Here is a 144,179-nt window from a genome sequence, read left to right on the forward strand (position 1 = left end):
GATGAGATGGCTGGATGGCATCACTGACTAAATGGACGTGAGTCTCAGTGAACTCTGAGAGTTGGTAATGGACAGGGAGGCCTGGCGTGCTGCAATTCATGGGGTCACAAAGAGTCGGACATGGCTGAGAGACTGAACTGAACTGAACTGAAAGGAAAGAGGGAGGAACGAGACATACCAGATGTTCCTAATAGGTGAAGCGGATTATGGTTGAGAATTAGTCACTGGATTTGGTAGTTTTGATTTCTAAAGACCTTGATAAGAGTAGTAGCTATGAAATGTGTGCATGCTTAGTTGTTCAGTCGTGTTCCATTCTTTGCAGCACTTTGGACTGTAGCCCACCAGAATCCTCTGTCCATGGGAGTTTTCAGGCAAGAATATTGGAATGGGTTGCAAGATCCTTCTCCAGGGGATCTTCCCAACCAGGGATATCACTATAGGAGATGATGTCAAGGAACACAGAAGCCAGTACCTGGGGAAGAACACTTATGAGATTATTGAAATTATGTCTCAGTGAAATTGTGTGTGTGTTAGTCACTTAGTAGTGTCTAATTCTGTCTCCTGCATTACAGGCAGATTCTTTATCATCTGAGCTATAGGGAAGTCCAAAAATTACACGTATGCCTGCTAAGTCACTTTAGTCACATCCAACTCTTTGTGACCCCATGGACTGCAGACTGTCAGGCTCCTCTGTCCATGGAGTTCTCCAGGTGAGAATACTGAAGAGGGTTGCCATTTCCTTCTCCAGGGGATCTTCCCATCCCAGGGATCAAACCCAGGTCTCTTACATTGGCAGGTGGGTTCTTTACCACTAGCACCACCTGGAAAGCTCTAGTGGTAGATTATTGGGAAGATTATTGATATTATGTCTCAGTGAAATTACTGAATTATAACTGAGTAAAAATGAGATACAATCTCCACCAAGAAATGAAAGAGAATGATTTGAATGTCAGTAGATGACATCTACAATGACAGAGTAGTGGGTAGTATTGTCTGGCAACATTATTAAAGCTGGGAGTTTTAGGAGGAAGGGATAAGAGTGGTCAAGACATACTAGGAAGGGAGAGGAAAACATTTACTTCACCTGGATCTGTAGTACAAGACATTTGAAGATCAAACAGCAAGAACTTGACAGGGTTACTGGGTAACCAGTGTCCTCCCAAGAGGGTCAGAATTCTGTTAGAACAAGAAGGCAAAGAGAAAGTACAAGATTAAGGGCATATGGGGCTTGCTGATGACTGCTCTGACTTGGATTTGGTAGTGTTGATTTCTAAAGACCTTGATAAGAGTAGTAGCTATGAAATGTGTGCATGTTTAGTTGTTCAGTCGTGTTCCATTCTTTGCGACCCTTTGGACTGTAGCCCACCAGAATCCTCTGTCCATGGGAGTTTTCAGGCAAGAATGTTGGAGTGGGTTGCCATTTCCTTCTCCAGGGGATCATCCCTGGAAATACAGGGGGATACAGTGGAAGGGTTTCCTCAGCTATTTCCTGAAGTCATCAGAAAAATGGATATAGAGAGCCACATGGGGGTTGAGAGCCCAGAGATGGGGATGTCCTGACCAAAAGGTGTCTGACTTAAACAGGTGTAAAGTTCTTACAAGATTAAGCCTGAAGGTCTCAAGGCAGATAGTGGTGTGAGGCTGTGAGTGTTGGGCAGGGGGAGGTGGGAGAGGTCAGGGGCCCATCAGAAGCATGGAATTCTGAGAGACGTGACCTAGTTTTGTTCAACCCAGACTCCAGAACAAGATCACGTCTCTCAGAATTCCATGCTTCTTCTCGTTGATAAAGCACAAGGTGCTCCGAGGCTTTCTTCTGATTCTGTTGGTGGATTTTTCTGGTGAAACTGGGCTGCCATCAAATTTTAAAACCATCTGTGTTGACATTATATATTCCAGACCTGCTTTAGCTCTCCTTATAAATTAGGGCTTTGGGAAGTTCTCTGGTCAGCCTGTCCCTGAATATGACTCTGCTGCTGCACTGCTAAGTCGCTTCAGTCGTGTCTGACTCTGTGCGACCCCATAGACGGCAGCCCACCAGGCTCCCCCATCCCTGGGATTCTCCAGGCAAGAATACTGGAGTGGGTTGCCATTTCCTTCTCCAGGAATATGACTCTAGGAATAATGAATAACTCTAACTGGCTGAAGAGAATCACAGGATTAAAATAGATCATTTGTGATAGGATATAATTGAGTCAGAATATCTTTAATTATGAGATGTTTGGCAAAACACTAAGGAATCACTTAGTGGATTTCTTGGGCAAGATCTATCTGCTAGTGGTGTGCACACTTTTCTAAAAGTATACTTTGGGGACTTTTATGAAGATGAATTTGAATATAAATATTTTTGCCTCGTATCTCCTTGCTCAGTGATTCAATGACTCTTTCATGGGGGAGGGCAGGGAAGCAAGATGGCAGAGTATAAGGACCTTGAGCTCACCTACTCTCATGAGCACACCAAAACACAGCTAACTGATGAAGAGTCACCAATAAGAAAGACTGGAACGTACAAAAAAAGATATTCTACATCCAAAGACATATAGAGGAAACCACACCAAGACGGCAGGAGGGGGCAGTCTCATGATATAGTGTTAGTCACTCAGTTGTGTCCAACTCTTTGCCACCCACATGAACTGTAGCCCGCCAGGCTCCTGTGTCTGTGGAATTTTCCAAGCAAGAATACTGGAGTGGTAGCCATTCCCTTCTCCAGGGGAACTTCTCGCCCCAGGGATTGAACCTGGGTCTCCTGCATTGCAGGTGGATTCTTTATACCATCTGAGCCACCAGGGAAGCCCCTTGTGATATAATAAAATCTCATACCACCCAGATGGGCAACCCACAAACTGGAGATTTATTATATTGCTGAAGTTCTCCTACAGGAGTGAGAGCTCCAAGCCTCATGTCAGTCTCCCCAGCCTGGAGGTCTGGCATTGGGAGGAGGAGCCCTTAGAGCATTTGGTTTTGAAGGCCAGCAGGGCTTGACTGCAGGAGCCCCACAGGACTGGGGAAAACAGAGACTCCATTCGGGGAGTGCACACAAGGTCTCGTACACACCAGAACCCAGGGCAAAAGTATGAGGAGGGCAGGCATCACCTAGAGCAAATTGTCCATTATGCAGCTTTCTGTTTCAAGCCTGAATTCTTTGATGAATCCTTAGGAGACATTTGTTTTGAGAATCAGTCATTTTTCAAAACCTTTTTATTTTATACTGGAGTATAACCAACTAAGAGTGCTGTGATAGTTTCAGGTGAACAGCGAGGGAACTCACATATACACGTGTCCATTCTCCCCCAAACCCCCTGCCCATCCAGGCTGCCACATAACATTCAGCACAGAAGAATCAGATATTTTTGAAAGACAGGATTCATTTTCAAAGGTCATTAAGTTACCTTTATATATCAAAAGCAAAGCTTAGATTTTTCTAACATTTAATTTTAGCCAGTGGTTTTCAGACTTTTTGACCACAAACCGTGGTAAGAAATACATATTGTAAATCATCACCCAACACACACATGTGCCTATATTCATGTAAAATTGAAACAAAAATTTCAGGAAATAGAAACAAAGAGTTCAACGGAAGATCTGAATAGTCATTTTCCCAAAGAAGACATACAGATGTCCAATAGGCACATGAAAAGATGCTCCACATCGTTAATCATTAGGAAAGTGCAAATCAAAACCACAATGAGATATTATCTCATACCGGTCAGAACGGCTATTATCAGCAAGAAATAGCAAGTATTAGCAAGGGTGTGGAGGAAGGGGCACCCTTGTGCATTGTTGGTGGGAACGTGAATTGGTACAAATCAGACAGGAAGGTGATACACAAGAAACTTCCTGAAGAGATACGGGGGCCCTCTTCCCCACGTGCTCCAGACCTGTGTAAACCCCAACTCACAGTCCAAATGCCCTTCCTGGATCAGAAAAAGGAGGAAAGTCAAAAGCCTGAGCATTTATTCCAAAGACATCAAGATACATGAAAGAGATTGGTTCTATAGTTGCCTTTTTGTGTCTGGCTTTGCCAATCAGGACTAATGGTGGCAGAATTTTGACAGGTGATAAATGGCAACTATTTCTTTCCCTTTCTGCAGTCTGAGGGGAGGCAACCACTGCAGCTGGGAAGCAGCTGCCCAGAGCTGGGGTGTGGTGGGAGGGGGGCCCTCTGAAAATGGTTGGCCACAGGCAGATGCAGTTACACAGGGTTCCGCTTCCCAGGCCTTTGCAGGAAGCTCCTGCCTGTGCACAGACCTTTCTGACCAGCTGGTTGGCGCCTTTTCCTCTCTGGTGTCGAAGAGTCAGAGAGGATGAGGAATAAGGGAAAATGCTTTCTTGCTGACTAGAGACCTAGCTTGGAAGTCTGAATAAATTTGCTTCCACATTAAAAAAAAAAAAAGATAAAGCTCTAAATGAATTGTGAACAGAAGAACTGATGTGTCTCTTATCGGTCTGCTGCCTGTTGACTTTGGCTGGGAGATAATCACCATGGTTAACAAGGCTCCTGGCAGCCAGTTATTATTCATTCTGGCCATTCTCATTCACCATTGTTTTGGCATATAAAACCCTGAAAGAAGATGAAATCCCCAGTGCTCTGCAGCATGAATTTCTCTTTAGGAACCAGAGCCTCCTCATCCTTTCCCCAGCTCTCTCTCCGTTCCTGCTTCCTTTCCCCACCCCTACCAAGTGCATGGGACCAGGAGGGGGCTGAGCAGGTGGCTTTCCAGACCTCATGTCCTCCCTCGACCCATAGGACCTCTGCTACCATCTGCTTTATGATTGACCTCCTGGGCACCATTTACTCGGAAGGGTTCCCCTGTGAAACCGTTGAAAACCACATACTCTCAGATCTTCACTCTCTGTCTCCAGCTATGAGCCCTGACAGAGGTGAGGTAGGCTTCCTGTCCTCCACCCCTTGCATTCAGTGCAAATCATTGTCAGTCCTTGTTATTTGTCCTCTCCCATCTGTGACACCAGAAAGAAGGTAACGGAGCCCTGGCTCTTCCTGTTTGTACAGGTGTCTGGCAGCTGATTGAATTCATTTTAAAAATTGAACCCCAAGTATCTGAAGGTAGAGTGTATTTTCCTGTCAGGAAAAGGGTGGTCACTCTTAAGGTTTCTCAGTCTTTGATCCCAATTTTGTTTGGTTGGTGGGGTAGGTTTGAGGTGCCCCAGGTTAACAGTGGCCATGTACTTCTATTTCTTTAACCTGGGCCGTTTACTCAATTGTGTGCTAGGAGAAGCAGCATGATTGGCTTCTGTCTCCAGCAGTAATTTGGGCCTCGTCATGAACTTTCTTCACCCAGGTCCTTGCTCCCTGGTGCTCAGTGGGTCTCTCAGCGATCCCTTGGCTCTCTTTAGCTGACATACTATCTTGGACTAATTTTTCATCACAGTATCATCATTTTTTAATATATATAAATATACAAATGGCTCAGATGGTAAAGAATCTGCCTGCAATGTGGGAGACCTGGGTTCAATCCCTGAGTCAGGAAGACCCTCTGGAGAAGGGAATGGTCCCCCCACTCCAGTATTGTTGCCTGAAGAATCCCATGGACAGAGGAGCTACAGTCCAAGGGGTCATAAGAGTCGGACATGACTGAGTGACTAACATTTCATTAAAAATTTTTTATAATATATATATTATATATACATATATATAATTTAACTTTACTTTTTGAACCTATACATTGCAACTGGACATAAAAGTGTTTTCTTACCAGACTCTTCAACTCCCACCATATCTTGAGGGATACATTCTAGGGTAGCCTCCTGTCTGAATTTTTGCCAGGGAAGAGAAACATGAATGTGCACAATGAGGGCAAGGCCAGAGAAGACAGAAAAATCTCCATCAGGATTGGGAAATAGGGCTAGCAAAGGTTAGTAGGGCCTTAGAACCCAGGTAAAGTGGGCTGGATTCAGGAAACTAAAGTGCAAACCAGGGAACCATTTGCTACCTTGCAATGACGGTTGCTTTTCAGGATATACTTCTCATTTCCTCTTTCTGTCAATGTCTTAACAACACAGCTTCACCGTGGTACAGTAATGAGGATCTTAGACTTGGGACTCCTTCTTTGTATCTGCTAGCTCTGAACATTTTGTCAAGTGGCCTCATCTCTTTGGATTTCACTTTCCTCATTTCAAACGTGGGGATTTTTAACATTGGCTTCACTTTGTGATTAATACGATGATACGAGAACTAGTTTGTGAAGCATCACACTGTTGGATGCTGGGGCTCTGTATCCACTGAAGTCTTCTTCTAATGTGTTACATTTTCTATAAAACCAGGACTTGAAACTGTGTGTGTGGATAATAGGCCCGGAAAGCAGAAGTTGGTGGAATGGTGCATGTCAATGATTGTAAGGCAATGGGGCATCAATTAAAAAATGGACTGCAACCTTCTTTGGGGGAGGCTGTGGGACTTAATGCAAAGTAACAAGAAATGCTCATAAAACAGCTCTTTATGCAGAGAGGAGCTGGGTTTTGCCTTGTTGCTAAGGTCCTGATTGTTTCCTGGCTATGTTTTGTGCGTCTGTGTCAGGCCTTTCTGTGCGTTCCTTTCAGAAACTTGATGATATTGGCCTGCAGCTAATTAGATCAGTGTCATCACTTTCACCGTCCCCTTTTTTATTCTGCTGGGACAATTTCCATCAAAATAGAAGTGGGTGATAGTCCTTTCCCATTAACAAGGCTTAATTTCTTATTAGGACACAACTTGGAGTGACCACACATAGGGGCTTTGGAAAAAAGTCTCAAGCCAATGCACAAGTGAGCTTGCTTTATTTATTTTATTTTTTGGACTGTGCTATATATATCCTGTGGGATCTTAGTTCCCCAACCAGGGATCAAACCTGCACCTCCTGCATTGGAAGTGCAGAGTCTTATCCACCGGATTGCCAGGGAAGTCCCTGAGTGAGTTTTGAAGAGGTTTACAAGACCCAAATGTTCAGATAAGTTATCCACTTACCAAAATGACCCTTCAAATCTTCCCCTCATTCTATAGAAGAGCTTCACCTGTGGTAGTCAGGATGTAGTTTATTCAAGAGAAACTTTTAGGAGGCCTACATTCAGTAGTGAAATTGTTTTGGATATTCATAAGCACAGATATATGTGATTTTGTAGTTTTTTCCTCAGCTTAAAAAAAGTGAAAGCGTTAGTAGCTCAGTCATATCTGACTCTTTGCAACCTGTGGACTGTAGCCTGCCAGGCTCCTCTGTCCAGGAGAGTTCCTCAGGGCATATAGAAGAAATGGACATAATAACCACCTCAGTTTGCCACAATGACATTTGAGAGAAAGACTCATGTAGTTGTCATTAATTTGCAATAAAGCAATGGAGATATAGTGGAAAGAGGATAGATTAAGGTGTCAATCAGAATCAAGGTGTCAGTTAGAATCAGATTTAAATATTAGCTCCACTGTGTACTAGTGGTATGATCTCAACGACCCATACCCATGGCTTCATGGGGAATTCTCTGTTATGATTTGACAAAGAAAATTCTAGCCTGGTATACATATCGTTTCACATGTATTATTAGCTCCTGCCAGAAATGTACTTTAGGAACACAAGAGTCAGTTTTGTGGAAGTCTGTCTGTCTTTTTTCCCCAGCCACTCTGATGCTTGCTCAAAGTTGAACACAGGTTTAACAACATGGGCTTCCCCCTTTCCAAGGCTGACCTGCCCTATCGCTACAGCTGAAAGCCCAATTTGCCAACAGCAAAGATGAATGCTGAGCCCCTGACCTCACACTATACCCCGGGGGAGGGGCACCAACCAGCCTCCTAGTAGCAGGTTGATTAAACTGTCCCTTCCATCACTGAGGGAATACCTTTTCTTTTCTTTTTAAACAAATTTTTTCTCACTAGGACAGTCATTCTGGGCCAGCTCCATTGTCTGAGGATTTATAGAATGCCTTATTCACCATAACAGCATCTCACATTTCATTATTTTGCCCAAGGAAATTATTATTTACACACAGGAGTGAGGTTAAAGCTTCTAATTCATGGGATTCATTGTTTCTATTTTGCAACCACCTATCTCAGTTATCCAGAGGAAGCTGGTTTTATAGGGCAGTAGAATGTCAGCTGGGAAAGAACACTTTTGGAGGTTGGATTGAAAGATAGAAGTGAGATATTGAAAGTCGCTCTGTCATGTCCAGCTCTTTGTGACCCCATGAACTATACAGTCCATGCAATTCTCCAGGCCAGAATATGAAGTGGGTAGTCTTTCCCTTCTCCAGGGGATCTTCCTAACCCGGGGATCGAACCCCGGTTTCCTGCATTGCAGGTGGATTCTTTACCAGCTGAGCCAGAGATTGGATGCTATCCTACAATTTGCAGTATGTGCTAATCTAGTGGCCAATAGATGATGCCGTTCATCTCATAGTCAGAATACACGGGGCTGGAGAATACAAGGGGTTAAAGTGGGAGTTTGCTCATTTCCCTACCCCCCAAAATTTGCAGAATTCCCCCCCCCCATATTTATGTATTTGATCTCTGCTGATTTTAAAGGATTTAATTGTCAAAGAAAGAATGCTTTTGTCAGGGAAACATGCAATGGTTCCATTGAATTGGAAGTTGACACTGTCACTGGGCTATTCTGGGCTGCTAATGTCATTGATCTAACATAGAAAGAAAGAAGTAACTGCAGGGGCTAAGGTGATTGATTCTAATATCCAAGGGAAAATTGGGCTGTGGCTACACAGTGGGAAAAAGAGAACATGTCTGGAAACTAGGGGATAAAGGTGGGACTGCTAAAACTTCAGACCCTTTGAGAATAAAGATTTGGGCCATTCTGCACATTATGAACCTTGATCAACTGAAGTAACAGCTGAAGAAAAGAGGAATATGGAAAGTTAGTGGGATAAAGAAAATATGAAAATCGACTATAGCATTGTTATCATTTATAGAAATGAGAACTATAACAGATATTATTTTATTCTTTGCATTTATGTGTATCTTGCTGTGCCATGCTGTGCCAAGTCACTTCAATTGTGTCTGACTCTTTGTGATGCCAGGGGCTGTAGCTCGCCAGGCTCCTCCTTCCGTGGAATTCTCCAGATGAGAATACTGGAGCCATTTCCTTCTCCAGGGGATCTTCCAGACCCAGGGATAGAACCTGAGTCTCCTGCAGGCAGATTCTTTACCATCTGAGCCACCAGGGAAGCTCCATGTGTGTTTTAGCATATATTAACTATTTTACCTCACTCCTTTTCTCTTATTTTTTTTTAATGGATTGTTTGTTGGGATTAACTTTCAGTTCAGTTCAGTTGCTCAATCGTGTCTGACTCTGCTACCCCATGGACTGCAGCACGTCAGACCTCTTTGTCCATCGCCAACCCCCAGAGTTCACTCAAACTCATGTCCATTGAGTCAGTGATGCCATTCAACCATCTCATCCTCTGTCATCTCCTTCTCCTCCTGCCTTCAATCTTTCCCAGCATCAGAGTCTTTTCCAATGAGTTAGTTCTTCACATCCGGTGGCTGAAATATTGGAGTTTCAGCTTCAGCATCAGTCCTTTCAATGAATATTCAGGACTGATTTACTTTAGGATGGATTAACTTTACAATTTAATATTTAGGTTAAAAATACCCAGATACAATGTTTAAAATTTTATTTTTGTTTGTTTATTGGGTGTGTTAGGTCTTCGTTGCTGTGCGTGGCTTTCTCTAGTTGTAACGACCAGGGGCTGTTTTTCCTTGCGGTACATGGGCTTCTCACTGCGGTGACTCGTCTTGCGGAGCACAGGCTTTAAGCACAGAGGTTTCATAGTTGTGGTGCATGGGCTTCGTTGCTCTGCTGCGTGTGGGATCTTCCCAGACTAGGGATCGAGCCCTCCTCCCCTGCATTGGCAGGCATATTCTTAACCACTGGGCCACCTGGGAGTCCTCAGTGCAATTTTGACTGAACTAAAGCAGAAGTTAACTTCATTCAGAGATGGATATGGTGGCTGTTTATACCGCGTCTCCCCTTTTTGAGTGAGAATATCATCCTTTGTATAAATGTTAGTTGCATCTTGTTAGAAGGCAGCATGAAGTAGTTACTGTTGTATGAAAATTTAAATATGGGTAGAAAGCTTTGATTGGATACTGAATAAAGGGGTCTATTGTGCATTCTTTTGACTTATCTGTTGTCTCCTAGATCTAAGCCCACTATTCTATGTTCTGTATTGTGATGCTGGGGTTGGGATTTGACAAATGATTTCTCCTAGATTTCCTTGCTAGGTGGTTTCCTTTAGTTAGGTTATGCCACTGGGAGGCACTGGTGGGAAATTGGAAAGAGAGAAGAAATGAGAAGGGACTGCTTCCCTGTGTTCAGCTCCCTTTAGTGTCAGCTGAAATTTTGATAATGATGGTGTGGCATCTATAGAATAATTTGGTTGGTATTTCTGTCTTAATAATATTAAGTCTTCTGATCTATGAACGTAGAATATTTTCCATTTATTTAGACCTTCTTAATTTTCTTTCAACAAGGTTTTGTAGTTTTCAGAGAATAGATTTTGCTCTTTTGTTGAATTTATTACTAGCATTCTATTCTATCACAAAGCATTCTATTCTTTGTGATGCTATCATGAATGAAATTGTTCTTTTAATTTTACTTTTTGAATTGTTCATTTCTCATGTGTAGATATACAACTGATATTTTATGCTGATTTTCTATCATGTAATCTTGCTGAACAAGTTTATTAGTTCCAATAGTTTTTATGTGGATTCCTTATGATTTTCTATATATATAGGATCACATTGTTAACAAATAGATATATTTCTGGCTTTCCAGCACAAATTCTTTTTTATCTTGTTTTCTTGCCTAATTACTCTAGCTGGACTCTCTAGTACAATATTGAATAGAGGAGGTGAAAATGGATATTGTTCCCTTTTCCTGATCTTACAAGGAAAACACTCAGTCCTTTACTGCTAAGTATGATGTTAGCTGTAACTTTTTGCAGTTATAGATATTATTTTTGAGCTTCATATATAATTTTTAGTGAAATTAATTTTCAGTCTTTTTTATCATTATGAAAATATCATTCATAGACTGACCCATGGAGTAGGTAGCAAAAGATCTATGGAGACTTGTTTCTGTATATGGTATCTCACACACTGGAAATTCCCAGAAATAACTTTAAGAAAAGCCAGTTTTCTCAAATTAGACCAATAGGACTCTTGAAGTAAATTGTTTTTTTTTTTTTTCTAGAAATTCATAGGGCTCTACCTCCATTTCTCTCTCAAATTATGGCTAATTAGTAAGTTCAAACCTCCATTTAAATATTATCTTACTCAGCTTACTTGTTCAGCCAGTACATTTAAGCAAATAAATTCATTTTTTTCAATGGACAAATAGCAGTGTAACAAAGTGTAACAGAAATTGAGAGTTTTGACAAAACAGTAGCTGAGAGAATCAATCCATGGAGTTTAGATGGAGCTGAGGTTGGTAGCCTGGGATAGCATGGAAGAATCGAAGGACAGAGATCTCTATTAGGTGATAGGGGGAGCTTATATCAAAAAAGAGACACAGAGTATACAATTTGGGAAAATTGGAAGTTGTCATCAAAAAGTGAGATATTAGGGTGTAATTTTTCAGAACTGAAAAATTTTCACATTTGGATCAAGCCCAGGGTCTGACAAGGGCAGTGGATAGTTGAAATTAAGTGATTTTCTGTATTTTTCCTGTTCCCTGGAACAAGGTGACCTTTCCCTTTGCCATTCTTACTGACCAACTTCTGCTCGGTCTTCATGTATCAGGTACAAAATTATCTCACAGATGCCTTTGTTGAGAAAAAGCATCTAAAACATGGACATAAGGCAAAAAGATAATTCCATGTCTTTTCATTGTCATACTAAAAAATATCTGATAAATTTGTTGAAGGATCATCTGACTTAGGGAGATAAAATTTGTTATGATTTTATTGCCCTGTAGAACATCAACTTAGCAGTCTTATTTTAGGATTCCATTTTTTTCCCCACGGATTTTGAACTGATTTTGTTAAGCTACTCTTTCCCTTTGTTGTTCAGTCACTAAGCCATGTCTGACTCTGTGACCCCATGGACTGCAGCATGCCAGGTTCCTCTGTCCTCCACTGTCTCCTGGAGTTGCTCAAATCCATGTCCACCGAGTCAGTGATGCTGTCTACCCATCTGATCTTCTGCAGCACCCTTCTTTTGCCTTTAATCTTTCTCAGCATCAGGATCTTTTCCAATGAGTTGCCTCTTTGCATCAGGTGGCCAAAGCATTTTTTCCAGTGATTTTGAACTGGGTTTGTTAACCTACTCTTTCCCGTACTTGTGAGTTAATTAAAATTATGGCACCCAATTTCTAGGTATTTTTTATGAGAATTATATTTTTAGCATTTTGAGAATTATACTTTGAGTCTTTCTCCCCCTTCTTTTATTATCTATCTCTCCTTTCTGTTCTCATAGCATCCTATGCTTACTCCATACATTTTTATCTGTCAGTTTCATTCATTTGAAGAATATGTATTAGATTCCTCTTAGGAGAAGTGCAGTGATGTGGTGAATAGGCAGATGTGGTCTAGCTCTCATGGACTTTTTCTATTGCACAACCTTCTCCACCTATCAGAGTGAAAGTACCCTAAATGTAAAGACTATAACTCAGCCCATTATGGCATTCTCAGTGTTTAGCATTGTGCTGGCCTGCGAATGTTGCCCAATAAATATTTGTTGGGTAAGTGCATAGATAAATGTTTAACAGTGGAAACGTAGCATTCATATGCTATTAGATGTCTCCTTGAACATTAAACTAAGGCAACGGCAGGTATTAGAGCAGAGAAGCAGAGTACAACTCAGTCTTCAATAAGTGGAGAGAACAGACTGACTTGTGACAATAACCTTAAAATACAGGAGTTATTTACATGATTGGAAGAGGAGAAAGGGCTGAAACAGGCCCTGGGAACTGAATGCAATGTAAGGCAAAGTAGGATCCTTGGGGTAAACTTAGGCTTTAATTAACGCAAGATGGTAGATGGAATTTGAAAGGAGAGTTAAAAGATGTCACGGGAGTTATTTTCAATGAAATAGATTTCTAGAGGGCTCTGAGGAAAAGTTTGGGTTAGTGGAACTGGGAACAGTGAGAGGTTGATTCAAATCAGAGGATGAATAGATATTACTTACATTTTGATCACAACTTAAAATTGACCCTATCAAAACTCTCTCTTTCGAGTTCTGTTTTATGGTACTTTATCTCCTGCTACCTGGCCTTGTGGTCATTCTCCCCATTGATTGATGGTGCCAGACCCTAGCTTCCATGCCACTCTCCAGGCCAGGGTCTATCAATATTCTTAGTGACTTTTACATCTACATGGACAAGCCAGCCAAACCTTTGTCTTTCTCTTTATTGAGCTCTTTATCACAAATGTTTATTGAATGTTTTATTTCATTTACTATAATACATGGTATGTTGAGAATGATTTTAAAAAAATGCCTCCCATTATCAAGAAACTTTATACTGCATGCACTGACAATCAATATAAATACACAAGAAAATATATAATTGCATTATTTTGGTGCAAATGTTACGAAAGCAACAAGGTACTCTGATAGAGAATAATGCTGGAATCACACTTAGCTGGAGGGCCAGTAAAAGAAAGTCTCTCTAAGGAAGTAATATTTCAACTCAGCATAGAAGAACAAGCAAAAGCTATCCAGAAAAAGAATGGAGAACATATATATTGTGGTTAAAATAGCTCTGGCCTAAGAGACAGAGAACTTGAGTTTGGTGAGAGTTTGATGTTCAGTTACAGCTGGCTTGGATTGAGAAATTGTTTTGAGATTGAGAAATTGTCTAAGACAAGTTTTATTCCCCTTTTACATTGTTTCTCTGACTTTCTTTTTGGAATGTCTGAGGATATTCTAATGGCAGATACACATTATTTTCACACTACTTTTATTTTCACCTCCTTGTAAGCAGTATGGTTGCTGGTTGGAAGGCCTTTAGTTCAGCCAAGGCCTTGACGGATTTAGATAGGCAAATCTGGAGTTAGAGGTTAGAGAAAACTGAACTATCTTTTATAATAGAAGGAAAAGAATTCAGTGTTGGCTGGGGGTGGGGGGCACACAGTTCAGGAAGGAAAGGATGAAGCAGTGATGAGGGAGTACGGGAGGAGAAGAGGGAGACTGGAGGCAGGGGCGTAGCAGGATTTGAGTGTGATCTGTCCATATCACCCTCTCAGATTGTAACAAATGCTACGAAGAAGAAAGCCAGAATAGAGTGGCCAGAGGAGGCAGTAAGTGCAAAGGCCTGATTAAGGGAAAGGTTGGTGTATCTGAGGAACTGGTCAAAGCCAGTTGGATCTTTCTCTGCAAAGAGAGCCATCTCACTGCTTCTACTTTATTCCAGTTCATTTTCTTCTCTCTCACATAGTTCTGAGCACACTGGCTTTGACCAGTGGTGAAAGTGGACACCCTTGTCTTGTTCCTCGTCTTAGGGGGAATGCTTTCAGTTTTTCACTATTGAGAATAATGTTTGCTGTAGGCTTATCATATACGGCCTTTACTATGTTGAGGTAGGTTCCTTCTATGCCCATTTTTTGAAGGGTTTTAATCATAAATGCGGAGAAGGCAATGGCACCCCACTCCAGTACTCTTGCCTGGAAAATCCCATGGACAGAGGAGCCTGGTGGGCTGCAGTCCATGGGGTCACTAGGAGTCGGACATGACTGAGCGACTTCACTTTCACTTTTCGCTTTCATGCATTGGAGAAGGAAATGGCAACCCACTCCAGTGTTCTTGCCTGCAGAGTCCCGGGGACGGCGGAGCCGGGTGGGCTGCTGAATTTTGTCAAAGGCTTTTTTGGCAACTATTGAGATGATCATATTGTTTTTATATTTTAATTTGTTCATATGGTGTATACATTGATTGACTTGTGTATATTGAAGACTCCTTGCATTCCTGGAATAAACCCAACTTGATCATGGTGTATGAGTTTTTTGATGTGTTGTTGAATTCTGTTTGCTGAGGATTTTTGCATCTATGTTCATCAGTGATATTGCCCTGTAGTTTTCTTTTTTTGTGTTGTCTTTGTCTGGTTTTAATATCAGGGTGACGGTGGCTTTGTAGAATGAGTTTGGAAGTGTTTCTTCCTCTTCAATTTTTTGAAAGAGTTTTAGAAGGAGAGGCATTACCTCTTCTCTAAATGTTTGATAGAATTCTCCTGTGAGGCCATCTGGTCCTGGACTTCTGTTTTTGGGAGATTTTTGATCACAGCTTCAATTTCAGTGCTTGTAATTGGGTTGTTCATAATTTCTATTTCTTCCTGTTCAGTCTTGGAAGACTGAACTTTTCTAAGAATCTTTCCATTTCTTCCAGGTTATCCATTTTATTGCCATATAGTTGTTCATAATAGTCTCTTATAATCCTTTGTATTTCTGCATTGTCTATTGTAACCTCTCCTTTTTCATTTCTAATTTTGTTGATTTGATTCTTCTCTGTTTCTTGATGAGTCTGGCTAAAGGTTTATCAATTTTGTTTATTTTCTCAAAGAACCAGCTTTTAGTTTTATTAATCTTTACTATTGTTTCTTTCATTTCTTTTTCATTTATTTCTGTTTGGATCTTTATGATTTCTTTCCTTCTACTAATTTTGGGATTTTTTTTGTACTTCTTTTCCAGTTGTTTTAGGTGTAAATTTAGGTTGTCTATTCGATGTTTTTCTTGTTTTTTTGAGGTAAGATCGTATTACTATAAACTTCTCTCTTAGGACTGCTTTTGCTGCATCCCATAGGTTTTGAGTTGTCATGTTTTCATTGTCATTTGTTTCTAGAAATTTTTAAATTTCCCTTTTGATTTCCCCAGTAACCTGTTGGTTATTTAGAAATGTGTTGTTAAATCTCCATGTATTTGTGTTTCTTACAGTTTTTTCCTGTAATTGATGTCTAGTCTCATAGTGCTGTGGCTGCAGAAGATGATTGATATGATTTCAATTTTCTTAAATTTACTGAGATTTGATTTGTTACCCACACACCCTGGAGAATGTTCCATGTGCACTTGAGAAGAAGGTATATTCTTCTCCATTTGGATGGAATGTCCTTAAGATATCAATGAGATCTATCTCATCTAATGCATCATTTAAGACTTGTGTTTCCTTATAAATTTTCTGTTTTGATGATCTGTCCATTGGTGTGAGTCGGGTGTGAAAGTCTCCTACTATTATTGTGTTACTGTCAATTTCTCCTTTTATGTCTGTTAGTGTTTGTCTTATGTATTGAGGTGCTCCTATGTTGGGTGCATAGATATTTGCAACTGTTATGTCTTCCTCCTGGATTGAACCCTGATCATTATGTTGTGTCCTTCCTTATCTCTTGTAATCTTCTTTATTGTAAGGTCTATTTTGTCTGATATGAGGATTGCTACTCCAGCTTTCTTTTGCTTCCCATTTGCATGGAATGTATTTTTCCATCCTCTCACTTCCAGTTTATATGTGTCTTGAGGTCTAAAGTGGGTTTCTTGTAGAAAGCATGTATGTTGGTCTTGTTTTTGTATCCATTCAGCCAGTCTGTGTCTTTTGGTTGTAGCATTTAACCCATTTACATTTAAAGTAATTATTGATATATATGTTCCTATTGCCATTTTCTTAATTGTTTGGGGTTGCTTTTGTAGGTCTTTTTTCTTCTCTTGTATTTCTTGACTATATAAGTCCCTTTAACATTTATTATAAACCTGGTTTGGTGGTACTGAATTCTCTTAACTTTTGCTTGTCTAAAAAGCTTTTGATTTCTCCATCAATTTTGAATGAGATCCTTGCCAGGTACAGTAATCTTGGTTGTAGATTTTCTCCTTTCAGTACTTTAAATATATCCTGCCATTCCCTTCTGGCCTGTGGAGTTTCTGCTGAGACATCAGCTGTTAAGTGCACAGGGTTTCCCTTGTATTTTACTTGTTGCTTCTCACTTACTGCTTTTAAAATTCTTTCTTTGTGTTTAGTCTTCGTTAGTTTTAGTATGTTTCTTGGCATGTTTCTCCTTGGGTTTATCCTGCATGGGACTGTTTGTCCCATGGGACCTTTTGGACTTGATTGACTGTTTCCTTTTCCATGTTGGGGAAAGTTTTCAACTATAATCTCCTCAAAAATTTTCTCATACCCTTTCTTTTTCTATTCTTCTTCTGGGACCCCTATAATTTGAATGTTGGTACATTTGATATTGTCCCAGAGGTCTTCGAAACTATCCCCAGTTCTTTTCATTCTTTTTACTTTATTCTGGTCTTCAGAATTTATTTCCACCATTTTATCTTCCAGCACACTGATTCGTTCTTCTGTTTCAGATATTCTGCTATTGATTCCTTCTAGAATATTTTTAATTTGAGTAATTATGTTGTTTGTCTCTGCATATTTATTTTTAATTCTTCTAGGTCTTTGCTAATTGATTCTTGCATTTTCTCCATTTTGCTTTCAAGGTTTTTGATCGTCTTTGCTATTATTATTCTGAATTCTTTTTCAGGTAGTTTGCCTATTTCCTTTTCATGTATTTGGACTTCTGTGTTTCTAGTATGTTCCTTCATTTGTGTAGTATTTCTCTGCCTTTTCATTATAATTTTTTTTAACTTATTGTGTCTGGGGTCTCCTTTTCCCAGGGCTCAAGGTTAAATTTTTTTTCCTTTTGGTTTTTTCCCTCTAAGGCTGTTCCAGTGGTTTGTGTAAGCTTCTTATAAGGTGAGATTTATATCTGCTGGATCATTGAAAAAGCAAGAGAGTTCCAGAAAAACATCTATTTCTGCTTTATTGACTATGCCAAAGCCTTTGACTGTGTGGATCACAATAAACTGTGGAAAATTCTGAAAGAGATGGGAATACCAGACCACCTGATCTGCCTCTTGAGAAATCTGTATTCAGGTCAGGAAGCAACAGTTAGAACTGGACATGGAACGACAGACTGGTTCCAAATAGGAAAAGGAGTACGTCAAGGCTGTATATTGTCACCCTGCCTATTTAACTTATATGCAGAGTACATCATGAGAAACGCTGGGCTGGAAGAAGCACAAGCTGGAATCAAGATTTCCGGGAGAAATATCAATAACCTCAGATATGCAGATGACACCACCCTTATGGCAGAAAGTGAAGAGGAAATAAAAAGCCTCTTGATAAGGGTGAAAGAGGAGAGTGAAAAAGTTGGCTTAAAGCTCAACATTGAGAAAATGAAGATTATGGCATCCGGTCCCACCACTTCATGGGAAATAGATGGAGAAACAGTGGAAACAGTGTCAGACTTTATTTTTCTGGGCTCCAAAATCACTGCAGATGGTGACTGCAGCCATGAAATTAAAAGACGCTTACTCCTTGGAAGGAAAGTTATGACCAACCTAGATAGCATATTGAAAAGCAGAGACATTACTTTGCCAACAAAGGTCCATCTAGTCAAGGCTATGGTTTTTCCAGTGGTCATGTATGGATGTGAGAGTTGGACTGTGAAGAAGGCTGAGCGCCGAAGAATTGATGCTTTTGAACTGTGGTGTTGGAGAAGACTCTTGAGAGTCCCTTGGACTGCAAGGAGGTCCAACCAGTCCATTCTGAAGGAGATCAACCCTGGGATTTCTTTGGAGGGAATGGTACTGAAGCTGAAACTCCAGTACTTTGGCCACCTCATGCAAAGAGTTGACTCATTGGAAAAGACTCTGATGCTGGGAGGGATTGGGGGCAGGAGGAGAAGGGGATGACAGAGGATGAGATGGCTGGATGGCATCACCGACTCGCTGGACATGAGTTTGAGTGAACTCTGGGAGTTGGTGATGGACAGGGAGGCCTGGCATGCTGTGATTCATTGGATCGCAAAGAGTTGGACACGACTGAGCAACTGAACTGAACTGAACTGAACTTTGTTTGTCTGGACAAGGCTGAGTGAGGTGGTAATCCTGTCGGCTGATGATTGGGTTTGTATTTTTGTTTTGCTTGTTGTTTAGATGAGGTTTCCTGCACAGGGTGCTATTGGTGGTTGGGTGATGCCAGGTCTTGTATTACAGTGGTTTCATTTGTGTGATTTCTTACTATGATACCCCTAGGGTCCGTTCCCTGGTAGTCTAGAGTCTTGCAGTCAGTGCTCTTGCTCCAAAGACTCAGGCTTGATCTTGAGTTTTGCGTGGGTCTATATATTCTTTTCTGCTGGTCAGTACTCCTGTCAGCTCTTAGCTGGTTTTCTGCATGCACACACCTGTGTCTGAAGGTGTATTCCTGATGTATCCGTGGAGAGAGATATATTCCATGTCCTCCTACTCCTCTGCCATCTTGTTCCTCTAGCACTCTGTTCTTTTTTTTTTTTTACAGTATCTACAGTTTATTTATTTCTTTTTTTAAATTTTATTTTATTTTTAAACTGTACATAATTGTATTAGTTTTGCCAAATATCAAAATGAATCCGCCACAGGTATACATGTGTTCTCCATCCTGAACCCTCCTCCCTCCTCCCTCCCCATACCATCCCTCTGGGTCGTCCCAGTGCACTAGCCCCAAGCATCCAGTATCGTGCATCGAACCTGGACTGGCATCTCGTTTCATACATGATATTTTACATGTTTCGATGCCATTCTCCCAAATCTTCCCATCCTCTCCCTCTCCCACAGAGTCCATAAGACTGTTCTATACATCACTGTCTCTTTTGCTGTCTCGTACACAGGGTTATTGTTACCATCTTTCTAAATTCCATATATATGCGTTAGTATACTGTATTGGTGTTTTTCCTTCTGGCTTACTTCACTCTGTATAATAGGCTCCAGTTTCATCCACCTCATTAGGACTGATTCAAATGTATTCTCTTTAATGGCTGAGTAATACTCCATTGTGTATATGTACCACTGCTTTCTTATCCATTCATCTGCTGATGGACATCTAGGTTGCTTCCATGTCCTGGCTATTATAAACAGTGCTGCGATGAACATTGGGGTACACGTGTCTCTTTCCCTACTGGTTTCTTCAGTAGCACTCTGTTCTTAAATGACACATTTATTCATACATGTGTGATTTTCAGCCAGCTGTCTATTATATCTTTCTGGCACCTTTTGCCATGCTGAAGTTTATTTAAATCTTTGTATGGGCTGGCTTACTCTCTTCATGTCTTGCTGGGCTCCATGTTATTCTCTGTAAAGCCTTCATCTTTTCTGTCTTTGCCTCTAACATATTATTTCATAATTAGAGCTGCTAAATACAGTTGTCTCATATTTCTTTGTAGGGTCTAGGTATGCTTTCTTTCTTTTTTTCTGAGAGTGGACAATTGATTGTTAAAACATTTCCCCAGTGATGAAAAACTAATCTTATTATATGTTGTTGTTTAGTCACTAAATAGTGGCCAACTCTTTGCAACCCTATGGACTGTAGCAGCCAGGCTCCTCTGTCCATGGGATTCTCCAGGCAAGAATTCTGGGGTGAGCTGCCATTTATTTCTCCACATTTACTTTTAATCTACATGTGTTTTATATTTCAAGAGGGCTTTTTTTTTGTGGGCTGCATGTAATTTGGTCTTGTTTCTTCAGTTCAGTTCAGTCGCTCAGTCGTGTCTGAGTCTTTGTGACCCCATGAATTGCAGCACGCCAGGCCTCCCTGTCCATCACCAACTCCCAGAGTTCCCCCAGACTCACGTCCATCAAGTCAGTGATGCCATCCAGCCATCTCATCCTCTGTCGTCCCCTTCTCCTCCTGCCCCCAATCCCTCCCAGCATCAGAGTCTTTGCCAATGAGTCAACTCTTCTCATGAGATGGCCAAAGTACTGGAGTTTCAGCTTTAGCATCATTCCTTCCAAAGAAATCCCAGGGCTGATCTCCTTCAGAATGGACTGGTTGGATCTCCTTGCAGTCCAAGGGACTCTCAAGAGTCTTCTCCAACACCACAGTTCAAAAGCATCAATTCTTTCGCGCTCAACTTTCTTCACAGTCCAACTCTCACATCCATACATGACCACTGGAAAAACCATAGCCTTGACTAGACGGACCTTTGTTGGGAAATTAATGTCTCTGCTTTTGAATATGCTATCCAGGTTGGTCATAACTTTCCTTCCTTTAAGTTGATGCATTTAGACCATTAATGTTCAAAGTAGTTATTGATATAGTTGGATTAATATCTATTATATTTAGCACTATGTATTATTTGTTGCCCTTGGTCTCGGGTCTTTTTTTTTTTTTTTTGGTTGTTATTGTTGTCTTCCACTGTTTTCTGCCTTTTGTTTTTTTAACTGAGCATTTTGTATGATTCCACTTTCTCTCCTTTCTTAGCACAGCAGCAGTTATACATTTTTTTCCTTTTTTAGTGCTTTCCCTAGAATTTGCAATACACATTAACAACTAATCCAAGTCTACCTTCAAATAACACTGTATGCTTCATGGGTAGTGCAAGTGCCTCAAAATGACAAAATAATTCTAATCCCTCCTATCTCGTGTGTCACTGCTGTCATTCATTCCACTTACACATAAACCTACACAAGGATATTGATAAATACATATTATGTATGTGTACATAAGTATCTATAATCAAATACATTATTACTGTTATTATTTTGAACAAACTTATCTGTAAAATCAATTAAGGATAAGAAAAATAAGGACTTCCCTGGTGGGTCAGTTGTAAAGAATCTGCCTGCCAATGCAGGAGACACGGGTTTGATCCCTGATCCAGGAAGATCCCATGTGCTGTGGAGCAACTGAGTCTGTGTGCCACAACTATTGCACCTGTGTTCCAGAGCCCAGGAACAGCACCTACTGAATTCCGTGTACCACAGCTACTGAAGCCCATGTGCGCTAGAGCCCACGCTCTGTAACAAGAGAAGCCGCCACGATGAGAAGCCTGTGCACCGCAACTAGAGAGCAGCCCCCATTCACTGCAACTAAAGTAAGTTCATGCAGCGATGAGGACCCAGCACAGCAGAAAAAAAAAAAAATAGAAAATTTATTTCAGCTTCACTATTCCTTCTTCAACAGTCTTTCTTTATTTTTGTAGATCTGAGTTTCTGGCTTAAATTATTTTCTTTCTCTCTAAGTAGTTTCTTTTAACCTTTCCTTTAAGGCAGGTGTATTAGTAACAAATTCTTTCAATGCTTGTTTGTATGAGGGTGTATTCATTTCTCCTGCACTTCTGGAGGATAATTTTATGGGGCACAGAATTTTAGGCTGACATTTTTTTCCTCTCAACACTTTAAGTATTTCCTTTTACTCTCTACTTGCTTGCATGGTTTCTAAGGAAAAGTTGGGTGTACTTTTTATCTTTGTTTCTCTATAGTTGTATTTTCTCTCTGGCAACTTTGAGGATTTTTTTGTCTTTGATTTTTGTAGTTTGAAAATTATATCACTAAGTGTAGCCTTTTTGTTTGTTTCTGGTTTTCTTTTTCTTTTTCTATCCTGTCTGGTGTCCTTTGATCTTTCTGAATCTATGATTTGGTGAAATCTATGATTTCTCCCAAACATTAATTTGGGAGAAATTCTCAGACATCATTGTTTTAAATATTTCTTCTGTTCTTTTCTTTCTTCTCCTTCTGGAATTTCCATTACCCATACCATTTGTAATTGTTCTACAGTTTTTGGGTATTCTGTTCTGTGTTTTCCTCAAGTCTTTTTCCTTTGTTTCTTAGTTTGGGTTGTTTCTGCTGAAATATTCTCAAGCTTATAAATTCTTTCTTGGCCATGTCCAGTCTACTGATAAGCCCATCAAAGGCATTCCTCATTTCTGTTACTGTGTTTTGGATCTCTTGCCTTTCTTTTTGTTTTTTCCTTAGAGATCCCATCCCTCAACTTATATTATCCATCTGTTCTTGAATGCTGTCAACTTTATCTATTAGATAGATAAATGTTTTAAATTCCTTGCCTGGTAACTCCAGTATCCCTGCCATATATGAGTCTGGTTCTGAGGCTTGCTTTATCTCTTAAGACTGTGTGTTTTTTTTTTTTTTTTTTTTTGCCATTAAATATGCCTCATAATTTTTCTTGAATAAAGTTCCAGGTAAAAGGAATTGCTGTAAATAGCACTATAGTAATGTAGTGAGGGGTAGGGGAGAGGAAGCATTATGTACCTATGATTTGGAATCATTCTTTTAGTGAGCCTATGCCTCTGGAGTGTAAACTTCACAAGTTTATCTCAGGTTTTTTTTTCCCCCTCCTCTAAGTGAAACAGGATGGCTAGAGTAGGCTGGAACTGGGTATTTTCCTTTCTCCAAGTAGGTTAAGCTCTGGTTAAATAGTTTCTTTTGAGGACTGACTTTGTTTAGAACTAGGAGCGGTGGCTGCACGGGTGCAGGAGGACCAAGAGGAGCTACTCCATGTTCAAGGTCAGGAGGGGCGACCTCGTCCAAGGTAAGGAGCAGTGGCTGCACTTTGCTGGATCAGCCGTGAAGAGATACCCCACGTCCAAGGTAAGAGAAACCCAAGTAAGATGGTAGGTGTTGCGAGAGGGCATCAGAGGGCAGACACACTGAAGCCATAATCACAGAAAGCTAGCCAATCTGATCACACAGACCACAGCCTTGTCTAACTCAATGAAACTAAGCCATGCCGTGTGGGGTCACCCAAGACGGGTGGGTCATGGTGGAGAGGTCTGACAGAATGTGGTCCACTGGAGAAGGGAATGGCAAACCACTTCAGTATTCTTGTCTTGAGAACCCCATGAACAGTATGAAAAGGCAAAATGATAGGATACTGAAAGAGGAACTCCCCAGGTCGGTAAGTGCTCAATATGCTACAGGAGATCAGTGGAGACATAACTCCAGAAAGAATGAAGGGATGGAGCCAAAGCAAAAACAATACCCACTTGTGGATGTGACTGGTGATAGAAGCAAGGTCCAATGCTGTAAAGAGCAATATTGCATAGGAACCTGGAATGTTAGGTCCACAAATCAAGGCAAATTGGAAGTGGTCAAACAGGAGATGGCAAGAGTGAACGTCGACATTCCAGGAATCAGCAAACTGAAATGGACTGGAATGGGTGAATTTAACTCAGATGACCATTATATCGCTACTGTGGGCAGGAATCCCTTAGAAGAAATGGCGTAGCCATCATGGTCAACAAAAGAGTCTGAAATGCAGTACTTAGATGCAATCTCAAAAATGACAGAATGATCTCTGTTCGTTTTCAAGGCAAACCATTCAATATCGCAGTGATCCAAGCCTATGTCCCAACCAGTAACACTGAAAAAGCTGAATTTGAACGATTCTATGAAGACCTACAAGACCTTTCAGAACTAACACCCAAAAAAGAAGTCCTTTTCATTATAGGGGACTGGAATGCAAAAGCAGGAAGTCAAGAAACACCTGGAGTAACAGGCAAATTTGGCCTTGGAGTACAGAATGAAGCAGGGCAAAGGCTAATAGAGTTTTGCCAAGAGAACACACTGGTCATAACAAACACCCTCTTCCAACAACACAAGTGAAGACTCTACACATGGACATTACCAGATTGTCAACACTGAAATCAGATTGATTATATTCTTTGCAGCCAAAGATGGAGAAGCTCTATACAGTCAGCAAAAACAAGACCAGGAGCTGACTATGGCTCAGACCATGAACTCCTTATTGCCAAATTCAGACTTAAATTGAAGAAAGTAGGGAAAACCACTAGACCATTCAGGTATGACCTAAATCAAATCCCTTATGATTATACAGTGGAAGTGGGAAATAGGTATAAGGGACTAGATCTGATAGACAGAGTGCCTGATGAACTATGGAATGAGGTTTGTGACATTGTACAGGAGACAGGGATCAAGACCATCCCCATGGAAAAGAAATGCAAAAAAGCAAAATGGCTGTCTGAGGAGGCCTTACAAATAGCTGTGAAAAGAAGAGAAGCAAAAATCAAAGGAGAAAAAGAAAGATTATCCCATTTGAATGCAGAGTTCCAAAGAATAGTAAGGAGAGATAAGAAAGCCTTCCTCAGTGATCAATGCAAAGAAATACAGGGAAACAATAGAATGGGAAAGATTAGAGATCTCTTCAAGAAAATTAGAGATACCAAGGGAACATTTCATGCAAAGATGGGCTCGATAAAGGACAGAAATGGTATGGACCTAACAGAAGCAGAAGATATTAAGAAGAGGTGGCAAGAATACACAGAAGAACTGTACAAAAAAGATCTTCATGACCCAGATAATCACAATGGCGTGATCACTGACCTAGAGCCAGACATCCTGGAATGTGAAGTCAAGTGGGCCTTAGAAAGCATCACTACGAGCAAAGCTAGTGGAGGTGATGGAATTCCAGTTGAGCTATTTCAAATCCTGAAAGATGATGCTGTGAAAGTGCTGCTCTCAATATGCCAGCAAATTTGGAGAACTCAGCAGTGGCCACAGGACTGGAAAAGGTCAGTTTTCATTCCAATCCCAAAGAAAGGCAATGCCAAAGAATGCTCAAACTACCTCACAATTGCACTCATCTCACACGCTAGTAAAGTAATGCTCAAAATTCTCCAAGCCAGGCTTCAGCAATACATGAACTATGAACTTCCAGATGGTCAAGCTGGTTTTAGAAAAGGCAGAGGAACCAGACATTAAATTGCCAACATCTGCTGGATCATCGAAAAAGCAAGAGAGTTCCAGAAAAACATCTATTTCTGCTTTATTGACTATGCCAAAGCCTTTGACTGTGTGGATCACAATCAACTGCGGAAAATTCTGAAAGAGATGGGCATACCAGACCACCTGACCTGCCTCTTGAGAAACCTGTATGCAGGTCAGGAAGCAACAGTTAGAACTGGACATGGAACGACAGACTGGTTCCAAATAGGAAAAGGAGTATGTCAAGGCTGTATATTGTCACCCTGCTTATTTAACTTCTATGCAGAGTACATCATGAGAAACGCTGGGCTGGAGGAAGCACAGGCTGGAATCAAGATTGTCGGGAGAAATATCAATAACCTCAGATATGCAGATGACACCACCCTTATGGCAGAAAGTGAAGAGGAACTCAAAAACCTCCTGGTGAACATGAAAGAGGAGAGTGAAAAAGTTGGCTTAAAGCTTAACATTCAGAAAACTAAGATCATGGCATCTGGTCCCATCACTTCTTGGCAAATAGATGGGGGAAACAGTGGAAACAGTGTCAGACTTTATTTTTGGGGGCTCCAAAATCACTGCAGATGCTGATTGCAAGCATGAAATTAAAGGATGCTTACTCCTTGGAAAGAAAGTTGTGACCAACCTAGATAGCATATTCAAAAGCAGAGACATTAATTTGCCAACAAAGGTCTGTCTAGTCAAGGCTATGGTTTTTCCTGTGGTCATGTATGGATGTGAGAGTTGGACTGTGAAAAAGGCTGAGCGCCGAAGAATTGATGCTTTTGAACTGTGGTGTTGGAGAAGACTCATGAGAATCCCTTGGACTACAAGGAGATCCAACCAGTTCATCCTAAAGGAGATCAGTCCTGGGAGTTCATTGGAAGGACCGATGTTGAGGCTGAAACTCCAATACTTTGGCCACCTCATGCAAAGAGTTGACTCATTGGAAAAGACCCTGATGCTAGGAGGGATTGGGGGCAGGAAGAGAAGGGGACAACAGAGGATGAGATGGCTAGATGGTATCATCGACTCAATGAACATGAGTTTGGATGAACTCCGGGAGTTGGTAATGGACAGGGAGGCCTGGTGTGCTGGGATTCATGGAGTCGCAAAGAGTCAGACATGACTGAGCGACTGAACTGAACTGAGCATATTTCAAGGTGGTTCCTTTTCCTTTACCCCTCCTGGAAGCATAAGAGAATTTTTCTCCAATATTCATTGTGAGAATGGGTAGAACTTCAGGAAGTAAAACTTACAAAATTGTAGGGATTCCATAATAACAGTGGCCCCTTGAGCTTTTAGCTCTCAAACTTTTGCACACTGAGCCGCCAGCACTCATTCCCATAGATGTTTCTGTTCTAGTAACTTGTGATTCCTTGTATTCACCTGTCTGTTTCTCTAATCTCAGAAGGATGGTGTTTTGTCCTGTGCCCTCATTTCTCTTATGGATCTAGAGTTATTAGTTTTTTCTTTTTTTTTTCCCCCAGCTTATTCCTTGCTTGCATGAGGTAGCAACGTCTAAGCTCCTTACATCCAGGGACCAGACATCTTTTAGATTTTTAATCATAGCTCCTAATTAAATTATTTGGTTTCTAAAAGAATAAATTTTAATCTCTTTTCTAAGTGATATACTTTCAATATGTGAAGAAAGCTATTATGTCATTTCTAAGTTTCCCTGAGCTAACATTTTCCTTTCATTGTCTCACAGCCCCTTTTTTTCTCTTTCCTTTTCTTTCTTCTCATTTTTTTTAACTCCCTTGTCAAATATTTCTTAAACCTCTACCTGTTATACTTTCCATGAAGCACCAAGGATATCCTTTGTACTTTTCTCAGAAAGATCACACACTGATAGGAAAAAAGGCACATAAAATTTTATTTCTTAAAATAAATAGAAGAATTCAATGATATTATGAATACTATTGAAGCATACTTTCTCCTGTGCTTTGGTTTTGATCAGCATCACCTTCCTGGTCATATTCCTTTAGATAAATTTTAACATACTAACATTCTCCCTTACCTCTCGGTCTGGCTGTGGTCAGATCCAGAAAATTCTCTTATCTCTCATCGTTAAGGCTAAATGTCTTCTCAGTGGGTTGAAGATTATTTATGTTAGATAAGTCATGACCAGAAAAGTACATTTGAATGGCTCATGCCATGTATAAAAGCTACTACTGCTACTGCTAAGTCGCTTCAGTCGTGTCCGACTCTGTGCGACCCCAGAGATGGCAGCCCACCAGGCTCCCCCGTCCCTGGGATTCTCCAGGCAAGAACACTGGAGTGGGGTGCCATTTCCTTCTCCAAATGTGTAAAAGCTAGACCAGTCTAATATGTATTTTCTAATAAATATTTACTGTACTGCTAAATGTCAAAATGTAGTCAGGCTCACACAGGATGGCATAGCTGTTTTGAACTCTGGCAATCTTTGATGGAAGGGGAATGAAACTTTGTTTGCTCTGATGCAGGTGTAGACCCTAGTAACCATCAGGGCTCACACTGAGCAAAGTCCCCCAGAAGTTGTCACAGGCAGCAGTATTTTATGAACCCAGAATTTCATGGTGTAGAGAGCCCATGATTTACATTGGTCAACCGTGACTCATTGGTGGTAGATGGAAGAAGAATAAAACAATACTGCTTAGTGGGTCACCATAGTTACTATTAAAAAATGAACACATTTAGAGATTATTTTTTCAACTTCAGGATACTTTCAAGGTGGCTTTGAATTGCTTGATGAAGAATCCTAAAAAAATTAAATTGATGGCTTAGAATTCAAAATGAAAAATAAAAGAAAGAGAGCATAAAACTTCTTAGAAAGGAAGTTTTGCCTTTTCTACACAGATTTGCAACTGAAAATCTGTGTTTGGATTCCAGTGACCCTGAACAATGAGGGTAGAAGTAGGCCTTTATTTATTTCACATTGCCTTTCAGATTTCTCTTTAAATTCCCTGTGATGAGTGACTTTTGTCATTTCTGATGGTAAAATGATGCTTAAAGATGAAAACCAGGCCTTGACTTAGAAAGCCTGTGACGTACCCAGGAGCCGATTCGGTACAAAGATTTGAAAACACGAAGGACTGGGGAGCTTGTAAAGAAGAATTCCCAGCTCATGGGAGCTTAGCAGAAAAAAGCAAGACCACCATATGGTTATGCTGAAGCACAGTGGCTTTTACTTCTTGCACGTGAGAGTTACTGGAAACCATAACATTCCAGCATATATTAGTAGAAGTTCAATCTCACCATGCTAAGAAGTGATGTAACTCAGAGGTTGAAGAGGAAGTTCTTTGCGCCTTTACGCATACTGCTGACAATCTCAAATCTAAGAGGGAGCTTGCTGAGTTAGAGTGCACAGTACTCAAATGAGATATAACTCTGAGCTGTAGTGTGAGGATAAACAACTAGATCTCCTGCTGGAGAGATTCCTTATTCCCAAAAGAGAACAGAAAAACTTAAAAGAATGGCTCTTGGTCCTTCAAATGTCCCAAGAATGAAAGGGAAATCCTGGTCTTAAATAAAATAACTTTAAAAATGAAAAAAAAAAAAAATCATGTCTTGTGGCACATTGCAGAGTCCCTTCATATTTCCTTCGCCAGATTAGATCAATCCTTTGTCTCCTCTGAGAGCCCAAGACTCACTTTGGGGTGATGCTAGTGAATATAAAGCATGGCTATCTTAAGCCCATGTTCTCCACTTTTATGTCTCATTGCCTGTCACAAGGACGCTTCCTGGACATTTTACACTTTTTTAAAAACTTCAATTCAATAAAAATGAAGATTTTCCTTTTAGGTCACCATTTCTTCTGGCAGACTGAGTCTAAAGTGCACTTTATTTCCCTTTAATTTAACAGCTCCAGCAGCTTTTCCAGTTAAATCGACTGTTCATTATTGAGCCCCATTTATGAAGGGGCTGTGCAGTGCAGTTTAATGAATCCTTGGCACAAAGCTCCCTTTCAGAACTGGGAAAGAATAGGGGCTGTTCAGACCCTGTAGGGCTGTATGTCAAAGCCAGCCCATAATGCCTGTCAGCCAAGGGCAGAAATTCCCACTGATATAAGAATGTGCAAGAAATCAACTTTCACCACCGACGAGCAGATTAAGACACGATCAGGAAATGAGACTGTAGGTTGAGAACAGTGACACCTGTTTGAACAGAGCATTTTCCCATCCCTTGATCACTGTGTGGCTGCGGTGGGGGCTGGTAGAAGCAGCAGCACAGCCAAGTCCTCATAGCTTTCCAGGGTCTCCTGAGAGAGGAAGGAAAGACCAGAAGACCATGGGGGTGGGGCCACCTTTGCTAGGTCCTGCGCTAAGTGCATCCATGCTCTGTTTCTACTTTAATCATCATAACAAGCCTATGAGGGTTATTTGCATGTGACAGGGGAGGAAACTGAGACTTACATGATTTCATTTCTGGCTCAAGGTTACGCTGTTAAGGGGTCATGAAATGGCCACGATGGGGTAGACCCTAGGCCTGTCTGGCTCCCAGGTGTTTGTCTCCCAGGGCTCTGAAGTGAAGTTTATCAATATATTTGGTCCCTTGGAAATAGCTAATCTCTAGCCATTGCTGCTGCTCTTGCTGCTAAGTCGCTTCAGTCGTGTCTGACTCTGTGTAACCCCATAGATGGCAGCCCACCAGGCTCCTCTGTCCCTGGGATTCTCCAGGCAAGAATACTGGAGTGGGTTGCCATTTCCTTCTCCAATGCATGCATGCATGCTAAATCACTTCAGTCATGTCTGACACTGTGCGACCCTATGGACAGCAGCCCACCAGGCTCCTCTGTCCATAGGATTCTCTAGGCAAGAATACTGGAGTGAGTTGCCATTTCCTTCTCCCTCTAGCCACTAGGATACTTAAAATTTTAAAAACTGCATGGGGGTATATATTGAGTACCTCCTATGTAGTGGACATATCTGACATACACTGGGGATTCGGGTACATGAGACACATCATGAAGGTATGAGTAGGATAGTTACAGGCATGTTTTTAATGCTAGATAGGCCTGAGTTTGAATCCCAGCTCTGACCATATATTGTGTTGGCCAAAAAGTTTGTTTGGTTTTTTCCCCCCATAACATCTTACAGAGAATCCTGAATGAACTTTCTGGCCAACCCAATAACTTTCACAACTTTCAGACCTTGGAAAACCCTGGGGAAGTCATTAAGTCTTGGCTGTGCTGCTCTTTTCCCAACTTCCCACCCCAGTCACACAGTGATCAAGAGACGATGGGTCTGGACACTCTGGTATTGCTGCCTGCTCTCTGAAGGGTAACATGGACCAGGGATTTCTGCAGAAAGGAGGCCTCAGTGATGTGTGTTACATTAACATCATATGAGTCCTGCGTTCTCAAGATGGGTACGTGGATTGGTTTGTGTCCAATATCATGGCTCAGATCAAGCCGCTAAAGTATAATTTTTAAAAAGGTAAAATCACTACATATATAGAATGAACCACAGGTAAGAAATTCTAGTTAACTCATGAATTAGTGAGGGAACCGTTAAGATGTTATGATGGTTCAAAGAACATTAAGAATGTCAGGTATATATTATATAATGTTAAGGTAAATTTATTGGGTTACATAAAAAAACTGGATTGTAAATCTTTGTGGTTATCTGTTCCATGGACAGAAATTATTTGTGTATCTATGAGACAAAACCCTATCAGGTAATAAGCAATGTCACTAAATCAGAGACCTTCAATCAATAGCACATTGTGGGAGAAATTAGATTCATATCTCTAGATAATCTCTGGGCGGTCTTTGTTCCTGCATAACACTGAAAGAATGTGGGACCTACCTTTCTGCCTTATTTCTAAGTTTCAGACAAATTTTCTGAAAAGCCCTGTATTTTATAGACAAGTAAATTTGGACTCACCTATGGGAAGTCCATAGGAAGAATTTGCCTGCATCCCCTATGGGAAGAATTTGCCTGCAATTCAGGAGACTTGGGTTTGATTTCTGGTTCAGGAATCTCCTCTGGAGAAGAGAATGGCAACTCACTCCAGTATTCTTGCCTGGGAAATCCCATGGACAGGAGGAGCCTGGCAGGCTACAGTCCATGGGATCACAAAAGAGTTGAACACGACTTAGTGACTAAACAAGAGCAAGAGAAAGGAAATTATTTGCTCACATGATAGTGCGTCCGTGGCAAAGTCAGAACTAAAACCCTGGTCTCCTATCTTCCTAACAGTGTTTGCTTCATTTTACTGCTGTGGAACCACACAGCAACCTGCTTTCTCCACTAGAGACTAGAGACAGGGGAGAACTTGCACTCATCTGATTGCAAAAGATGAAGGGGCATTGTGTTTTCTGGGACAGTTTTTAAATTAAGATCCGTTAGATGTGAGAACAAGAAATATATGCTAATTGACATATGTTACTGAGGTAAATATTAGGAAGTTAACCTTGAGTTTACTTCTTACTAATGGCACAGAGGCAGCTTGGTTCCTTGGATAGGGATCCCTGCAAACAGATCCTGAAGTGGAGAATTGGGGGTGGAAGGCTGATTGAGGAGAACTCCTGGGAGATAATATGTGTAGAAATGTGAAGAGTCAAGATTGAGCCAGAGGAGAAGCCATCGCTCTCAGCTGATCTAACAAAAAGCTCTGGAGCTGGGATGGCCTTCCAGACTTGACTCAGATTGCAGCAAGGCAGATTCTGGCTTTTGTATCCTTCCGTCAAGCAGCCCTTGGTCTCCAGTGCAGTTGAGAGAGGACATGACCTTGGGCAAGGCAGTGACCTTCAGCTGTGGGCAGTGCTTGGTGAGGGGTCCATCTGTCAGCCATCAGGAGACAGATTCAGCAGCTGAGGGATGGGTTCATCAGTCCCCGGAGGAGAACTAGGCAGAGCACTGTAGTATCCACTGTGTCAGTCTTCTGCTACAAGATTAACTGCAATAAAGAAATTTCAATTCAGGGGTCAACAGTGACAGATTAGCAATGCCAGAAGCACTTGTTCAGAAGGGTTCTAGGCTCTCCTGGGCTCAGTGAAAGTGTGAGGATTGGTTAGTGATGTCTGTAGGACAGTGGGGGTGTGATGCTATGTTTCTGTTTGGATTTAATGGTGGTGTAGGGCGACCACAACACACAGTGTGCTGGGACCATCCTGGTTTATGCTTGCAGGGTAATTTTTTTTTTTTTTTTTCTGGCCACCCCAATGCAGCTTGTGGGATCTTAGTTACCCGACCAGGGATCAAACCCAGGCCCCACAGCAGTGAAAGCACTGAATCTTACCAACCACTAGACTGCCAGGGAATTCCTATTCCAGGGTAATTATTAATAAATGTTACTTTCTCAAAAACACCCTCTTTTGCAAGATTGATTTTGTGGGTTATCATAAGAAAGAGATTCTTCTCAATCTTGCTTTTCTTGCCCCTCTCTTCTGCAAAGTATTGCTTTCTCTCTGGACTCTATTTGGGACAAATAGCCTTATATCTTCAGTGCACTGAGGGTTTCAAATAAGATTGGCAGAAAGAGTGTTCTTTAGCAACTTCTGTTTCTAGCTTAGCAACACAAATCTCTCTTGAAGCATAGGTGCAAACATCCCTGGAAACCTTCCTAGAATTGGGCAAGGAGGAGGTGGAGATGTGAGACAGAAATTATTCTGACAAAGTTAAAGCAGAATTTTGTAGATATAGCCACTGTCGGGCCTAGCTGAAGGCACATTGACCTTATGTTTAAAATCAGGAGATTTTAAGTCTGGAGAAGAATGTAGAAATCATCTCTCTGTTTTAAAGAAGGGCCACAAGCAAAGGCTACACTCCAGGTACTTGTAGAGCAAAGGTCAGGACCCCAGTTCCTTACGCCTCCCAAGCTAGTACGCCTCCCACTGGACCAAGTTCTATTCTCCAAGGAGAAAATAGCAGGGTCTGTGGCAGTCACAACAACGTGGAGGCGGCAAGTCGGCCTTGGATAAAAGAGAAAGACTGCTCTCAGACCTGAGGTGGCTTGGCAGAGGGGTGGACGAGAAAATTGCTCTATGCAAGAGCATAGGCATTATTTTTTCCTGTGTAAACAGAGCATGACATCATGTTGGGGGCCAGAGTTTTCTCTGGTGCCAGGAAAGTGACAAATGCTAAAAACTGCTACCAGGAGCAAGGCAGTGTGCCACACGCTGTGGAACACAAAGATAAGTAAGCTCCTCTGCTCAGAAATTTCCAACGGTTCTCTGCATTTTCCTGAGATCACCTCTCAGCTCCTTTATCGTCGCTTTTGAGGCACCTTTTCCAATTTCATCTCCCTCTACTCCCTACCTCACACCCCACATTTCAGCCACATAGTGCTGTTTAAATTACCCTGACGCTACCCTGAGGTTTTATACCTCCATGTCCTGGCTCATGAAGACTTCTCCGTAGGATGCCTTACCTCTTTTTGAAAAAAATCTGTCAAAATTCTCCTTAAACTTTAAGGTCCAACTCATCTTCTCTATGAAGCCTTCTCCAAACTCGTCATATACGAAATCATCCCTCCAGTGATGCTCTGCTCGGGCCTCTATTCAAATACTGTCCCCAGGACAGGAGCATGACTGTGCCCAGAATACTGTGCCCTAGATACAGCAAGTGCTCCCCACATGTCTGCCTATTGAATAAATAAATGACATGACCTTCAGACTCAAATAGATCCTTGGGGGAATTCCCTGGTGGTCCACTGGCTAAAACTCTGAGCTCCCAATACACGGGGCTTGAGTTTGATCCTTGGTCAGGGAACTAGATCCCACATGTTCGCATGCCATAACTAAAGATTCTGCATGTCGCAACTCGGCGCAGGCAAATAAATAAATATTAAAAACAAAAAACTAAGAGATTCTTGGGAATATATCTGTCTTCTTGGGACCAGGACTTCAGTGTGTATCCCTGGTGTTTAGGATGGTGCCTGGCACAGAGTAGACCCCGTAGACCCCACTAGATATTTATCAGCGACAGAGACAGAAAGTACACAAATAGCTGCTACAGGCAGGCTGAGTTTGGGGATAGGAAATTTAGATTTGCAGCTAAATATTGTCAGCACCAGCTGTTAGACCTTTGGCAACCTGCCTAAGTTCTGTGAGTTTAGGTGTCTTCAGTGAAAAGGGGATATTAACTACCTGAAAGTGTTACCATGAGGATTAAACGAATAATATGTGAAGGTGCCTAGAACTGCTTCCAGTGTAGTGGGAGCTCAATAAATGCTTGTTGAGAGGATGGACCGATGAGTACAGATGTGCCACAGAAGAGATAAAGTAACAGGGAAGTACTGGGGAGGGAGCTATGACATCCTCGAGTCGGTAACAGACACCTGGGAGGGCTTTTTGAGAGAGGTTGACATGGATAGAGGAGCGGACAGAGGAGCCTGGCAGGCTACAGTCCGTGGGGTCACAGAGTCAGACACGGCTTAGCGACTAAACAACAACGAAAATCACTGAATGTAGATTTTGAAAGCAAACTAGCATCTTCAGAAAGTGCAGTGGAGTTCGTGATACCCTAGCTCTACCTAATAGAAATCTATTCAGATTGATTTTCTGCTGCCCTAAGTGCTATGGCCAACAAAAGTCACTTTAATAGCAATGACAGACAGAGCAAGTACAAAATAGCAAAACTTTAGCCCTAGGCAGGGCAGTCTAAATTTAGATTCTCTTTCCATGAAAGTGATATTGACGGGTTGGGGGAGGGGGATTCAAAGAGAAGTGTGGTGTCCTAAGACTCCAAAGCTCCCCCGTAACTCATTTCCTCCTCGATGCAGTCAGGAAGTGCTTTCCGGAAAGAACAGGCAGGTTTAATGCAATTATGCGGTGTTGGCCCTCCCCAGCGCGGCCATGTGCTCGGCAACTCCAGCTGGCCTCACACAAGAGAAAGCAAACTTCAGCTGCCCCCGGGGCCATTGTTTTAGCATTGCGCTGAGAAGTGTTCCAGCGGCTGATCGGAGCTGCTTAAGCTGTCTAATTGAATGAATTCAACCTCATATAATAGGATCTAGGTCTTTAAGCATTTCTGTCTGGCACACCGGATATTGCACAGGGGGCTGCTCAAGTTACCCGGCTTCGCTGAGGCCCTAGTCTCCCTGGTGTCCGCACTTGTCACATTTTGGTGTAAACCTCCCTGGACGCAGCGGCGCAGCCTTCTGCTGTGTTCTGATAGAATTGCTCTGTATTGATTCAACTGAAGTCCACTGTCTCCAAGAGGAGTAAGATAATCAGGTATTTGTAGGGAATCTGAACAAAAGCAGATTCCACATGGAGGGCCTGGTATAATTTTCCTCATTTCCAGGGAAAGGAAAGGGCACAGTTGCTCTTTGGAAATCAAGCCCTCCAGTTCTCTCCTGGACTCCTCTGTGTGGACCAGCGGCAGACCGGCCACGTGACTGAGCAGACCCTGAATGAACTGTAATGAAAGAGGAGGCAGGCTCATCTTCAGCCTTGCTCTCTGCTGATCTATCCTTATTACTCACACCTGAGTGAGATTTCTTTTTGTTTTTTTTACGTATATTTTACAAACACAGACATGACAGATCTTAAGTGTACAGTTCCATGAGTTTTGACAAACACGCACATCCATGCAAACCACACCTCAATGAAGAGATATGTTTCCTTCACCACAGAAAGAGCCCTTGTGCTTCCCTGCAGGCAGCCCTTTCCCCACAGGCAACCACTGTTCCGATTTCCAGCACCATAGTTTCCCTGTTCTAGAACTGCATATAAATGGAATCATACTGTATGCACTCTTTTATCGCTGGCTTATTGGACCCAGTAATAATGTTTTTGAGATTCATCCATCTTGTACTGCTTTGTGCTCAGTTGCTCAGTCATGTCTGACTCTTTGTGACTCCATGGACTGTAGCCATGGGATTCCTCCCTGTCCATGGGATTTTCCAGACTGGAGTAGGTTGCCACTTCCTCCTCCAGGGGATATTCCTGACCCAGGGATCCAACCTGTGACTCTTGCATCTTCTGCGTTGGCAGGCAGATTCTTCACAACTATTGCCACCTGGGTATTCTTTTATCTATTTTATTGCATCAGTACTTCATAATTTTTAAATTAAAAATTTTATTTATTCATAGAAGCACTATTTACAATAGCCAAGACATGGAAACAACCTAAATGGACAGATGAATGGATAAAGAATATACAATGAAATATTACTCAGTCATTAAAAGGAGAGAAATAATACCATTTACAGCAACATGAATGGACCTAGAGACTGTCATACAAAGTGAGGTAAGTCAGACAGAGGAAGACTAATGTCATATGATATCACTTATATGTGGAATATTAAAAAAATGATATGAAATGTAAAAAAATGAAATGAACTTATTTACAAAACAGTAATAGACTCAGACTTACAAAATAAACTTATGGTTACCAAAGGAGATGGCAGTGTGTGGGGGGAGATAAATTAGGAGTTTGGGATGAACAGATATACACTGCTATATGTAAAATAGGCAAACAACAAAGATGTACTGTACAGCACAGGAAACTATTACTCAGTAGCTTATAAAAGCCTATAATGGAAAAGAATCTGAAAAAGAATATATGTGTATAACTGAATCACTTTGCTGTACATTTGAAACTAATACAACATTGTAAATTAACCATACTTCAGTAGAACAATAAACAAGACAGTTAAAAATTTTTATTCATTTTATTATAGTTACTATACAATATTATATAACTTACAGTTATTATATAACTTAGTGATCCCCAATTTTTAAAGGTTATATTCCATTTATTATTATTATAAAATATTGGTTATATTCCCTATATTGTGAAATATATATATTTTTTATTACTAAATAGTATTCCATTGCGTATATATATATACATATATATATTCCATATGTAATAGACAACTGTCCCTATATATAATTAGAATATATACACTATATATAAATAAATATATATAAAATATATATACTATGCTAGATATGTATAAAATACTTTCTTTTAAATAAAGAACTGACCATTCTGATGCATAGAGTCCTCCATCCATCCCCCCCAGCTTATAGAATGATGCCCAGACTTTTGGGATGGCGTTCAGGTCTCTGTCCTCTGACCTCAGCCTCATGTCCTGCTGCTCCCACCCATGCAAACCATATTCTGTGTACACATTTCACTGTTGTGCTAATACATTCTGTCTCCTACCTCTGTGTATTCTGACCTGGCTGTGTCCTCACCTGAAGTGTTCTTTGCTCCCTTTCACCTATGGCAGTTTCCATCCCAGACCTCAAGCCTGTGTGAAGCCCCCCTCACCTCCTAGCCAGTTATTCCTCTGACCTCTGCGTGACCGTGACCCCTTATACATCCCACAATTACAGACCGGACGTTGGGGTCCTTGAGAGTGGGACAGTGCACAATTTTCTTCACAGTCCTGGGGCACAACAGTGCTGTGCTCTGTGAAGAGAGGATTTGGGAATAGCGAATGGATACTTTCATTGTCTGGATAAGGAATCGGATTGTTCAGCATAAAGCAGGACAACCTGAACAGCCTGTGTGAGGCAGGGTCTCTTCACAGTCTATGAAACTGGCTGGAAAAGCAGGCAATGAAGGTGAACCACCTCACTGCCAACTCCATCACTTCAGAGAGCTAGTGCCCATCTCTTGATCGCCTTGTGGGCTCCTTCTCAAACTGTTGACATTGGAGAACTTCTCAATAGGAACTCAGCACACAGGCATGTCACTACTTTTTTGTGTTTGAGATATAATTCATATGCAATAAAAATTCACTCTTTTCAAATATTTATTAATGTATGTATTTATTTGGCTATGTTGGGTCTTAGTTGTGGCACACGAGATCACTGTTGCATCTTGCAGGATCTTTCGTTGTGGTGCATGGACTCTCTAGAAGTGGTGCTTGGGCTCCAGAGTGCATGGGCTCAGTAGCTGCAGCATATGAGCATGTGGGATCGTAGTTCCCTGACCAGGGACCAAACCCATGTCCCCACCATTGTAAGGCAGATTCTTAACCACTGAACCACCAGGGAAGTTCCAAAGTTCACCCTTTTAAAATGTGCAGATCAGTGATTTTCAGTATATCACACAACTATCACCACTATCTAATTCCAGAGCATTTTTTTATCACCTTAAAAAGAAACCTCACCCCCACTAATACAGATCACCAATTTTAGGCAAATGAAATTTAAATGTCGAAAAATTAATTGTGGATTATAACAAGAGAATACAGTTTTTAAAAAGTAATAAAAATGCTTCATATCAGTCAGAGGAATGAAATCATATGCAGTTTTTAGCAAGATGACTATCCAGATCAGTAACATATTGCTTCAACTTCTACTCCTAGGCAATTTTTCTTATTCTTTATTTATAGTAAGTTAGAAGTTTTTACTCCTGTTGCCAAAACTTGGCCTCTGTTTACTGGTGCTGAATAGAAACGCAGAGACAGAGTTTTGGATGAAGTAGAAACGGGAAGCTTTTATTGCTTTGCCAGGCAAAAGGGGGCACAGAGGACTAATGCCCTTCAAGACTGTGTGACCCACCCTGAAGGGGGTAGTGAGGAGTCTCCTAGTGATCAAGGAGCAGCTCGTGGACATTCTTCTGACTGGTTGGTGGTGAGATAAGTGACAGTCAGCATCATCAACCTTCTGGTTCCAACCAGCCTGGGGCCTACATGCTTGTGGGCAGCGTCAGTTAACTTCTTCCAGCTGGTGGGGGTGTTTGTATGTACAAAACATCTCAAAGGATATAACTCAGAATATTACCTACAGTCTTTCAGTTCAGTTCAGTCACTCAGTCGTGTCTGACTCTTTGCGACCCCATGAATCGCAGCACGCCAGGCCTCCCTGTCCATCACCAAGTCCCGGAGTTCACTCAGACTCACGTCCATCGAGTCAGTGATGCCATCCAGCCATCTCATCCTCTGTCGTTCCCTTCTCCTCCTGCCCCCAATCCCTCCCAGCATCAGAGTCTTTTCCAATGAGTCAACTCTTCGCATGAGGTGCCCAAAGTACTAGAGTTTCAGCTTTAGGGAAGAACTAAAGGTCTTTGACATTGTTTAATGGCTAAAATATTATTTTATCTTGCCCGACTGTTTTCCTTTCTTCCTGCATTTTCTTGCTTCTCTGATTAAATTTATTCTTTGACTAAAATTTTTCTACAGACAAAAGGCAGGAGGAAGATAAGGGTGGGAGTATATTTTGGGAAGGCCTCAGAGGGTCCAGCCTGGTTACAACTCCCAGTTGTAGGTTGTTGGGAATGACAGGAAATGTTTGGTGGTTTTCTTAGGCAATTCTGGATATTTGGATCAAATGAGGCATCTTGTCCTTTTTATAACCAAAGCCACCCCCTGCCCCCTTTTTCTTCTAGCAGAGCACTGATCTGTTTAGGTGTTGAGCAAAGAGCCCTCCATCTCAGTAAATGTAGATGTCTATGTGATCTAGGGGTGAGTTATGATTGTCCTAAAGAAATTATTGTAATATCTTTCCCTGTGGTTACTGAGTCATATAAGGGTAAGCATGTAATCTAGTTTTGGGTAATGAGATGTTTTTCTGGAGAGGGAAACTCGTTATTCAGTCACTCAGTCATGTCCGACTCTCTGCGACCCCATAGACTGCAGCTTCCCTGTACGAGGCTTCCCTGTTCTTTACTATCTCCTTGAGTTTGCTCAAATTCATGTCCATTGAGTCAATGATCCCATCCAACCACCTTATCCTCTGTCATCCCCTTCTCTTACTCTCAATCTTACCAGCGTCAGGATCTTTTCCAATGAATCGGCTCTTCACATCAGGTGGCCAAAGTATTGGATCTTCAGCTTCGGCATCAGTCCTTCCAATGAATATTCAATTCATTAGGAATCCTAATTCCTTTAGGATTGACTGGTTTGATCTCCTTGCAGTCAAAGGGACTTGCAAGAGTCTTCTCCAGCACCACAATTCGAAAGCATCAGTTCTTCGGTGCTCAGCTTTCTTTATGGTCCAACTCTCACATCCCTACATGACTACTGGAAAAACCATAGCTTTGACTAGACAGACCATTCTTTCTGTATAAAATCATAAAGCTCCTGAGGAAAAGCCCCATTTTCTTTTTGAAATAGAGGTTTGATGTCTGGAAGTGGATAAGTCATCTTACAACTATGAGGTACCCACTTAAGAATGAAAACTAACACACTAAGGAAGATGGAACAGGAAAAAAAAGAGTTTGGGCTCATGATGGTAGCAGTGTGCAGCTGTACCAGTGCCAGGATTTGCTCACATTAAGATCTCTTTCTTTATCTATCTAGTTTTCTATGACCGCCAGTCCACCTATGTGTGAGTGTATGCATGCATGCCCACTCAAGTCATGTAGACCCCATAGACTGTAGCCTGCTAGGCTCCTCTGTCCGTGGGATTTTCCAGGCAAGAAGACTGAAGTAGGTTGCCATTTCCTTCTTCAAGGGAGCCTCTGGACCAAGGGATCGAACCTTGTCTCTTGCATCTCCCGCACTGGCAGGCGGGTTTGTTTGTTTGTTTGTTTTCAATCAGCTGAGCTACCAAGTCCCAGTCCAACTATAAAGACCAAGAAATTATAAAGATATTTCTAATACAACATCCCATGAGATGTTACTTTTTAAAAGCATACTATGCTTGAATATTTTAATTTGAGAGATAGGGATGAATGGATTTCTAATTACAGTTTTGGCTGCATGTGGATCTAGAAAGTACTTTTTTTATGCTCCATTGCAATATGTTGATATAGTTTTGAAATACTTCTTAATAATGTGCCTTTAACTACTTTCTTGGATAAGTGAAGAAAACCATCACCTAAAAAGAAAAGAAAATCAGTTTTTAGGTAATCAAGTTGCTTTCTCCACTGTTTTCTTCCTAAAAATCCTATTACCTTATACTCAGCATAAAGCAGTCAATATTTCAGCTCTAACGTGATTAGTCCTGTCTATTCGGGGTACTGAATATGTTGCTAAGATAAGGTACTTGAGAAATACTCTTGATGTTGCTACAAATACCCTTATTAGTATTATAGTATTTCTGCTTGGAATAGAGTAATTGTGGAAAAACTCCTATAGAATGACTTTTTAAATTGAAAATTTTAACTTCTTAATTAAATACGTGCATGGTTTAGAAAGAAACGTATTAGAATTTTCTTCCCTATTATCCCTATTTCTGACTTGAAACGTTTTTAAAATTATTTTTTCTTTCTACTTTTGCCCACATGCTTCAAAATAAACTCATGGAGCAGGCATGGAGGTGAACTGCTGAGATCCCTCTTCAAAAAGGATTCATTGCCTAGCTGCTGTGAGTACAGTTGACTGGTCAGCCTTTAGGTGTTAACTTGCTCAGGCTTCCCGCTCTTCTAATCTGAGGTCCCATTCTTCTAGAGGTGACTGCGTCCAATGGCTGGGCAAAGGGGTAATGCAGAGGCCTAGCCACTTCTGCCTGGTGCATTATTCCTTTACTGAGTCATCTTTGCTCCAGAGGTCCCCTCCGGGCTTGCAGAGCCCGGGTCCATGGAACTGTCTGAGGTCCCCCCTGCTGGATTTGGCTTTCTCTTTCCTTTCCTTTCACAGATCTTAGATTGGTGCTGTAGTCCCTAGGCTTTCTTTGTCCAATTCCACTTTCTCTCCCCTTTACCTTTTATAAGTGTTACCCCTTAAAAAACTGCTTGCACTGAAAACTCTATTACTTATAGAACACTTAAACCTTTTCCACCTGTGGGTATGCCACCTCTCTCCTTTCCTAGTCCTCTCAGTGTAGTTATAATACAGTTTGGTTAAATTATTATTTAATGGTTATTCTGTCATTACATAAATATTGTTCACAGTTCCTCTACATTTTATTAAAATTTCTTGTACAGCTTTTTGCCTTGCCTGGAGCTAATAATTGCCTTATTTTGAGGGAGTGCTTAGTTTTCTATATATATTTCATTTTATTCTTCCCTAAACACACTAACAGAAGTAGAACACCTTCTTAAAGAATTTAGAATGCTTTTGATTGCAAAATAGCACCATATCCAACGAAAAGTAGCCTAAACAAAATAGGGTTATTATCTTACTCTTGAAGAAGTCCGGAGCTAGGGAGTTCTGGGGTTAGTTAACTCAGTGACATTATAATGTCATTGAGGATTCAAGTGCTTTTCATGTTTCAGCTCTGCCAGCCTCAGCATGTCGATTTTTTGTTTTTTAGGTTTGAGTCCTCATGGTTTTAAGATGGCTGCTGCTTCTCCAAGTATCATATATATATCAAAGGCAGGAAGGGGAGCATTTCTCTCTCTTTCCCTTTTCTCCGTTTATCTCTTTTTAAAATATATAAGGGAGGGGAGACTTGCCTAAAATCCAAGAGTAGATTGCTCTTAATGCCTCATTGGCTGAGACTGGCTCTCATGCTCCTGCTGTGGTTAAATGGGAATGTCACTCTCTGTGATTTTCAGCTTCTTCAGGGGGAAATGCACTGTGTCAGGTAAGAATAAGGGTAGGATACTCAAAGCAGCAAGAGTATCTGCCATCCCCTATCATCACTGTCAAGTACATAAGAAAATTGATCACTCTCACTTATTTTTCTTGGCAACATCCCCTCTTTCTCCGGGAATTTTCCGTTTTCCTGTTCTAGTTTAGACTGATCATCACTACTCAGCCTGCTATATGGCTGTGGCGATTCTTCTCTCTGCCACTGTCCAGGGAATTCTCTTTGACTCTACCCATAATGGATCGCTTGTTTTTTGTATACTATTTTCTTCTATGTTTTTCATGAAGCACATTACTCAGTGGTTCCTTGAGAAAAGGAAATTTCATAAGATATTATATATACGAAAATGTTATGCTGTCCTTATGTTTGAGGAATCGTTGAGCTTGGTATAGACTTCTAAGCAGGAAATCATTCCCTCTCAGATTTTTAAGGGTATCACTCCAAGTTTTTCAAGCTCCAGTGTTGTTAATGAGAGGTCTGATGTTATTTTGATTTTATTTTTTGTACATAATGTTTATCTCTCCTGTGAGATCTTTTTTCTTTGATATTCTGAAACTTGATAATAATGTACTTTGTTATGGGTCTTTAAGTTTACTAGGCCTCTAGTGGATTCTTTTATTAATCTGGGAGTACATATCATTCAGTCCTATAACATTTCCTTGTTTTATTTCTTTAATAGTATTTTCTCCTTCATTTTATCCCAAACCCCTATAGTCTTAATGTTGAACATTTCTTTCACTTTTTGTTCATCTCAGGAAATTTTCTTAACTTTACCTTCCAATCTCTCTACTGATTTTAAAGAATATATTATCATAGAGTTCTAAGAGAACTTTCTTACTTTTGATTTACTCCCTTCCTTGATTTGTAGCATCTAATTTTTGTTTCATGGTTGAGATATTTTTTATTTCTTTAATCTTTAACCTTATTTTATCTCTTTGAAACATAATTTATATGAAAGTTTTCTTTTGTTCTTTGCATTATTCATTTCCTCTGGGATTCTCTCCTCCTAATATATTTCTTTTTTTGGTCTCTGTTATCTGTGTTGGAGACATTGCCAAAGTGTTTGATGAACATTGGATGACAATTTATATTTAAGAGTGGATAGCGGAAAAGCTTATTGGAAACCCACCCAGTCCTTTCTCTTGTGCTATTAACCCTTCAGAGAAGACTATTCCAATTGGGGAGTATGTGACTTTCTGCAAATATTCTAGAAACTGACTGAAAAAATGAGGTTGAGGGTCATTGCTCTTTATTCATAAGGTAAAATCTCATTTAATCCCTTTGTTTTTAGTAGTGTGTCATTGCTCACTCTACATTGTATCAACACATAGAATCCCCTACACTAGAACCATTGAGGTTCAATTCCATAGGAAAGAAAAATCTTGTTTTTCAGTTGGGTGACAGTATGGGGTTGGGGAGGGGATCTTGAAATCTAATTGCTTCCTTTTAAAAAAGTTTAAATTGAAGGTTTTTTTTACAAATTTTTTTTTTTTTACAATTGGAGTATTGTATTTTACAATTGTTTTTTACAATTGGAGTATGTTTTTTTACAATTGGAGTATTGATTTACAATGTTCTGTTAATTTCTGCTGTATAGCAAAGTCAGTTATATATATATATATACATACAAATCTACTCTTCTTTATATTCTTTTCCCATATATGTCATTATAGAGTATTGAGTAGAGTTCCCAGTGCTGCATACTAGGTTATTATTAGTTATCTACTTTCTGTGTAGTAGTGTATATATGTCAATGCTGATCTTCCAATTTACCCCATCCCTCCCTTTTTCTCCCTCAGTAACTGTAAGTTTATTTTCTACATCTGTGACTCAATTTCTGCTTTGTGAATAGGTTCACTTGTACCGTTTTTAAAGATTCCACATATAAGCATTGTCATATGGCATTTGTCTTTCTCCTGTCTGATTTACCTTTAATTGCTTCTTATATAGACTTTTAACCAATTCTCCTATTTTTCCTTTTCCTCACTTCTACTTTCTCAAGTACTGAGGCTTTCCTGGGTTCTGTGCCTCAAATCAGCTAGTTTCCAAATTCCTTCTTCCTTTTTTTTTTGCAGTTCTTATACAAATTATTATGCTTACATATGTGTTTATGCCAGCATGTATATTTTATATTTTAATTTGTCTTATTTATCATATGTATTTATAATGTTTTAAATATTTTTCTCACTAATTTAGTACTATAAAAACTGCTTTGAAGCCATTGATATGCTTTCATATATTTAAGATATAGATATAATATGTAACATTGAAGAAAATGAAAATGTAACCAACAAAAACTAAGATGTGAAAATTACATAAACGAGGTGGAAACTGCATCTATTAACTGATCACGTAATTTAGCTGAAACAAATACATGTAGTCTTTGAAACACGTGTAACCATTAGGATGTGGTTATAAAGAAAAAGCTAATTTCTATGATAGCCATAACTTTTCATTTAAAATTTATGAAACATATGTACACAAAATTGTGTCAGCTCTTTTTCTTTTGAAAACACCAAGCCATCTGGGGATCAGCTGAGTGATCACTGGTGAAAAATAGGGAGTAGAGGACACAGTTTAGAAAACATTGACTTAGTGGTTATCCAGAGTAAGGAGAATCCAGTGTTACTGTTGTTTAAAAAAAACAAATTAAAATTTATTTATTTGCTTTTATTTTTGGTGACGCTGGGTCTTTGGTGCCTCATGGGCTTTCTCCAGTTGTGGTGAGCAGGAGCTACTCTTTGCTGTGGTGCACGGGCTTCTCACTGTCTGGAGCACAGGCTCTGGGCTTGCAGGCTTCGGGGGTTGAGGCACGTGGGCTCAGTAGCTGTGCCACGCAGGCTTAGTTGCTCTGTGGCATGTAGAATCTTCCTGAACCAGGGATCAAACCCACGTCCCCTGCATTGGCAGGCAGATTCTTATCCACTGGACCACCAAGGAAGTCCCATATAGTGTGTGTGTGTTTTTTTTTTTTTTTTTAATGCATGTCCTGCTTGCTGCCCTGCTTTAGCAATATTCTGGAAAGCCCATAGCAGTTTTTTAAAAATTGGACAAATAACTATTGGTAGTATTCTCTCTGGTTAGCAAAGTCCTTTCACATCCATTATCTCAGTTGAAGTGTGCAGTGCAAGGATTACCTTGCTCAAGAGAGATTTTCAAGGTGTTCAGTTGGAATGAAGACTTTCTGTTCAGTTGCTTTGGATAGATGTACTGGAGTTTGGTGCTATCCTTCTGTAGTGAGGGCTGTTATTTTAAAAACAGCTCATTAAACTTTTGCATAACAAACCATCCCCAAACTTATTGGCCTAAAATCAAAATGCATGATTTTACATGACTGTATTGGTTAGCAATCTGAGTGGTTGTCTTGCAGGGCTTTCCTGGAATCTCTCATGTGGCTTTAGTTATATGATGGTTTGACTGGGTTTGGAGGGTGCAAAAAGGTCTCACTGGCATGTCTGGCACTGGTGCTGGCTCTCACCTGGGGAAACTTGTTTCTCCTGGGATTGTTCATAGCCTGGGGTCTTAGTTTTGCAACGGTGTGGAAGTGGAAACTGCTATGCCTCTTACACTGCAAGGCTGCAAAGGTTTGCAATTTGTGCACTGTCTTCCGCACAGATTCAAAGGTGTGGAGAAACAGACCAGCTCATAATGGAAGAGGGGTAATGTCATACAGCAAAGGAGCTTGGACCCAGGGATCAGTGATTCCTTTAGGGCTGTTATCACAAAGACCAGACACAGCTGTGTGTATGAAGATTGTTCATTCTATTTTACATTTTCCTCTTCATCAGGACCCTTGAGAAAAATACTTGGCTGGCTCTAGTACTAAGGATCCTTCTGTTAGGTTGGCCAAAAAGGCTCAGGTTTGTTCTGGTTTTTCCATACCATCTTACAGAAAAACCTGAATGAACTTTCGGCTAACCCAGTATTTATCCTAAGCAATTGGTTTCCTTCTATATTTTGGGTATTGTTAACTATGGTAACTGACTAGATTTCACTTTTCTCATTGATTCTTAGGAAGACTAGAGCCAAGTTTGTGATGATTTCACAAGGATATAACATTTGTTTGCAAGGTTTAATGTCATTCTGGGTCCCACTTAATACTTTACATTTTTATTTCTTCACGAAACCCTCCTACCTTTTTCTTTTTTAAAATAAGTCTTTTATTTGATAATAGTTTTAGATTCACAGAAAAAATGCAAAAATAGCATAGAAAAGTTTCTGTATGTTCTATATCCTGTTTCCTTACCTATTGTTAGCATCTTACGTTACTAGGGCACATTTTCTGCAACTTATGAACCAAGTTCATGTGGTTAATCAAGTTAATGATGTGGATATATCATTATTAGCCACAGTCTATAGTTTAGATATCCTTAGTTTACCTAATATCTTTTTGTCTGCTTTGGGATCCCATCTAGGAGACTGCATTACAGTTCTGTCTTAGGGTCTTCTGTGACAGTTTCACAGACTTCCCTTGTTTTTGGTGTCCTTGGCAGTGTGGAGGGGTACTGGTCAAGTATTTTGTAGAATTCCCCTCAGTTGAGATTTTCTGATTTGCTTTTCTCATGATTAAATGGCAGCAACAGCTTTTTGGGTAAACCACAGAAGTAAAGTGCCATTCTCATCACATCCTATCAAGGGTATATACTAACAATATGACATTATTGTTAACTTTGATCACCTGGCTAAAGTGCTGTTTGCCAGGTTTCTTTACTCTGAAACCATTCTTTCCCCCTTTTTTTCCATGCTGCTTTCTTTGGAAGAAGGTAGCTACGATAATGGAGAAGGCAATGGCACCCCACTCCAGTACTCTTGCCTGGAAAATCCCATGGATGGAGGAGCCTGGTAGGCTGCAGTCCACCGGTCGCTAAGAGTTAGACATGATTGAGCGACTTCACTTTCACTTTTCACTTTCATGCATTGGAGAAGGAAATGGCAACCCACTCCAGTGTTCTTACCTGGAGAATCCCAGGGACGGGGGAGCCTGGTGGGCTGCCGTCTATGGGATCGTACAGAGTCGGACATGACTGAAGTGACTTAGCAGCAGCTGCAGCAGCAGCAGCAGCAGCAGCAGCAGCAGCAGCTACGATAAAGTCACACTTGAAGCATGAGAAGTTATACTGTGCCTCCTTGAGAGCAGAGTATTTATATAAATATTTGGAACTCTTCTTCATGGGAGATTTATCTATTATTCTCCACTTATTTATTTATTCAATCATTCACATTAGTATGGACTAATGAATATTTATTTTATCCTTTGGCTTGTAATCCAATATTACATAATTTATCTTGTTGCTTAAATTGTTCCAGCTTTGGTTATTGGGAGCTCTTTTAGTTGGCTCCTGTGTCTCTTTTAACAGGTTTTGAGCACTTCTTTACTTTCTGGTACTATAAAAGTTCCAGGGTCATCTTGTATATTCTCTACCTTCAGTCCTAAAATTAGCCATTTCTCAAAGAGTTCTGGTTCCTTTTATTGGGGAATGGTATTAGGAACCAAAATTTGGGCACTGATTTCCAGTTTAAGTTGTGTTATTTCATTGCATTTTATATAACCTCATAATTGGTCTAAATTTCTTTCTGAAATGAAGTAGAATAGAATCATAATTAATTCTATAAACAAAATGGATTTAAACACTAGATCCAAACCTTGAATCTAGGCCTTTTCTCTCCAGGTCTTATTTTCCTTTGGCATAAACCTAGCCCAACAATATCTCAAGAGATATGAAAAGAAAGAGGCACACTACAGAGTTCATATCGTCTCTTGGCTTGGCATTTAGTATCTTGATAATCCCAGCCCCTTTAGTGTTTTCTCCTACTATTTTCCTATGCATGTCCAGGAATATAGAAATACTCATGACTCATTGAAAATACCATCCGCATTCAGTTGAAGAATTAATATTTTAACTAAATATATAATGTATATAAATAAATAATACATTAATACATTCTCTTTGTAAAAATGAAAAGATCCTAGCTAAGGAAAACATTAGAACTATTTCTGTGCAGTCTGTATCAAGTGTCTGTCTTTACATACTTTGGGAAATTCTGCTCTTTCCACTGTATTCAAATGTCACACAATTGATGTGTCCTTCCCAATTTCCTTTATCCTAGTGGATTTCTCTATTGAACCCTCAGTGTTTTGCTTGCACTTTATTTTATATGGTTTTGTTATCTGTTGAATATGTGTCTGCATTGTCTATCAAGTCATGGATTCTTTGAAGGTAGGACTTTGATTTATGAATCTTTATATTCCTCCAAATTCGTAACGCTTTCTAACACATAGTCTGAGTTCAGTAAATGTTAAATAAATGAAAAAAGGGATGAAATGTAAATTAGTATATGCCTTGTTTTTATAACCATACCAATATTATGAAAGGAGCACCAGACCAGTAGTTGGGAGACCTTGGTTTTACATTGGAGCTATTTGTTGCAGTACAATTTATAATATAAAAGGTCTAGAAAAACCCAGGTGAGTTAATCATAACAGAACTGATTTAATAAATGATGGTAGAGCCACCCAGTGGAATACTACACAACTATAAAAACTGAAGGGAGATGCATTATTTTTAAGTAAAAAAAAAGGAAGAGGAAAATGTATAATAAATATATTAACTAACAAGAATAAGCCTGAACTCAAACAAATCAAAACAACAACAATTACCTATAGGAAGAGGGGAGGAAATAGGGTGGAGGGTCCACAATAGAAGCTGGCTCTCTTTGAACATATCTTGTGGTATAGTTTTGACTTTGAAACCATCTAAATTTTTAAAAAAACTATAAAGCAAAATAAAGATTTATAAAGGAATTTTATATAAAGAAAAGTAAACCTAAATAAATAAACAAACCTAACCTAATTCAATTATGTAGTGAATTGATGGCATAACCACACAGAGAGGATTTTAAAAAGTGAATCTGAAACATAGTAATTGGACTGTTTATCACTAGTGGGATATGTTTTGAGGACAAAATAATGGAAAAAAAGGAAAAATGTGTAGTGATCATTAGTAAGAATATTGGCATTGTTATTCTGAAACATACACATTGTAGCATATATTTTATAGTATGTGTATGTGTGTGTGTGTGAGCACATAGCATAAAAAAGAATATGAATCTGACCAAGCCCCTACATCTACTTCTCATTTTCAGGAAATATAGGGGCCAGAGAAACATTAAATAATGCCAAGGAGATGGCTGCAACCAACCAAATCCAGAATGTGGGAGAAGATGACAAGGTAATGACCAGCTTCTTCAATAAACCATTTGATGAGAAAAGAAAAAGGGAGGGTGATGTAGATGAAAAGAGATTTAAGACACAAACCGAACAAATTCTTTGATGTTTCTTCCATTGAGCGCTAGATTCTAATTTCCCTCCTCGGGAACAGGCCTTAGTGATATGTTTGACCAATAGAATGTGGTGAAAATGATGCTCTGGGAATTCTGGAGCCAGGTCACAGAATGCCCGACAGATGCCTCTTGCAACACTGTCTCTGGGATTCCCAGGCTTCCATGTAAGGAGTCTGAGTACTGTTACACTAACAGACTGCGTGCATAGGCACAGGCGCAGTCATGTCCTCCAGTGACGCCACCTTGGATCATCCAGGCCAGCCACGGTCAACGTCAGCTGGGCTGGAAGGATGGAGGAAAGGGTGAGAAAGAGAACAAGAGATACATTTTGGGGAGTGCATAATTTGTAAAGTAACATTATTCCGTGATGAAACTGATCCTTTATAAATTGCATGGTGAAACTGAGGAATTGATTTGTTTTATCTGATTTTTCAAAAATAGTGAGTGACAAGCAATTGGCATGGGAAGAGAAAAAGAGAGAGAAAAAGATGCATAATTATTTCTCCCTTTATGAATGTACATTCCTGACATCTCTGAGCACTAAGATTGTCCTGCAGGGAATATGATTAAAGTTACAAAGAGGAAAACAAAATAAGTAAGTCAGCTTTTGATCCTGCTGCTATATTTACTCACAAGAAAGGAGGCAGCTCTCAGGTGGGCCTTTGTCTCAGTAATGTCCTGAAATCCAAGTGTAAAAGAACAATATGAAATCTCAATTCTCCCAAACGGTTTGGGGCGAGTTCAGCCCTTGAGTCCCTGGGGGGCTTGGTTCCCAAGGAGACTAATCCCACTCGCTCAGCATTAGGTATCAGTGGGGCAAAAGAGCTCAGTTTGGAGCTCTGCAGAGAGGCCCTCATGCAGGCTGGAGCCAGGTCCCTCCGCCCCAGAGGAAGTGGAATGGATTGATGTCAAACCAGTCAAGTGAGCTTGCTCACTCAGGGTGTAGGAGGAGGGGCTGATGGGCTGGCAGGCGCAGGCCACCGACTTTGCTGAAACTCCTTCCATCTGGAATAGAGCTCTTCCGCAAAGGAAATGAAGAAAACATCTGAGACCACAAGGTGGGGTCCACATGAGCAATTTAGCTGCACTTTGGAAGCTCTGAGGATTTATTTGGTCTCAGATATTTCAAGTTATTTCAAGCAGAAGTTGTTCATTGTTGTCTTTTTATTTATAGTTTTCCATAAACACCAATGCTTTTGTATGACCATCCCTCTGCCTGGCTATTCCAGAGATGTCACTAAACAAGCAAACAGCTTGGTGTACTCAAATGTATCATTCAAGTCTTATTGTACCTGTTTATGCAGGCTTCCTCCTCTGGGCAACCTGAAGGTCTTTTATCTCGTCAACTATTGTACCTTTAATTTACTTCTATTGAGAAGTATCACATTATATTACAATGGCTTGTTTGCATGTCTGTCTTTCCACCAGAAAGGGTAGGAATCATGGCTTCTTGTCTCTGTATCCACAGTACTAGCACAGTGCTGAGCATATTGTTGGTGTCATTATCTTTTGGTTGAATGAATAAGTGATTGAATGGATAAGTGATTGAATGGATATTTTATACGTAAGGATCAATGTTGTGAATTAGGCTGTGGAACTTCTAAGCTATGAGTATCTTATATTTGTATATAGAACTTTATGGTTGATAAAGAACTTCCATTTCCATTATCTCACTGATTTTCACAATAGTCTTATTAATCTTTTTATTTATTTATTGTTTTCTTTGCTGTGCAAAAGCTTGTACGTTTAATTAGGTCCCATTTGTTTATTTTTGTTTTTATTGTCATTAGTCTACGAGGTGGGTCAAAGAGGATCTTGCTGTGATTTACCTCAAAGAGAGTACTGATTATGTTTTCCTCTAAGATCTTTATAGTTTCTGGCCTTACATTTAAGCCTTTAATCCATTTGAGTTTATTTTTGTGTATGGTGTTAGGAAGTGTCCTAGTTTCAATCTTTCACATGCAGTTGTCCAGTTTTCCCAGCACCACTTATTGAAAAGACTGTCTTTTCTCCATTGTATAGTCTTACCTCCTTTGCCCACAATAGCTTTATTAAATTTACATAATTATTCCCATTTTATAGAGGGGAATATTGAGGTATAGGGTTTTAAGTAAATTTTTATAGCCAGATGGATAATGAAAAGGTATACTGGGCCCAGTCTCAATCTCTGGTTCTAATTTCAGCACTCTCTCTATTACAGTTTCTACGTTTCTATAACCTGAAAGTATAACTGCTTTCTTGCATTGGAAAATAGTCACTCACTTTGTTGGGGGAAAGAACAAATGATGTTGATTTTATAGGGAGATATATTGGTAAGAAGTGAGTGGAGGAATCAAAAAACATGGGCATTTGTTGAGCTGCTATTTTGTGCCAGGAGCTTTCATATATACCATCTCCCTACAACCCTGAGGATTTGAGATGATCTCCATTGCACAGATAAACCAATCAAGACTCAGAGATACTACCTGCCTGTTTACCTAATTCTCACAAAGACTCTGAGGATAGTTAGAACCACTCCCATTTTTCAGATGAAGAAACAGCTTTAGAAAGGCAGACTGACTTGCCCAAGGGCACTCACATCGCAGGTGGCAGGCCAGAATTTGAGTCTATCCTCATCTAATGCCAAATCAATTTTGATGCTCAGAACTCCAATGATCTGGAAATGGACTTTTATATATGAATTTTCGTATTCCATTTATCTTGAATATGATTATATGAGGGCTTAGCTAACTCTGGGAATTAAGAGAGATTTTTTTTCAGACTAAAGATGTCAATTAAATATATTACCCTATACAATCTCTGTCTGGGGATTTGTAAGAGCTGCTCAGTTGAAAGAAGTTTAAAAAAAAGAGTTAGTGCTCTTGGCTGCCAGACCCAGGGGTCGATGGAAGGGTCCTGCTGACAGGGAAAGGGAAGTGCTGACATCCACATCCGAGGGGGGTGAAATGGAGCTCAGTGACAAGTCCACAGAATTTTCTGAGTGCAAGGTCACTGACAATAAAACAGTCCAATCATGGAGGACAAAATCTTGTGTGTAACTCAAAGGAAAGGTACATTATAATTGAGCCAACTTGAGTTTTTCAAAAAAAGTTTGCTTCGGCATGTCAGCTTGGGAAAAGTACTTAATCTCCCAAATTAAAAGTGTTTATCTGGCCCTTTCTCCTTTGGTAAGGCTGTGCCTTCAGGGTCCTCAAAAACGGTTTTGCTACCTCCTGAAAAATGAGGCTTACAGTAAGGAGTTTTGAAAGAGATGGTTCATATCTGCCCTGGGTAGACTCTGCACCTAAACTATAACTTATTTAGGGAACAGTTTATCACACACACAGAGCATCTTCATATGTAACCTCACTAAACCCTCAGAACACCTTGTGATTGAAGTGTTCTATTGCATTTTCAATGTCCATGTAAGGAAACACAGTCATCTTTTTGTGTTTTAAAGAAATAAGGGCAAATACTCATCATACGCTATAGAACAGTTAACAGATAAGGATTTTTCCACAAGATGTTTCCTTTAAAGATCACAAGTGCCCTGTGAGGTGGGCAACCTAACCTGCATTTAACATGTGTGAGCTAAGGCAGAGAAAGGTCAGGTTTGCTGAAAGTTATGTACTCATCAGAGGTAGGATTTAAACCCAACACAGAGGGACTGAGTGGTGAGGCTAAGATCAGAACCCAAGTCTTTCTGAATCTTCTGTCATGCTCTGCCATAGTACTCATTTTTTCACTCCCAAGAAGCTTGCCCAGGTGAGAGTGGGTCTAAATTAACTTCAAGGTGATTCTTGAAATGCAACAGAAGTTCCAAAAGGACAACCTAAATGGTTTGACACGTAGGGAAGAGGTTCTGGTCCATATTTTGTCTTAAGATACTGAGAGTTTCATACACACACAGGACTCTTTCTCTAAAGCACCAGCTGGCTTAGTGGGAGTGACTTTCTCCCTTGCCTCCTCTATCAACTACTAATAAAAGATGAGTCCAGCGCTGGCCTCAAGTTGCTGTAAACTGTTGCCTGTAACAATTAAGGGGTAGAAGAATGAGCATCACAGTTGAGAATGAAAATCTGAATATCGAGTTAGAATCTTAGGACCAGGGCTAGACCTTGAAGAGACACTAGCTTCCTTCTCCCATCGGATAGGGGAGGAAGCCTGAGGCCAAGAAATAACCTAGGTTTTGTCAAGGTCTTAGGAATAGCTTTGGAGTCAGCCTGGACTGAATATAGCTTTGGCCAACTCCCTGAAACTCTCTGAGGCTCAGTCTCCTCATTTGTTAGACAGTGATAATAGGTACTTCAAAGGAGTATTGTTCTAAGATTAAATGAGGTAGTGCAGCGACAGTGCCTGGCATAAGCAAGTTCCTGGTGCGTGTTAAGTTGCCTCAGTCGTGTCCAGCTCTTTGCTACCCTATGGACCATAGCCCCGCCAGGCTCTTCTGTCCATGGGAGTCTCCAGGCAAGAATGCTGGAGTGGGTTGCCGTGCTCTCCTCCGTTGAATCGTCCCAACCCAGGGGATTGCACCTGCATCTCTTACATCTCCTGCATTGCTAGGCAGGTTCTTTACGACTAGCGCCATCTGGGAAGCTCCCAAGCTCCGTAGCCGGTGGTTACTATTATTACTAGAGCTGGGGTTGAAACCCTCGTGTCTTCCTGGCTTCTCAGCCTCAGGGAGAGTGCCCCACGCCCGGGTGTGGTTATATAGGAGCTGGAGTTTGAGCACGCACCACCCCATCTTCACATATTGCGGCTGGCGGGGCGAAGGGAAACTAAGGGGTTAAGAAGATGAGCTTGAGAAAGCCTAGAAAACTAGAAAAGCGACCCCTTCGCCCCGACTCCTCGGCTAAGCCCCTCTAAGTAAGCCCCTCCCCTTCGCCACCGGGGCGGTCGCCGCGCGCTCCCTCCCTCCGCCCCTCGCTTACAAGACCTAATGAGCTCCCCCGGGAGGCCAAGCAGCGAGCCGGCCCCGAACAAGGAAGCTACCCCGCGCGCACCACGCCGGGGCGGCAGCCGGGCCTGGGCGGCGGGCGGGAAGCGGCCGGCGGCGCACCGGCCGCCCCGGAGCGGAGGCGATGGCAGTCCAGGCGGCGCTCCTCAGCACGCACCCCTTCGTCCCCTTCGGCTTCGGGGGCTCCCCGGACGGGCTGGGAGGCGCCTTCGGAGCCCTGGACAAGGGCTGCTGTTTCGAGGATGAGGAGACCGGGACGCCGGCGGGCGCGCTGCTGGCGGGCGCCGAGAGCGGGGATGCGCGCGAGGCTACCCGCGACCTGCTCAGCTTCATCGACTCCGCGTCTAGCAACATCAAGCTGGCCCTGGACAAGCCCGGCAAGTCGAAGCGGAAGGTGAACCACCGCAAGTACCTGCAGAAGCAGATCAAGCGCTGCAGCGGCCTCATGGGCGCCGCGCCCCCGGGCCCGCCCTCCCCGGGCGCCGCCGACACGCCCGCCAAGCGGCCCCTCGCCGGCGCCCAGACGGTCCCGGTCCCGGTCCCGGCCCACGGCAAGGCGGCTCCCCGGCGGGAGGCGTCGCAGGCCGCGGCGGCCGCCAGCCTACAGAGCCGGAGCCTGGCCGCGCTCTTCGACTCGCTGCGCCACGTCCCCGGGGGCGCCGATCCGGCCGGGGTTGCGGAGGCGGCGCCCGCGGCCGGGCTCGTGAGAGGGGACGCGGCCGGCTCCGCGGGCGGCCCGGCGGTCCCCGGCGCCAGGAAGGTCCCGCTGCGGGCCCGCAACCTGCCGCCGTCCTTCTTCACCGAGCCGTCCCGGGCGGGCGGCTGCGTGTGCGGCCCGTCGGGGCCCGGCGTGAGCCTGGGCGACTTGGAGAAGGGCTCAGAGGCCGCCGAGTTCTTCGAGCTTCTGGGGCCCGACTACGGCGCGGGCACCGAGGCGGGTGCCTTACTTGCCGCGGAGCCTCTCGATGTGTTCCCCGCCGGGGCCGCCGTCCTGCGGGGACCCCCGGAGCTGGAGCCCGGCCTCTTTGACCCCCAGCCCGCGATGGTGGGGAGCCTACTGTACCCCGAGCCCTGGAGCGCCCCGGGCGGCCCCGCGACCAAAAAGCCGCCCCTGCCCGCGCCCGGCGGTGGCTTGACCTTGAACGAGCCCTTGCGCTCCGTTTACCCCGCCGCCGCGGACTCTCCGGGCGGGGACGACGGGCCCGGCCTCTTGGCCTCGTTCACCCCCTTCTTCTCAGACTGCGCTCTGCCCCCGGCGCCGCCGCCCCAACAGGTGTCCTACGACTACAGCGCGGGCTACAGCCGCACGGCGTTCGCCGGCCTTTGGAGACCCGACGGGGCTTGGGAAGGGGCGCCCGGGGAGGAGGGGGCGCCCCGGGACTGACTGCGCGGCACCCTTCTCCCACATCAGACAATGCGCTTGGGGCTCCCCGCTCTGGGTCTCTCCCGAGTCTTAAGAACGACCGTCAAATGCACGTGGAGTTGAAACTGGATTTTAAAAATTCGATTAATAAAAGAAACTTCAGAAAAAGAGATGAAAAGGAGTTGGGGGTTGTTTTAACCACAGCCTCATGTTTAAAAAAAAAGAAAAAAAAGCCGTTAATAAGTTCTTACCGGATCAATCGAGCCAAGAAACCAAGACGGGATGGGGGAATGGGGTGGGGATGGCGGAAGGGGCAGGAGGTGGCTTTGCAGCTCCCTGTCCCTTTGTCAACTTTTCATCAAAAGGTTAGTGTGTTTAGTGTAATAGCCCCTTCCCAACAGTGCTCTGGGCTCTCCCCTTCCCTCCTCTTTGAGCGCGTTGTGAATTAAAGTCTGTATTGAAAAGACTGGAGCAGAGGAATGTTGTTATTGATTTGGGTGTCTTCTTAGAGGATGGTTTCCTGTGTGGTCTGTCTGCCTGGTTAGTGACAGTGTTATTGAGGACGTGAGGCCAGTGCGCCACCGCGACCCTCCCTTTACTGGTCCCCGGTTGGGGACCGGGGTCGGTCTCTGTCATTTTTCTGCCTGTTTTTCTTCCTGCCACCTGTTTCTTCCATCTCTTTATCTCTCCCATTCTTACCAGTGCTGTTGTTCATTTTTCTTTTTCTGGACTCTTATTGCTCTCTCTGATGTTTTTTTCCTGTGGGCTTTTCTTGCAGATTTCTGGTATGGGAGAAATTCAGCAAACCTGGAGTCTATTTCTCTCCTTTCCCCATGCTTCAGCCACTTTGGGAGGTGGAGACTAGGCCAGTTATAACATCTTTGCATCCAAGTTTCCTTATTTCAGAGGGTGGGGATGACAATATTTCTCTGCTTTTCACTCCTTTACTGCTTGTTGGGTAGCTCAGAGGGAAAATACCTAACATGCCTTGAGCCTACCCCACCCCCCCATTGTTGGATTGGTTCTGCAGGTATATGGATTTTATACACATAGATAAATGTTTTCTATACATGGAAGCTATTAGGGTTGTGAGCCCCATGCTCTTTGCTGGCTGATCTGTTTGCCTTTTCCCTTATAAGCTGTACTCTCTCTACCCTCTTTCCTTCTGTTCCCTTCCCCATCTGTTGGTTTCTGCCTATCTGTGCTTCCTCACTCCCTAGACCTACATTCTCTCCAAGAAAGGGAGTAGAGAAGGTGTGAAGTTTCCAAAGGAGTCTTCCCTGGATAACAGGTTTGATGAATAGAATCTGAAGGAGCCCTGGAGAAGAGTCTGATCTGATCATCAGAGGGAGATTGGGGCAAAGAGACGTGTTTTAACCAGCCATGAAGTGGCCGCATAGCAGGGTGGTTGAGGGGCAGAGGAGGAAACACAGAGGGGGAAGTGAGCCGCTGGAAAGAAAAAAGGGAGCCCTTCAGTTCTGTAGACTTTTCTGGTGAAAATGTGGAGAGACCAACACCCCTTCGATACAAGATATTGCCTATGGTTACATTGTAGAGCAGAGAGCTGCTTCTGTTCAGGTAGCCAAGAGAGAGGGTAAGAGTGTCTACATGGGAGAAAGTTGAAACCCAGTGTTAGGCAAAAGATTTTAGAATCTAGGTCAGTGTTTGTGTAAATCAAAAGTACTGCCATCTTTTCAGAAAAGAATTCAGGGAAAGAACAAATGGTACTGAGCCATGGCAGACAACTTTCAATGCTATCCTTAAGTCACTTCTGAAGAAAAGCTGTCTTGAGAAAGCACCACACGAAATACAGCAGCGAGCCTTGTTGACTATGAAAAGAACTCTTGGCATCTTCAGACACTTGGTGTCTCTTAAATTTCAAGGTGGTGACCAGTGAGTAATTTCATTGTGCTAGCAGAAAATTATTCAGCAATAATTTAACTTATTGAGATGACTTTATGCTATTATGATTCCCATTTGAAAGGTAAGGTGCAGACAGGTTAAATACCTTGCCAAAAGCAAGTAGTGGGTCCAAGATCCAGATCTATAAGCATCCTATCGCTGCGATCTGTTACTTGTAAGACCCTGTTGTGCTTTGTTAGGGTGTGTGATTCCCAGTCCCCTGCATTATGCTGCTAGCAGGGGTCACCTCACCACCACTGACATTTTGGGCAGGTGAATTCTTTGTTGTGGGGGTTGTGCACAGTAGAATTTTTAGCAGCATCCCTGCCTGGACCCACTAGAGACCAATAACACTCCCCTACTTGTGACAATCAAAAATATCCCCGTTGCCACAGATCCCCTGGGGGCAAAATTCCTACCAGTTGAAAACTGCTGTGCTGGACAAATAAATGAGCAGCGTCTGTGGGGGTGCCTGGCACTTTCACATACATGATCTCATTTAATACTTACAAAGGCCTCTGCTTAGATACTGTTATTATCCTCATTGTTACAGGTGAAAAGAAAGAAGGGCAAAGGGAGGGGCTAAATCAGTCAGCTTATCTACACCTCATCCCTGCTAATTTACCAGTCATGGACTAGTTAACCATATTGAAACACAGTCTTCCCCATTGGCAAAGCTGGATTGGCAAAGCTGGAGAACTATCGCAAAGGGTTATCATGGGGATTTGGCATAGGGTATGTATAAATGCCCACCAATAAGGAGAGAGAGTTCTTAGTATCAGGCAGCCAAGACTTGGCATTAGGTCAAGGTACCAAGCCATCCAGGGTGCCAGGAATGTTGCTTGGCCCCTCTGTGGGTTCCAAATTGCCCATCTCTGATTCTGCTCCCTGTGTTACTTTCCAACCTGAGCTCACGTGTGTCTGATTGTGCCCCTACCGCAGTACTGTGAAGAGCGCCCATTTAGTAACAGTCCTGCCAAAGGCTGAACACACTGTTGCTTTCACGTGTCATTTTTTCCTGAAGCCTGTTTAGCAAGTATTTTTGTCTCCTGTTTAACCATATACTTGCCCATAGACAATTCTTCTTAAGTGCAATGGTAGATTTTGTTTTTCAAGGGGCTTCCCTGGTGGCTCAATGGTAAAGAATCTACCTGTAATGCAAGAGATGTGGGTTTGATCCCTGGGTCGAGAAGATCCCTAAAGAAGGAAATGGCAGCCCACTCCAGTATTCTTGCCTGGGAAATCCCGTGGATAGAGGAGCTTGGTGGGCTATAGTTCACGGGGCCACAAAGCGTTGGACATGACTCAGTGACTAAAACAGCAACAGCCATTTTTCAAGACTGGAAATATGTTATAATATGCTTGCAGTTGTATGACTTTGGACAGGCTGGGGACCTTAGCTTAGTCAGTAATAGTAATTACGTTGTGCTCTGCATATCCATGACTCCCCATCTCAGCTGGGCATTCCTTGTTTCCTGGAGTGTTTTAGTCTTCTCACATCTGAACAGCTGTTGCATGCCTTTGCTCATCTCCCTTCAAGCCTCAGTCCCACCGTCTCCTCACTCCATGTCCCAACAAGATGGAAAGCATCTGTTGTAATCCCCTTCGATTTCCCATCCCTACTTACACACATGGAATTTTCTCTCAAGCAGGTGGGACCTTCTTCCTTCAGGACTCAGCATCTGCCTCTTCTGCTTCTTGAGGACAATGCTGCTCCATCAATTATCCCTAGTCTCTTACAGCTCCAGCCTCATCCTCACTTGTTCCGATCATTGTAGAACTAAGCCTTTAGCATGGCTTTAAAGTAAGAGGAGGAATAAAGAAGTGTAAAACTGTTGATCCTGTTTCCTTCTCTACAGGGAATATTACTCTACATTCTTCTTTTTAGAGTTGGAGTCTCTCAGAAAAAGAATCCACATTTTTTGCCTCCATCTCACCTGTAACTGAAACCTTAACTATTTTGAGTCCTAAGGTGACCAACCATCCCAGTTTGCATAGTACTGTCCAGTGTTAGCATTGAAAGTGCCATGTAGCAGAAAACCCCCAATCCTGGGCAGACTGGTACGGTTAGTCACTCTACTTCTGCCCACTGAAGTGAAGTGAAGTTGCTCAGCTGTGTCCGATTCTTTGTGACCCCATGGCCTGTAGCCTCCCAGGCTCCTCCGTCCATGGGATTTTCCAGGCAAGAATACTGGAGTGGATTGCCATTTCCTTCTCCAGAGGATCTTCCTGACCCAGGGATCAAACCTGGGTCTCCTGCACTGCAGGCAGACTCTACTGTCTGAGCCACCAGGGAAGCCTACTTCTGCCCATTATTTCCCCCAGATTGTTCTCATGAAGCCCCAGTTACCAACTGTAGGGTCTTTGGCCTCAGGCTTTCAAGGCCTTTGCGCTGCATCTGAACAACTGGGCTCCATCTACCTGAAACTCCTCCTGGGTCTTTGGAAGCCTGGTTTCCCCCCTAACTTTCTGGCCAGGACTTCTTCCTCTGCTCGCTGGTGCTCTCACACTCTGGTGTACCTCTGGGTGCCCTCACTTCTGCCCTTTGCTGTTCACACTCCACGTATTTCTTCCTGTGGGGGTGGCACTTCCCAAGGCTTCCTTGATCAGGAATGCCCTGACAACCCCCAGATCTGTGGTTGCAGCCTCAGCTTCTTTCCTCCATTCTAGAACCGTTTCCCATTTATTTCCTGTATAGCTTCTCAGGGGGTGGGGCGGGGCATAAACTCCTTCAACTTTATGTCCCAAAGTTAAACATACCTGAGTAGCCACTGTCAACCTAGCCACATTTTTTTCTTGTAGCCTCTCATCCTGTTCAAATGGTTACCAAGGCCTATTCTGAACTAGTCTCTAAGTCAGTATGTTTCAAATATTTTTATTCATGATCTTCAGAAAAACTTAATTTTATATCCTGAGTCAATATAACTATATTTATACAAACATACCCATATTTAATAATTTAAATCGTAGTAGATTATTATCTGTATTAATATTCAATAATCTGTTTCGGTAGATAGTTGAAGTTGTGTGTGTGTGTGTGTGTGTGTGTGTGTTTCTTTACAAAGCCCTGATTCATGTAGGAGCTGTGTGGTACATCAATATATTTTTTCCTATTTGTTAATAAAGCCTGGCTGTTATCCATTGGTTGCTGTTATGACTCACTAGTAGGTTGGGCCTGGAGTTGGAAAGGCCCTGTTCCTGTGTCTCCCCTCCTCTTCAGTCACAGCCCCTTCCTTAGATGGGGTCCTCATCACCCCTCACCTCACCTCCTGCAATGACCTAAAGACCTCGTTGTCTCTGAACTCTCCATCCTTTAATTCATCCTCCTCATTGCTGGGTGATGCGTGAGTGCTAAAAAAGCAACTCTGTGTCATCACTCCTTTGCTTATAATCCTTCAGTGCTTTTTTGTCACTTCCAAGGTAAAGTTCAGAATTGGTAGCTCAAACACACGGGTCCCGTCAGCCTCTCCAGTCACTACTCCGGTCACCCCCACTGCCCTCTAGTCTCCACGTTGTAGGAATCTAGTACCAACTATAGATGGGTGCTTGAATGCTCTATATCCATGGCACTTTCATGAATTTACCCCTCTTCTGCCTATACCTGGAATGCAATCCCCATTTTCTCTGTTTGTTAGTTTCCACTAAACATGTCGTTCTCAGCTTAAGTGTCACCTTTTAAAACCTCTCTGAATCAGTTAAGTGCCTCCACTCTGGAATCAGCTATGCTACTCCAAGACCCCCAGGCTTATCTTCTTGCAGTTAATCATACTACTGTAATAGCAGTTATTTATTCCTCTGACTTGTCTATAGAGGGCGGTACTCACCTCTGCATTCCTATCATTTGCTGGGATTTGGCAATAATTACATCTAATAAATGATTATTGAGTGAATTGTATGGGGCTTTAAAGTTGAAAAAGAAACTTCACATTGGAGCTTCTCCCCAGACTTATGTCAGCCATATGGTCAAATGGCCCTATGCCACTATCTGCTAAAGAGCTAATGTTCAAAGACAGCCTACTTTCTGTGGAAACGCTAATAGTGGCAGAATTTATGTATGTGGCAAGAACAACTATACTAGTAATGTTGTTGAACCAAAGGGCAAAGTTATTTTGCCTGGAGCAGTGCACTCGGTGGGAGGGCTTCCCTGGTGGCTCAGCTGGTAAAGAATCCACCTGCAATGCATGGGACCCCAACTCGACCCCTGAGTTGGAAAGATCTGCTAGAGAAGGGATAAGCTGCACACTCAAGGATTCTTGGGCTTCCCTTTGTGGCTCAGTTGGTAAAGAATCCGCCTGCAATGGACGAGGCCCCAGTGCGATCCCTGGGTTGGAAAGATCCCTGGAGAAGGGATAAACTGCCCACTCCCGTATTCTTGGGCTTCCCTGGTGGCTCAGCTGGTAAAGAATCCGCCTGCAATGCAGGAGAACTGGGTTTGATCCCTGGGTTGGGAAGATCCCTTGGAGAAGGAAAAGGCTACCCACTCCAGTATTCTGGCCTGGAGAATTACATGGACTGTACAGTCCATGGGGTCACAAAGAGTCGGACATGACTGAGTGACTTAAAAAGAAAAAAAGAAGTGCACTTGTTGGCAGGCATAGAGGATATTATGACATGCCTTCAGTCATTTGTTTCATCTAGAGAGTGTGACCAGAATTTTCTTCTGTGAGATTAACCATAACTAGAAGCCCTGTTCTCAATGAGTCTAAAATTGAGTTGGACAGTTAGTTCAAATTATAGATACATGAGATGTTTAGTGCTAATATGAGAGTGAAGAAGCAATACAGGGAAATAATCTGAGAGATGTCACAAAGTGCTAGCTAGTTTAATTGCTAAATGAAAGATTTTTTTTTTCGCTTTCAAAATGTGATGTTCTTAGAAACATATTCCAAGTTGAGAAAAATCATGTTTATTTTTTCATAGAATGTGATGGTAGGGCAGGAGAGGGAGGGGGGTGGAGGAGGAAGAAGAATACCTGGCTAGATTTTTGACAACAGTCTCAAGATCCACTTATTACCTAGAATAAATATTATGGATAGAATTGTATTCCCTCAAAAGTCCTAACTCCCCAGACAGACCCTCAGAATGTGACCTCATTTGGAAATAGGGTCTTAACTCATCAGAGGTTGTCAAATTAAAATGAAGTCACTAGGGTGGGAGCTATTCCAGTATGACTGGTGTCCTTATAAAAAGGAGAAATTTGGACCCAGAGATAGATGGCAGAGGGAAGACAGTGTGAAGATATGCAGGGAGAAGATAGCCGTGTGATTGGAATGGTGCGTCTGTAAGCTAAGGCGTGCCAGAGGTTGCCCACGAATAGCAGAAGCTAGAAGAGGCCGGGAAGCGTGTTTCTCCAGCACCTTCACGGAGACCCACCGACACCTTGATTTCAGATTGCTAGCCTCCAGGACTGTGAGACAGCACGTTGCTATTGTTCGACGCCACCAATTAGTTTGTGGCACTTTGTTATAGCCGTCCTAGGAAACTCATAAAGGAATGAGCACTGTGACAAGCAAAATTAAATCCTATTTATTGTGCCACACAAAGGTTTTGTGTGTGTGTGTGTGTGTGTACTTAAACAAGACTTACATAACCGTGCCTTATTTTGTTTTGTTTTATTTTATCTCATTTGATTTGATTTCATTTCCTTTTAGGGGAATACTAGGAAAGGGACTCAGATGAAACACAGCCTCTCGGAGCTGTCCACAATTTGAGGGGTGGGCTCTCCTCAGACTGAAGAATGTGAGAAGCAGGCTGAGCGGCTCAGAGCATGCCCCGGCTTGGCGGAATGAGTGCATCTGACAGAGTGCTGACTTGTGGCGTGTGCGCATGCTCAGTCGCTTCAGTCATTCTGACTCTGCGACCCTGCGGACTGTACCCCGCCAGGCTCCTCTGTCCATTGGATTCTCCAGGCAAGTATACTGAGTGGGTCACCATGTCCTCCTCCAGGGGGTCTTCCCGACCCAGGTACCAAACCCGCGTCTCCTGTGTCTCCTCCCACTTGTTACGCACTCTGAGGCTATTGTTGAACCTCGTTGCATCCAGCATCACTTGGCTGCGAATACTCAGCCTCTGGGCCAGGAAGACCCTATCCTGCCAGGGCCTAGGGGGTCTGCTTCTCACCGGGAGGTGGGTCCACTGGCCCAGTGATGGTGGTGGGGAAGCGAGCAAGCATCTGTGTGCTCGGATGGGGCACCTTTCCCCTGCCCTCCTCCCCGTGTGTCTGATCTGCGTGGCACCGCTTTGGTCCTGTCTCTCACTCGAGTTCAGCTGTGTTCCGGAGCTCTGTCAGGAAGCCCAGTTCACTCAGCTGGGGCCTGGCCCTTTGTCTGCACTAGACTTGAGGCTTGTGAGCCCAGGCACTATGTATGTCCCCTTCATTGTTGTTCCTCCAGGGACTACCTGTGTCTGACGTGCAGGGACTCAGAGGCTTACGGTGTGAACAGATTGCAGGCCCTCCTTGCTATGGGACAGACTCTGTGCTTCCCTGCTACCAAATGCTCTGCCAGCTCCAGCCACTGCTTCAAGATGCCTCTGAGGATGGCTTGGAACTAAGATACTGCCTTTCATGTGACTGCTGTTCCTGGATTCTAATAGTGCTGAATGTCTCACCTGCCCCTCTCAACCTCTTTTTCCCCCAACAGATTTCCAAGTTCAAGTCCCACTTGCCTCTGGGACCTTGTGACTAAGCTGCTGTCCAAACCTGGTCCTCATCAGTGTCTCTAGCCCTGTTTTATTGCCTTTGTAACATTTACCCCATGAAAGACCACCACTTTTCATTTTCCAAAAGGAGAAGTTTTTGTTAAGGTCACAAATTAGTAGAATTGTTAAAAACATGAAATTAGGGGCTTCCCAGGTGACTCAGTGGGTAAAGAATCTATCTGCAATGCAGGAGACACAAGAGTTGTAGGTTTGATTTCTGGACTGGGGAGATCCCCTGGAGGAGGGTAGGTCAACCCACTCTAATATTCTTGACTGGAGAATCCCATGGACAGAGGAGCCTGGAAGGCTACAGTCCTTAGGGTCACAAAGAGCTGGACATGACTCAGCACACACACACACACACACACACACACATGAAATTAACTGTATAAGTCATGATTCTATTTGTTTGGCAGCAGTGTAAGAATGACTTTTTTTTCAAGGCAGGAAATAGTAATAAAGGAATATTAGTCAGGAGGAGGGATGTCAGCAAGATGGTGGAAGAGGTGGTTCCTTCCACCTCTTTCACAGAAAGACCGACTAGCAACTGTGCACAATAAGATGCCTCTGTGAAGATTCCAGAACCCCGCAGTGGGGCTGAGGCGTTCCCTGGGATCACAGAAACCAGGAAACAGTGCATTAGAAGAGCAGGATTTCACTTTGCATCACCTCTCCCCAAGGCCGGCATTGCTCTGTGAAGGGTCCCCCAGGGCCTCCATCTTCTTCTGTGGGAGGAAGAGAGTTCAAGGTTGACATCCAGCTTCCTCAGTGTTCCAGGATGCCTCCCAGGAGGGCTACTGGCCCTGTCTTATCTCCCAGGAATCCCTGGGGGGGGGGTGCTGTGAATCAGTAGGCTTAGATGGCCAGGGGTCAGCTAGAGAGGAAGCAGGGGATGAGGATCACAGCACACAGCACGTGGATCTTGGCCGACTGTGTTCCTTCTAATGGTGGGACCTGAGCAGAGGGCCCAGCCAGTGGTCCTGCTTAACCACAGAGCCAAGCTGTGGCCCTCTCTGGCCAGGGAACTCTGTGGGCAGTTCTGCCCAGGTTGGGTCCACAGCCAAAGGGCTATCTGGCTGTAGATCTCATCCTATGGCCCCACCCAGACAGAGTGCTAAGCCCCCAGCCCTGACTATTTGCTGAGCATAGCCTGCAGCTCTGCTTGACAAGAGAGCCTGGCAAGAGACCCCGAGCAGCCTCTGGGCCCAGTTTGCTGTCCTATTTGGACAGGGAGCCAGGCCAGCAGCCCTGCATAGCCTCAGAGCACCAACTGTAGCCTCACCCAGCTGGGGAGGTGGGGTACTAATCCTTCCTAGTCTCAGAGCTTAAGGCCCAGGTTGATTATTGAGCATTGTCGGTGGCCCAACCCAGTCAGTGAGCCAGCCCCACAGCATGGCACAGCCACCACCCTGTCCAGCTGTGGATTACAGCCTGTGTCCCTACCCATCTATGGGGCACAGCTCGTGGCCCTGTCTGATTATTGTCAAGCCAGCTGCATTGTGTGAGGCTAGCATCTCCCTGATACCTGACAACTTAAAAAAAATAAAAGCACAACCTAAATGTTGAGAATTATGCTTCATTCCATGGGTAAAACTGAGGACTTAAATCCAGGACACAGCATCTCAGAGACTGTTTCCAAAGAGGTAAGGGAAGAGCCAGGATATATAGGAGTTTTTGACATCAAAGACCAGGTAGTTGGAACAGCAAAAGATTACTATTAATTAAAGAAAACCAGATATCTCAGGTGGAACCACCTGCCAATGCAGGAGATATAAGAGACATGGATTTGATCCATCAGTTGGGAAGTTACCCTAGAGGAGGGCGTGGCAACCCATTCCTGTGTCCTTGCCTGGAGAATCCCATGGACAGTCCACTGTGGTGGCTACAGTCCACTGAGTCGCAGAGTCAGACACAACTAAAGCAACTTAGCGCACACACACACCACACACACACACAAGTTAATTCTCCAGTTAAGGAATTTAGCACTTTTCTATATATGGGAAGATGCAAGGGTCTGGGTTCACTGAAATCATTCCTTTGATAAGCATCTCAGCTACCTGGGGGCCAGAATCCTGTGCTTTCTCACCCTGAATCCCCTTAGTCTGAGCAGCTGGTGGAGACTGCAGAGGCTGAGGACTTGGCAATGGGCAGTGCATCTGTCCGGAGAAGGCAATGGCACCCCACTCCAGTACTCTTGCCTGAAAAATCGCATGGATGGAGGAGCCTGGAAGGCTGCAGTCCATGGGGTCGCTGAGGGTTGGACACGACTGAGCAACTTCACTTTCACTTTTCACTTTCATGCATTGGAGAAGGAAATGGCAACCCACTCCAGTGTTCTTGCCTGGAGAATCCCAGGGACAGGGAAGCCTGGTGGGCTGCCGTCTATGGGGTCGCACAGAGTCGGACTCAACTAAAGTGACTTAGCAGCAACAGCAGCAGCAGTGCCTCTGTCTCCATCCTGAATCCATTCAGGGCTCTCCATCTGGGAGGCCGTAGCGGCTTGATGGCTACAATATCTTTTGTTTACTGATATGGCTGGCAAGATTTTTTTCATTGACACACCAAAGCCAGACAACACTACAAAGAAACAAAATTACAGGTCAATATTCCTGAGGAATATTGAAACAAAATCCTCAACAAAATATTAGCAAATCAAGTTCAACAGTACATTAAAAGGATCATACATTATGCTTAAGTGCAATTTTTTCCATCAAGCAGTTCATGCCTGACCATGAGAATTCCCACTATGTATGGTCATAGGTTCGATCCCTGGGACAGAAAGATCCCCTGGAAGAAGGCATGGTAATCCACTCCAGTGTTCTTGCTTGGAGAATCGCCATGGACAGAGGAGCATGGTGGGCTACAGTCCATGGGGTTGTAAAGAGTCGGACACAACTGAGCGACTAAGCGTGCACACACATGGTCACAGTAGACAGGAACACAAGAACAGCACTCAGTATGAAGGAACTTGGAATGGTCTAACTTGTACAAGCAAATCCACAAAACTGGGAACAACTGCAACTGGGTTTCTTTATGTTTAACAGACTGCTCAAATCCTACTGCCTTATTTGTATGAATTCTTACTACCTCTCTGCTAGAGTCTTCCCCTCTCCCCAGAGCATACCAGAACCTGGAGGCTTCCATGACCCCATAGACATTTAGTCCAAAAAGGGGATCCAGACTGGCTTTGCCATTCAGGTGGGTTTAGAACTGGGGTCTGATAAATCTGCTACTGTCATTGCTTGTCACACGACTCGGTTTCACTGAGTCGTGCAGATCATATACACTGTGGAGTTCGCACAGCCAAGGAGATGAGTGGAAACTAAAATCCAGACCAGGCTGATTCTCGCGCCACTAACTGGGCACCCAAAAAGGGGATGCCTTCTTCTTTTAAAAATCTGTACAAAAACACTGTATAGGCAGCTCTCACCCTGGGTTTCACCACTGGAAACTCGTCTTACTTTCAGGTTCAGACCTGTTGGTGCAGCTGACCTCATTTGCTGCAAAGGTCTCATGTGTACCGTGGGAAGACAGTCTCCTCCCCGGAGCTCTAGGATGGGACTCGTCCAGAACCACCACCTCGGGGACCCAACAGCACAGACACTCTCCTTCCTCTCTTTCTAGGATCTACTTGGGTAAACCACTTTTCCTTTTAAAGCCTTTGCCTGAACTGTGAGTGCTATGGGTTGAATGTGTGTGTCCTCCCCCAAATCTATATGTTTTATACCACTGTGGTGGTATTTGGAGATGGAGCCTGTAGGAGTTAATTAGGTCGTAAGGGTGGGGTTCTTTATGAATGGAATTAGTGCCTGTAAAAGAAGACACCAGAAAGTTTCCTCAATCTCTTCCCCACACTGTGAGGACATAGAAAGAAGCAGGGGCCTTACCAAGGACCCTATCCCGCTGGCCCCCTGATGTCAAACTTTCAGCCTCTGGAACTGTGAGAAATACATGACTGTGGTTAAGCCCCCATTCCACGGTAATTATTGAAAGAGTAAGACAATGGGGCCCTCATTTTTAAGGGAGGCTCCCTCAGGGTTCCCAGTTGATTTCCTGTTCCAGCCTACTCTAGTTGGCAGCTCCTACCTATCCACTCAATGGACATGAGTTTGAGCAAGCTCTGAGAGATGCTGAAGGACAGGGAAGCCTGGCGTGCTGTAGCCCATGGGGTCACAAAGAGTCTGACATGACTGGGTGACTGAACAACAACCATGGGTATGTCTGGGCTATGTTGCTTAGGTGGTCTGAATGTTGAGGGGCATCTTTGGAGTCAGGCAGCCAGACAGAACTGAATGTGAATTCCTGCACTGCCTTCTTAGCTGTGTGCCCTTGGAAAAGTGAAAGTGAAAGTTGCTCAGTAGGGTCCGACTCTTTGCGATCCCGTGGACTATACAGGCAGATTCTACCAGCTGAGCCACAAGGGAAGCCCAAGAATACTGGAGTGAGTAGCCTTTCCCTTCTGCAGGGGATCTTCCCGACCAGGAATCAAACTGGAGTCTCCTGCATTGTAGGCTGATTCTTTATCAACTGAGCTATCAGAGAACCCCTTGGGTAGAATAGTAAACCAGAGTCTCAGCTTTCTCTTCTGTCAGTTGGCAATAATTATATCACAGGGGGTTGTGGGTCCATTAGATGATGTATATAGAGACCCAGGCATTATATAAAGACCCCTTTAAACCTGTCTCTGTTATTGTTACTACTGTTGCCCAGAGAGACCTCTACAGAGAGCAGGAAAAGAGCTGCAGACTCTGTGGTCCTTTCTCTTCTCTGCATCCACTGAGGAAGGGCTCTGGATTTATCTTTATTTTTCATCTCAGGATTTAAAAGGTCACTGGAAGCTCCGGCACTGAAAACTCCCGATCCCTCCACAATGACTCGGAATCCGTGACTAACGGGCCTCTTCACATGAGCTGGTTCCTAAAGGGGTGATGGAGGAGGGAGCCTTTACCCCAGAAGACAAAACAAAACCAGCACAAAGGGCTCGCAGAGGCGGGCGGGCGAGCGCTGTCCCCTCGCTGTGTGCTCCGGTCCTGCTCCCGGCCAGCCCTCCCTCCGAGGCCCCAGTGGTGGGTGGTCATCTTTGTGCCTGGGGAGCCCCAGGACACCCGAGTCCTGGGTGCAGAGTGCTGCCCAGAATCCAATCTCTCAATCAGTTCTGCCCCAGACAGCAGGACTTCATTGCGTGGCAGGGGACCAAAGGGCCCAGCGAAACCCGGGACACATTTGAACAGTAGCCCAGAACTCCGGCAGAATCTGAAACCCCTTGGCACAGGCCCAGGTCATGGGTGGCTGCCAGAGACAGCCGTTCTCTTCTCCACAATGGTGTGAGGAATCAGGGAGCCTGCAGCCTGACTTTAATTACTGTCCTCTCTCTGAGCAGAGGTGGGGGTGGGGGCTTACCTTTGCCCCTACGTGTCACTGCACACCAATTGCCCAGAGTGAGTTGGAAAATAGTGGGGAAAGCATCACAGCTGCAACAACAGCAACTTGGACCCACAAGGCATGGACCCACACAAGGCACAGCCCAGGTGGACCTGGGCTGAATTCTATTTATGTCTTTTCCTAGTGATGCTACTGGTAGTTAAAGAACCTTTCTAAGTGTGGGAAAAAGGACATTCCATGCTGTTTACGGTGGGTCTGACCATTAGAAATCATGTATATAATTATTAGCAAAGGGCCAGGCGGACTTCCAGGAGATGGTCAGTGCCCTTGTTTCTGATTGGGATGTAACTAACTCTGTAACTTGCAAGCACTGCATAGGTCAGTCCCTTGACCATTTTTGAGTATCATCTCTGAAAAGAGGACACTGTTGTCTCTACATGATGGTCGTGAAATGAACTGAAATGTAAGCAGCCTCCAATACTGTTTGCCACATTTGAGACACGAGTAAACATTCGTGGAATCTGAAAAATCATGTGGCCAGAGGATACAGTCCCCTCCCTAACTGTGACTTTATTCCCATTTCACCTGGAATCTTTGGAAGATCAAAGTCCCGTTGGCTCTTTAATGGTTTCCAACTCTGAGCTAATGCTTGTAGCTGACTTTTAGGTCAGTTTGGTATCATTTCTTCTCATGAGATTATCATTTCCTTTTGGCTAAGGGAAAGATCTGCTCCCAAGAGCAGATCATGGGAGCAGAATGATCCTCAGTCCTGACTGATCTTCTGAATCACCCGGGGTGAGGGGACAGCTTGAGAAACAGCCCCAGCTCTGCCAACACTGCTGAAGTGGCTGGCACAGGCAGGCCAGGGCTGAAAGCCAGTCTGAAGACCACTGTTCTGTGCCACAAGCATCTCATGCGGGTGTTGGAAGACCGGCCACCTCTATTACCTGCCTGCTCCTCGGCCTCTGTCAGTGCCTTTATTTTTTACTTTCTTCATTCACACAGTTGACAAAATGTTCTACAAGAGCATGTAAAAGACTGGGGTAATTTTGACACTGACCAAAATTATAGGATCATGTCTGGTGGGAGAGAGGAAAAAGGCCTTTTCTAAACATCTAGAAAGAATTTAAATATTTATATGCTATGTGGCAGCAAGTAGAGAAAATCGGCCTTTTGGCCAGTTACAGTGTTTGGTGTTCGGGTTAAAAAGCCTGTTTGAAGAGGAAATCTAGAAATGTGAATTATGGCCTTGGTCTTGCCAAAATGGGCAGGTTGCTTGGACCTCCTTGAATCTCAGTATTTTCCTCTGTGAAATGAATACAGTTTCGTTTCAAATGAGACCACTTGTCATCAGTATGCCATAGTGAGGAACAAGGGGATCAAGTAATTGGCAGTGATTTATAAAATGCAGGGTGCAGAACAATGGGAAGACTGGCACGTTCTGCATCTGCCTCTTACTTGCCTTGTAACCTCAGGCAAGTAAGTTTTCATTTAGTCCCTCCGTTTCCCCACCTGCAAAGTGGGACCAGCAATGCCTAACGCCCACTGCAGTGGGATGTCATGGGGACAAGGGAGAGGGTGTTGGTGAAAGCACTTGGAGAAGCCGGAAACTTGTAGGAGATGTCCGTGGTGTTCCAGTCTCCACTTCATGATGGACATGGAAGTAGTGTCCCATTGCGCATCCCAGCTGGAGTCGGGACTCTGACCAGGCCCGGTGGGCTCAGCGTCTCTGCCTCCAGTGGACATCCCCCGTGCCCTGCTTAACTGCACTGCCTTCTCTTCTCTCTGTTGCTAATCTCCCTGAGGTACACACAGGCCCAGACACATTCTTTGGGAGAGGCCAGGAAGAATAGGGCCGTTTATATCTCTGCTCAGATGACTGGAAAATCCTTTTATCCTGCTTCACTGGAAACTGTCTCAGAGCAAATCTTGGGGAATCCGAAGGCCTAAAGAGCCACCTAGTGATGACAGATGCACAGGACTCTATGGTCAGTAGCTTCCCTGGCGTAGAGGTAAAAGGAATGGGTTTGTTTCTTCCTCTCTTCACTTTGTGCCTGCCCTGGCAACCACGAAACAGATTGATGCAGTGGTGCAGCTTCTCTGCTTGTAGACCAGATTGTGGAGTGATGCTGGAGGCAAGTCGGGGACCTCTGCGGCCCTGAACTGCTACAAAGCAAGGTCTTCACTCTTGGCTCCCCGTTTGTGGTTAGATGAGTGCATGTGACTGGTTTTAGGTGATGAAATGTGAGTGAGAGAGGTATGCTTCACTTGTGGGTTGGGCCCCTAAAACTGCCCATGTGTGACTCTCCATGCTTTTTATCCTATGTGGTTTGATTTAACTGGGCATGGCAGTCTTGGAGTTAATGCACTGAAGATGGAGCCATGGGTGGGAGGAACTAGGTCTCCAAGTCTTTACTTAGAGGAGAACTACCAGTCAATAAAGAAAATCTCTTCTGGACTGTATACAAGCAAGAAATAAACCTCTAATGTGCTCGGGCTATAAGTCATCTTTGTGTTTGTTACAGAAGTTAGCATGACCTTAACCAATACAGGTGTGCATGATGCTTATGCTAATCAAATCGACAATAGGCAGGTTTACCACGCCTTACCACTGATTTACCATGAAGTCAATAAAACTCTATTTTCAGGGCTCTTCACTTACACAAGACCCTTCCAAGGCCCAAGATGTGTGTATCTGTGTGTGTGTGTTTGTATGTGTGTGGTCCTCTGGCAATGTGTTAATATGGCTATCTATGTTTTTTGCAATTTGCAGAAGTTAAGATATTCTTAACTGCATGCAGCTGGTAATGATGGCTGTCTCCTACCTTTTCAACTTCCCCTGCACCACACTTCCCTTTGTATTGGATGCTATTGGAGAGACCATGGGAATTTTTTGGGTTCATCTAATGGGAAGGTGAGAGGGATAAGTTTAGTCTGAATTTAGTGGATATATTTATATCTTTGTCTTCCATGGAGAATTGTTATTGCCAACTGTTCAGCATAGAAAAGTTTCTAGAGTATTCATGCCCCGCCCTCGCCCCCCACCCCCATGCAGTTTTTAGAAGAAGGTTCACAGTTAGAGACTGTGCTGTAATAGAATCTAAAGTGCCTGGTCCGGGAACAATATGGGCAGGAGAGGAGAAACAAGGTCTGATATGTATGGAGTCAGAGCTAATCTGTAGAAATTTCTTCTAATTCATTACATATATAAAACTATAGACTATTCAGTTCTCATTGATACTTTGTCAAAGCTGAATCTCTGTCTGAGAAATTTTTCTCTGAGAGAAATATACTTGGTAATTTTTAAAAGCATGTACAATTCTAAACACTTTACATTTCTCCCCTTTTTTGACAGGAAGAGTTGATAAAATAGGAAAAATTGATAAAACTTTAACATGCATTTAAACTGATTTTTGAAAGATGTTTTGGACCATTTCAGTAAAAGTTGAATTACAGAAACTACAGACTTCTGATTTGACCTTATTTTGACAAATTTAAAGTTATTTTCAAAGAACTGAGAGGAAAATACAGGTAAAATTGAGAGAATATCAAATATGAAAGCAGTAAATGAGAAAAATAATAAAAATTATTCTGACTACAAGAAGTTAATTGAAACAAAATTCTTTTCAGATTATGCCCCAAGCAGTAATTCACTAGAAGAGAGAAATTTCAAATAGAAATAAATATTAGGCTCTTGGATTATTTGGTAATCCATTTACTGAAGAGTTGTAAATTATATGAACACATCAGGAAATATTTATTTCTTGGTAATTCTGAAACTGAAAAAATACCATATAACTCAAAATACACCAGTGCAGCAAGAACATTAACAGCAAACTGGTTAATAAATATAACAATTCAAGGATGGTTTAGGCTAATCATTGCACAAAAAAATCTTGAAATACCCTGGAATCTTAAAATTCACACATGAAAGAAAATTAATAGAAGTTTCCCAGAATCTTGACAGCAATTCTAAGATTTCACATGATACTGAAAATAACAAGCTGTGAAGGTGAAAAAAATTTTCCTTAAATAAGGAGAAAAAAGAATCAATCACCCACGCTAAAGACTGTTGTTTATTTTCTCCATAGAAAATAAGATTACAGTATTATTGCCATATGAAGGGGCAATTAAACAAAACACAGCCAAAATGTAGGACAGAAACATTTTGAAAGCAGTTAAGAAAAATGCTAATGTACTTTTTTTTTTTTTTTTTAGCATTTTGTGGTGTTTGTGGCATTTGATTACTTTTATAAATGTGTCATCTTATAATTTTTAAAATTTTGAAATAAATATTTGCATGGTGATTCATCTTGGGATAGTAAGTTTGTATTCTTTTTCTTGAGAGGGTCCTAAGATTGTAAAAGCTTCATTCTCCACAAAAATCCAAATTCACCCTTGGGCCTGGAACCTGTTGGTGCCTTTCCTGAGCAAGGCTCTGTAAGACTGACCTCAAAGGGTGATCTCAAAGGCCTGGTCAATGGGAGGCCCTGGTAGGAGAAAATAGTTTGGGGTGCTTATTTCCCTGCCTTTCCCACATGGGTAGGGATCTTTGGTTCTCACAGCAGCTGTTCCTCTTTGGCTGTATATTATTGGGTTGGCTGAAAGGTTGGTTTGGTAAGATAACTGCTGTGCCCAGTAGTGTCAGACTCTTTGTGACCCCATGGACTATAGCCCTGCAGGCTCCTCTGTCCATGGGATTCTCCAGGCAAGAAGACTGGAGTGGGGTGCCATGCTTTCCTCCAAGGGATCTTCCTGACTGAGAAATCAAACATGAGTCTCTAGCATCTACTAAATGGGAAGGGGCATTGTTTTTTTTTTTTTTTTGACCACTGAGCCACCTGGGTGACTCTAGTAGTACTTAATTGTCTTTAACTTCATTTGAAACAATTTTTTTGGATCGGATTGTGACAGCTAACCTAATGAGACCAACTGAAGGCAGCACTTGATGAAGAGAGTCTGCAGTTAGTCAACAGAGAACATATAATCTGTCAGGATAACACTGGACTTTGTGGCTCAGATGGTAACAAGTCCACCTGCAATGTAGGAGACCTGGGTTTGATCCCTAGGTTGGGAAGATCCCCTGGAGAAGAAAATGGCAACCCACTCCAGTATTCTTGCCTGGGAAATCTCATGGACAGTGGAGCCTGGTGGGCTACAGTCCATGGGATTGCAAAGAGCTGGACACGACTGAGCGACTAACACATGTGTGATAACATGTGTCAAGATAACACAAGATCACATGTTTCTCTAATGGCCAGGCAAAAACTGTTCCATTTGGCTGGAAAGTTCTGATTCATCTGCATATTCATCTTCAGATTTCAGGAAAATTTCAGAATTTCAGAAAAACTTTCAATTTCCTGGAAGATTGTAAAAGGCAGCTGAAATAGCTTTTTGTTCAAAAAGATAAAAAGTTTAGGGAAGATGGAATTATGAAGTTGCCTGGAAAATGGCAGAAGGTAGTGGAACAAAACAAATACGCTGTTCAATAAAGTCTTAGTGAACATGAAATATGTGGCTTTTATTTTTACTTAAAAACCGAAGGAAATTTTGGTCCAACCCTATAGTTTCCTATTGCTGCTGTAACAAAGGAGCACATTTATTGGCTGAAACCAACACCCATTTATCAGCACACAGGTCTGGGAGTCAGGAGTACGTGTAGACTCAACTGAGTTCTCTGTTCAGGGTCTCATAAGCCTGAAATCAAGGTGTCAGCTGTGTTGGGTTCTTAACTTGGAGGCTCAAGGTGGGGGCGGGGATGTCTGTTTCCAAGCTCATTCAGGCTGGCAGGCTCTGGTTCCTGCTGCCTTAGAACCGAGGTCCCATTTCCTGGCTGGCTCTCGCTGAGCTGCCCACTGCTCCTAGAGGCTGTCTGCATCATACCCACGTGACCCCTCCATCTTCAAGCCACCATGGTATGTCAAGTCCTCAAAGTCTAAGTCTTCCTGGCTTCTCCTCCTAGCTTCTCCTCTTAGCAGCTAGATTCTCTGCTTTTTTTTTTTTTTTTTTTAGATTCTCTGCTTTTAAATGCTTGTGTGATTAGATGAGGCTCCCCTGGATAATCCCCCTTAGTTAAGGCCACAGATGCCACATGACATATAATCTCATAGCACAATCTCAGGAGGCATGGCTTATCACAATCAGCAGTTCTGAAGACGAGAGTATAGTCTCAGGACCATTCCTAAATATTCCGCCTACCACAGGCTGCCTTTCCAGCTCGGTGGCCCTACTCTGCGGCTCCAGCTCTGTCCAGGCTCTTCTACCACTGTTTTTGTTCCCCGGGTCCTTTTGTGCCTGGGGTGCTAAAGTCTTGCTGCTGTGCCTAGTGTCTGGCTCTTCATCCATCACCGTTTCCCTCACCTCCGCCTGCATAAGGTAAGACCTTTGTAAAACTCCATTCACTTTTTTCCCCTTGAGCATATCGTCTGTTTACTGTGAAGACTCTGACTGATGGAGCTGGTAAAACATAGTTTGATGAGATGCCATTATTCTTGTGTTCTCCTCGTACTCAGAGAGGATGTTAGAGCTTAGGTCCAAGGAAACCCATAGGGAGAGGAAGGAATTTTGCAACTATGAACTCTAAATTTTGTTCGACAGGTGCCAAGGATGGAATCGGATAATTCTATCTTGTGATTTGGATAGAGCACTAGGCATGAATTCAAATTGCTTATGTTCAAACCCGATCCTTCATTTTTAAAAACTGAAGTATAGTTGATTTGCAATATTATATTAGTTTCAGATATACAACATAGTGATTCAATATTCTTATGGGTTATATTCCGTTTAAAGTTATGACAAAATATTGACTGTATTCCTTGTGCTGTATAATATATCCTTGTAGCTTATTTATTTTTTAGATAGTAGTTTGTATCTCTTAATCCCCTACCCCATCTTGCCCCCTCTCCACTCATCATCACTAGTTTGTTCTCTATTATCTGTGAATCTGTTTCTTCTTTGTTTTATTCACTAGTTTGTTTACTTTTTAGATTCCTTATACAAATAATAACATACAGTACTTGCCTTTCTCTGTCTGACTTATTTCATAATAGCCTTTAGTTCTACCATGTTGTTGCAAATGGCAAAATTTTATTTTTTATGGCTAACGTTCTATTGTATGTGTATATATATATATATAGTGGTATATATGTATATATAAATATACATATATATATATATATGGTATGTGGTAAAAGGCTTCCCAGGTGTCTCAGTGGTAAAGAATCCACCTGCCAATGAAGGAGCTGCAGGAGACGTGGATTTGATTCCTGGGTTGGAAAGATCCCCTGGAGGAGGAACTAGCAACCCATTCCAGTATTCTTGCCTGGGAAATCCCATGGACAGAGGAGGCTGGTGAGCTAAAGTCCATGAACTCAGAAAGAGTTGGACAGGACTGAGCATGAAAGCACCATAGGCATAGGTATAGTTTACTCTAGTGTCATTATGATGCTAATATTTCTATGTAATTCTCTTAGTCCCTTTTTCAGATCAGATCAGTCACTCAGTCGTGTCCGACTCTTTGCGACCCCATGAATCGCAGCATGCCAGGCCTCCCTGTCCATCACCAACTCCCGCTATTTGGTTTGTTAGCTTTAACTGTGAGAGCGGCGATTCTGAACTGAGGGATTCAAAGCAGTCCTTTCACATCAAAGCACATGCAGACATTGTAGCTAGACTGCCTGGCTATACTCCTTGCTGGTTCTTACCATTCGAGCAAGTTAATAATATTATCTTCTCTGTTTTGGTTCTCTCTTCTAGAAAAGATCAATAATAGTAAGATCTACCTCATAGTGCTATTATTAGGAATCAGTGCTTGGCACATAGCAGGCGATAGTATCTAATAATTTAAGCTGAAGCTCAATTTTCTAGAAGAAGGGAATCCCCTTCCTCATTATAATAATTCCTGGCCCAACTAACTCTTCTTTTATTTATAGTATAGGTAGATAGAAGCCAGTGAAGGACTGAAGAGGGAGAAGGAAGCATTCCAACCTTGAGTCTTTGCAATCAAAAAATGTTTGTTGACTGTTTTCCAGGTTTGCCAGTCTGTGCTGAGCAGTGGGGTTGCAGTGGTGAGCTCACTGCACACAGTCACTTCTTCCCTGGAAAGAGAGAAGGGGTGGGAAGAGGAGAGGGACTGTGGCTTCCACAGGGAAGTTTTCTGACTTTGCTCCTAAGCACAAGCAGACATGTTCTGGGAATTCTTCGAAAGACTCTTGTGCAATTTTAATCAATTACATAATAAGTGATGACCATCGGCTCTGATACATTATATGAAGGAAGGGTACATATTGTATGAGAGTGTGAAAAGCTTATCAGCCTGAACTAGCCCGAGAAGTCACAGCTGTCTGCTGTCTAGGAGGGTCCAACTCATCAGAAGCCTGCTTGCTGGGTGTGTGTGTTGGGGGTGGGGCAGGGATGGGCAGAGGTTGGAGGAGTCCCAGGTGGTGTTAGTGGTAAAGAATCCACCTGCCAATACAGGAGATGCCAGAGATGCGAGTTCCATCCCTGGGTTGGGAAGATCCCCTGGAGTAGGAAATGTTAACCGGCTCCAGTATTCTTACCTGGAGAATTCCATAGACAGAGGAGCCTGGGGGCTATGGTCCATGGGGCGACAGAGTCGGACATGACTGAGCAGCTAAGCAGCCGCAAGTGAGGAGTCTTCTAAGCAAGGCCTTGCGTGCGTGCTCAGTTGCTTGAGTCACGTGACTCTTTGTGACCTCACGGACCATAGCTCCACCAGGCTTCTCTGTTAATGGGATTCTCTAGGCAAGAATACAGGTGTGGGTTGCCATTTTCTTCTCCAGGGGATTACCCTGATGGGAAAAGGAGCCAGCTTGGACAAACTAGAAACTGGGGGTCTTGGTAGTAGGTTGGGCAGGGCAAGTTTGAGTAGACTGTGGCATCTGCTATTTCAGTTTGTTTCCTCATCCAATTCCTGCTGGTTCTGGATCTGAGTTTTTGGAAAGCAGAGAAGGTGTGGGAAGAGGAGAGAGACTGTGGCTCCCACAAGGGGAGTTGCCTGACTTTGCTCCTGAGCACAGATAGACATGTTCTGGGAATTCTTAGCGAGACTCTGCAGTTGTTCTACAGAAGTTGAGGTTCTGCATACATACACACATGGAGGCAGGAAAGAGTGGAATTTGGATTTTGACTGTTCCTGTGATCCGAAACTCACTTCCAGGTAGAGTGTGAACTTGGGGTGATATGGGATACATAAAAATTTCAAACACAGTCTTCACTGTTTGGAGCAGTTATAGATTCTAGGTTATAGCACAATATAGCAAACACTGGGTTGTCTTTAACATGACGTGACACAGCTTGTTCCTTGCTCACAATCTGGAAGTGGATATACAGGACATTCAGTACAAAGATGACCTTGAAGACGGATTTTGTTAGAGAAGCCAGGTCCCCAACATGGCAACATTGGGAGGAGAAATTGAGATCTACATTGTCAGTGTGGCTTAATGAAGGCAGAAAAGACTCAGTGAAAATTACTCCTTTAGGTGTGGACCTAAAATGCTTAAGAGATGAATCACTGCAGTCATCTGTGCATTAAAAAGGAGGGCAGGGGACGCTTGGCATGTCTTTTTTTCTCCCCCAGGACAGTGATCTCTGTGCTGTTTTGATAGAAACAATTCTATTCTAGAATCTACTTCAGTGAGTTTTATTCCTCTAATTAAATCAATCTTCTGGATTATCCAAGTGCATGTTCTAGGATAAATTGTTTTACAAGATTTTCTTTGAATGAATCCCTGGAATCTAACAGAAACCTAATTAGTCCCCTTAATTGGTGTGTTCTATATGAGGAGGTGCAAGCTGACTGCTAATCCTAGAGTGCCTTCAGTCTGCTAAGAGCTTCAGCCCCTGGTTTTTGGCAGTTATTAGTTACCCAGACAGATGGTGGATGGGCCTCTCCCCAAGGACTTGTGTACCTACATGCTCAATTTGAGAAGGTGAGTTATGTCTCCAGAAAGTAGTTTTACATGTTGAACAAGTTTTGTTTCCAATTTAACCACCATGATATAATATAACTCTGGGCCACTTGGGCAAAGCTTAGATTTGTGTAAAAGCGTGGTACTGGTGGATGCCTTTGGCTGACTCTGATACTTGCTTGGTGCACTGTTTTCATCGTCTCAGGCCCAATTCACATACTAGCCCCTTCTTGAGTCATCCTGCATCTTCACTATAAAGTAATATGGTGTCTCAGAAAGACTGCGGGTTTTGAAGTGACACGTATATTTGTATCCCATTTCTACAAATAGTTAGTTTCATGAAATTGTGCAGATTCCTTAATTTTTCTGATTTCAGTTCCCTGAGCGATACTAGAATATACTCGGCAGGGTTATTGTGAGGGTGAAATCTTATATGCTGGATAGTAAATATTAAGCAGAAAATATCATCATTTCTTTACCTGTGCTCTTCTAAGTGTATGACTTATATCCCTAGCTAGCATTTACTTCATTGTGCCTTGTACTATAGTAGTCAGTTTAAAGCATGGCTATGAAAAACGTTCTTAAACAGCCTGAGAAAAATGCCCAGAGGGGCCCAGGTGAAAAGAGATGGGCTTGCTACTGCTGTGGAAAGGAGGGGCACCTCAAGCGGGATTGCCCTCAGGCATCTAAGCCACCCCCGGCTCCATGTCCGGTCTGCAAAGGACCACACTGGAAGAGAGACCGCCCCCAGAGGCGTAGGTCTGGGGTCGGACTCTCAAGACAATCAGGACTGAAGGTGCCCCAGGGGTCCCCACACAAGCTCCCATCCTAATTACACCTGAGGAACCCCGGGTATTAATAGTTGTGGGGGGCCAATCCATCGATTTCCTTTTAGATACTGGGGCAACTTATTCTGTGCTTACTGAAGCCCCTGGCCCACTTTCTTCCCGATCCGCTTCCATAATGGGACTGTCTGGACGAGCCAAAAGGTATTATTTCAATTATTCTTTATCTTGCGACTGGGATTCTGTGCTGTTTTCACACGAGTTTCTGATTGTGCCAGAATCTCCCTCACCTCTTTTGAGAAGAGATATACTGAGCAAGGTCCATGCCTCTGTTTTCATGAATATGGAGCCCTCCCTTTCTCTCCCTTTAGTTGAACAAAATGTAAATCCTAGAGTATGGGCTGATGGAAAATCTGTGGGTTGAGCACAAAATGCTATTCCTGTAGTTGTTAAGCTCAAAGACCCACACGTATTTCCACATAAGAAGCAGTATCCACTGAAACCTGAAGTTAAAAAAGGGTTAAAACCCATCATCGAAAATTTAAAGGAGCAGGGACTATTAATTCCCTGTAACAGTCCTTACAACACTCCTATTTTGGGTATAAAGAAATCGAATGATAAATGGAGACTAGTTCAAGATTTACGAATAATAAATGAGGCTGTAGTTCCTTTAAACCCCATGGTGCCTAATCCTTATACTCTATTGTCTGAAATTCCTGAACGGGCCAAATATTTCTCAGTACTTGATTTAAAGGATGCCTTCTATTCAGTGCCTTTGGCGGAAGAAAGTCAATTCCTATTTGCCTTTGAAGACCCTACGCAGCCAGCTTCTCAGTTAACCTGGACAGTTTTGCCCCAGGGATTTCGTGACAGTCCTCACTTATTCGGACAAAGTTTGTCACGAGATCTACAAAATTTTAATAGCTCTGAAGCAGTGGTGTTACAATATGTAGATGATATTTTGCTCTGTGCTGAGACAGAGGAAGCTTGTTCGCGAGCCTCAGAAGGTTTCTTAAACTTTCTGGCAGATTGTGGTTACAAGGCATCAAGAGAAAAGGCTCAGCTTTGTCAACAATCAACAATTAGGTTAGATATCTAGGCCTAATCTTATCAGAAGGGACTAAAGCCATAGACCCTGAGAGAATTAAACCTATACTAAATCACCCCCTACCTATGACTTTAAGACAATTGAGAGGATTTTTGGGAATCACAGGTTACTGTCGCATTTGGATTCCAGGTTACGGGGAACTTGCTCGGCCTTTATATAAACTTATAGCTGAAACTCAGCAGGCCCAAACCGACAAACTGGTTTGGTCTCCAGAAACTCAAAAGGCTTTTAAGGTTCTTCAGACTGCTCTCCTGCAAGCTCCAGCTCTGAGCTTGCCCACAGGGTCAGAATTTAATTTGTTTGTCACTGAAAGAAAAGGTGTGGCATTGGGAGTTTTGACACAACCATGAGGGCCTCACCAGCAACCTATTGCTTATCTAAGCAGAGAATTAGATGTAGTTTCATGTGGGTGGCCCCACTGCCTAAGAGTAATTGGGACAGCGGCTTTATTAGCACCTGAAGCTTTAAAAATAATTAATGGACGAAACCTTACTGTACTGACTTCTCATGATGTGAGTGGAATCTTAAATTCTAAGGTTAATATTTGGATGACAGACAGTAGGCTTCTTAAGTATCAGTCATTGTTGTTAGAAGGACCAGAAGCTAAGCTTAAAGTTTGTGGAAATTTAAATCCTGGCACTTTCCTTCCTGAGAAGGAAAATGAAACACCTGATCACGATTGTTCTCAATTCCTAACTTTGAACTATGCAGCTTGGGAGGATCTAAAGGATACCCCATTAGACAATCCTGACATGGAAATATTTACAGATGGCAGTTGTTTTGTTCAGGATGGAAACCGTAAAGCAGGTTACGCCGTGGTGACTGCTGAACAGGTTTTGGAAGCAAAATCTCTCCCCCAGGGAACCAGTGCTCAGTTAGCGGAGCTTGTGGCCCTGACCCGAGCTCTAGAATTAAGCAAAGGGCAGCAGATGGGCCTGATAATCTATGTGAGTCTACTTCTGCTGACTCCAAATATCCTGAGTCTGCCGTTGGATCCTCAAGACAATGTCCTCCTGTCCTGGGCTCACTGTTATGCTGCATTCCACAATCGGTCTAACTGCTGGGTCTGCGGAGAGCTCCCCTCTTCGTCAGTGAAAGGCTTCCTGTGGTGGACATCCCCACTTCAAGAAAAAGACTTTCTCCAAGTCTGTGAATACCTTCGACAACAATCACATGCGATGTCTCTTATTCATCTGATGACATCTACCAACCCTAAAATGGACCGATGCAATACTTTGTACTTTAACTATGGACATAATGTGACTTTTAATTTTGATTCTGAATGTTTTGTTCTTGCTGTTTGCTCCCTGCATCTGTAATTGTATAACTGGATTTGTTTCTAGCCGCATGAAAGCTTTTAAGTTACAAATGGTTGCTCAAACTCCTGCTACTGCTGTAGCTTCCTCCAGCTACTATTTGGGGCCCCTGGATCAGATATCCTCAATATGAGGATTAGGAGAATATGTTGCCTCACCAATTTAGGGACAACACCCCTTGTCAGCTCGGAAGTAGTTATGGAATGAGAACGACGCCCCTTTTCCCTAGGCAACATAATTCTCCTAAAAGAAAAGGGGGGAATGATAGAGTCAGTTCCTAGACAGGTTGATAGGGAGTCTAGGGGTCCCCAAGGAGAGAGGGGTCTGAAATTCTCAAGGAGGAAGAAAGGACAAACTTTTTTCTTTCTCCACATTCCTTAGGATTATATACCAATAATGTATCCTACCTAAGGACAGTCTTTGGATTAAACCTTCTGTTATCTTAAAATGTTAATTATGGGAGTAGACCTGGTCTTTACAAGGATGTATCTTGCCTGAGGACAGTGTTATCTTAAAATGTAAATTATGGGAGTAGGTCTGATGAGGTCTTTACAACCTCCAGACATTCTTTGGATTCACTGGAGAGTATATAACTTCATTGTCAACACTAGCAAGCAGGTACTCTTTCTACCCCCTTCTGATGCCTATGTCAGAAGCTTTCTCTATCTCCTTTATACTTTAATAAACTTTATTACACACACACACACACACACACACACACACACACAAAAAGCTTAAGGTGTGTAGGGTTAGGTTCTGATAACAAAAAGTTTCATGCATGTGATGGTTCAACACAACAGAAGTTGTCTTGCTCTTATAACAGTCCAGGGATCTGTTGAAGGGGATCTATTCTGTGCAACTGATGAATATATAGATGAGAAAATTTAAGTTATTTGTCACATGAAGATTTCTGCATTAAAAAAGGACGGGCAAAGGAGAACAAGATGATGGAGGAGTAGGTGGACATGGAGTACATCTCTCTCCACAGATACATCAAGAATACATCTTAAGACACAGAAGTGCATGCAGAACACCAGCTGAGAGTGGACAGGAGGACCTGACCAGTGGAAAGGAATATATAGACTCACGCAAAACTCAGTAGGATGAAGGAACTAGGGGGAGAAACAGGAGTGTTAGTAGGACTGGACCTGCCCTCGGCGGGTGGGGGAGCTGAAGCAGGGGTCCGATGCTCACATCAGGGCAATTGTCTGAGTCAGAGGAGAAGCATTTAAGGCTGACAGTGAAAGAGCTGATCTGTGGCAGCCTAAATGGAATGAGATTCAGAAAGTCCTTGCTGCGGCCATACATACCCTGGACAGGGACATATTTCCCCTGGAAGGTGCAGCGGCTGGGAGCTGGAGTTTGGGGATTGTGGAGCAATCCCAGGGTGAGGGCTGCTGTTGACTGCAGAGAGACGGACAGAGGGAATATGAGGGAGGAGATCGTGGTGGGAAATACCTGTGGAGGAAAGCAGGGCAGCCATGGAAGGAAGGAGATACTGCTGAGTCATGAGTAGGGGGTGGAGCCATCACCATAGCCTCCCTCCCCCGCCCACACCAGCTTCTGTAGCTGAATAGAGAGGCTGGCCCATCAAACACCTGACACATTGAACTACAGAGTTGGACCCTATCCAGGATGCTCCTTTAAGTGACTGACATGCTGATCTACAGAGTAGGACCCCAGTCAGGGGGCCCCTCTATGTGCCTGACACAGTGAACAACAGAGAAGGACCCCAGGTAAGGGAGCCTTCTAAGTGCCTGAACAGGTGGAGCTACAGAGAAAGACTGGCCAAAGAGGCCTTCTGATCTCTGGCTACAAGAGGCTTAATAAAAGTCCATGTCCCTGCACACTTGGCACCGCCAAGGTCCCCACAAGCCAAGCAGCTGCGCCACCTTCACACTCAACTCTCACTGGGGCAGAGCTGCCACAGGCAAAAAATGTCTTACATTTATGTGCGCAGGGTTGCTTTGGTAGTGTCCAACTCTTTGTGACCTGTAGACTGTGGGCTGCCAGGCTTCTCTGACCGGGGCGGGGTGGGGGTGGTGGGGTGGTGGGATGCAGGGGGGTGGTTCTCCAGGCAAGACTCTTGGAGTGTACTGGCCAATACTGGTTGCCATACCCTTCTAGAGCACTATATTTCCTGCTTCCCTAGCCGCCAACTCCCCTGAGTACTTGGTGCTTCCATAACTGCTGCAACCCAAGCAGCTGCACCACCTCCACACCTGGCCCTCACAGGGGCAAACCCAAGTCCTCCAGGGCAGCCTCGGGAGCAAACCCCAGTGGACAACCCACATGCAGAGGTGGAAATAAAACCACAATTGAAACCTAGGGACAGTGTGGCTAAGGAAGAAGACCCAAAACCTTCCCCCCAGCTGTACAAGCTGCAGATTAAATCCACACGGTCAACTAGGCAGACTCTGTGTCTATGGAATATATGAAAGGTCATTGAGAGCTTCCACAAAAGAGAATGCTCTAGTTCTGATAGCTGTGGACCTTGGAGGCAAGAACACAGAGGTGTAGGACCAGATTAGAATCTGCGCTGCTCCCACAGCCGGTCCAGAGATCAGCACAGTGTTGGAGGGCATCACAGGGAGATGAGGTGGACTGTGACTCCCAGTGAGGGAAAGCACTCTGACAGCAGCGACTGAAGAAAAACATTTATTATGTTTTGACTTATTCTGTAGATTCTTTTGGATTTTTTCTCTTTTTTTCCTCCTCCCCCTCCCCACTGTAGTTGTCGATTTTATTGGCACTATGAAATCTAATTAAGCTTTTGTTTATTCTTTTCTGTTTTTTTTTTTTTTTAGTTGTTGTTATAAACCTCTGCCTCTATGTTGGGCTTTTGCAGTTCTGAGGAGTTTTCCTTTTTTTTTTTTTTCCTCTTTTTTTCTTTTTAATTTTTAAACCTATTATTATTTTTTCTACATTTATTCCTTTGTTTGCTTTTCCTACTGTTCTTCTCCCCTTGCAATGAATCTTTAATGTATATAAATCTTCTTTGTCTACCTCTATTTAACTTTGCATATCTATTCTTTATTTCTTATCTTTCTTTCCTTTCCTCTCAACAAATTTGTTAGTTTTATTTTCATGGCTTTATTCCCCAGTTGGCACCTTGCTTTAGTTTAGTTTTCCAGTTTGTGCTTTAGTTAGTTTTGTTCTGGTAGATATAATTTTTGGTTTCTTTTGTTCACCTGGTCAGTCTATTGTACTTTATTTTTGTTGGACTGTTTTGACATTGCTCATGGTTGTATATGTATATGTGTATATTCCATTATTTTAATTATTATTTACCTAATTTTGTAACTGCCATTTGTCTAGGGATCATCTTTGGTTTCTTGTTTTTGGATATTTGTTTTAATCTCACTTAATTCCATAAAAAAACACTTCGTTTCTGACCAGAGATCAAGCCCTGAGCCTTTGCATCACCAAACCACCAGTAGCACCCTGTGGAGAACACCTCATCCAAACAACAAACAAAACAAAAATACAAACCCAATCATCAGCAGACAGGATTACCACCTCACTCAGCCTTGCCCCTCAGAGGAAAAACAAACATACAAACAAAAACTCAGCACAAATCTCACCCTTTAAGAAGCTTACACAAACCACTGGACCAACCTTGGGAGGGCAGAAACCAAAAGGAAGAAAGAATTCAATCTTGAAGCCTGGGAAAAGGAGACTGCAAACACAAGTTAAAAAAAATATAACGAAAAGGCAGAGAAATACTACAGAAATGAAGGAACAAACTAGAAATACAGAAGTCCAAATAAATGAAGAGGAAATAGACAAATTACCTGAAAAAGAATTAAGAATAATGATAGTAAAGATGATCAAAAACCTCAAAAGCAAAATGGAGAAAATGCAAGAATCAGTTAACAAAGACCTAGAAGAATTAAAGAATAAACATGCAGAGACAAACAATTACTGAAATTAAAAATACTCTTGAAGGAATCAATAGCAGAATATTTGAAGCAGAAGAATGAATCAGTGTGCTGGAAGATAAAATGGTGGAAATAACTTCTGAAGAGCAGAATAAACTAAAAAGAATGAAAAAAATACTGAGGATAGTCTCAGACACCTCTGGGGCAATATCAGATGCACCAACATTTGAATTATAGGGTCCCAGAAGAAGAGAAAAAGAAAGGGTATGAGAAAATTTTTGAAGAGATTACAGTTGAAAATTTCCCCAACATGGAAAAGGAAATAGTCAATCAAGTCCAAGAGGCACGAAGAGTCCCATATAGAATAAACCCAAGGAGAAACACACCAAGACACATATTAATCAAACTAACAAAGACTAAACACAAAGAAAGAATATTAAAAGCAGCAAAGGAGAAGCAACAAGTAACATACAAGGGTAACCCCATATGCTCAGCAGCTGATCTTTCAGCAGAAACTCTGCAGGCCAGAAGGGAATGGCAGGATATATTTAAAGTACTGAAAGGGGAAAATCTACAACCAAGATTACTGTACCCAGGAAGGATTTCATTCAAAACTGATGGAGAAATCAAAAGCTTTTTAGACAAGCAAAAGTTAAGAGAATTCAGTACCACCAAACCAGCTTTACAATAAATGTTAAAGGGACTTATATAGTCAATAAGTACAAGAGAAGAAAAAGGATCTACAAAATCAACCCCAAACAATTAAGAAAATGGCAATAGGAACATATATGTCAATAATTACTTTAAATGTAAATAGATTAAATGCTCCAACCAAATGACACAGACTGGCTGAATGGATACAAAAACAAGACCCATATATACACTGTCTACAAGAAACCCACTTCAGACCTCAAGACACATATAGACTGAAAGTGAGAGGATGGAAAAATATATTCCATGCATATGGGAAGCAAAAGAAAGCTGGAGTAGCAATCCTCATATCAGACAAAATAGACCTTCAATAAAGAAGATTACAAGAGATAAGGAAGGACACTACATAATGATCAAGAGATCAATCCAAGAGGAAGACATAACAAGTTGTAAATATCTATGCACCTAACATAGGAGCACCTCAATACATAAGACAAACACTAACAGACATAAAAGGAGAAATTGACAGTAACACAATAATAGGAGACTTTAACACCCCACTCACACCAAAGGACAGATCATCAAAACAGAAAAGTTATAAGGAAACACAAGTCTTAAATGATACATTAGATGAGATGGATCTCATTGATATCTTCAGGACATTCCATCCAAATGGAGAAGAATACACTTTCTTCTCAAGTGTACTGTACATGGAACATTCTCCAAGATAGACCACATCTTGGGTCACAAATCGAACTTCAGTAAATTTAAGAAAGTTGAAATTGTGTCAAGCATCTTCTCTGACCAAAACACTATGAGACTAGATATCAATTACAAGAAAAAAAACTGTAAGAAACATAAACACATGGAGATTAAACTACACGTTTCTAAATAACCAACAGGTTACTGAAGAAATCAAAAGGGAAATCAAAAAATTTCTAGAAACAAATGACAATGAAAACACGACAACTCAAAACCTATGGGATGCAGCAAAAGCAGTCCTAAGAGGGAAGTTTATAGCAATACAATCCTAACTCAGGAAACAAGAAAAACATCAAATAGACAGCCTAACTTTACACCTAAAACAACTGGAAAAGAAGAACAAAAAAAAAATCCCAAATTTAGTAGAAAGAAAGAAATCATAAAGATCTGAGCAGAAATAAATGAAAAAGAAAAGAAAGAAAAAATAGTAAAAATTAATAAAATTAAAGCTGGTTCTTTGAGAAGATAAACAAAATTGACAAAACTTTAGCCAGACTCATCAAGAAAAAAAGAGAGAAGAATCAAATTGACAAAATTAGAAATGAAAAAGGAAAGGTTACAACAAGCAATGAAGAAATACAAAGGATTATAACAGACTATTATGAACAACTATATGGCAATAAAATGAATAACCTGGAAGAAATGGACAGATTCTTAGAAAAGTTCAATCTTCTAAGACTGAACAAGGAAGAAATAGAAATGATGAACAACCCAATTACAAGCACTGAAATTTAAGCTGTGATAAAAAATCCCCCCAAAAACAAAAGTCCAGGACCAGATGGCTTCACAGGAGAATTCTATCAAACATTTAGAGAAGAAGTAATGCCTATCCTTCTAAAACTCTTTCAAAAAATTGCAGAGGAAGGAACACTTTCAAACTCATTCTACGAAGCCACTGTCACCCTGATATTAAAACCAGATAAAGACAACAAAAAAAGAGAAAACTACAGGGCAATATCACTGATGAACATATATGCAAAAATCCTCAGCAAACAGAATTCAGCAATACATCAAAAAGCTCATACACCATGATCAAGTTGGGTTTATTCCAGGAATGCAAGGATTCTTCAGTATACACAAGTCAATCAATGTGTACACCATACGAACAAATTGAAAGATAAAACCATATAATCATCTCAATAGATTTCAGAAAAAGCCTTTGACAAAGTCAGCACCTATTTATGGTTAAAACTCTTCCAAAAATGGGCATAGGTGGAACCTACCTCAACATAGTAAAGGCCATATATGATAAACCTACAGCAAACATTATTTTCAATGGTGAAAAACTGAAAGCATTCCCCCTAAGATGAGGAACAAGACAAGGGTGTCCACTTTCACCACTATTATTCAACATAGTTCTGGAATCCTAGGTTCAGCAATCAAAGAAAAAGAAATAAAGGGAATCCAGATCAGAGAAGAAGAAGTAATTCTCTGTTTGCAGATGACATGATACTGTACATAGAAAACCCTAAAGATTGTATCAGAAAACAGTGAATTTAGCAAAGTTTCAGGATACAGAATCAATACACAGAAATCTCTTGCATTTCTATATAATAACAATGAAAAATCAGAAAGAGAAATTAAGGAATAAAGCTCATTCGCCATTGCAACAGAAAGAATTAAATATCTAGGAATAAACTTACCTAAGGAGACAAAAGAACTGTACACTTAAAATTATAAGACACTGATGAAAGAAATCAAAGATGACATAAACAGATGGAGAGATATTCCATGTTCCTGGATAGGAAGAATCAACATTGTGAAAATGACTATACTACCAAATGCAGTCTACAGATTCAATGCGATCCCTATCAAATTACCAGTGGCATTTTTCATAGAACTAGAACAAAAAATTTCACACTTCATATGGAAACATAAAAGACCCCGAATAGCCAAAGCAGTCTTGAGAAAGAAGAACAGAGGCAGAGGAATCAACTTTCCTGACTTCAGATTATACTACAAAGCTACAGTCATTAAGACAATATGGTACTGGCACAAAACAGAACCAATGGAACAAGACAGAAAGCCCAGAAATAAACTCATGCACTTATGTGTACCTTATTTTTACAAAGGAGGTAAGAATATATAATGGGGCAAAGACAGCCTCTTCAATAAATGGTCCTGGGAAAACTGGACAGCTACATGTAAAAGAATGAAATTATAACACTTCCTAACACTGTACACAAAGATAAATTCAAAATGGATTAAAGACCTAAATGTAAGACCAGAAACTGTAAAACTCCTAGAGGAAAACATAGGCAGAACACTCTATGACATAAATCAAAGCAAGATCCTCCGTGGCCCACCTCCTAGAGAAATGGAAATAAAAACAAAAGTAAACAAGTGGGACCTGATTAAACTTAAAAGCTTTTGCACAGAAAAGGAAACTATAAGCAAGGTGCAAAGACAACCCTCAGAATGGGAGAAAATAATAGCAAATGAAACAACTGACAAAGGATTAATTTCCAATTTATACAAGCAGCTCATACAACTCAATACCAGAAAAATAAACAACCCAATCAAAAAATGGGAAAAAGACTTAAACAGACATTTCTCCAAAGAAGACATACAGATGGCTAACAAACGCATGAAAAGATGCTCAACATCGCTCGTTATTAGAGAATTGCAAATGAAAACTACAATGAGATATCATCTCACACTGGTCAGAATGGCCGTCATCAAAAAGTCTACAAACAATAAATGCTGGAGAGGGTGTGGAGAAAAGGGAATACTCTTGTACTGTTGGTGTGAATTGATACAATTGGTGTAAATTGATACAGCCACTCTGGAAGATGGAGATTCCTTAAAAAACTAGGAATAAAACCACCATATGACCCAGCAATCCCACTCCTAGGCATATGCCCTGAGGAAACCAAAATTAAAAGAGACACCTATATCCCATTGTTCATTGCAGTACTATTTACAATAGCTAGAACATGGAAGCAACCTAGATGTCCATTGACAGAGGAATGGATAAAAAAGTTGTGGTACATATACACAATGGAATATTACTCAGCCATAAAAAGGAACACATTTGAATCAGTTCTGATGAGGTGGATGAACCTATAACCTATTATACAGAGTGAAGTGAGTCAGAAAGAAAAAGATAAATATTGTAATCTATCGCACATATGTGGGATCTAGAAAAATGGTACTGAAGAATTTAGGAGGTGAAGAATATAGGAGATGGGTCATAGAGGATCTTGCTTTGATTTATGTCATTGAGTGTTCTGCCTATATTTTCCTCTAAGAGTGTTGTAGTTTCTGGTCTTACATTTAGGTCTTTAATCCATTTTGAATTTATCTTTGTGTACAGTGTTTGGAAGTGTTATAATTTCATTCTTTTACAAGTAGCTGTCCGGGGCAGCAATGGAGAAACGGACATAGAGAACAGACTTATGGGCTTAGGGAGAGGGGAGGAGAGAGTGAGATGTATGGAAAGAGTAACATGGAAACTTACATTACCATATGTAAAATAGATAACCAACGGGAATTTGCTGTGTGGCTCAGGAAACTCAAACAGGGGCTCTGTGTCAACCTAGAGGGGTGGGATGGGGAGGGAGATGGGAGGGAGGTTCAAAAGGGAGGGGATATATGTACACCTATGGCTGATTCATGTTGAAGCTTGGTAGAAAACAACAAAATTCTGTAAAGCAATTATCTGTCAATAAAAAAACAAATTAAAAAGAAAAAAAAGGACGTTAAGCAAATATCAGATTAAGGGTATTATTTCCCCAAGCAAGCCTTTTCTTTCAGATGATCTCAAAGTAGCCATCCTTGTACTGAAAGAGGGAGAGACAGAAGCACAGGGACTGGCAAGAAATAAATAAAGTAGACTTCATATCACTTATGTGTGGAATCAAAGGAAATACAACAAACTAGTTATGATATACTAAAAAAGAAACAGACTTACAGATCCAGATAACAGTCTAGTGGGGAGATGGAAGGCAGGACAACATGTGAGTCTTTGCAACCCTATGGACTGTAGCTCACCAGGCTCCTCTGTCAGTGGGATTATCCAGGCAAAAATACTGGAGTGGGTTGCCATTTCCTCCTTGAGGGGATCTTCCCAATCCAGGAATCGAACCCGTGGCTCTGGTGTCTTCTGAATTGTCAGGTGGATTCTTTATCACTATGCCATCTGGGAAGCCCAGGGCAACATGGGGTAGGGAATTTTGAGGTACAGCTTACTACATAAGTTAAATAAGCTACAAAGATGTACTGTGGAACACAGGGAGTGTAGCCAGTATTTTATGACCATGTGCTGTGCTGTGCGCTATGTCGCTTCAGTTGTGTCCGACTCTTTGCGACCCCTTGGCCTGTAGCCCGCCAGGCTCCTCTGTCCATGGAATTTCCCAGGCAAGAATACTGCAGTGGGTTGCCATTTCCTTCTTCAGGGGATCTTTTCAACCCAGGGTTTGAACCTATGTCTCCTGCCTTGCAGGTGGCTTCTTCTTTTTTTTTTTTAATTTTATTTTATTTTTAAACTTTACAATATTGTATTAGTTTTGCCAAATATCAAAATGAATCCGCCACAGGTATACCTATGTTCCCCATCCTGAACCCTCCTCCCTCCTCCCTCCTCCCTCCCCATATCCTCCCTCTGGGTCGTCCCAGTGCACCAGCCCGAAGCATCCAGTATCGCGCATCGAACCTGGACTGGTGACTCGTTTCATACATGATATTATACATGTTTCAATGCCATTCTCCCAAATCTCCCCACTCTCTCTCTCTCCCACAGAGTCCATAAGACTGATCTATACATCAGTGTCTCTTTTGCTGTCTCGTACACAGGGTTATTAAAGCCCATAATGACTATAGGTGGAATATAACCTTTAAAAATTGTGAACCTCTGTACTGTACACCTGTAGCTTATATAATACTGTGCATCAACTACGCTTCAATAAAAAATGAAATCAAACCAAAAACAGCCTTCAGGACCACATGTGGGAAAGAAGTTGGGTTGTGGTAACTGGCACATGTGACTGACTGAAAGCAAATTTATATCCAGCCCTGTTGGGTATATTCCTGTCTTCTGCTAGAATAGAATGCAAATCTTCTAAGAGCAGTGACTTTGTTTACTATTCCCTGCATCTCCTTTTCCAGTACCTGACCCTATAAATGCTGAACTGAAGTTCGTTGAGGCTCTTGGATCTTTTGGATGAAGGATATATCAGTATCAGAGACTTAAATGCCAATGTTTGAGTACCACATAGGCATTTTTGGTGCCTGTGGCCTCTTGGCACCTAAGCTAGGTGCTGGGGACACTCTGGGAGCAAAGCAGATGTGGTCCCATGCTGCCCTCTTGCAGCTGTCAGCCTATGGGGCACACACGTTTATCCAGTGATCACAGACATGGTTAAGGTCACACTCGAATAAATGCTAAGAGTGTTAAAGCTGAAAAGAGGGGTAAATGGCTAAATGCTAGCAAGAGAGGGACTGAAGAGCAGACAGAAGTTTTGGGGATCTATCGAATCACTTCCAGGTGGGCAGCTCCTTCAGCTAGATGATAGCTAGCCTCCACGGGCCTTCCAGGTGGCTCAGTGGCAAAGAAGCCACTTGCCAATGCAGGAGATGCAGGTTTGATTCCTGGGTCAGGAAGATCCCCTAGAGAAGGAAATGGCAACCCACTCCAGCTTTCTTGTCTGGAGAATCCCGTGGATAGACGAGCCTGGCGGGGTACAGTCCATGGGGTCACAAAATAGTCAGACACGAGTTAGCGACTGAACAGCAACATCTAGCCTGCAAATGTTTAGCTAAATGATGTTGCAGACAGAACTTACTTTTGGAGTCAAGGAGATTGAAATTCAAATCCTGGTTCTTTTCTTTACTAGCTGGGTCAAATGAGTACATTACTTAGCCCCTCTGTTCCTCCATTTCATGATTAAATGGGATTCGTGATGCTGCTGATGACGATGAGAACAGACATTTTTTGGGCCCTTGTTGTATGCTTGGCAACATCCAGAGTATATTACTTCCTTTAATGAGATTGTTGTGAGGGGTAAATGAATTGATATATTTAAAGTTTGTGGTAATGTTGGCACAAAGCAGGAATCTAAAGACAGTGTCCATTGACAGAGTTACCAAAGGTGGGTTGCTGGGGTCTGCTGCATATGTAAGCAATAAGGGAAGGATTTATAAACAGTAATAAATCTGTGTGGAAAATTCCCTTGCTTTTTATTATCATCATAAACTAGCCATTCTAAACAATGTCAGTTATAAAATACAGGTCCCTGGAAGAAAAAAATAAAAAAGACTTTTGCCGTGGGTACTATGGAGGTTGAACAGTTTCAACATGGACACACACACACTCGTATATTTTATTGCAGTATGATTGATTTTACAACATTGTGTTAGTTTCAGGTGTACAGCAATGTGATTCAGTTATGTGTATATATATATATTTCAGATTATTTTCCATTACAGGTTATTATAAGATATTGAATATAGTTCCCTGTGCTATATGGTAAATCCTTGTTTCTTGTCTATTTTATGTATAGACGTGTGTATATGTTAATCTCCTACTCCTAATTTATCCCTGCCCCACTTCCCCTTTCCTGTTGTAATCATGTTTGTTTTCTATGTCTGTGAGTCTGTTTCTGTTTTGTATATAGATTCATTTATATTGTTTTTTAGATTCTACATATAAGTGATAACATACAATATTTGTCCTTTTCTGTCTGACTTACTTCACTTAGTATGATATTCTCTAGATCCATCCATGTTGTGGCAAATGGCAATATTTCATTCTTTTTTTTTAATGGCTGAGTAACATTCCAGTGTATATATGTACCACATCTTAAACCAGTTATCTGTTGATGGGCATTTGGGTTATTTCCATGTCTTGGCTATTGTAAACAGTTCTGCTATGGAGTGTATATATCTTTTTGAATTAGAGTTTTCCTCTTTTCTGGATATAGGCCCAGGAGTGGAATTCCTGGATCACATAGCAGCTCTATTTTTAGTTTTTTTAAGGCGCCTCCATACTGTTCTATATAGTGGCTACACCAATTTACATTCCCACCAACAGTGTAGGAGGGTTCCCTTTTCCCTATACCCTCTCCAGCATTTATTATTTGTAGACCTTTGTGGTATCCATTCTGACTGGTGTGAGGTGATACTTCATTGTCGCTTTGATTTGCATTTCCCTAATAGTTTGTGATGTTGAGCACCTTTTCATGTCTATTGGCCATCTCTTTGTCTTCTTTGCAGAAATGTCTATTTAGGTATTCTGCCTAGTTTTTGATTGGGTTGTTTATTTTTTAATATTTAGTTGTATGAGTTATTTGCATGCATTGTCAGTTGCATGGTTTGCAAATATTTTCTCCCACTCTGTAGGCTGTCTTTTCATTTTGCTGATGGTTTCCTTTGCTGTATGGCCACATATATTTATGCTTCATCTAGTACATTTTTGTTACTTGTTCTTTATTTAAAATAGTAATTTACATGAAAGTTAATTTGGAGATTTCCCAAGTCATTCAGCTCCTAACACTTTATAGACTCATCTACAGGTGTGAGTTTCAAAAGTAATTCATAATGACATGGAATTTATTCCAGCCATTTTGGGCACAGTTCCCTGTGGTCCTATATATTTCTGCACTTAAGCAAGTAGATTAAAAGTAGATAGCACGGTGATTACACAGTGAAGAAACAGAACTTGAATTACTTCAATTCTTTTCTTCTTCAATTCTTGGAAAATTGTGGAGAACTTCTCTTCAAAGAATTTCTTCGTGTGTTTTCTGCCCTCTCCTTTAAAGTAAAAGTAGTTAATGTATATAACCCTCCCTTCTACACTTTAATATTTATATAAGCTTAAACTTTTTTATTGTTATAAAAATATATGTGAAATTTTTTTTCTGCTGTCTGCGTACCTTGTCTTATCATCCTGATTATTTTCTATCATGATTATTACTGAAAATAAATTTATTTTATGGTGGAGGGAGGTGTTAAAAATTATCCTCATCGGATGTCACATTTGCTGGCTGTGGAGCATTAATACTATTTTTTTCCCTATTCTTTTTTCTTAGGTCAGTTAAGAGATGCTTCATCATCTTAGGTTGCAGAAAGTGAAAGTGTTAGTCGCTCAGTCAAGTCTGACTCTTTGAGATTCCATGGACTGTGTCTTCTGTCCATGGGATTCTCCAGGCAAGAATACTGGAATGGGTAGCCATTCCCTTCTCCAGAGGATCTCCCAGACTCAGGGACTGAACCCAGGTCTTCTGCATTGCAGGTAGATTCTTTACTGTCTGAGCTGCCGTAAAATACTATTGTTTAGTATACTGCTTTAGTTTTGCCTTGAAGAGAGGTTGAGGTGGGTTGAGTGATGATGACTCATTGACTTTCCCCAGAGCACAAAAGAAATTCCTGAACTCAGGAAATTAGTGACTGAAAGATCGTTTATTCTAAAGGTATCAATTGCAGAGGTGGAGGGATGTGAGGAAAAGACACAAAGGCCTATAAACCTCAAGCCGGAGGCAAAGGAAACCAGTGTTTGTGGAATCAATGTGCTGGAGTGACAGGCAGGCTGGGATCGAGGCAGCAATCTAACCCTGCCTCCTGGACAGACTCTTCAGTGAGAGGTGACCTGGGTAAGGGAGCATGCGCTGCATCTTCCATATTCACTGGGAGTTAACTGTCTTCACTGATTCAAACAGACGGTGCCCTGGGTGGGCTGTGCTGTGCCATGCATGTGCAAGTTTTCATTACATTGCTCCTATTTGGCTTCAGCTCCATTCCCTTGCAGTGTTTATTGATTGTTCAGGATGTGCAGGCACAGTGCTGTGAAAGCAGGGCTTTCACATTCGCAGTACTTGTGCAGGGCTATTAAGAGACAGTACTGTAGGGATAAGGAGGCTGGATTTTGCTGTTACACAAAACTGACATTCACATATTGTTGTCTCTGATAGTTCCCAGCTGTGTGACTTTGGGCAAGTTAACTAACCTCTCTGGGCCTCCAGTTCCTCATCTGTAAAGTGGGAATACATAGTAAGTGCCTGGCTGAGTAGGCAAGAGAATTAAGGGCAGCAGTGTGAGAAAAGCCCAAGAACACTGCCTGACACACTGCAGGCCCCTAGATGGCTACAATTTTATCTCTTGGTGAAAATGAAAAGGGCCTAGAGAAGTAAGTGACTTGTTTGCGTGCTCAGTTGCTCAGCTGTGTCTGCTGACTCTTTGCGACCCCATGGACTATAGCCTACCAGGCTCCTCTGTCCGTGGGATTTCTCAGGCAAGAATGCTGGAGTGGCAAGACGTTGCCATTTCTTCCTCCAGGGAATCTTCCTGACCCAGGGATTCAACCAGCGTCTTCTGCAATGGCAGGCGGATTCTTTACCACTGCGAAGTTAACTTGTTTAGAGAGTACAAAACCAGCCCCTACTGCTTCGTGTGTTTATTTCTCTCTAGAAGGCACTCTGCTATAGAGCTCCTGCAGCGGCCGGCGAAGCCATGCTGCTTTGCTAGGCATGGTCTCTCTCCAGTGGCCACGCTGCTGGAGGTGATGGAATCATGTCCAGACACAGCAATTCCTGTGACCCATGTGGTGAGAGCAGGGGGTGGAAAGTGTGCGGGTGTTTGTTTAGACACAACAGTGGGTGTCCAGTCAGTAGTGTCCTAGCTCTTGCACTTCTGCATTTTGTTAGCTATTCAGAGCTATGAGTGACGACACGCATGCGCTCAGGACTCCTGGCTCTCTCCTCCCTTTAGGTGGTACGGCGAGTCTATACAGTATCAGTGTTCACGAAGCTGGCCGTAAATAAAGATGCTTTGGTGTCCTAGTGTTGAAATGCATGATGCAGGGCGTGAGCAGCTTACATTTAGAAGACGGGTGAGAAATCCCAGGACCTGCATCTCTGAATTAGGGGTCAGGGTGCTGGTGGCGGATGATACGTCTGTGATATTAAATAATACAATGGTGTGTGCTCAGTCATGCCTGGACTCTTTGGGACCCCATGAACTGTACCTGCCAGGTTCCTCTGCCCGTGGGATTTCCCAGGCAAGAATACTGGAGCAGGTTACCATTTCCTCCTCCAGGGGATCTTCCTGACCCAGGGTTGGAACCCAAGGTTTCTCATGTCTCTTGCATTGGCAGGCAGATTCTTTACCACTAGCGCCATCTGGGAAGCCGGATACCTCTGTGACAAAACCCTTAATTGCTGTGGTTATGGAAAGGGGCTACAGCCAGAGGGGGTTGTGAAATGTTGCTGCAGGAAAGGCCTTTATCCCTAGTTAACTTAAGGAATCACCTTCAAAATGCACTCTTTGAATCCGTATAGGAAATGTATATCCCTTATCCCCCATGAGTGGCAGCTCACATGACTGATAAAATATAAGATTATGTGGCCCTGATGCTCTATGTCTTTTGGTTACTCCAGGCTCTAAGAGAGGATTTGGGGGCTATTAGCAGATTCACCTGCTTTTTTTTTGTTTGTTTTTAGTCTCACCTACTGACTAACCAGCTGGGAGAATCAGGAGCTGCATTTAGCCTGAACTTCAGATTACAGAAATGAAGAGTTAGATCTTCTAATTCTTTCACACATATAGTCTTGATAAATGCTTTAGTAAATGGGCAAACGTAGATACTTCTGGATTTCAGAGACAATGTTGCAGAGGCAGGTTCTGTGATGGGGGGTTTGAAAGAAGTGAAATGTTAATCGCTTAGTTGTGTCCAACTCTTTTGCAGCCCCATGGACTGTAGCCTACCAGGCTCCTCTGACCATGGAATTCTCCAGGCAAGAATACTGAAGTGGATAGCCATTTCCTCCTCTAGAGGATCTTCCCAATCCAGGGATGGAACTTGGGTCCTTTGCCTTGCCAGCAGATTCTTTACCATCTGAGTCACCAGGAAATAAGTTTAGCCCGTACCTAAGGAAGAGGGGGCAAGGAGCAGGGTTGGGTAGTGGGGGAAGTAGAGCTGTAGTGCAGGCCCAAGGACAGGCTCAGCCAACCTGTGGGGAGCTCTGGAGCCATTCAGGAGTGTCTCTGTTGGGCTGAGATCACCAGATCCTTAGCTCTCTGCATCAGTTGGTCGTTGTTTGTGGGTCGCCCTGGGGTCACCCTGGGGAGGATGTGCAGCAGACCCAGTTCCTGGGGCGGGCACCAGGGGGCTGTTCACAGCTGACCCTCCCAGTAGCCGGGTGGCAAGTCTTTTAAAGAGGGGAAGGGAAACAGAGCGTGTGGTGTCCACCACACACTGGTATTTTACAAAGGGTGGGGTGTTTGTGGCAGCGTGTGTGTGATCATTCATCAGAAAGGAAAAAGGGGACTTTCAGTTTACCTGGGTTTTCTGAGACATAACGGCCTTTGAACACAAGGTGGTGCTGCGGCGTCAGTTTGAGGAGCTTTGATGCAGCTAGGAATTCTGAAAGTAAAAACCATCTTACTCTCTTTACAAAGAAAAACTGTCGGGAAGAAGCTGAGATGCTGTTTTAAAGTCGTTTTGCCCCTAGACAACCGAAGTACTCAGAAGAGGTGAGAGCTAGTGTGTGCGCGCGTGAGTGTCCACGGACAGGTACAGAGGACGTGGGGGATGACGGAGCCATCTCGCTCTTCAGTCTTCCTTCCGGAAAAAAATACTCACCTGAGCGTCTGCTCCTGGGTTCTAGGACCTGGTAGATCACCGGAGTAACACAAATGAACAATATCTGGCTTCCCCTACGTGAGTTTAGATAAAACAATAAAATGGCAATGGCATCTGTATGTACCCAAAAATGTAAGTTTCACGGGTACTACATTCCTAAGTCAGAGCTTAGGGAGCGATGAGGGGAGGGTGTCGTGGAACTAAATCTGGAGCTAGGTTACTTAGTTTTCAGTTTAAGAGAGAACTACATCTATCTATCTATCTATCTATGCACTTATGGCTCATTCATGTTGTAAGGCAGAAACCAACACATTGTAAAGCAATTTATCAGAGTACAGCAATTGCTTTACCCTCCAATTAAAAACAAATAATAAAAAAAGGCAGCTATAACATAAGGGTGGTGGCTCAGACAGTAAAGAATCTGCCTGCAAAGCAGGAGACCCGGGTTTGATCCCTGGGTCTGTAAGATCTCCTGGAAAAGGAAATGGCAACCCATTCCAGTACTCTTGCCTAGAGAATTCCATGGATGGAGGAACCTGGTGGGCTACAGTCCTTGGGGTTGCAGACTCAGGCACAACTGAGTGACTAATACACACACAGAGCGTAAGGGTTAAGCCCATGGTTCTAGGGTCAGATGCCTAGATCTGTGTCTGATCTCTGCTACTTTCTTGCTGTATGAATAATGACATGCTTACTTTGTGCCTTTAAAAAGCTCTTGGATGTAACTGTAAGTGTTGTTCCTCCATGACAGAGCTCTGTGAGGATTCATTGACAGCTAATGCACGTCTGGCACATGGCAGGGCCTGCTCTTATTTTTGAAAGTTCTCTGTTAGCTCCTGAATGTTCCTGAGGTGAAGTCCTGTCCTAGTTGCCTGGGAAGCAGAGATGGACACAGAAGACTCATGGAGCGCACCAGAGACTGGTGTGCATGTCACGTAGTTAAAATCAAGGTGTGAAATCCTAGGAGCAGATACACACAGGCTTAATGGAGCAGGAGGAGGGGCACGAAACTCAGTCTTGACGGGGGAGGGGGCAGTGCAGAGCCTGAGGAAAGCTCCAGTGCTCCTTGGGCTGCGTTGTTAAAAGATGAGTGAGTTCCGCACGTGAGGGTGGTCAATGGAACTGGGGAGAGGGGACCGAAGGGAAGCCTGCGACAGAAATCCACAAACAGGGAATGACTAACAGCTCAGTGCTGCAAAGTGTGAAGTCTGAGTGTGAAGTGCTAAAGGTCTAGGTTGGGGAGGGCCTCAATCTCCGACCTTGTCTTGACCGCTGAAAGTCATGGAAGGCTTTAAACAGGACAGCGTCTCCATCCATCAGGCTTGGCTTCCCGAGGGGATTCAATATTAATGGATGGATGAATCAAAGCAGAGTAGCATTTTAGCAAATCAGTGGAGGGGGGACAGTGGGGTTGGGCCTCTGGTGGCTGATGGCTTTAGGCCAAGTCTACAGACTCATTCTAAACAAACAAATACATGCGTATGTAAGGTATGCGTGCATGCCAAGTCCTTTCCCACTCACTGTGGCTGTAGGCCACCAAGCTCCTCAGTCCATGGGATTTCCCAGGCAAGAACACTGGAGTGGGTTGCTCTTTCCTTCTCCAGGGGATCTTCCTGACCCAGGGACTGAACCTGCATCTCCTGATGGAGGTGGATTCTTAACCACTGTGCCACCTGGGAAGCCCCATACTTATGTATATGTGTGTGTGTATATACATGTATGTATATTGTAAAGGCAATGCACACTCTTAAAAAATAGACAAGGAGTACAGAAAGCCGTGTAGTGAAAAGGTAAAAATTCTCCTTCATTTATACATTTTCTAACCCTGATTCTCAGAGGTAACCGCTGCTCAGAGTTTTCTTGGGTTTCTTTCCAGACAGGTGCAGGCAGACCCACCTTCCCAGGAAAACCCAGTATGGTGCTAAGACACTAGACTCCACAGCCAGCCTGCCTGGGTTCCCAAGATAACTCTCATCCCTTAGCTTTAAGAGCTTACCCTAGTTATGCAACCTGCATGGGCGCTTCCGTTTCCTCTGTGTAAAATGGACCCTTTCCCCAGAGAGCTGTGAGGATGAATGGAGTTCATAAATGGAAAGCCCTATACTCAGAGTGCCTGGCATATAGTGTTTGTATTGATTTAATTATTTTTGGCTCCTCTGGGTCTTTGCTGCTGTACATGGGCTCTCTCTAGTTGCATGGGCCTCTCACTGAGGCGGCTTCTCTTGTGGAGCCTCCCCGGGCGTGCGGGCTTCAGTAGTGTGGCATGTGGGCTCTAGCACTTGGGCTCAGTAACTCTGGTTCACGGGCTAGGTTGCCCTGCAGCATATGAAAGCTTCCCAGACCAGGGATCAAACCCGTGTCCCCAGCATTGGCAGGTGGATTCTTAACCACTGGACCCCCAGGGAAATCCTTGTTATTTTTCTTATATCTCTATAAGAAAGATGGTATAGAAGGATATTATCACACTGTTTTCCAGTATGCTTCTTCTCACTGACTAAAGAATCTTGTACATCTTTTCCACATCAGTGAACATAAACCCGGAGAAGGCAATGGCACCCCACTCCAGTACTCTTGCCTGGAAAATCCCATGGATGGAGGAGCCTGGTAGGCTGCAGTCCATGGGGTCACGAAGAGTTGGACACGACTGAGCGACTTCACTTTCACTTTTCACTTTCATGCATTGGAGAAGGAAATGGCAATCCATTCCAGTGTTCTTGCCTGGAGAATCCCAGGGACCAGGGAGCCTGGTGAGCTGCCGTCTATGGGGTCGCACAGAGTCGGACATGACTGAAGTGACTTAGCAGTAGCAGTAGCAGAACATAAACCCACCTCCTTGCTTTGAGAGTTGCGTGGCGCTGTGTGGTATGGATATATACTGTAATTTATGTAACAGGCTCACATTTATTTAAAGGTTGTTTCCAGTTTTCTGCTCTTACACATGATGCTACAATGGCTTTCTTTGTGTAGTTGCTCCAGTATTTCTGGAAGGCACGTTCTTACAAGTCACATTTCTGATATAAGGGAGAGCCCTGTTGTAGATAAAACTGCTTTCTTCCTTCTCAGTGAAGGCAGCTGCCAGCTTCTCTCACCCTGAAGCACATCCCGAGGGTGGGGTCTGAAATCTGCAGGGCTGCCCTGGGTGGGGTCCCTGTCCTGGATGGAAGGTCTGAAGGGGCCGGTGGGAAGAGGTGCAGAGGAGTCAGACCAGGCTGTAAGCAGCCCCTCTGGGAGGTAGGGCTTCTGTCCTCTTTCCTCCTTTTTCTTGTACTCATCTTCTCCCTGAGATTCAGAGTCAGGGGAGCTTTAGGGTGGATGTTAGCCCTAGCCCTGGCTCGTGATGGGTGGAGTCACGGGAGCTTTAGGGTAGACATTGGCCCCCTAGCCCTGGCTCGTGCTGGGTAGAGTCAGGCTGTGCAGGACCCAGCCCTCCCACGGCTCCCTTGCTGTCTGCGGATGTGGCTCTGTGAGAGCGTGGCTGAAGTGCTGGCCCTGGGTGGAGTCCTCTGGTCTGGCTGTAACACAGGAGTGCACAGATTTTCACAGAATCACTGGTGTCTAGAGGAGCGTCCAACACCAGCTACGCTAGTAGGGGTAGATCTGCCAGTGCAGGTGGAGTACCAACTCCCCCAGCCCCCAGCCCTCCCGGCCCGCGAAGGACAGGCCCCAGACCTACCCCTCCACCATCAGGAGCATCATCCAGCCCTGGGGAGCAGAAGAGCCGTGTGAGGAAAACCTAAAAGCTCTGGCCTCGAGGGCCCCGTGTGACTGGGAGCCCTCTCTCTGAGCTGATCCTGCAGGCAGGCATCTCCTACTCTGGAAGAATCCCAATAACCGAGGCAAGGAGCACAAGGGCAACCCAAGCAGTGGGCAAGAAGAGCCTGAGGAACATCCCAGAACTAGCCTTCATCAGTGATTTGGAGCTGTGGTGAATGAGAAGCAACCGTTGGAGCATGTGTGTGTGAGCACGCGCTCAATTGCTCAGTCGTGTCTGACTCTTTTCGACCCCAGGGACTATAGCCCACCAGGCTCCTCTGTCCATGGGGTTCTCCAGGCAAGAATACTGGAGTGGGTCATTTCCTCCTCCAGGGGATCTTCCTGACCCAGGGATTGAACCCAGGTCTCCTGCATTGGCAGGTGGATTCATTACCACTGATTCACCAGGGAAGCCCAACTGCAGGAACAGGCATGTCTAATTTTCCATTTTTCTTTTTACAGGAAATCGTGAGCAGGGCTGGCAGCCATCATCTCCTTCTGGCTGAGAAGCCCCTGGACTTTCAGAAAATTTGGCCAGGCTGTCAGGAAGGAGGTTCTAGATTTCCACATGAGAACATATGTGTGAAAAACAAGAAAGATGCTGATATTTGCACCCTGATGCTTCTCATTCACCACAAATCCAAGTCACTGATGAAGGTTAGATGGTTAGATGATGGTAGGCTTCCCTGGTGGCTCAGATGGTAAAGAATCTGCCTGCAATGTGGGAGATCTGGGTTCTATCCCTAGGTTGGGAAGATCCCCTGGAGAAGGGAAAGGGAATACCCACTCCAGTATTCCTGCCTGGAGAATTCCATGGACAGAGGAGCCTGGCAGGGTACAGTCCATGGGGTCACAAAGAGTCGGACAAGATGGAGCGACTTTCACTTTCTCTAGCATCACTGACTCAGTGGACATGAATTTGAGCAAACTGTGGGAGACACTGAAGGACAGGGAATCCTGGCATGCTGCAGTCCATGGAGTCGCAAAGAGTTGGACACGACTTAGCAACTGAACAACAACAACATCAACAATTTGCATGTGGAGTTAAGGGAGTGAACTTCCCAAATTGTTCTTATAAAAAATTCGATTGATTTATACTCCCACCCACAGTATATGGAAGTGCCTGTTTTCCCTCATCTTTGACAATAATGAGTATTATTAAACTTTAAATATTTTACCAAACTGATAGGGATATGAAGTGGTATCACAATGTTGATATAACTTGTATTTTCTTAATTATGAGTGTAACTTAACTGAGTATAGTAAAGTCTACTTATTGGACAATGGTACTTCTATTGGGTCTTGTGTTTCCTTATTGATTTATAAAACTCACTTTATAGTAAGGAAATTGATCCTTCTTTGAGCAAATGAATGGACAGTTCAGTTCAACTCAGTCGCTCAGTCGTGTCTGACTCTTTGTGACCCCATGAACTGCAGCACACCAGGCCTCCCTGTCCATCACCAACTCCCGGAGTCCACCCAAACCCATGTCTATTGTGTCGGTGATGCCATCCAACCATCTCATCCTCTGTCGTTCCCTTCTCCTCCAGCCCTCAGTTGTTCCCAGCATCAGGGTCTTTTCAAATGAGTCAGCTCTTCGCATCAAGTGGCCAAATTATTGGAATTTCAGCTTCAACATCAGTCCTTCCAATGAATACCCAGGACTGATCTCCTTTAGGATGGACTGGTTGGATCTCCTTGTAGTCCAAGAGACTCCAACACCACAGTTCAAAAGCATCAATTCTTCGGCACTCAGCTTTCTTTAAAGTCCAACTCTCACATCCATACATGACCATTGGAAAAATCATAGCCTTGACTAGACGGACCTTTGTTGGCAAAGTAATGTCTCTGCTTTTGAATATTCTATCTAGGTTGGTCATAGCTTTCCTTCCAAGGAGCAAGTGTCTTAATTTCATGACTGCAATCACCATCTGCAGTGACTTTGGAGCCCGAAAAAATAAAGTCTGACACTGTTTCCACTGTTTCCCCATCTATTTCCCATGAAGTGATGGGACCGGATGCCATGATCTTCGTTTTCTGAATGTTGAGCTTTAAGCCAACTTTTTCACTCTCCTCTTTCACTTTCATCAAGAGGCTCTTTAGTTCTTCTTCACTTTCTGCCATAAAGGTGGTGTCATCTACATATCTGAGGTTATTGATATTTCTCCTGGCAGTCTTGATTCCAGCATGTGCTTCTTCCAGCCCAGCATTTTTCATGATGTACTCTGCATATAAGTTAAATAAGCAGGGTGACAATATACAGCCTTGACGAACTCCTTTTCCTATTTGGAACCAGTCTGTTGTTAATATTCTGTTTTTGTGTTCTTTTAATTTTGTTTTCTTGTGCAGAAGTATAAACATTTTATGTAGTCAAATTTAATGCTCTCTTTTTTAGGGCTTCCACTCCAAGGTCATAGAATGATTAACCCATTCTTTTCTGTTACTGCTATCGTTTTATGTCTTTGATTTTTTACATTTTAAAAAATTTCTGGAATTTATTTTAAAGTAAGAACTGAGACAGGAATCCAGTTGTTTGCTTTTCTAATAGACCGGCTTGTTATCCCAGTGCTATTTATTGGCTAATCCTTCTTTTCCTTGCTGATTTGAAATGGCTCCTCTTTCATATATCACTGTTCCTCACTCTCTGTACTTAGGAGATCTGGATTTTGCCCCCAGCACTGTCACTGGTTTCTATGTGATCTTTGCCAAGCCCCATCCTAAGGGCTTTACTTTCATGTAAAATGAAGGGTTGGGAGAGATGATGTCTAAATCCCCATCTAACCCTAACACTGTGAGTTGATCCTGATATCATGTCTTCCTCCCTCTTGGGTCTTTTTCTGTCTCTCGTGGGGACAGGCTCACCTGGCACTCAGTGGCTCGGGTCTGCTGCCAAGGCTGTGCCTGCCTTACTTTAAATGTAACCTTTTTCCTCATGAAATAATTATGTTTGAAGCTTTAAGCCATTTCTTACACACATCCTTGTGTGGCCTCTCATAGTGAGGCAGGAGATAAAAGGGGGTTAATAAGTACTTCTAACCTGGGTCTTTGGGACCTTTGAGGGGACATACAGTTATGAAGACTGTGGTGGGAAGATGTTATTAAAACACTAAAAAAGCTTTCTGAAAATTGGGGCCCACGGACTTTTTGAACATTGACCTTCCTTGCTTTGGGTAAAAGTCTGTCAACCCAGTGAGCACACATTAGTTGATGCTGGTTGCGGGGAAGTAAACAGATATTTACCGAGTTCTATGTGGTCTTCATGCAGTAATTGATTTCGTTCTTCCCCAGTCTGGGCAGCTGCACAGTTATCTCATTTTGAAGATGTGGAAGTGAAGAAGTGCCTTGCCCCAGGTCACCCACACAGGTCAGTGAGATTCAAACTGGAGGATTTCAACTCAGGTCCACACAGAAAGCTTTTTTCCAGTACTTCCTACTCTATACTTCTCCAGGGGAAGGTCTGATTGGTAGCTAAGCATGTTCTTGATTAGTTAAGAAGAGGGGTAATGCACTATATGTGAAATAGATGAACAACACGGATTTACTGTGTAGCACAGGGAACTATATTCAGAATGTTGTAAAAATCTGTAATGGAAGTCAAGTGGGCCTTAGAAAGCATCACTACGAACAAAGCTAGTGGCGGTGATGGAATTCCAGGTGAACTATTTCAAATCCTGAACGATGATGCTGTGAAAGTGCTGCACTCAATATGCCAGCAAATTTGGAAAACTCAGCAGTGACCACAGGACTGGAAAAGGTCAGTTTTCATTCCAATCCCAAAGAAAGGCAATGCCAAAGAATGCTCAAACTACCGCACAATTGCATTCATTTCACATGCTAGTAAAGTAATGCTCAAAATTCTCCAAGCCAGGCTTCAGCAATATGTGAACTGTGAACTTCCTGATGTTCAAGCTGGTTTTAGAAAAGGCAGGGAAATGAGAGATCAAATTGCCAACATCCGCTGGATCATGGAAAAAGGAAGAGAGTTCCAGAAAAACATCTATTTCTGCTTTATTGACTATGCCAAAGTATTTTACTGTGTGGATCACAATAAACTGTGGAAAATTCTTCAAGAGGTGGGAATACCAGACCACCTGACCTGCCTCTTGAGAAACCTGTATGCAGGTCAGGAAGCAACAGTTAGAACTGGACATGGAACAACAGACTGGTTCTAAATAGGAAAAGGAGTCCGTCAAGGCTGTATATTGTCACCCTGCTTATTTAACTTCTATGCAGAGTACATCATGAGAAATGCTGGGCTGGAAGAAGCACATGCTGGAATCAAGAGTGCCAAGAGAAATATCAATAACCTCAGATATGCAGATGACACCACCCGTATGGCAGAAAGTGAAGAGGAACTAAAAAGCTTCTTGATAAAAGTGAAAGAGGAGAGTGAAAAAGTTGGCTTAAAGCTCAACATTTGGAAAACGAAGATCATGGCATCCGGTCCCATCACTTCATGGGAAATAGATGGAGAAACAGTGGAAACAGTGTCAGACTTTATTTTTTCGGGCTCCAAAGCCACTGCAGATGGTGATTGCAGCCATGAAATTAAGACATTTACTCCTTGGAAGGAAAGTTATGACCAACCTAGATAGCATATTCAAAAGCAGAGACATTACTTTGCCAACAAAGGTCCGTCTAGTCAAGGCTATGATTTTTCCAGTGGTCATGTATGGATGTGAAAGTTGGACTGTGAAGAAAGCTGAGCGCCGAAGAATTGATTCTTTTGAACTGTGGTGTTGGAGAAGACTCTTGAGAGTCCCTTGGACTGCAAGGAGATCCAACCAGTCCATTCTAAAGCAGATCAGTCCTTGGTGTTCTTTGGGAGGACTGATGCTAAAGCTGAAACTCCAGTACTTTGGCCACCTCATGCGAAGAGTTGACTCACTGGAAAAGACTCTGATGCTGGGAGGGATTGGGGGCAGGAGGAGAAGGGGACAACAGAGGATGAGATGGCTGGATGGCATCACTGACTCGATGGACGTGAGTTTGAGTGAACTTTGGGAGTTGGTGATGGACAGGGAGGCCTGGCGTGCTGCGATTCATGGGGTTGCAAAGAGTCAGACACAACTGAGTAACTGAACTGAACTGAACTGAACAGGGAACTATATTCAGTGTGTTGTAAAAACCTATAATGGAAAAGAAGCTCTACACATGATACTAACACAATATTATGAATCAACTATGGTTAAATAATTTAGAAAAAGACATGAAAACCATGGAGTCCTAGCCACCACGCCAAACTAAACCCAAACCTGGGGTAATATTTCGTGGGGAACTGGGTAACCGTATTTTAAAGCTTTTGGGTGTTTCTAATTTGTCACCAAGTTGAGAAATATCAGATTAAGTAATGTGACCAAATCTCTCTAGTGCTCAGCTGGTGAATTCTGGAGTCATATCTGAACCCAGGTTTCTTCAGTCCCACAGGACTTCCTTCTAGTGATTCCATTTCACTGGAAATTCTGAGTTTTAACTGGAGTTAAAGAATGTGAAGTAGGACTGTATACATTCTACTGGAAGGCAAAACATGAAAAAAATACCAAAATAGCATTGATTTTTAATGAATTTTCATAAGCCAGTTTTAGATGGGTAAACCATTTAGAGATGTATAAATTTAAAAAAATGTTTTTTCAAACACAAGTGGATTTATAAATAACAGAAACTGTACAGAAAAACACAAAGTTTGGTTGTTCCCCACGTGTTTATAAAGCACAGTCATTGCTTCTTTTGCCTAAAATATGCAACACATCTTTTGCCCATCAACACAACCCATGAAGATAGCATTAAATTCTCAGAAGACAACAGGAAAACAACAGAGACAACGGGGCAACAATAGAGAAGAATGTCTAAAATTGACGGAAAACTATCTCACTGGGGTCACCAATTAGACACTTGACCATTTTTCGTATAAAATAATGTTGAATCTGTATTTATATCAAGCTTAGTTTATAGAGACATTAAACATACCAATTATAAGTCAATGGTGAGAAATTCAATGAAAGAAAGCTTTTAAAACTGAAAAAAAGAAGACGGGTAATGAATCTATTTACCTCCATTCCCTATCACATACAAAATGCTATGAAAACCATCCCTGGTGGAACCCCTGCGCACCAAGACCTTGAATGGCTTTGACCCTGGGATTGAAAGTGGTTGTAGTGGCACAGAACTCCCACCAGGTGGCACTGTGAGCTCAGCAATGGAGTCAGCTTTCTGGCAGCATCCACCAAGAGCCCGCAGGCACCTCCTCCGGGAACTGAATCAACATCTCACAGCGCCAGGGATTTCCTGTTAGGTTTATTCTGAACTACCCGGTGGGGCACAGCAGTGTGGCTCTCTTTTGAGAGTTAGCACTAGGCGATCCCTCTCCCTTTCATAACCTGGAACTCGTACAGGGTCTTTCTCTTCGGCAGTAAGGATGGGGCTCCTGCGCTGCTGAGTGGTTGCGCCCCCAGTTGTAACAGGTGATAGATTTCAGGTCGGGTGGAGATCTTCCTCCCAGCTGCTTTTGCTGTGGTGCTGCTGCGGCTAAGTCGCTTCAGTCGTGTCCGACTCTGTGCGACCCCATGGACGGCAGTCCACAGGCTCCCCCGTCCCTGGGATTCTCCAGGCAAGAACACTGGAGTGGGTTGCCATTTCCTTCTCCAATGCATGAAAGTGAAAAGTGAAAGTGAAGTCGCTTAGTCCTGTCAGACTATTCGCTTAGTCCTAGTCAGACTTGGACTGCAGCATACCAAGCTCCTCCGTCCATGGGATTTTCCAGGCAAGAGTACTGGAGTGGGGTGCCATTGCTGTGTTGCAGGCAGGAGCATTTACTAACTGTGGATTCCAAAGTCCTGCTGCAGAGGTGAGAAGTAAAGGATAAACCAGGAGACCCTGCTGTGCTAGGGCAGAGGCTGCAGGCAGGAAGCAGCCCTTATTTATTGAATGGCTACTCGGTGCCCGGCCTGGAGAGGGGAGATTTCCCCCGTGGAGTGGGGAGATTTCTGCATGTATCTTAGTCTTCACAATAATCTTGAATTTTAGCTACTATTATTTTCCCCACTTTACAGATAAACTAAGCCTTGGAGAGATGAAGTCACTTTCCCAAAGTCTGCTTTGCAGCCAGGATTCTGTCCCAGGACATGCTCCAAGGACCAGATCCCCAAAACCTGGAAAGAAGGGGTACAGTCGGGAGCTTCAAAAGCTGTCATTTAGTGGTGCAGCTAGCACCAAACTCTCTTTTTCGAAACTTTTGCTCTTGTAAATGTTTAAGAGGTGGTGGTGGTGGTGTAGTTGCTAAGTCATGTCCCACTCTTGTGATTCCATGGACTGTAGCCCCCAGGCTCCTCTGTTCATGGAATTCTCCAGGCAAGACTACTGGAGTGGTTTGCCCTACCCTCCTCCAGGGGATCTTCTGGATGCAGGGATTGACCCACGTCTCCTGGATTGTAGGTGGTCTCTTGCTCTGCAGGCAGACTCTAACAGCTGAGCCACCAGGGAAGTCCAAATGTTCAAGAGACTATTTGTTTAAAAAAAAGGGAGAATGCAGGGACTTCCCAGGTTGTCTAGTGGTTAAGAACCCACCTTCCAATGTCGGGGACATGGGTTCAATCCCCGCTTGAGGAGCTAAGACTCCACATGCAGTGAGGCAACTAATCTCGTGCGCTGCAACTAAGACCTCATGCAGTTGAATAAATAAATATTTATTAAAAATCTCCCTCCCCCCTAAAAGAGGGGAGGTGTGCAGTATTATCACCATATTATAGTTGAGGAAACAGAGACTTGGAGGAGCTACACTCCTGCTCCTGGTTCCAGCCAACAGTAAGTGGCATGGCTAGGAGTCAAAGAAATACTGTGCAACTCAGAGCATCTGTTCCAAAAAGGCAAATATAACTGGAATATAAGAACGCATCCACTCATTCATCCACTCAGCGAACACTGACCAGGCAGCATCTAAGCATCAGTCATGGTAACAGCTGCTTTCACTTCAGATTAGTCCTATTAAACGTTCTTTAGTCCTCCAGGTTCATCCTTGTGTCATCCATCCTGGTATTGTCCTGTCATCTCCAGCAGTCAGCAGAGCCTGACTGAATAGAATGGGATGGAGTGGGACTGAATTTGATTAAATGCAGCTGGAGTACCTGAAGTAGTCTACATCTTTGGACTTTCCAAGTCTCATGAAACCAAATGATCAAAACTATTCAATGTGGTTTAATATGGCTAACACTTGTTGAGTAACTGGTATTTTATTCCTTTGCTATTTAGCTAATTTTGGCCAAGCCACCCAGCCTGTTGCTAAAATTATATTGTGGCTGAAATTTAAAGCAATGCTAAAATCTAAAGCAGGGCGGGAGCCTATGAAGTTCGTATTGGAGGTGGAAGAGGGGAAGCTGAAACTCTACGCTATAGAAAGTGAAGTCGCTCGGTTGTGTCCGACTCTTTGTGACCCCATGGACTGTAGCCTACCAGGCTCCTCAGTCCATAGGATTTTCCAGGCAAGAGTACTGGAGTGGGTTGCCATTGCCTTCTCCAGGGGATCTTCCCCACCCAGGGATAGAACCCAGGTCTCCCCCATTGTAGGCAGATGCTTTACCGTCTGAGCTACCAGGGAAGCCCCATGCTATGGAAAGGTAGCATTATATTTAGAACTGACTTGTGTTTGAAACTTGGTTGTTCTGTTAATGGGCAGGTGGTACACCTTTCTGAATATCAATCTCCCCCTCTGTAGGATGGAATCTTCATCTCACGGGATCATCACCACCAGCCTCAGCTCCTTGAGGACACAGTCTGAGTGGTGTGTGCTGTATTTTCTAGTCCCTGGCAGAGGGCCTGGCCCCTGGTCAGTTCTCAATAAATATTGAAAGAAGGAAGACTGTTTTTCGAAGTAGGTAAGGCAAATTCAATTATTCCAGTTTTATAGATGGGGAAACAGAGCCAGGGGGTTTGTTGAATGAGAGAATTAAGTTGCGGTTTGTTCGAGGTCTTTCATCTTAAAGACAATTTTCTAAGCTGTGGCTTTGTCATGCTCTGGGTCTGAGTTTCCTGTCTGTGAAAATGACCGCCTGAGGGATATCTTTGGTTCTTTGTGAAGAACCCCAATTTTTCTATGAGTTTAGGGCAGTCACCCCAGACGCTGGAGGACGATATGATCCAAGACCATGAACAAGGATCAGGGTTAGGATAGATATTTGGAAAGTTGCATTCATTCATTCATGCAGCCATTATTCTTTGAGCACCTGTTCTGTGCCAGACGCTGTGTTACATTTTGAGGATAAAGGTAAATACAAAGATGGAACACAGTTCCTGCCCCCACCGAGCTTACAGCTGAATGGAGAGTGAAGCAAGCAACAGTTATAGGCAGGCAGCCGGGGCCAGGACAGGGGAGGCAGAGGGTGTGTGGGAGGAAGAGAGAGAGGAAGGAAGGGCTCAGAGGAGGCTTCCTAGGAGACGCATTATATGGTAAAGGGAGAGCTTGTGTGAGTGGAAGCCAGCCCGGAGAAGAGTCAGGACAAAACGTCTATGTCATTGTGAGATGGGCCAGGCAGCTCCTCTCCTGTGCTCTGTTCTTCTCTCAGTCGAAGGAGAAAGAGGAACAAGCAGTCTCAGAGGGAGCCTGGAAACGTGGGCTTTCTTTGCTGGGGAAGGACGTTGGCATGTGTTTATTTGACCATGTTATCTCATGTTGACATTCATGTTCATGCTCATGTGTGCGTGCTCAGTCGTGTCTGACTCTTTGTGACCCCATGGACTGTAGCCCGCCAGGCTCCTCTGTCCTTGGGATCTTCCAGGCAAGGATACTGGAGTGGGTTGCCATTTCCTTCTCCAGGGAATCTTCCTGACCCAGGGATTGAAACCATATCTACCTGTGTCTCCTGAATTGCAGGTGGATTCTTTACCACTTAGCCACCAGGGAAGCCCCGACATTCATGTTGACACAGATCTATGATGATTCCTGTTTCCAGGGGGGAGTGGCTTTTGTAATTTGGTTTGGGTTCCCCAGAATCAGGCCTTGAACTAAGGATCTGTGTGCAACTAGATTGGGCTTCCTTGGTAGCTCAGCTGGTAAAGAATCCGCCTGCAACGCAGGAGATCTGGGTTCGATCCTGGGGTTGGGAAGATCCCCTGGAGGAGGTCATGGCAAGCCACTCCAGTATTCTTGCCTGGAGAATCCCCATGGACTGAGGAGCCTGGAGGGCAAAAGGTGGGACATGACTGAGCGACTAAACACAGCCCAGCACAGCATGCAACTTGTTTATTGGAAGGTGCGAGTAACTGGAAGGTGAGGGGGGACATGCTGGGGGAAGCGACTTTAAAGGGTGAGTTATTAAGCCTGCTATTGTAGTGGCAATTGCTGCTTAATTCCATGAAGAAACTCTGGAAAAAATGTTCTAAAGAACAGAATTCTCCCAGTCAATGGGAGAAGGAGCTGCGATATCTATTGGTTAAGGACCGTCTACCCTTCTCCTCTCTGGACTGTGCACATCTTCAATGCCAGACGTGTCCAGCCTGTGCCCTGGGCAGACAGAACAGGTCCTGTTAGCCTGAGCTCGCTGTCTGAGATGAGGAGGTGCTGACCTGGATGCAGTGGTGAGGGGACAGAGAATGTGGCCCTGGACAATTATCTGGAGGGTTCCTGGAATCTGCTAAATTCCAGAGAAATTCATCTGTGAATTCCCCACCTTTCATAGAGTTTGGGCTTCACAAACCAGACACGCCTATAATGCCAACCCCTGGTCCTGTCTGGAGCCATGACTCTCCAGTAACAGGGAGAGTCTGGGCCATAGCACTCTTCTCTCTCCATCTAGAATGACCATAGAACCTAAGTCGTCCCTCTCTGGTTATATGTGTGGACCTCCTACCTTGGCCAGATACTGTGAAAATGTGAGCTATGACTCCTGTCCTCCAGGACCTGATAGATTGGGTTCGAGTTCATGACCCATGCATAAGAAGTAGTTCATCACATCAGACTGAGTACTAAATCTTCCAAAATGGTGACGCAGTACCAACAAGAATTTTCCTAAAGAGAAGAATCAATGTGGGCTTAGTGGGTGGGGTTGAGGGAAGGAGATGGGCTTGCGCTGGACTTGGAAGGATAAAATAGGGTTCAGAGAAGCGGAGGGGGGACAGAAGACATCCTGGTGGAGAAGTCACTGCAGGAGGAATGAGAACAAGGACGGTGAGCTCAGAGGTTGGTGAACGCTCTGAAGGAGGAGGTCCTCGGTGGAGGGGAGTGACAGAGCGAAGAGGTGTGTGGATGGAGCTTATGAAGGGCTTCCCCATGCGGCTCCCACCCTGGAAGCAGGTGGTTTCCAAAGCATTTCCCATGAGGTGTCCCACCTCCCCTCAAAGACCACTGCTGAGGAGGAGGATGATGGAGGGACTGTGGGGGAAGGTCCCAGCCTCCCCGGCCACATTAACCACTGCTACTTTATTTCCTTTGCATTTGGGGTTTCCAAATGAAAATTCACTTACTAAAGATTTCTATGGGTTAAAAAAAAGACCCAATATCAAGGTAGTCATGGTGGGGGAGTCATTAAAGTTTTAAGCCGGTGGATGAGTTGCTTGATGAAGTTCATCAGTCATTGTTGGGCGTTAGCGGTACTGTAATGCTGGGCAGAGGGCCATGAGCAGAGAAGCGAGGCGGTGACGTAAGGAATGGTGCTCAATGGCTGTGTGTTGGGCAAGGTGTGGGCAAAGACCCCTGCCAGCCTGGAGACAGGTGAGTAGCAGGCTTCAGTCATCCAGATGCCAAGTAATAACATCTCAAACAACCACTGTTGAGCAGTAATTTTAACTCTTTCTTCCACACCCCCTGAACTTCTGTATTAATTTGCCTTGTGCTACAGTTCCTTTCCCTAGCCACGCATGCCTGCATTCTAAGTCGCTTCAGTCATGACCAACTCTTTGTGACCCTATGGACTGTAGCCTGCCAGGCTCCTCTGCCTGTGGGATTCTCTAGGCAAGAATACTGGAGTGGATTGCCATGCACTCCCTCCAGGGAATCTTCCTGACCCAGGGATTGAACCTGGGTCTCTTACATCTCCTGCATTGGCAGGTGGGTTCTTTCCCACTTGGGAAGCCTTTTCCTAGCTATACGCTAAGCTAAAGATTTCTTTTGGTCTTTGGAAGTGCCTATAACACTGTAGGTTAGGGGGTCCAGCCAGGCACCCCTGTGTCTACAGGAGCAGTGAATAAGTACAGTGGCCAAGAGTGAGGGAATAGAGATTTGAGAGTCATGATCACCTGCAGAGCTCTTGTGGCTCTTGTCTTACATTTAGACATTCAGAGTCAGTTAGAGAAGAACCAGACCATGGGTGGCCTGAACAATAGACACCTGTGAGCTGGTGCTCTGAATTCATGTTTGGTTGTTCGGATGCATGCCTGTGTAGCACATGGCTTTTCTCTGTGTTTGGATAGGCCTGCAGCTCTCTGCCTCTCTCTTGACTGCTCTTGCCTGTCGACTCTGTGTCCTGCCTGCCGCCTGTGTGATCGCGAGAGGCAGAATCTTAGAAGCCTACCCCTTGGCAGGAACGATGATGTGCAAAGGGATGTGTGCATACTCACGCCACATCGGGCAAACAGAAACAAGATGTTATTAGGGAAAAACTTCCAAGCTGAGGTTTCAAGAGCCATACCCACAGGCTCACGACCCCACAGGGAGCTGTGCTCAGACAGGGTCCTACAGCTAGAGTTCTAGTGCAGAGCGATCCTGTGTCCACCTCCGGAGTGCTCTGTGTGTTTCTAGACTGAGCCGAGAGGCAGCTGTCTTGCTGTTAACATACAAGGTCCTTGTCCATAGGGTGACCAACCATCCTGGTTTGCCTCTTTAGATGTCAGCACTCAAGGTCCTGCATCACATGGAAGCCCTTAGTCTCATGCACGTAGGAATGGCTGAGCAACTACTGGCCTTGTCAGAAACAAGGAGCCTTCAAAAGAGTTCCAGAACCAGTCGCAGTGTGGTGGTGGTGGTTGTCGTTTTGCGAGATAACCCACATCTTCTGAGCCAGAGCTTTAGAAAGTTACCAAAAGGGGGAAGGAAATAAACATCCAAATCAACAGGATTTGCCTTTCTGTATTCCATTCCCTGCCCCTGGGGACTAAGGACATTCTCTCTACTGACTCCAGCTGATTCTATGGCAATGTTTAAGCTTTGGTAAGGAGTTATGTATTCAACATCCTGATGAGCTTGTGTTCTAACTGGTGTCTGGGATTCTCAGGGAACGTTCTTTGACTGCATCTATAACAAGAATGTGGGAAATTATTCATCCTCTGAATTACCAATTAGAAGTGGGTCTGTTAGTACCCTTTGAGAATGTACCAGACTCTTTAATCCGGAGTTCAGGAGCAAATTCAAGGCCATTCCACTTTCCCAGTGGGTGGGGAGGGCTGCCCATATCAAAGTATCCTGCACTCTCTGAGTCAAAGCCATGTTGCCTGGAGTCCTTCCCCGACCCATGGCCTTGGATCTTGTGTAACCATGCCAACAGAGCAAGTTCTCCGGGATAAGCTGTGGCTTTGTGTCCTCCAGGTCCACGGCTTTTGGGAAATCTCCTCGATGGAGTAGGTATTAATGTAAACAATTCCACTAAGTACCCAGTTCACGACAGAAAAGCTTTCCTTATTATTCTTAGTCAACCCAGACAATTCATTTTGTAGCAGAGTTTGTAGGAGAGATCTTTCAGAGCAGGCCATTCAGCTTCATTCAACCAAGCTGACGGCAATCCCTCTTCAGGCAAAGTAAGCATTCAAACCTCTAAGGATTTCTCTGGCCTGGAGACTCGTGATGGTCACCCTGGAGACTGTCTAATTCTACTTTTGTGCACTGACACATTTGCTTCTGCTGCTGTTTTCCTCAGGCCCCTGTTAGATACGCCACATGATAACAGTTTTGCATTGAGAGGGGCTGACTGCTGTGGCTCTAACAGAAACACAAAGGTGGCCTGTTCTGCTTTCCCTTCTGGATGTACTTCCCTTGTTTACAAGGGAGTCCGTTGCCCTGTTAGCTGCATCCAAGCCCCATAGGTGGGGAGGATGCTCAGCCTCTCTGTCTCCAGGATAGTCTGTAATGACTGCTCCTGCTGATGGCTCAAAAAGACTTCCAGATTAGTACAGATGTTCATGTTTTGAGCATTCTTATCTTCACTGCAGAACCCTGGCTCTACAGCTTCTAAGTCTGAGGGTATAACTTTCCCAACTATCCACTCTGTAACCATTCCAGTTGACTGGTGACTTGCTACTCTCCCCAGCAGTGAGGTTTTCTGATGACAGTAGTCAGCTGAAATTCTTTCCCCACTTCCAAAATCCCTTAACAGTGGAACGAACGAACCCACACTGGATGCCCCTTTGTACATGGTATACGGTAGCCCACACCGCTGATGATGCCTGGAATTAACAATGAAGTGTTTACTGAGGATGACCTCTGAGCAGAGGAGTAGCGGAGTGCACAGGCCCCTCTGAGCCAGCACAGAGAAGCAGTGAGGTGTGAATGGTCTAAAGAGCTGGACAGTGCCGTGATAGAGGCTGTTGTTAACTGCTTCACACGTTTACAGGGAAAGCCGGCAAGGAGTTGGGTGTAAGGGATTTAGTTTTCCATGCACCAAAGAGATTTTGGTCCAGAAAGAACCTCTGAGGAGACTTCTGAGCTCCGCTAGGGAGTTAGTGAACCAACTTTGCTACCAGTGAAGCCCTTATTTCTGTTTAGTCGAACTAATTCATTATGAAGACCTCAGGAAATGGGAAGGAAATGGACATCCTCTGGCCAGGGGATAGCAAAGACTTGTCTTCAAAAGGTCATGTCTAGATTCTGGTTCAGCAGTCATTCACTTCCCCCACTGAGTGACAACTTCCAGGATGTCCATATTGAAAATCGTCCCTGACTCCCGCTTTTCAGCTATTTCACACTCAACTGTCTCAGGCTGACACCAAAGGATTTAAAACGAGAAGACATGGGTTTGAGTACCTGCTTGGCCGTTCGCTAGCCGTGTGTGGTGAAGGCATCCATCTTCTGAATCTTTCTCATCAGTACATTATCTAACGCGGGGGACTCTTCTCTAGGAGGCAGATAAAAGGACAGATGTCAGTGCTCTTTTCGGATTCCAAGGCACTCTGTGAGAGTTTGCTGTAATTGTAATTCCTACCTGTAAAATCTAAGGGACCTGATGGTACGTGAATAACACTGCTCCCCTTGCCCTGGAGCAGCTGTTCTGATTCTGTTTACCGCACATGGGTGAACAGTTTACTCCAAGGGGGTGGTTTGCTTAGTACAGAGTTGTGACTGCTGCCGCAGCGTGGGGGTGCCTCCCACCCACTGTAGAACGCGGCCTGCCCATCCCAAGAGCCAGTCAGGGGCCAGCTGCCACACTGTGTGGGCAGTAGAGAGTGGCCAGGCCTGCTGTCTTACAGAAACGAAATGGCAAGTACCTAACGTGATTAAGGCTCGGGTAAACAACCCTAATTCAATGACATGTTGTTTTGAATCCCACTGTAGACATTCTTGGACAGCAAACTCCATTTTTCACCTCATCGCCCATATGAGTTTTCCTAAATTTGGCTGAGCCTTTGATGTGCTCTTCATTTCCAGCAATATGGTGCAGTGGAGTGAGCATATGCTTTGGACATAGACTTGGGTTCAAATCCCAGCTCCGTTTCTTAAAAAACTTGGTGGCCTTCGGTGAGCTCCTCTGAGCCTTGCTTCTCTTGCCTGTGAAGTTGGGGGTTATTGTATCCACCTTGTAGGGATGTCATGAGGAGTAAGATAATGTTTATAAAGTACACATGCTTTTGCCAGCTGAGCTGTACACAAATGTGGACTGTCTAACAAATGGTCAGCGAGCTGTCCGCATCCCACCTGACCCCTGCTTAGGATTGTTGCTAAGTATTTTCAAGTGCATTTCAAGCTGTACTATGTCTACAAAATAGCTGGGAATCTTGTTAAAATGCATGTTCAGAATCAGTATGTCTGGAGTGGGATTTGCGATTCTGCGTTGCTAACGTCTCCCAGGTCATGCTGTTGCTACAGCTCAGGGGCCATATTTTGAGTCGGAATGCTTGTTACCCTTAGTGAGCACGTCTCACCTAGGCATCTAGAAGTGTACACTCACTTGTCCTCTACTGCTTTTGCTTAACTCAGAAGATCTCAAGCACCATTTAACCTATAGATGCCTGTACGATGGCAGCAGAATCAACTGCAGAAGAATTAAAAGTAAAAAATACAGATTCCTGAATCTATCCCGGGAGATTCTGTTTCTCTAGCTGAGGAGTGGGCTGTAGGCATCCTATTTAGGTCCTAATAGGAGCCAGCCATGTAACAACTGCTGTGAGTTGGTGGGCCAGCATGTCGAGATCTGTCAGTTACTGTAACTGAATCTGAACGTGACTCAAGTATGATCCTGAGTGCTACACCATGCAGCTGGGCGCCGTGGAAGCTCAGTGACCAAAGGATGAGTAGGAGTGAGTCAAGTCTCTGTCGGCACTTGATTTACATCATGACCAGTATTAGAAACCCTTCTCCATTTACCACTGTTATCAGTCAAATACATCTATGCCTTTATGGGGTTCTGGTCACATAGCTGCATATGGGAAAACTTGGATACTCCTGCCTTTTGCATTGGAAAGGAGCAATGTGCAAGGTTTAAAGGCTCAGACTTTGGAATCTGATGGACCAGGGCTTATACCCTGGCTCTACTGCTAAAAAGTTTGACTTTGGATAAGTCACTTAACTGTATAAACACTTTGGATAAGTCACTGAACTATATAAGCAACAGGTTTTTCACCCATAAAATGCAGATAACATTGCCTATATGATAGGTTTATGATGAGGATTATTAAGCCCAACCATTCCATTCTTACTCCTTCCCACATCAGATGGTAGAAGCTTGATCCTTCCAGCTTCTCAGGTCAGAAGCCATACAGTCATCATCGACTCCTTTCTTTCTCTTATATCCTCCATTCAACCCATCATCAAAGTGTTTGCTTCACTTTCAGAGTGAACGCAGAATCCAACCACTTCTTACCAACTCCTTTACGGCTCTCCTGGTTCATCCCACTATCGCGGTTTTTTATAAAAGCTTCCTAACTGGTTTCTCCAGTTCTGCTCTTGCTTCACCTTGATATATTCTCAGCATATCAACCAGAGCGATTGTGTCAAAATGTAAGTAGATCATGTTACTCCTCTGATTAAACCCTCCAATGGCTGGCCCTGTCTCCAAAACAAAGGCAAAGCCCTTACCATGGTCCCATACAAGGTCCTATATGATCAGACTCCCTTTTCGCCTCTCTGACCTCATTTCTAGTTACTTCTCTCCTCCATGCTATACGCCAGGCATAGAAGCCCTCTTAATTTTTTTTGGTGGTGGGGAGTGCAGTTTGGTGCGATCTTATGTCAGAGAGCCTGAAAGGTGTTAGTAAGAGGAAACCACTTCTGCTGATTTCCTTCCAGTGAAAGGATGCCCTACAGCAAGGCTATCTTTTTGGCCATTTTCTTTTTAAACTGTCATTCTGAGGTGTTAAAAGGCATGTACTTTTTTTGAAGTTCCAAGTGGTGCAGTGGTAAATAATCCAATTGCAATGCAGGAGATGCAGGTTTGATCCCTGGGTCGGGAAGGTCCCCTGAACACGCACGCATGCACTTTTTTGAAGAACCTTAAACTTACAGTAGCATTAGTGGTAAAGAATCCACTTGCCAATGCAGGAGAAGCAAGAGACAAGGGTTTGATCCCTGGGATGGGAAGATCCCCTGGAGTAGGAAATGGCAACCCACTCCAGTATGCTTGCTTGGAAAATGCTTGCTTGTTTGCAAAAGAGCAAACACTTAGGGATTAATAATTTCCCTGGCAGGTTAGCTTCTATGCATAATCCAAAGTCTTGGTTTATAAAACAAAAAATCTAGCATCCACCAAGAGGGACATATTTGCAATTAATATTTTGAACTGTGTATTTGGAATTTTACTTTACATATAGATTATTTTTATGTATGGTACTAAGTATCTATCATGGAAACTGTATATAAATTTGGATGCATTATCTTATCTTGTGATATGTTTAATTACCCTTTATCTAAATGGTTTGCACATAGCAGAGTTTCAGAGATTTCCCAACTCTGTTTCTCATATACTGTTATTTCTCCTACCAAATGGGTTATTGCCCTGATGTGGGGATAGTTGATGAGAGGATTAACTCACATATATAACATTTATAATCTAGACGGCCCCATATATATATCAGAGAAGGCAATGGCGCCCCACTCCAGTACTCTTGCCTGGAAAATCCCACTGACGAAAGAGCCTGGTGGGCTGCAGTCCATGGGGTTGCTAAGAGTTGGAGATGACTGAGCGACTTCACTTTCACTTTTCCTTTTCATGCATTGGAGAAGGAAATGGCAACCCACTCCAGTGTTCTTGCCTGGAGAATCCCAGGGACGGGGGAGCCTGGTGGGCTGCCGTCTATGGGGTCGCACTGAGTCGGACATGACTGAAGCGACTTAGCAGCATATATATATATATATATTTAATTTTATTGGAGGCTAGTTGATTTACAGTATTGTGTTAGTTTCTGCTGTATAGCAGGGAATCAGTTATACATATATCCTCTCTTTTTTAGATTCATTTCTCATATAGGTCATTACAGACTATTGAGTAGGGTTTCCTGTGCTATACAGTAGGCCTTTATTCGTTATCTATTTTGTATGTAGTAGTGTGTATGTCAGTCCCAATCTCCTAATTTTTTCCCCCCAACCCCTGGTAACTACAAGTTTGTCTTCTATATGTAACTCTATTTCTGTTTTGTAGATAAGTTCATTTGTATCCTTTTTTTTTTTTAGGTTCCACATATAAGTGATACATGGTATCTGTCTTTCTGTGTCTGACTTACTTCACTCAGTATGACAATCTCTAGGTCCGTCCATGTTGCTCCAAATGGCATTATTTCATTCCTTTTTATGCCCAAATAACATTCCATTGTATATATGCGCCACGTCTTAATCCATTCCTCTGTTGATGAGCAGAGGAATGGATTGCTAGGAGGCAATGGATTGGAGGCAATGGATTGGCAATTGCTAGGAGGCAGCAGAGGAGTGGATTGCTAGGTTGCTTTCATGTCCTTGCTGTTGTAAGTAGGGCTACTATGAACATTGGGGTATGTTTTCAAATTATGGTTTTCTTTGGATATATGCCCAGGAATGGAATTGTTGGATCGTTTGGTAGCTCTCTTTTCAGTTTTTTAAGGAACGACTGTACTGTTCTCCACAGGGACTGTACCAGTTTACAGTCCCACCAACAATGTAGGAGGGTTCTGGCCCCTTCATTCTTAAACAGGTCAATCAAGCTTGGACCTGATCACAAGGCCTGGCACATAGTCATCATTGATTAAATGGTCGTTTTATTTGTTTGGGAAACACTTGAAAAGCCGTTACTGTCTTGGGTGTCCCTGCCTAGAGTTTTGCACAGCACGTGTTTGCCCATCAGAATCTATGACTTGCCATAGCCCTGCAAGGTGAGAGGGGCTGGGAGGCCCGCTCTTGTTCCATCAGAGACGAGCAACTAGGCACCCAGGGCTAAGTGATTCATGTATCTAGTGTGTTACAGAATCGGGGCACAATAGAGTTCAGGTCTCTCAATTCTGAGCCCAGCGCTCCTTCTTTGCTGCCATGGAAATTAGAAGAGAGATGGCTTCTTACACCGAGTTCTTAGCTTTCTTGGGCCTGGATGATGTGTTAATCAAACACCCAATATGCTGATGTGCATAGGTGCCAAGCTGATGTCAATAGCCTGACATGTGCCTCATTTATCTACATTATCTGGAAACAAAGACTGTAAGTTTGGGTGACACTGAATTGAATGACAAAGATCAATTATAAGAACTTTCACACAGTAGATTGAAAAATCACTGATTCCTCAAAGAGATCACAAATATCTTGTCTGTAACTGTTATTTGGCTAAAAGTCAGTTTGGAATAATGCTAAGCTCTGCTTGAAATAAGTTACATTATCATATACAGGTTGAATATTGCAAAATGGAGTGCAAAAGCATCTGTAATTATGTCAGTCTTACAAATTATTAGTTGTCATTTTAGTGTTCTCTTCTGCTCTTTGCCTATATGCATATGTTATTTTTGCATGACATAGAGAATTTTTCTTCTTAAATTTAATAAATGCTAAACTTTTTAGCTTTATATAGTACTTAGAATATTATATTTAACATTTACATAAAATTCCATCTGTTTTGTGTAATACAGTTCATGTAACAATTATCCTGTGGTTAAATTTGTAGGTTATTTTCAATGTTTCACACTTTGTATAGCATTGCAAAGAATATTTTGCACATACAACTTTTCTTTTAGGTATTTTTCCCTTTTTAATATCAATTCCCAAGAGAATTTCTGCTGAGTTAAAAAATTGTTATAACTAATAAACATGTTTGCTTTTTGTGCTACTGTTTGTGGCTTGGGATGGTTTCATCAAATGGCTAATATGTATTTTATAGACAGGAAATTAGAAATAGATCAATTGGATCATTATCCCTTTCTTGTCAATTTTCCTATCTAGTTCCTGGCTTCCATGATGGCCCCATCTGGGAGATAGTGCTGTTGGAATTGTTGTCTTCTCTGAAAATTTACTCAGTAAACAAAGAGGTTTCTCTTTTTGGAGGACTATGTTGTCATCCTGAACCCTGGTTTAGATTCCCTTGAGACAGCTGGGATGGGAAGAGGGCTAGATGTGGAGTCAGAAAATTTGGAATTAAACTGTGGCTATGCCATTTATGAAAACTATTTTGTAAAATTCTTTGCATAGCAAAGAATCATTATTTTTTTATTATAGAGAAAGAAAAAATTCCAGGTATCCAAAATGGGCCTAAACTCCCAAAGAATGTTGTGAGAGTTTAGATTCTCTGCGTTGTGTTCTTTTAGACCTGACGCGTTAGAAAGGTATGTCCTGTGGCGAATGCAAGATTGTATGTTGTCCAGTAGGTTGACAGCACCTCGTACTGTGTTGTATGCAGTAGATAGATCTGGGGACTTCAGGGGAGTTGGACAGCCTCTCTGAAGTGGGGCTAGTAATAGGGCTTAAGGGTGAATTAAATGAGACAGTGTAAGTCAGATGTCCAGCATAACACTAGAGGTTAAAGCATCTGCCTCCACTGTGGGAGACCTTGGTTCGATCCCTGGGTCGGGAAGATCCCCTGGAGAAGGAAATGGTAACCCACTCCAGTATTCTTGCCTGGAGAATCCTATGGATGGAGAAGCCTGGTAGGCTGCAGTCCATGGGGTCACAAAGAGTCGGACATGACTGAGCGACTTCACTTACTTACTGAAGTGGGGCTAGTAATAGGGCTTAAGGGTGAATTAAATGAGACAGTGTAAGTCAAATGTCCATCGTAACACTTGGCACTCAGACATCTGTAGTGTTGGTTCTCCTTCCCAGCTGCTGTACCTCAGGAGAGCTTAATAGATATTTTTCACAGATTTTTTTCTTCAGAAGCTTTAAGGGAGTCAGACTTGACTGTAGCATCAATGTAGTTTATTTTGGTATCTATAAAATATTTAGGAGTATTGAAAGAAGTGTTTTCTTATTTCAAGGGCATCTTGAATTATTTCTGGAGATTGGCTAGCTCAGCTGGCTATATTCAGCAAGTCATAGCCAACACTTAAGCTATTTATTTTAGTATATTTGCTATGCACTGTGCCTTTCCTGTTGGTTCAGATAGAATGGATTTATTTTCAAGTCAAGATGAACGCTTATGTCTAAGACTCAGAGTTTGATGCAGAATTGCAAGCATTGGTAGTTTAAGAGCATAAATGGTGCTGCAACTTGTCTGTGAGATGGAAAGTAATAACTTCTCTCATCCATTGCAGTCCTATCTAAAAAGGTCTTTGTTTTACTATTGAAAAATGTAACAATTCTTTCCATTTCTCTACCATTCTGTATGTTATATAACATGTTCACAGGAACTGCCTCAACCAAATCTTACTACATTTCCTTGAGGAATTGAGATTCAAAAGGCATTTATTATTAAACCCTCCCTGTATGTTAGCTTTGGTTATTAGACTTCTGCATAACACTCTCTTGTGATCTTTGTCTTCAACACTTAATGAAGGACAGGTAATTGGAAAGCAGAGTAACCAGGACTGAAACCCAGGTCTTGGATGCCCAGTCCAGTGCTTTTTTTGGTAACAGTCTTGTTCCCCTGGGAGACAGTGTGATGCTGTAGAAAGAACACCAGCTTGAGTCAGATGACAGGGCCTCTAATCACAGCGACCTGCTTATGGTGGTTCCTTTAGGGAGTCATGCCCTCTCTATGGGCCTCATGTAATTCACCAGTAAAACGAGGAGTTTAGACATGATGACCTCTTTGGTCTCTCCCTACCCTGACAATCAATCCATTTGCCTATAGGACACACTCTTATCATGGGAAGATTCCAAAGAGGTGCTTTCATTCCACAGCTGGCCTGATTGGGAAAGAAGTTTATGAGGCTTCCCTGGTGTCTCAGATGAGAAAGAATCTTCCCACAATGTGGGAAACCCAGATTTGATCCCTGGGTTGGGAAGATCCCATGGAGAAGGTAATGGCTACCCACTCCAGTATTCTTGCCTAGAGAATTCCATGAACAGGGGAGCCTGGCAGGCTACAGACCATGGGATCACACAGAGTCAGACATGACTGAGAGACTAATACTTTCACTTTTATGAGATGAACTTCAAGTGTGGGGTGATCTGGTTTCCTGACTGTGCAGGCCTTTCAGTGCCCACAGACAGCCTTCCCTGGACAAGCCAGAAGGGTGGGTTTTGATCAAATTCTGCCTCCCTGTTAAACACAAACAGGGACTTTTTCCATTCCCAGAGAAAACAATGAGAAGAGAAAACAAAAAGAATTCTGATCTGTTTTTATAATAGTCTCAGATGCAGAGACCATTGTGGTTGGAAGGGACCTTGGCGATGATTTGTTTCAGTTCAATAATTCAGTGTACTAGAACACCGAACCCAGAGCAAGGCAGTGCAGGAAGGCCCAAGGTCTCAGCGAGTAAGAGACGGCCAGGACTAAACCGAGGGCTCCTGTCTCCTGGTCACCTTACTCCCAATAACTGGAGACTTTGAGCCATGCTGATTTTCAGGTTCCTGCTAGCTGTCAAGTGTGTAAGACTAACAGTGGAATGATGCAATCTTGGATTGCTTTGATGGAAGCAGCAGAAATACAGTCTGTAGTACTGACAGCTTTGGAGTCACCCAGACTAGGATTTATCAGGTTGTGAACCTGGGTAAGCCACTTAACTTTTCTGAGGATATGCAAGTGTTGTGGTGTGGCTGGAGTGTGGAAAGTGGAGGTAGGTGAGACTTGAAAGGATAAATGGGAGATATTACCGAGGGTTTGTTTTTTTAATTGAAGTATAGTTGATTTTCAACATTGTGTTAATTGCTACTGGACAGCAAAGTGACTGAGTGATACATATACATACTGTACATTCTTTTTGATATTCTTTCTCATTATGGCTTATCACAGGATTTTGAATATAGTTCCTTGGGATATACAGTTGGGCCTTGCTGTTTATCCTTCCTATACATGATAATTTACATCTGCTAATCCCAAACTCCCAATCCATCCCTCCCCTACTGCCCTCCCCATCGGCAACCACGTTTCTTCTCTATGTTCGTGAGTCTCTTTCTGTTTCATAGGTAAGCTCATTTGTGTCATATTTTGGATTCCACATACAAGTGATACCATACGGCATTTGTCTTTCCCTTGGTGACTTACTTGCTTAGTACGATAATCTCTAGATTCATTCATGTTGTTGTAAATCGCATTACTTCATTCTTTTTTTGTGGCTGAGTAGTATTCTGTCAGAGAAGGCAATGGCACCCCGATCCAGTACTCTTGCCTGGAAAATCCCATGGAAGGAGGGGCCTGGTAGGCTGCAGTCCGTGGGTCTCGAAGAGTCGGACATGACTGAGTGACTTCACTTTCACTTTTCACTTTCATGCATTGGAGAAGGAAATGGCAACCCACTCCAGTGTTCTTACCTGGAGAATCCCAGGGACGGCGAAGCCTGGTGGGCTGCCGTCTATGGGGTCGCACAGAGTCGGACACAACTGAAGTGACTTAGTAGTAGTAGTATTCCATTGCATATGTGTACCATATCCTTACCCATTCACATGTTGATGGACATTTAGGGTGTTTCCATGTCTTGGCTATTGTAAATAGTGCTGCTATGAATATAGGGGCACATGTATCTTTTTGAATTATAGTTTTGTCTGGATCATATGGCAACTATATGGCAACTCTTTTAGTTTTTTGAGAAACCTCCATACTGTTTTCCATAGTGACCATACCAATATATATTCCTAGTTACAATGTAGGAGGGTTCCCTTTTCTCCACACCCTTTCTACTCTCCAGCATTTGTTATTTGTAGACATTTTAATAAAGACCATTTTGACCAGTGTGACGTGGTACCTAATTGCAGTTTTGATTTGAATTTTCTAATAATTACTGACAATGAGCATCTTTTCATGTACCTCTTGGCTATCTGTATGTATTCTTTGGAGAAATGTCTGTTTAGGTAGTCCAATGTGGTTACTTCTTCTGTTGATGGGTTTATGTCATGAATTTTATATCACACTATTTTTGTGCATATATAGGCTGAGTTTTAATATAGTAATGTGTTTTTTGTTTTGCTGGTCATTTCCGTATAAGGGCAAAAAACTCAATAAAACAGATTTCTTTGGATCCTGTCCACTTATGATTGAGGAACTTTCAGCTTTACTCCTTTATTTTTTCCAGTTTGCTTTTGATGTTTCCAGAGACAGACTTTCATGTACTTTCTGCTACTGTAAGGGGTCCAGCATTTCCTTTTTCTGCTCCTGCTGCATATTTGAAGATAGGTAATATCCCATTATGTGTATATGGGCATTGAAGCTTAGGTGCTTTCTCAGCTTATTAAAAGTCATCTAATTAGTGAGTATTGCTAAGTCACTTCAGTGGTGTCCGACTCTGTGCGACCCCATAGACAGCAGCCCACCAGGCTCCCCCGTCCCTGGCATTCTCCAGGCAAGAACACTGGAGTGGGTTGCCATTTCCTCCTCCAATGCATGAAAGTGAAAAGTGAAAGTGAAGTCGCTCAGTTATGTCAGACTCTTAGCGACCCCTAACAGGCTCCTCCGTCCATGGGATTTTCCAAGCAAGAGTACTGGAGTGGGGTGCCATTGGAGACTGAAATTGAATCTGGTCAATTTCAGAACCTAAGTTCAATACCATTTGTTAATCACTGTACTGTATTAGGGGCTTTCCAGGTGGTTCAGACAGTAAAAGAATCCACCTGCTAATGCAGGAGACGTGGGTCAGGAAGATCCTCTGGAGAAGGGAATGGCAACCCACTTCAGTGTTCTTGCCTGGGGAATCCCACGGACAGAGGAGCCTGACAGGCTATAGTCCATGGGGTCTCGAAGGGTTGGGCATGACTGAGCGACTTAGTAACAAGAACAATGATAAACTATATTAGAGGTTTTCCAGGTAGCTCAGTGATAAAGAATCTGCATGCCAATGCGGGAGCATGGGGAGCTGCAGGAGCTGCGAGTTTTATCCCTGAGTTGGGAAGGCCCCCTGGAAGAGGAAATGGCAACCCACTCCAGTTATCTTGCCAGGATGACCCCATGGACAGAGGAAACTGGCAGGCCGCAGTCCGTGGAGCTGCAAAGAGTCGGACGCTACTGAGTGACTGTGCATGCCTGCCCACACACTATATGAGCTCAGTTGGTTTCTCTTCAACATTTTCATTCCACCCCTCATAATTTAGTTATAGTCATGTTTTTATACACAGGGAGTGTAGATGATTTTAATTTCCTTTTTTTCATAGACAAGATCAACTTTACCAGACTGAAACCCTCAAGACAAAGGAGCCCAGGAAAGAAATCTCATCAGGAAAATAGAGGAAGTTTTCATGGAGTTGGTACAAGTCCGAAACTTTTAATGAATCCAGTTGTGTTGTTTTCATAGTTAAGATCCCCTCAGATGTCAGGAGATAGATGCATAGGTGTCAGCTCATAAGGTACAGCTCTGATGTGAGAGTGGAAATACCAGAAGCTGGAATCCCTCCGTGCTACAAGATAACGAAGGAAGCCAGAGATAAGTAGGAAGAAACATTGGTTACCAAGAGGGAAAGCAATTGTTTTTTGCTAAATCAAATATTTATGAGACTGGGATTTGATTACCTATGGCTTAACAATTCAAGGGAAAGATAATTTTCTAGAAATGCCCAAGGTGTTGGAGTAATTCAGATAACTGTACCTTGTATGAAAATAATTAATCACTAGAATTTGGAATGCATGCAAATTATGATGAGGATAGAAGATATCTTGCAGTGTGAAGGCATGGTGGTGTAACATGTTGGAAGGATTAAAATATATCCTGTTGTCATGCACCATTCCTTCCCTTGTCAATACAGAGCATTTGGTTTTGATTTTCGGTTTTGCTAACATGTTTTGAATGCCTACCACGTGTCAGACACCTTTAGATTGGTTTAAAAAATTTTAATAACCATAAAACCATTAAGGTGTATATTATTTCATTTTATGGAAGAGGAAATTGTTATTCAGAGAAGTGAAACGGTTCTCAAGGATACAGAGCCGATAAGGTGAAACTTTGGCTTGGTACTCAGGTCTGTATGACACTGAAATCCACAATCTTTTCCTCATCCCATTATGCTTTTCAGGCATTCCTAACCTACAAGTTCTGGCCTGAAAGGGGGTTATGGAGACTTAGCCTGAGGTCTGTAGTTTTGATGGAGCAAAAAAAAAAAAAAAAAAGCAATATATTATCTTGAGTGAGGATGAAGCGAAGGAAGTCGAGATCATTTATCAAGTGTGCCCACTGATTCATTGCTGGAAAAACCTTGCTCACTACCTTTGGTGAGAAATGAACCACAGTCTGTTATAGCTGAAGGAACCAGGCACTCATGTGATTCAACCTTCTCATTTTACGGATGAGTACTCTAGAGTCCTTAAAGAGGAAAGTGATTTGTCCAAGGTTGTTATGTGATGAATCAGTGTCAGGGTTTGCTCACCAGAGTCCTAGCTCTCCGTAGCACAGTCTGGGGTCTGTTCTCTGAAACTACACTAGAAAAGACTCATTCTATTTCTATATACAGCTCTTTAAATATGTGGTGCCAATGCTAGGTACCCCCAAATCTGCTTCAGGTGAAGCAGACTTTCATTGGTCAAGTGTTTCTATCACGGCCTAGTTTCCAGATTGCTCATCATGTTCCATCTTTTCCAGAAGAGCATCATATTGTCAATTTTCCCCTCAAACTTTTTGTCCAGAAATGAATACATCACCCCACATTATACAGTAAAAGATTCAACTAAGGAGAATGCATATAAGGTTTTGCAACTTGCACAGCTAAGATCAAAGCTCCAGTTGTTGGTTTCAGGGTTATGGAGTCATGAATATGGCAAATTGAGATGAAATAGATGACTGTTCTTCCTACTTCAAATTTTTGAAAATGTTGGATAAAATTATACCAAAGAATTTTTGCATGCATCGCTGAAGAATAAACCAAGAACAAAAAATGGGCAAGTGCCAAAACAAAGAGGAAGCTCAAAGTTAGAGCAGTAAAGTAAAAAAAACTATATGGTTACTGTAATGTGTAGAATTTAAAGTCTGGAGATTGGAGATTAACACTCTCTGATATTGGTATCAGGAGGATACTGGCTGTAGATGAACCAACTGCCTAAAGGCAGGAGCCATGAATATCTGTCTGTTCCTGAGATAAGGACCAGAAAAACCTGGTCTGTCTTTTTGGAAGGCAGCAGGAAGTTTGCAGTCCTCCTGGGGCTGTGCCTGGTAAACAGATCACCGATGAGAAATCAGAACCCCCATGTACACCACGCACAGCTGTGGGGTATGATTCAGAGCAGTACCGAAGTACTGTGAACACTAAAGCAAAAAGGTAACTTCAAAACTGGTTTAGAACCGGTGAAGACTGTGGAGACTAACAGAGACAGATTTAACACTCTACAGGGACATTTCCAGAGCACCGAGACTCCCACAGTGCTGCTGAAGATGAGTATGCAATCAAATATTAAAAAATCAGATGAAGGAATAAATTGCCAGGGGAGAATTCAGCAGGTGAAACAAACATTAACAGATGAAGTAAATATCACCTCAAGATATAGATGTAATAAAACAATCTAAAACAGAAGTTTAAATAAATTTAAAATGATCAGAGGGACAAAAGGTCAGAGAAAAATAGAAATGAAGGCACAAATCAGGTAATTTGAAAAAATCACAGGGATATCTGCAGCAGAACCAAAGTGAAAGTCTAGAAATGAAGAAAAGGTCATTAAAATAAAGCATTCAGTTGAAAGGTGAGGGGAAGAAATGATGATGCTGAAGATAGTTCTGAGAAAATTATCTAGAATATACACAAGCAGCAAAGAGATAGAAAATGAAGAAATTGAGACACAAAAGCCAGAGATTCCAACATAATAAAAGTAACAGATTGAGATAACAGGGTGGAGGCAATTGAAAGAAACTATAGCTTAGAATTACCAGATTTAAGTATATGAATCTGTAAAGTGAGAGAGCGTATAGGTTCTCATCAGAATAAATTAATTTTTCAATTCAGTAAATACATAATGAGCACCTCTTGTATGCTAAATACTGTTGTAGGTGGCAAAAAAAGTTTTGCCTTCATAGCTTTAACATTCTAGTTGAGAATGGGGAGAAATGGACAAAACCCCACAATGCTGCTGCTGCTGCTAAGTCGCTTCAGTCGTGTCCAACTCTGTGCGACCCCATGGACTGCAGCCTACCAGGCTTCTCCGTCCATGGGATTCTGCAGGAAAGGACACTGGAGTGGGTTGCCATTTCCTTCTCCAATGCATGAAAGTGGAAAGTGAAAGTGAAGTCTCTCAGTCATGTCCGACTCTTAGTGACCCAATGGACTGCAGCCTACCAGGCTTCTCCATCCAAGGGATTTTCCAGGCAAGAGTACTGGAGTGGGGTGTCATTGCCTTCTCCCAAAACCCACAATAGACGAATGAAACATAGCAGGGAAGTGGGAGAATCATACTTACCGTCTGGTCATCTGGTACCTGTTCAGCCATTCAGCCCATGTGTCTCTGCTGTGCTTGGAGGCTGAGATCTGGTCTAGTTCGTCTCTGCATAGGATGAGGCATGACGTATCATGGATCCTGACATAATCTGGATATCCAATAAAAATAAGATGCATTTCAGTTCAGTTCAGATCAGTCGTTCAGTCATGTCTGACTCTTTGCAACCCCATGGATTGCAGCACGCCAGGCCTCCCTGTCCATCACCAACTCCTGGAGCTTACTCAAACTCATGTCCATTAGGTCGGTGATGCCATCGAACCATCTCATCCTCTGTCGTCCCCTTCTCCTCCCTTCAATCTTTCCCAGCATCAGGGTCTTTTCCAACATCTTCTCTCACCACTTTTTGCTCGAGTTAGCCTCCATCTTACTGATTTGCAAGCCTGTACTCCTCTGTTGGAGAGAAGTGACCAAGAACTGTCTACCTGCTGGTAGCCATGTCTTTGTAATCATCATCCTCATTAGTGCTTGACCACTCATCTATATCCTTACTGCTTCTACCAGTGTTTAGTTCTCATGGTTTCTTTCCTAAGTTAGTGCAACTGCTCCCTAATTCCCACTCCAGTACTCTTGCCTGGAGAATCCCAGGGATGGGGGAGTCTGGTGGGCTACCGTCTATGGGGTCGCACAGAGTCAGACACGACTGAAGCGACTTAGCCGCAGCAGCTCCCTAATTGACTTCCTTCCTCTCCCCACTCTAACTCATAATCCATGCTGGCAGTTAGGATGATTTCTTTAAAATATATTTGACTATGTAATTTTCCTGCCTACAGTTCATCAATGACCTTAAACTTTCTTAAACTATAGAAGATGCTCTATGATCTCTTTCTTACCTCCCCAGGCTCCCTTCTCCTTCTTCCTATATTCCTACCCCATGTACGATTCATACCAAATGACTTACAGTCCCTAGACTCATCATATATGTTCAACACATTCTGTGCCTTCATTTATTCTGCTACATATGTATGAATGAGCTTTTTCTTATTTAAGTCCCGTTCCTGATAGCTGGATACATATTCGTCTTGAGATTCAGTGTAGGTTCACCTCCTCTATGGTGCTTCTTCTGATGCCCATCTTGTAGTTGAATTAGTCTTTCATTCCTTGAGATCCTATAGACTGAAAAACATTTTGTCATAGTGCCCTTATGCTTGCTTTGAATTTTTTTTAAAATTTTATTTTATTTTTAAACTTTACAATATTGTATTGGTTTTGCCAAATATCGAAACGAATCCGCCACAGGTATACATGTGTTCCCCATCCTGAACCCTCCTCCCTCCTCCCTCCCCATACCATCCCTCTGAGTCGTCCCGGTGCACCAGCCCCAAGCATCCAATATCGTGCATCGAACCTGGACTGGCATCTCATTTCATATATGATATTATATGTATTTCAATGCCATTCTCCCATATCATCCCACCCTCTCCCTCTCCCACAGAGTCCAAAAGACTGTTCTATACATCAGTGTCTCTTTTGCTGTCTCATATACAGGGTTATTGTTACCATCTTTCTAAATTCCATATATATGCGTTAGTATACTGTATTGGTGTTTTTCTTTTTGGCTTACTTCACTCTGTATAATAGGCTTCAGTTTCATCCACCTCATTAGTACTGGTTCAAATGTATTTGTCTTCTCCACTAATTTTAAGGGTAAATGCCATTTCTTATTTTACTCTATTTCCCCTCCAAATGTATGACATACTTCTCATACCCCATAAATGCTTTCTGAAAGGGGAAGTGAGTAAAGAAATGGTGATTGGCACAAAGAAGATGTTTATTTCAAAACACAGAATTGATTATCTGACTCTGTTTAACCCTGGAAGCCTGCTTGGCTACTCTTTGGCCATGGGGAGCTAATCTGAAAGTGTAGATATTTTTGAGGCACAACCTCAAGTCCTAAAATGAGATGTTCTTTATTCTGACTTTATAGGAAGCCTGCAGTCACTCGGAGACCTTGAAAGTCCCCCTCAAAGGTAAAGAATGACCACATTTGATTTAACCACAGAAGCAATTAACTCTCCAGCAGTGTGGAAAACAGCTTTTGAGCTGTATTTATCGATGCATAGATTTCACAGAGCTGTGATATTTGAAGACAAATGACTGTGCCCGTAATTAAGACTGCTGGAGAAATTGGCAGCTGTGATATGATGATGGAAGGCCCAGAGAAAGGGCAAGGGAGTGAGATTGGTCAGGATGATACAGTCTCTGTGACCTTAATGCCCTCTTCCTAGTCATTGATTTCCCAATTAAATATAACTTTTCATTCAGTCAGTTCCTATATACTGCAAGTTATTGATGCCCTGCTGTAGGAAGCACAGATGACCTACGGATGAAACTGTAGGGAAAGATAATCTCACTTTATGTTTTTATTCAATATAACAAGATAGTGAGTGATCACACCATCATGGTTATCTGGGTTGTGAAGATCTTTTTTGTATAGTTCTGTGTTTTCTTGCCACCTCTTCTTAATATCTTCTGCTTCTGTTAGGTCCATACCATTTCTGTCCTTTATCGAGCCCATCTTTGCATGAAAAGTTCCCTTGGTATCTCTAATTTTCTTGACGAGATCTCCAGTCTTTCCCATTCTATTGTTTTCCTCTATTTCTTTACATTGATCATTGAGGAAGGCTTTCTTATCTCTCCTTGCTATTCTCTGGAACTCTGCATTCAAATGGGTATATCTTTCCTTTTCTCCTTTGCTTTTTGCTTTTCTTCTTTTTACAGCTATTTCTAAGGCCTCCTCAGACAGCCATTTTGCTTTTTTGCATTTCTTGGGGATGGTCTTGATTACTGCCTCCTGTACAATATCATGAACCTCTCTCCATAGTTCTTCAGGCACTCTGTCTATAAGATCTAATCCCTTTAATCTCTTTGTCACTTCCACTGTATAATCATAAGGGATTTGATTTAGGTCATACCTGAATGGTCTAGTGATTTTCCCTACTTTCTTCAATTTAAGTCTGAATTTGGCAATCAGGAGTTCATGATCTGAGCCACAGTCAGCTCCTTGTCTTGTTTTTGCTGACTGTATAGAGCTTCTCCATCTTTGGCTGCAAAGAATATAATCAATGTGATTTCGGTATTGACCATCTGGTGATGTCCATGTGTAGAGTCGTCTCTTGTGTTGATGGAAGAGGGTGTTTGCTATGACCAGTGTGTTTTCTTGGCAAAACTCTATTAGCCTTTGCCCTGCATCATTTTATACTCCAAGGCCAAATTTCCCTGTTACTCCAGGTATCTCTTGGCTTCCTACTTTTGTATTCCAGTCCCCTATAATGAAAAGGACATCTTTTTTGGGTGTTAGTTCTAGAAGGTCTTGCAGGTCTTCATAGAACCGTTCAACTTCAGCATCTTTGGAGTTAGTGGTTGGGGCATAGACTTGGATTACTGTGATATTGAACAGTTTGCCTTGAAAACAGAGATCATTCTGTTGTTTTTGAGATTGCACCCAAGTACTGCATTTCAGACTCTTGTTGACTATGATGGCTACTCCATTTCTTCTGAGGGATTCTTGCTGACAGTAGAAGATATAATGATCATCTGAGTTAAATTTGCCCATTCCAGTCCATTTTAGTCCATTCCAGTCCATTTAAGTCCATCACACCATGATGGTGTGATCACTCACCTAGAGTCAGACATCCTGGAATGTGAAGTCAAGTGGGCCTTAGGAAGCACCACCATGAACAAAGCTAGTGGAGGTGATGGAATTCCAGTTGAGCTATTTCAAATCCTAAAAGATGATGCTGTGAAAGTGCTGCACTCAATATGCCAGCAAATTTGGAAAACTCACCAGTGGCCAAAGGACTGGAAAAGGTCAGGTTTCATTCCAATCCCAAGGAAAGGCAATGCCAAAGAATGTTCAAACAACCACACAATTGCACTCATCTCACACGCTAGCAAAGTAATACTCAAAATTCTCCAAGCCAGGCTTCAACAATATGTGAACCGAGAACTTCCAGATTTTCAAGCTGGATTTAGAAAAGGCAGAGGAACCAGAGATCAAATTGCCAACATCTGCTGGATCATTGAAAAAGCAAGACAGTTCCAGAAAAACATGTAATTCTGCTTTATTGACTATGACAAAGCCTTTGACTGTGTAGATCACAACAAACTGTGGAAAATTCTTAAACAGATGGAAATACCAGACCACCTTACCTGCCTCCTGAGAAATCTGTATAGTTAGAACTGGACATGGAACAACAGACTGGTTCCAAATGGGAAAAGGAGTATGTCAAGGCTGTATATTGTCACCCTGCTTATTTAACTTATATGCAGAGTATATAATGCAAAATGCTGGGCTGGATGAAGCACAAGCTAGAATCAAGATTGCCGGGAGAAATATTAGTAACACACAGATGACACCATCCTTATGGCAGAAAGCAAAGAATTAAAGAGCCTCTTGATGAAAGTGAAAGAGGAGAGTGAAATAATTGGCTTGAAACTCAACATTCAGAAAACTAGGATCATGGCATCTGACCCCATCACTTCATGGCAAATAGATGGGGAAACAATGGAAACAGTGAAAGACTTTTTGGGGGCTCCAAAATCACTGCAGATGGTGACTGGCAGCATGTATGCATTAAAACATGATATTGATTTTTCTGACTTACTTCTCTCTGTATGACTATCTCCATGTCTGCACAAATGGCAATTTGTTCTTTTTTATGGATGAGTAATATTATTGCCTTGGCTTCTACTTATGCCATTCTCTTTCTCTGTGTAGCATACCCACCCCCACACTTCTCTTAAAAACTCCTACTCACTGTTTAATATTCAGTCAGTGTTCAAATAAAATATTCAATTTAAATAAAAGAATTCTTGAACTACTTCAATCATGTAGACTTCCTAAAACTCTCTCAGATGGTTTAGGGATCTCTTTGATACAGAGCCATCATATTCTTCATATCTTCATATTGCCTTCATCAGACTCTAGGATGGTTATTTCTTTGTTCCCTGTGTTTTCAACTAAGCTGTGAACTCTTTGAAGAAGGCATTGCCTCTTTGTAACTTGAGGGCTCATCTGAGTATCTGCTACCTGGTAGGTATTCCGTACATACTTGAAGGTTTGTTAGTCAGGTTTCTCCAGAGAGAAAGAGATTTATTATAGGAATTGGCTCTCATTAGCATGGAAGCTGAGAAGTCCCACAATCTGCTGTCTGAAATCTGGGAAACCAGAAAAGCCTATTGTTTTCAGTTTTAATCTAAAGGCCTGAGAATCAGGAGCTCTGAAGTTGAAAGGCAGGAAAAGATAGATGTCCCAGCTCAAGGAAAGAGAGAATTTGCTCTTCTTTTGCCTTTTGGTTCCATTCAGACCCTCAAAGGATAGACTGATACCCATCCATTTTTGGTGATGGAGGGTTCCTTTTCTCAGTCTCTTGAACCAAATGCTAATCTCTTCCAGAAACACCATCACAGACACACCCCCAAATAATGTTTTATCAGGTATCTTGGCTTTCCTCAGTCCAGTCAGACTGACACATGAGACTGACCATCACAGAGGAGCCTGAGACATACCCACTGAAATCCATTTGTGATACAGTTTGACAGTCTCAGCTGGTGGGGTTCATGGCTTTTCTTGCCAGAGAGGTCTGAGGTGGAAACAAGGGCTCAGGAGGCCAGGCTCTTACTCCAGTAGGATAGCTGGGATATGCATGCTAAAGATATTAAGCCTCTAGGCTTAGCACATTTTGGATGTGTGGTGGTGAGTGCCAAGGTTGGTGGTGTGCTTAACTCTCCCTCACCAAACACAAGTGGAGTTTGGGTGTGGTCTTGTCCTCATCTTTTATATGTTGTGCTTGGAATAAGACTTGCAAATAGGCATATCTATTGGCCATTTACTTTTTCATACACTCCCTGTGTCTGTATATACAATTTACCTTTTTCTAAACTTCCTGTGTCTGTATATACAATCAGGCTTTAGGACTGACTATATCATGAAAGTTTCTTTTTTAGGGATAGTTATTTTCTATGAAGTTCCTTGACCTGGGGCTTAGATCCACTCATCAATATACAGTGCAACTTCAACCCAGACATAACTAGATGAATAGAGACAATGAAAATCATGAATAACCATAGACTCCTGCCGCTGTGTCCTGTCCCATGAAATTAGGCCCTTCTCCTACTGATGCCAGTCTGGTTGAGACCTGAGTTTTCCAAGTCCCATTCTTTTTGGACTGCTTTAAGGTCTAGCATGTTTTGTGGCCGAGGTTTCTGGCATGAAAGGAGAGGAACAAGAGGATGATGGGAGAGGCCTTCTGCAGGTTTTTAAGGTTTGAGCAGCTCCATCTGGATGAAACTGAAACAAAGAAAAATTCTGATCATAAAGACAATGCCTTATGCACTTTAGGGAGATGGATATGTCAACACAATAGTGAAGAAGAAATTGAACCATTTGAGAAATTGAGACATACAGTATTTTTGAGTAAGTCAGCCATTCTCATTCTTCTTTTGGACAGCTACAAGGTCATGCCTTCTTAGGGGAATTTTAGAACTTACTCAGTGGGCTGGCTTTAATCAGACTGCAGCCATTTCCTTTTCTGTTGCCTTGTCATAAGGAGGGGTTTGGTCAGATGCTGTCTCTCCAGCCCATAAGTTGTAATGCAGGTTTTTATGCATGGTCTGAACACAGAGGTGATAGATGGTACCCAGGATGCTTGGGAAGATTGCCTTATGACTTTGCCCTCAGCAAACTGCCCTTCATAAGCTGAAGGCATCACCTTCACAAGGGCAGCTTCAGTGCCTTCTTTGAAAAAGTAATTTTCTTTTGTGAGTCACATGCTGTGTCATGGTTTATCACAATAGGAAGAACTGAAAGCTATAGAACCCAGGAGGCAAAAAAGAGCTGTCTAAGGAATAACAAGAACTGATTTTATTCTCTGTCACGCAGTGATAAAAAGGCATTTTGTAAAAGCTTTTAGTTGGTTTTCTTTTTTTCCTAATCATGTTCAGGAATGCATCTAATGCATTTTGTATTGAAAGGAAAAAGGAGAATCATTTTAAAGAATTGCCTTCCTTTAAAAAGATTTTATCTGGCTAGAGTTGGAGATATGGGCTCCTTATGAAGTATACAAGTCAACAGAATGCTATGGGAACATGGAAAAGTTAGTACGGACTCTGCTTGAGAGAATCTGGGAAGGTTTCATACAGGGGTGAACTCAAGCTGGGCCTCATAGGGTGTGTAGGAGTTTTCTCTGTGAAAATGGAGAAAGGACATTCCAAACAAGCAAAAAACCATGTGCAAAGACACAAAAGCATCTCTCAAACCTCTACACAATTTTTTTTTTTTTTTTGGTAAGCACTGACTATTTTTGCTCCTGGACTTGGGATAAAAGAAATGCTGCTTAGGTTTACAGAGGAGATATGAATTCCATATCAGTAATAATGGATCCAAAATTAACAGTGTAATTTCAGTTATATTCTTTCGTTTGACAAATGTTTATTGAGAACTTTATCTAGAACGCTGATCTAGCTGTGCAGCAGCCAGAGATACAGCAATGAATGAGACTGACAAAACCCCCTTCCCTCATTGTGGTTAGCGCTTCTCAGTGCTGTTTATAACATTTCTGAGAGTTTTGACCTGAGGATGCCAGGAAAGCAGCTCCCTTCTCTCCCTCTGCCACCCCGTGTATATATATACATGCATGTGTGTGTGTTGGTGGAAATGGATCCTGCTGTGCTATTGTAAGAGAAGTAACTGGAGGTCAGTAATTGAAGCTAGAAGCACAGGGGCTCCTGTTTCTCCTGTTTCTCCTTTCTCAGACAAAGCTGATTAACTATGACCTTGTTTCTTACTGATTCTGGATCTAGCCCCAGAATCTTTCTCAAAAAGTACTACATGATGTTTAACAGAAAACAACAAAATTCTGTAAAGCAATTATCCTTCAATTAAAAAATAAATAAAATTTAAAAGTACTACAAATAGCCACTTCCAGCTAATTAGAATTGACTTATAGGATAAAAGCTCTAGGTCAAACATTGTCTGTATAGTTTTAAATTTGGAGAAAAAAGGGGCACTTTAGCAGATTCTGCCCTGGATGCGGAAGTCAGTCTCTACTGGGTGATGATGATAGTGGTAAATGTTTAGCCTTCTACTTAGTTCAATTCAACACAGAAATTTCTTGAGCACATACTATATTCTGGCATAGTCCTTGCAATTAGGAGCTTAAAGTCCAGGGAGTAGGGGAGATACTATAATAGGCAGTCCTTGCAGTATGATTTTAATAATAAACATAATAGAGCTTAGGATGAGATATGATGGGAAACAAAGGGAGGGATGACTCTTCCTTTGTTTCTACAGGAGGGTTGGGGAAGGGGGTCGTGGAAGACTCCTGGGAGACGATACTTCAAATAAGTTTGAAACTAACTCAACATTGTAATGGCATCCCACTCCAGTACTCTCGCCTGGAAAATCCCATGGATGGAGGAGCCTGGTAGGCTGCAGTCCATGGGATCGCTAAGAGTCAGACACGACTGAGCGACTTGACTTTTCACTTTTCACTTTCATGCATTGGAGAAGGAAATGGCAACCCTCTCCAGTGTTCTTGCCTGGAGAACCCAGGGACGGGGGAACCTCGTGGGCTGCAGTCCATGGGGTTGCACAGAGTTGGACAAGACTGCAGTGATGCAGCAGCAGCAGCAGCAACATTGTAAATCAGTTATACTCCAGTAAAATTAAACAAAGAAAACTCTTCTAACATGCCAGTCGAGATGATTACAGTTGAGTTAGTTTAAGATCAGTTTCCATCCAAATTGACAACAGGATGGTATTCTTAGATTTTTAACTAAGTAGAGTAATTTTGGGGATGTGAGAATTATCAGAGTTCACTTACTTATCCAATAAATATTTACTTGCCACCTGAAAGAAAAGATAATTAGGAGCTGGAGTGACAGAATTCTAGACAGACAGAGGTGAAGGTATGAAAGTATAAAATCATTCACATTATCACTGCATAGGTCACCTATATTATAGAATCCCAGGTTCCTGCTTGATTCTTGCCCTTGAGGGAAGAAACGTGGATTGACATCTGCATGACATCCAGTTCAATGTAAGTGTTCAATGAATATTCGTAGAAAGAATGAAAGTTGTCGTCTTTCCTTTGTCTCTCTGACTCTGTTACTTATTTTGTTAATTAAAATCTCTACTGTTTTAAGTTCAGTTGCACTGCGAAATCAGTTTGATTCAGTTCAGTTAATTAGGATTGAGCACATGTTCCGTGTAAGGCCCTACCTGAAAGATCAGACAAAGGTCCAGGAGGAGCTGACTTTTGAAATGAGCTTCCTTTGAATATCTACAAGTAGGATGGCTTCATAATTTATTAACCAAACCTGAACCTTTGTGGAGGTGAAAGTGTGATCTATTAGTAATTGGGATAACAGGCAGGCACAACGGAACGTGTTCTAGATGAATAGGATATGTTGATTATGCTACCTGTGACTCACTTGATTTGAAATCAGTCTTGGATTTAAAAATTTCTATTTCATACTTATTAACTATATGGCTTTAAATAAATTACTTAATCTCTATGAGTTCTAGTTTCATTAATTGTAAAGTTAAGATGACAATACATACCTCATAGTAAAATTTGGAAGATCAAGTGCGATTATATATATATATATATTACTTAGCTTAGGGTCTGTCATATGCAGCCTCTAAAATGGTCCCTGTATTAATACATTCCCCTCCTCTTGAATGTGGACTGCACCTAGAGACTTGATTCTAATGAATAGAATGTGGCAAAACTGATGGGCTGTCACTGTTGAGATTAGGTTCTAAAAGGACTATGGCTTTCATTTGCTTCTTTCTCCGTTCTCATCCCGGGAGGAGCCAGCTGCCGTGTTGTGCATAGCTGTATGGAGTAGCCCACAGAACATGGAAATGGTATCTTTGTCAGCAGGCAGTGAGGGCTCAAGGACTGCCAGTAGCCATGTGAGTGAGCTTGGCAGCAAATCTTCCCTTATTTGAGCCTTGGGGTGAGACTACACCATTGGCTAAGAACCTGACTGCAGCTTGGAGAGGCTCTCAGTCAAGGGCCCCCAGCCAAACCAGCCCAGACCTGGTTCCTGACCCACTGAAACAGCTTTAGGCTGCTAACTTTTAGGGTAACTTGCTACAAAGTAATAGGTGCCTAATATAGGGCCTGAATCATACTTTTCTGTTAAATAATTTATCTATGAATGGTAATACCTAGATAATTTTCTACTAGTGAGAATCTCTTATACCAAAAAACTTCTCTTCTGCTTCCTCCTTCTACTGGAGCTTTTCTCAATGTGTCCAGAGGCCTAATGGAGGCCTGAAACTCTGAAATTTCACCCATTTACTAGATATTCACAGTAGCTTTTTTTTTTTAGATTTTTTAAAATGAGGATCATTAAAGAAAATCTTTATTGAAGTTGTTACAATATTGCTTCTGTTTTATGTTTTACTTGTTTGGCCCCGAGACATGTGGGATTGTAGTTCCCTGACTAGGGATTGAACTCATACGTGCTGCATTGGAAGGTGAAGTCTTAACCACTGGACTGCCAGGGAAGTCCTCACATTGGCTTTGGAGGCAGTTTTCACATGGCAATGAAATTAAGATATCAAGAAAACCCTTTCTGTTGGGCTCTCAGCTTTCTTAGAACCTTCTGTATCATCAGCCAATTCACCATCAAATTTCATCAAGTATCTGCAGTGAAAAATCAGATTTATGTGTTTTTCTCAAAGACCTTTTGGTTAGGAGGAGAAGCTAAGACTGGTTTACACACTTATATTCAAGTCAAGACAGGGAATGAAGGTAGTCGACTAGAAATAATGAAAGGAGCAAAGTAGTTGATGTCAAAGAATCTGGGTTTAAATCCCAGGTCTAATCAACTACGTGTTGTTGTTCAGTTGCTAAGTCGTGCCCAACTGTTTGTGACCCCATGTACTCAGC

General features: G+C 42.7%; 1 protein-coding gene and 2 long non-coding RNA genes across 3 annotated transcripts; 2 read left to right on the forward strand and 1 right to left on the reverse strand.

Annotated features, from left to right (window-relative positions):
- The first annotated feature begins 21,875 nt into the window (after positions 1 to 21,875).
- On the forward strand, positions 21,876 to 113,812 carry LOC133241064 (uncharacterized). Its single transcript, XR_009734500.1, has 7 exons — positions 21,876 to 30,798; positions 36,473 to 36,629; positions 41,595 to 41,650; positions 49,961 to 50,046; positions 68,526 to 68,693; positions 104,663 to 104,857; positions 112,908 to 113,812. It is a non-coding gene; the product is annotated as an uncharacterized LOC133241064 (long non-coding RNA).
- FAM181B (family with sequence similarity 181 member B) lies at positions 54,746 to 56,923 on the forward strand. The gene has a single exon (XM_061406131.1). The coding sequence runs from the start codon at positions 55,219 to 55,221 to the stop codon at positions 56,476 to 56,478; it is 1,260 nt and encodes a 419-aa protein (XP_061262115.1). The 5' UTR covers positions 54,746 to 55,218; the 3' UTR covers positions 56,479 to 56,923.
- Positions 113,813 to 130,019: 16,207 nt separating the features above from the next.
- On the reverse strand, positions 130,020 to 134,536 carry LOC133241070 (uncharacterized). The gene is made up of 3 exons (XR_009734502.1): positions 133,497 to 134,536; positions 133,255 to 133,363; positions 130,020 to 130,259 (listed from the first exon to the last, which is right to left on the reverse strand). It is a non-coding gene; the product is annotated as an uncharacterized LOC133241070 (long non-coding RNA).
- Between the last annotated feature and the right edge of the window lie 9,643 nt (positions 134,537 to 144,179).

The sequence above is a fragment of the Bos javanicus genome, chromosome 29, assembly GCF_032452875.1.
Source record: "Bos javanicus breed banteng chromosome 29, ARS-OSU_banteng_1.0, whole genome shotgun sequence".
Lineage (NCBI taxonomy): Eukaryota > Metazoa > Chordata > Mammalia > Artiodactyla > Bovidae > Bos > Bos javanicus.

Bases quoted from the DNA above. Each gene is read 5' to 3' on its own strand.
- FAM181B (XM_061406131.1), top strand. From the start codon at position 55,219: ATGGCAGTCCAGGCGGCGCTCCTCAGCACGCACCCCTTCGTCCCCTTC.